Source organism: Capricornis sumatraensis, chromosome 1, assembly GCF_032405125.1.
Source record: "Capricornis sumatraensis isolate serow.1 chromosome 1, serow.2, whole genome shotgun sequence".
Taxonomy (NCBI): domain Eukaryota; kingdom Metazoa; phylum Chordata; class Mammalia; order Artiodactyla; family Bovidae; genus Capricornis; species Capricornis sumatraensis.
Genome location: NC_091069.1, coordinates 238,325,222 through 238,469,400, shown reverse-complemented (window position 1 = coordinate 238,469,400; position 144,179 = coordinate 238,325,222). Strand labels below are relative to the sequence as shown.

The window sequence follows — 144,179 nt, the reverse complement described above, 5'->3', positions numbered from 1 at the left end:
TAAACAGACTGAAATATACAACATATCTTCTTGGACCACAACAGAATGAAACTAGAAATTAATATCAGAAGGAAAACTGGAAAATTAGCAATATAAATCCACCTTTAAACAAGAAACAAGTCAAAGAATAGATCACAAAGAAAATCAGAAAATAACCTGAGACTAATGAAAATGAAATTACAAGTTACCAAAACCTGTATATAGCAAAGGCAGTGCTCAGAAAGTAATTTATAGCACCTATAAACATCTACATTAAAAAACAGTATTTCAAATCAATAACCTAACTTTATACGTTAAGGAAATAGGAAAAGAAAAGCAAACAAAACCCAAAGCCAGCAAAAAGGAAGAAAGAAAGACTAGAGCAGAGATAAATGAAATACAGAAAACAGAAAAACAACTTACAAAAATCAACAAACTTGGCAAATCTTTACCTAGATTAAGAACAAAAAATCAAAACACAAATAATTAAAATCAGAAATGAAAGTGAGGGTATTACTACCAATCACACCAAAAATAAAAGGACTAAAAGAGAACACTATGAACAATCGTACACCAACAAATTAGATAATGTAAATGAAACAGACCAAAACTAACTCAAGAAAATCAATATATTTCTAACAAGAGAATCAATCATCAAAAGCCTCCAGACAAAGAAAAGCCAGCTTCACTGGTGAATTCTACCAAACATTTAAAAAAAGATAACGCCAATACTATCAAACTCCTCCAAAAATTACAACAGGAAATACTTCCTAACACATTCTATGAGGGCAGTATTACCCTGACACCAAAGCTAGACAAAAGTACAAGGGGGAAAAAAAAAAACCACTACACAACAATATTTTTTATGAATATACATGCAAAAACCCACACAGAGTATCATCAAACTACATACAACAGCACATTAAAAGGATTATATACCATGACCTATGAGAATTATCCTGGAATGGCTCACACAATTTCATCAGTGTAATAAATCATATTAATAGAACTTGGGTGGGGAGACAATATGATAATATTAATAGACATACATACAAAAAGCATCTGACAAAGTTCAACAGCCTTTGGTGCTAAAAACAATACTCAGAAAACTAGGAATAGAAGGAAGCTTCCCTAATACAATAAAAGAAATTTATGAAAAATCAATAGTTAACACTGAAGCTTTTCCCCTAAGATCAAAAACAAGATAAGGAAGCCCAATGCTATTTAACATTGTACTGGCAAGTTAAATAGGCAAGATTTAGACAAGAAAAAATTAAAGGGCAGCCATGATGCTGAAGCTCCAATACTTTGACCACCAAAAGAGCCAACTCACTAGAAAAGACTCTGATGCTGGGGAAAATTTACGGCAGAAGGGGATGACAGAGGATGGCATCACCGACAATGGACATGTGTTTGACCAAACTCCAGGAGATAGTGAAGGACAGGAAGCCTGGCGTGTTGCAGTCCATGGGGTTGCAAAAAGTCAGATACAACTTAGTGACTGAACAACAACATAGTAGAAAGGAAGAACTACTTCTAGGTACACATAACAGGATCAGACAGATATATAAACTATACCAAAGAATCCACCAAAAAGTTACTAAACTAATAAACTAAGCCAAGTTGCAGGACATAAGATCAACATACAAAAATCGTGTGTTTTCTATTCACAATGAACAATCCAAAAAAGAAATAAAGGTAACTCCATTTATAACAACATCCAAAAAATAAAACACCCCGAAATAAGTTTAACCAAGGAGGTTAAAGACCTGTAAACTAAAAATGAAAAGAATACTGCTGAGAGAAATTAGGAAGACCTAATGAAATGGAAAAGCATCCCATATTCAGATTGAAAGAGTATTTAATATTGCTAAAGTGGCACTACTCCTCAAAGTGATCTACAGATTCAGGACAATCCCTTTCAAAATTCTCATGGCCTTTTTGCAGAAATGGAAAAATCAACTCCTAAATTAATGTGAAATTACAAAAGGCCCTGAACAGTCAAATCAATACTGAAAAAGAAAAACAAAGTTGGACAGTTCACAAGTCCTAATTTCAAAAATTCCTACAAAGCTACTAAGTCAGAACAGTGTTATACTAGTACAGAGACAGACATAACCAAGAGAAAAGAAATGAGAATCCAGAAATAAACATAATTCTACGGTCAACTGATTTTTTACAAGGATGCAAGACAATTTAATGACAAAGAAACCTCTTCAACAAAACATGTTGGGGTAATTTGATATCCACATGAAACAGAATGAAGTTGTACTCTTATCTCACACCATATAAAAGTTAACACAAAATGAATCAAAGACCTAAATACAAAGGCTAAAATCACAACACTCTTATAAGAAAATACAGAGGTAAGCTACAGAGTTGCAGTTGGCCATGGCTTCTTAGAGATAACACCAGAAATACAAGAACTTCATGGAAAAAATAAACTGTACCTCATCAAACTTAACTTTGGACACTATCAAGTGAATTAAAAGACAGTTCACAGACTCCAAGAAAATATGTGCAAATCATACATCTGATAGGGAAGCCCTGGTGGCTCAGATGGTGAAGTGTCTGCCTGCAATGCAGGAGACCAGGGTTCGATCCCTCGGCCAGGAAGATCCCCTGGAGAACGAAATGGCAACCCACTCCAGTACTCTTGCCTGGAAAATCCCACGGATGGAGGAGTCTGGTGGGCTACACTCAATGGGGTCACAGAGTTGGACATGCCTGAGCGACTGAACTGAACAAGAATGTAGACTAATAGGAAGTCTACAATGCTGGTGAAAATGTACAATGGTGCAGCCACAGTCAAGAAAAGTTTGGCAGTCACTCAAAAGCTAAACACAGATCTGGCATATGATAACCATGTGATCTGGCAATTTCACTCCCAGGTATATACCCAAAAGAAATGAAAACACAGGTTCACAAATAAATTTGTACACAAATATTTATAGGAGCATTATTGACAATTAGCCAAAATGTGCATTAGATGAATGAACAAGCTGTGGTACAACTGTCCCTTGGTATTCCCAAGGGATTGGTCCCAAGACCCCATCACAGATACCAAAATCCAAGATGCTTTAGTCCCTTATATAAAAAGGCATACATACAATGGAATTACCATTCAGTCATAAAAAGGATTAAGCTACAACTGGGATAAACTTTTAAACCATTAAGCTAAGTGAAAGCCATATATTAAATGATTCCATTTATATGAAATACCATAAATAAACAAACCCATAGAGATTTGCTGAAGGTTGATTTCCAACAAGTGTAGGGGGCAGTGGGGAGTGATTCCTTAATGGATATGCTGTGTGTTGTTCTGGTGTTATGAAAATGTTTTGAAACTGGAGAGGTGTGGTTGCACAAAACTATGACTGCACTAAACGTCACTGTAAAATAGTTAACTGGATGTTACATGAAGTTTTCAATTTAAGAAAATAAGGTTCATGGAAAACCAATATGAATTATGAAATACTAGTTTGAAATAAACAGTTTCATTGCTTACTAACAGTCGTATTTGTACCATTTAGGTGCCTAGTTCAATCCTCCAATGCCCCCAAATATAATGTGCAGTAAAAGTCACAGAATCTTTGAAATGTGTGCTAAATTCTTACAATTTTAAGCATGTGTTTATTTACTAGTACCTACTTTATAACCAACCCTGATGTAGAATTTATGATGTAGGAAAGTCAGATTACAGTGTGATTTACATAGATGATATATGGTTATTTGTCAGTTTAAATGAACTTTGCCCTAATTAAGGAAGAATCAGAATACCAGATAAGTCCCACAGAATTTACTCATAAAACATAATACCATTTTCTGGTCTATTTACCCCCAGAAATATGTGAGAATTTTTCTTTTTCCTTCATTTCTGGATATTGTTTTTAAGGGCTAGGAAAGTTCAGTTCAGTTCACTTCAGTTGCTCAGTCGTGTCTGACTCTTTGCAACCCCATGGACTGCAGCACACAAGGCTTCCCTGTCCATCACCAACTCCCAGAGCCTGCTTAAACTCATGTCCATCTAGTGGGTGATGCCATCCAACCATCTCAACCTCTGTCGTCCCCTTCTCCTTCTGCCTTCAGTCTTTCCCAGCACCAGGGTCTTTTCCAATGAGTCAGTTCTTCACAGCAGGTGGCCAATGTATTGGAGCTTCATCTTCTGAACTGAACTGGCCTATCTACCCCCCAAAATATCTGGGTTTTATTCTTCTTCCTTCCTTTCTGGATATTGTTTTTAAGGTCTAGGAAAGTTCATCCACACAAAATTCCAATGCATAAGTTTTTATTAAATGAAAATCAGTCTTCCCACAGTATTGAAATCTGAATTCATAATGATTTTCCAAAAACAAGCAGTTCAAGTATTATTTTATTATTCCATTTTCTAGGGTATTTTATTTTACCATTACTCTCTGACACTTTTCTCTCTTAAACACTCTATTCCAGTGCTCCAGTTCCAGAGTTCCTGTCTAATATTTTCTCTCACACACATACACCACTATGCAGAATTAAACCTACACTGTATACACTTTCCTTTCCAGTCACAGAATTTCAAAATATCTTTTTATACTTCATATTCATTGCAACAACGTTGGAATTTGCATAATGTACTTCACTTTAATGTTTATTTAGGTCATAGTCCTACCCCATTATAACCAGGGACCAGAAGAAATGATTTAATGCAAAGTACAGTTTGGCAAGAAAACTCTAAAACTAAAAAAAAAGTAAATAGATCATTTTATTTAAGCAACTATTTCTGTAACTAGCTTAAAACTGTAAATCCAAATAAAGGTCAAATGCCAAAAAAAAGTCTATTCAACCATACTGGGTTAAAGTGAAATGGTCATGTGTATGTATTTTTATCACAACACACAATGATCACTTTGTCTACCCTCTTTGAAAGCAAAAGGAAAATACCATTATTAGAAGCAGTTACTTTGTGTAGTATCTGGAACCTGTCAGGCTTTAGAAATGCTAAAGATGCTTTGGACAATTTGGCTTCGAACTAGAATAAAATTCTGTTCACAAAAAATTGTGCTACAAAACTCCTGATTTTAAAAAAAAAAAAAAAAAAACCTCCTGATTAAAGTATCCCAATTTCTGTGAGCTTACCAAAAAAAAAAAAAAAAAGAGTACTTATAATACCATTTTAAAAAACCAAATATCTAATAATAAACCTAACAAAAGATATGCATAACTTCTACCCAAGAAGCTATAAAGGGTGTCATTTCTCCCCACCCCAAAACTGATTTAAAGCAACAATGCAATTTCAATCAAAACTCCAACAGATTCTAGAGTTTTATTGATTTTTTTTTTGTTTTAATGGGGGTGTGGTGAGGGAAGACCTGGCAGGACAGTTCTAAATTACACATGAAATGCAAAAATTAGATTAAAAAGTCTGGAGGGAAAAAGAAGGTGGGAAGACTTGCTTTGTAGAATAGTCTGAGTCAACATTAAACTCAATAAATAAAGTAATGATATTCGTGCAAAGAGAGACAAATAGATTGATGCAACAAGATGGAGGCACAGAGACAACGTACGCTATATGAACATGAATTATAAAAAGACAATGCTGCAGGGCAATAGGAAAGGTTTCTGACATCTTGTTTGATTGTTTCTAAATGCTGCCAGGACAACTGGATATCTATATCAAAAAATATTAAAATATGACTTAATAAATACACAAAACTCGTTTCCAGGTAAAGTACACACCTAAATAAGAAAAGCAAATTAAGCTTCTAAATGATTTAAAATAGTAACTTCATAACATCCAAGTATGCAATTTTTTTTAAACAGGGCACAAAAAGCACTTAGCAGAAAGAAAAAAACTGTTAAAAACAACTATATAAAAACAACTCTGCACCAAAAGATAACACTTTAAATGGCACCTTAGGCAACTACAGAATGGAAAATAGTAGGGATCTATTTAAACTGACAAAGGACTCAATATTAAGAACCTCCATTAATCAAACCAGAGACAATCCAACAGAAAAATGGACAAGTGATAAGAACAATCACTTCACTTATAAAAAGAGCCAAAAGTGAGATTCTTAACAGCATTAGTACCCAGTAAAAATACAAACTTAAGCCATCAAAAATGGCTAAAACTTTAAAAGACTAGGAATAAGTGCTGAGGAGAAATATAAAGAAAGGAAAGGGAATTCTCATATACTGCTAGTAGAAATAAAATATGAAACAACAAAACTACTTTGGGAAACAACTTGGCATTTTTGGATGACATACATTAAGACCAAAAGATCTGACTCCAAGATATAGATCCAAGAGAAATGGTATCAAACACATATACAGGATTGTTCTTAGAAGCATTATTCATAATGGCCCTGACCTGAAAATAATCTAATGGACATCAACAGTAGAATGGATAAACTGTGGCATAATCACACAACTGAGTACTTGTTAAAAATGAATTATGTCTTCACAACCTGGATGAATTTCACAAATACAGTACTGACTGAAAGAAGCAAGACATTAAAAAAAAAAAAAAAAAAAAACCAGCATGATTCTGTCCATGTGAAACTATAAAATAGACAAAGCCAAGCATTTAGGAATAAAGACTTAGAAGGTAGAAATATTTTTTAAAAACAAGAAAAATTCTAACCAAAAAAAACAGGATAATGATTCATTTAGCGTAAAGGGATGGGGCTATAATGCAAATGGGCATGCAGTGGAGGAGATTCTCCAGGGCGGACAATGTCCTGGTTCTTGACCAAATCAGTTTCACAATGTTTACTTTACAATAATTAAGCAGTACATTTATGTTTGATGCACTTAACATGCTTTATTTCATAGTTGAAAGTTCTTTTTGAAAGGCAAATAAATAGAGAAAATCTGCTAAACATCTTAGTCAATTACTATAGCTAAAAAAGGAATATGTAAGGTGGCTCAGAGCATAAAGCGTCTGCCTGCAATGCAGGAGACCTGGGTTCGATCCCTGGGTCAGGAAGATCCCCTGGGAAAGGAAATGGCAACCCACTCCAGTACTCTTGCCTGGAAAATTCCATGGACAGAGAAGCCTGGTAGACTACAGTCCAAGGGATGGCACAGAGTCGGACATGACTGAGCGACTTCACTTTCACACATAAATTGACATGAATCATTTCTAATGGCTCACAACACAGATAAAGAAGTTACTTTTGGCCTGTCACAAATGGTTTCTGCTCTGGTCTTGCTCTTGCTTAGTATGAATGCCTGCACCTTCCTTAGCTCAAATTTTCTCTATCAGCTTATTTTACCTTGAAAAAAGATAAAACTCTTAGAGTTAAATCTTCCAAATCTGAGTTTTCTCCAATGAGTGCTATGCAAACCACCAGTGGCTAAGGAAGCATACCCAGTGCAACACTGAACAACATTTGTACCTGAAAAGCTGAAAGTTCTGAAAATACTTTTGATGACCCATTGCTTTTACCATGTGCTTTCAGGATGTTTATTCTATAAACCCAATTCAGCCATGCAGGTAACAGAAAATAACTCGTTTTACTTTTCTATAAAGTTGCCTAAATATATTACTAACAAGTACGGTTATATTACAAGTATTTTAATTAACTAACTGGCCAGAGTAGCTTTTAATATTATAATGCTTAAGACAAAAAAAAAAAAAAAAGAGTAAAAATGTGCATTATCTCCCTGGTATACAACTGTCCACAATAGAAAGAAACATAAACTTTCAAATTAAAGCAGCCCTAGACTGAAATTCTGACATTAACTCGTTGTAAGCATTTTTGCAAATTACACTTCTGCAAGCCTTAGATTCCTCACTCATAGTGAGGATAACATACACATTTTGCAAAACACTTCACATTTCTGAGCTTTGGTTTAGAATGAAGATAATAATACATGTAATCTTTCCAGCATTGTTGTAACAAGCAATCAGGAATTTATGTAAATAAATTACCACAATGAGTGTATCTAACAGGCACTTAATAGCTGCCCTCTGTTTTTCCATTTCTCCTTGCTCTGCTCTGTAAATGTATGAAGTGTAACACCATCAGTTCAGTTCAGTTCAGTCGCTCAGTCATGTCTAACACTTTGTGACCCCATGAATTGCAGCACACCAGGCCTCCCTGTCCATCACCAACTCCCGGAGTTCACTCAAACTCACGTCCATCGAGTCGGTGATGCCATCCAGCCATCTCATCCTCTGTCGTCCCCTTCTCCTCCTGCCGCCGATCCCTCCCAGCATCAGGGTCTTTTCCAATGAGTCATCTCTTTGCATGAGGTGGCCAAAGTACTGGAGTTTCAGCCTCAGCATCAGTCCTTCCAATGAACACCCAGGACTGATCTCCTTTAGGATGGACTCTGCATCTCCTTGCAGTCCAAGGGACTCTCAAGAGTCTTCTCCAACACCACAGTTCAAAAGCATCAATTCTCTGGCACTCAGCTTTCTTCAGTCCAACTCTCACATCCATACATGACCACTGGAAAAACTATAGCCTTGACTAGACGGACCTTTGTTGGCAAAGTAATGTCTCTGCTTTTCAATATGCTGTCTAGGTTGGTCATAACTTTCCTTCCAAGGAGTAAGCATCTTTTAATTTCATGGCTGCAATCACCATCTGCAGTGATTTTGGAGCCCAGAAAAATAAAATCTGACACTATTTCCACTGTTTCCCCATCTATTTCCCATGAAGTGATGGGATCAAATGCCATGATCTTCGTTTTCTGAATGCTGAGCTTTAAGTTAACCCTGTCCAATACCCATACTCCATCTACTAAACCTTCTCATTTTATTCTTTAGTAAATCTGAAAGCCCAGACTTACCATAAAGTTACCACCGACTTTGATATTACAGGTGTTTTGGTACTAATAAGAAATCAATTCTGTGTACCAGGAAAAGAAAAACTGTACTCTTTTCAGAAAACAAAATGAAAAATAGACCATGAAACTGGGAGTATCCAGAGGATCTATAATGCTGGTCAGAAACCATGTTATAGAAATTTGTGTGCTGTGCTTAATCACTCAGTCATGTCCGACTCTTTGGAACCTCGTGGACTGTGGCCCACCAGGTTCCTCTGTTCATGGGGATTCTCCAAGCAAGAATACTGGAGTGGGTTGCCATGCTCTCCTCCAGGGGATCTTCCCAACCCAGGGATCAAACCCAGGTCTCCTGCATTGCAGGTGGATTCTTTACCGTCTGAACCACCAGGGAAGACCAAAACTCAGGAAGCCAATTTTGAATGTAAATTTAAAAATTTCCCTAAAGCTGCAATAAAGTAAATTTCAATGAGAAACGGCAAATTCCTTCTAACCTCACCTCATGTTTTGAAGATACTTTAGTTAATCAGTTGTGTCCGATTCTTTGCGACCCATGGACTGCAGCAAGCCAGGCAGGCCTCCCTGTCCAATACCAACTTTCAGAGCCTGCTCAAACTCATATCCATTGAGTCTGTGATGCCACCCAACCATCTCATCCTCTGTCATCCCCTTCTCCTCCTGCCTTCAATCTTTCTCAGCATTGGGTCTTTTCTAATAAGTCAGTTCTTCGCATCAGGTGGCCAAAGTATTGGAGCTTCAGTATTAGTCCTTCCAATGAATATTCAGGACTGATTTCCTTTAGGATGGACTGGTTTGATCTTGCTATCCAAGGGACTATCAAGAGTCTTCTCCAACACCACAGTTCAAAAGCATCAGTTCTTCAGTGTTCGGCTTTCTTTATAGTCCAACTCTCATCCATACGTGACTACTGAAAAAACCACAGCTCTGACTAGATGGACCTTTGTCAGTTATGTCTCTGCATAGAAGTTAAATAAACAAAGTGACAACAGACAGCCCTGACATATTCCTTTCCCAGTTTTGAACCAGTTCATTGTTTCATGTCTGGTTCTAACTGTTGCTTGTTGACCCGCATACAGGTTTCTCTGGAGGCAGGTAAGGTGGTCTGGTATTCCCATCTCTTTAAGAATTTTCCACAGTCTGTTGTGACCCACACAGTCAAAGGCTTTAGCATAGTCAATGAAGCAGAAGTAGATACTTATCCTAACGTAAATGGACCACAGAAAGCATAATCCCATTCACCATACCCTCAAAACTTTGTCGTATTTTTCTAGGTGGGGAGGAGAGGGAAATATAGAACTAAAAAATGCATAAAGAAACATTTCCTGGGGGGTTCATGTTTGGGAACACATGCAAGAATTAAAGATTTTAAAATTAAATAAAAAAAATTAATTAAAAAAATAAAAAATAAAAAAATAAATGCACTGGAAAAAAAAAACATTTCCTTAAAATACAGACACACGCTCCAATTCCTGAGTTAGAAATCTATTTTTAAGTATTAATATTTTCATTTTTAATAGACATATTTAAAATTTTCTTTCTGCATCTCACTCTTCTAAAACAATAAATTCTAAGTAAAGGATTATTACTAATAGCATCAGGTATGATAATGGCTTTATCTTTATGATGTCTAGGGTTTGCTTCAAAATAATATAGGGGAGAAGGGAACAGATATGGCTACAGACAATATTGGACATGATAACAATTTTGAAACTGGGTGATGAGTATGTGAGGATTCACTGAACTAACCTGTCATCTACATATTTTAGGTTTTTCTGTAATCAAGAGCTAATTTTAATTAAAGTAACAAATTTTTCCCACAGTTCTATAGAATGCTTTGTCTTAATTTTTTGATTACATTCACCTAGTTGAAATTTAGGTTTTTAAACATTTAGAACTATATTTTTACATTTTCTAATATAATTTTTTTTCTAGCTTTAGAAGTAAAATCTGGTAATGCTATGACTCTTGTTTGCTGATAGCAACTAATCATATGTGATACTAAAATCTAATCAAAGAGACATCTAAAACATTCAGAAATCCTCACACACTGATAAGCATAAACATAAAGTGGTATAGCCATTTTGGAAAATAGTTTGGCAATTTTAAAAATGTTAAATATAAATTTAACAACAATTCTACTCCAAGGTATCAATGGAAAAGAAATAAAAATATGTCTTCACCAAGACCTGTACACAAACTTTTAACAGCACTGTTCACAACAGCCAACAAACGGAAATCCAAATAATCATCAACTGGTCAATGTATCAACAAAATCAATATTCTTCAACAATAAAAAAGTAAGTACTGAAACATGCTATCAATATAGGTCATCCTTCAAAACCACTTAAATGAAAGAAGGAAACACAGAAGACCACATACTTTATAATTCCATTTATATGAATTATCCAAAAAGGGCATATGAATAAATACAGAATATAAATTAGTAGTTGCCTAGGTTTAGGGGTGAAAATGTGAAGTGACTGCAAATGGTTATGGAATTTCTTTGGGGATGACAAAAATATTCTAAAATTAGACTGTGGTAATTGTTGTACAGCTTTGTAAGTTACCTAAATATCACTGAATCATATACTTTAAGAGTATTTATGTTATATATACCTCAGTATAATTGCAAAGGAGAAGGGAAAGGAGGGGAAGATGGAGCAGAGGGACTAAAGTGCCTCTGAGATGATAAATGAATGGACAGATTCATCTAAGTAACTCGACCAAAAATCTCAGCTGAACAGATGTCAGAGCCAATATTGAGATTGAGATCCAAACTTGACTACAAAATAACTTATTCTTCCTACATCCAGAAGTAAGTGTACACTCAAAGCAGTATTACTCAACTCTGCAAGGATAAATTCAATCCACTAATGAAGCAATATATGGGACACAAAGAAAAAGGTTCCTTTAAAACTGAGGTAAAGTCAGAATGAGAATTAAATTAGAGAATCAAACATAAGAAATAAATCATCTGCAGAATGAAAAAAAGTAAATACATAAAATACAAATAAGGCAGCATGGGAAGCAGGACCCCGTGCTTGTCCATGACTATACGAAAGCAGAAACCAAATTAACTGAATTCTGAAGAGTGCTGAAACAAATTAAACCTGGCAGTTTGTCTCCAGCACTGTCTCTGGATAGTGTTCTGACCCAGATCTGCTGCAGTGCAGACATACATATCAGGCTATCACAGTTCAATAATACTGACAACTAAGATGACTGAACTTACTTTGGGTTCATTCTAGGTTTACCGGTCAATCTTCAGATTATACTCTGTGTCTGACACAGGTCTTCGGCCAGGAGCAGAATAAAATGACTAATGAGCACAGGCAGTCCATTTCATTTGAAAGTTACATTTCTCAATGTACAACAATAGACTGACACCCTGACTTACACCTCAGACTTCACCCAAAACCTAAACACTCCTACATTTAAATAATAAATTGAACTTCTAAACATATCAATTCTGAGAACCAGAGTCTGGTACATAGTTCATCAGTTCCTGCCACACTTAAGAACTGACTCATCAGACTCTAGTCAGCCTTCCCTGGAGACACTCTACCGCCCTGCTGCATGCCTCTGACAACTGCAACTTGTATTTTGTTTGTTTTATAAACTAGATGAATGCTGCTCAGAAATCTGCAAATGTACAAAGTGTCCCCTCAAAAGACAACTGTACATATTCATTTTTCATAGTTTATAGAGCGCTGTTACAGTAGCCCATTTACTGACATCCTCTGACATACATTCTGATCCCTAACGTCAGTGAGGCTTATCCCTAAAAGTTATTCACAAAAAGACATGCTGCTAATAAACAGATTAGCTTGGATTAGAATCCAGATATCTGGTCTCCAAATTCAGTTGTTCCTTCCACTTTACACAATGCAAGTGTCTAAAAAGCAAACCCAATAAGACCAAAAAAGCCTATGCTTCTATGAGAAAAACCAATGATTATTTACTGCAGTCTTAAGAGCAGTCAGAGAAATCCTTTAATAATAAGATAATCTTACAGGGATCAGGATGAACTATGATAGAAAGAAATGATAAAATGTGAATAAAGATAGGAAATTTATAAATAAAGACTTATAAACAACACTGAATAAAGTACTAGCAGAAACAAAAATAGTACCATTTGGAGCCAAATGAAGAATTTTAATCTTTATGTAAATGAAAAACAAAAAATGTGCCTTTTCTTAGAGTCTTGTTAGGAAGTCTAATGCTCTTGTTGTATTCTTTACCAAAAGGAATGACATTGCTTATAGACAGGGGTACACACGGACATCATCAAATGGTTAATACCAAAATCAAACTGATTATATTCTTCGCAACCAAAGATAGAGAAGCTCTATACAGTCAGCAATGACAAGACCGGGAGCTGACTGTGGCTCAGATCATGAACTCGTATTGCCAAATTCAGATTTAAATTGAAGAAAGTAGAGAAAACGACCAGACCATTCAGGTATGACCTGAATCAAATCCCTTACGATTATACACTGGAAGTAACAGATTCAAGAGATTAGATCTGATAGACAGAGTGCCTGAAGAACTATGGGTGGAAGTTAGTGACACTGTACAGGAGGCAGTGATCAAGACCATCCCCAAGAAAAAGAAATGCAAGAAGGCTAAATGGTTGTCTGAGGAGGCCTTACAAATAGCTGAGAAAAGAAGAGAAGCTAAAGGTAAAGGAGAAAAGGAAAGCTATTCCCATCTGAATGCAGAGTTCCAAAGAATAGCAAGGAGAGATAAGAAAGCCTTCCTCAGCTCTCAATCCAAAGAAATAGAGGAAAACAACAGAATGAGAAAGACTAGAGACCTCTTCAAGAAAATCAGAAACACCAAGAAAATATTTCATGCAAAGATGAGCACAATAAAGGACAGAAATGGTATGGACCTAACAGAAGCAGAAGATATTCAGAAAAAATGGCAATACACAGAGGAACTATACAGAAAAGATCTTCATGACCCAGATAACCACGATGGTGTGATCATTCACCTTGAGCCAGACATCCTTGAATGAGAAGTCAAGGGGAACTTAGGAAGCATCACTACGAACAAAGTTAGTGGAGGTGATGGAATTCCATTTGGGTTATTTCAAATCCTAAAAGACAATGCTGTGAAAGTGCTGCACTCAATACACCAGCAAATCTGGAAAACTCAGCAGTGGCCACAAGACTGCAAAAGGTCAGTTTTCATCCCAATCCCAAAGAAAGGCAATGCCAAAGAATGTTCAAACTACTGCACAATTGCACTCATCTCACACACTACCAAAGTAATGTTCAAATTTCTCCAAGCCAGGCTTCAACAGTATGTTAACTGTGAACTTCCAGATGTTCAAGATGGACTTAGAAAAGGCAGAAGAACTAGAGATCAAGTCGACAACATCCAAGGATCATCAAAAAAGCAAGAGAGTTCCAGAGAAACATCTACTTTTGCTTTACTGACTACACCAAAGCCTTTGATGGTGTGGATCACAACTGTGGAAAATTCTTAAAGAGATGGGAATACCAGACCATCTGACCTGTCTCCTGAGAAATCTGTATGCAGGCCCGGAAGCAACAGTTAAACTGGACATGGAACAACACATTGGTTCCAAATCAGGAAGGAATATGTCAGGAACATCAGGTATATTGTCACCCTGCTTATTTAACTTAAATGGAGAGTATATCATGTGAAATGCTGGACTAGATGAAGCACAAACTGGAATCAAGTTTGGTGGGAGAAATATCAATAACCTCAGATATACAGATAACACCACACTTATGGCAGAAAGTGAAGAAGAACTAAAGAGCCTCTTGTTGAAAGTGAAAGGGGAAGAGTGAAAAAGTTGGCTAAAAACTCAACATTCAGAAAACTAAGATCACGGCATCCGGTCCCATCACTTCATGGCAAATAGATGGAAAAACAAGGGAAACACTGACAGATTTTATTTTCTTGGGCTCCAAAATCACTGCACATGGTGACTACAGCCATGAATTAAAAGAAACTTGCTCCGTGGAAGAAAAGCTATGGCCAATCTAGACAACACATTAAAAAGCAGAAACATTACTTTGTCAACAAAGGTCCATCTAGTCAAAGCTATGGTTTTTCCAGTAGTCATGTATGGATATGAGAGTTGGACTATAAAGAAAGCTGAGGGACGAAGAATTTATGCTTTTGAACCGTGGTGTTAGAGAAGACTCTTGAGAGTCCCTTGGACTCCTAGGAGATCAAACCAGTCCATCCTAAAGGAAATCAGTCCCAAATATTCACTGGAAGGACTGATGCTGAAGCTGAAACCCCAGTACTTTGGCCACCTAATGAGAAGAAATGACTCATTGGAAAAGACCCTGATGCTGGGAAAGATTAAAGGCGGGAGGAGAAGGGGACGACAGAGGATGAGATGGTTGGATGGCATCACCAACTCGATGAACATGAGTCTGAATAAGCTCTGGGAGTTGGTGATGGACAGGGAAGCCTGGTGCACTGCAGTCCATGGGGTCACAAAGAGTCGGACACAACTGAGCAACTGAACTGAACTGAAAGTTAATGATTTGGTTCCGTTACAAAAGAGGCATTGACTGAGCTACCTGTAAAGCCCAAGAGGCATTGAAAAGTATACTAATCCAGCAATTCCATTCAAGGTATATGTATCCAAAAAGAATTAAGAGCATACGTTTACCAAGAAACTTGTACAAGACTGTTCATAGCAACTTTATTTTAATAGCCAAAAACTGAAAACAACCCAAATGCCCACATACACACACACAAAAAAAAAGGTATACATTTTGGTATATTCATACAGTAGAATTCTATACAGCAATAAAAAAAGAACTGTGGGTACATGCAAAAATATGGATGAATCTCACAAACATCATGTAAAGCAAAAGAACTCAGACAAAGTACAATTAAATGATAGCTACAAAAGTTGGAATAGTTTGGGGGAGGAGAGGGAGAAATAACTAAGAGAAGCTTTCAGGGTGTTAGAACTGTTTTAGATCTTTGATCTGTGAAGTGGTTACATGGTATAAATTCATCACACTTATGGGCAGTGTTATTTATGTAATTAACATGTTATACTGCAGTTTAAAAAAGTGCCACAAGATATTTATTTGGAACTTTTAACTCCATGCAGAAGAATGGTTTTAATCTTAAATTTCAAAACATAAAACTACTCCAAGAATGTAGTTATAATTGAAGTGATTTTATACTAAAATCAGCCCACAGTATATTCAACCAAAAGTATTACAAAGATAAATATTTTAAATTTTGTTCTAAAATTTCTATCTTAGCTTGGTGTATGCCTCCAAGGGTTGGGCATAGCAAATGTCAGGGTTATCTCTATCTAGCCTCATTTCAACATATTCTGGAAATAAAACAGTAATTAAATCCAAGTTTATCAATGGATATGATCATCTATTGAGAAAGAGGGTAAGTGGTTAAGTAAGGGGGTTACAAGAGAGTAAAAATTTTTTAATAACTGCTATGAGAAGTGAAAAAGAACTAACTAGGCAAAAAAGAATTACTGGGTAACGGTGATGATCCAATTAAGATTGGTAAGCATGAATAATTTAGTAGCTCCAGTCAGCAAACTTATGGTTTTTTCCAGATGTGCTCAGCAGGTTGGAGCCAGGTACATAGAAATCAGTACAGATCTGTGGCTGAGTACTGATTGAAAAGATACAATGAAGAGACAAAGCAGGAAAGCAGCACAACATATTTCAAAAGTTAAATGAGGTTCTAAGCTACTTGAGAAAATTAAAGCAGGAGGGAGACAAGAAAGGTGTCAAAGGACTAAGGCTCTGGACTGTAAAGAAACTGTCAATGACTGTGTTCAAAAAATAAAATTCAACATATACAGAGATTCATGAACAGGTCTTTTATACAAAGTGCCATTTTGTTCTCAATATCTTAGAAAATGAAATGCTCCTAACTATTAAATTTCTTTTAAGAGAACTAAGAAAGATTACAAATGGAAAAGGTTAAATGTCTGAAGTATTATAATTACAAATTTATATTTTCCTCAACATTCTATGTAAATCCAAAGATAAATTTTTTCAATAATATTTTGAATTAACTAAAGAAGCATCCAAATTTCTTGGTCAATTAATGAACCTGTACCATCTTTATCAAAAAATCTAACGTAAGCAAACAGGGCAATGCATACATCAATATACCATTCTTTAATTGTGTGGGTATCTGTTTAAAGTAAAGTCACATGACAAAAGAATTATTTCCCATTTCCAAGCTCTGTTCAGCTTGACCTTAAAAGTCAAACTGGTTAGTAACAATACGCAATGAGTGAATGAAGTATAAGTAGACAGGAAAAAGGTGGCTGAAAAGATTTAGGAACAAATAGCATAATAAACGAATTAATCTCAGCAAAGAATGATGTTTTCAGCATTAAAGCTAAATGCAATAATCTCTAATAAAAAGATTTAAAGTATAACAATTAAGCTTAGTATACAGTATGAATCTAAATTATTCAATACGGTTGAATTAAGCAGCATTTATTGAGTGTCTATTATTTTGCCCAGCAATGTGCTTGCTCCACTGTTGTAAGGCACACATGAAAAAAACATGTCCCCACCCTGAAAGACACTTTATACTATACAAAACCGTATGTGAATTATTACAGTTTATCACAATACAAACAATATTTTAAGTGCCAAACAAGTAAGATAAAGTCATAGCAGGGTATTTGCGAATTGACCAATAGGGTTATTACAGTGGGGTGGAATAATATCACTATCAGACCTCACAGGAGTACCTGATGTTTCTGACTGGCCCGGCTGTGGTACACTTTGGACTAAAGAACCACAGGTGCATTCACACTGAAGAATGATAGCAGTAAGAGATTTGGGTTTTGTATGTCAAAGAAACATTACTAACATACACACATATGCACACACCATTTATATACAAAGGAACTTTGTTCTGGTTAATAAACACTCAGTATCTGTTCTACCTTTTAATATAATGCACCAAAACTATTAGCAAACTGCTTTCCAAAGCTATGTAAATTAAACTATTAATAGAAATTATAATGCAATATGTGTGTGGGGGGGAGCCAGCTAGATTTTCTAACTAACTAAAATTAAAATGTATTTGTCTATACATCGACTCTGTAAAACTGTGCTGCTAGTATAGGGACACAGCCTCAAAAATCACATACACATGGAATTTCATTGCTTTAATTTCATCCTTTAGCTTCTACAATACTGCCTTAGAGTGATTTCTTACTTGTCACCCTCTGTACCCATTCTTTCAACAAATTCTACCACTGTTTGACCAGCTCATTGCAAATCCAAGTTTTCACCTGCCAGTTATCTTTAAAAAGTGAGTTTCCCAATTCCATTTGCCACTGCAATGAAAAGAATAAAACACTTAGGAATATATCTACCTAAAGAAACTAAAGACCTACATATAGAAAACTTATAAAACACTGATGACAGAAATCAAAGAGGACACTAATAGTGGAAGAAATATATCGTGTTCATGGATCAAAAGAATCAATATAGTGAAAATGAGTATACTATCCAAAGCAATCTATAGATTCAATGCAATCCCTATCAAACTACCACCGGTATTTTTCACAGAGCTAGAACAAATAATTTCACAATTTGTATGGAAATACAAAAAACCTCGAATACCCAAAGCAATCTTGAGGAAGACGAATGGAACTGGAGGAATCAACCTGCCTGACTTCAGGCTCTACTACAAAGCCACAATCATCAAGACAGTATGGTACTGGCACAAAGACAGAAATATAGATCAATGGAACAAAATAGAAAGCCCAGAGATAAATACACGCACCTACAGATACCTTATCTTTGACAAAGGAGGCAAGAATATACAATGGAGAAAAGACAATCTCTTTAACAAGTGGTGCTCGGAAAACTGGTCAACCACTCGTGAAAGAATGAAACTAGAATACTTTCTAACACCATACACAAAAATAAACTCAAGATGGATTAAAGATCTAAACGTAAGACCAGAAACTATAAAACTCCTAGAGGAGAACACAGGCAAAACACTCTCCGACATAAATCACAGCAGGATCCTCTACGACCCACCTCCTAGAATACTGGAGACAAAAGCAAAAATAAGCAAATGGGACCAAATTAACATTAAAAGCTTCTGCACAACAAAGGAAACTATAAGCAAGGTGAAAAGACAGCCTTCAGAAAGGGAGAAAATAATAGCAAATGAAACAACTGACAAAAATTAATCTCAAAAATATACAAGCAACTCCTGCAGCTCAATTCCAGAAAAATAAATGACTCAATCAAAAAATGGGCCAAAGAACTAAATAGACATTTCTCCAAAGAAGACATACAGATGGCTAACAAACACATGAAAAGATGCTCAACATCACTCATTATCAGAGAAATGCAAATCAAAACCACAATGAGGTACCATTTCATGCCAGTCAGAATGGCTGGTATCCAAAAGTCTACAAGCAATAAATGCTGAAGAGGGTGTGGAGAAAAAGGGAACCCTCTTACACTGTTGGTGGAAATGCAAACTAGTACAGCCACTAGGGAGAACAGTGTGGAGATTCCTTAAAAAACTGGAAATAGAACTGCCTTATGACCCAGCAATCCCACTGCTGGGCATACACACCAAGGAAACCAGAATTGAAAGAGACACATGTACCCCAATGTTCATCGCAGCACTGTTTATAATAGCCAGGACATGGAAGCAACCTAGATGTCCATTAGCAGACGAACGGATAAGAAAGCTGTGGTACATATACACAATGGAGCATTACTCAGCCATTAAAAAGAATACATTTGAATCAGTTCTAATGAGGTAGATGAAACTGGAGCCTACTATACAGAGTGAAGTAAGCCAGAAAGAAAAACACCAATACAGTACACTAATGCATATATATGGAATTTAGAAAGATGGTAACAATAACCCTGTATGCGAGATAGCAAAAGAGACACAGATGTATAGAACAGTCTTTTGGACTCTGTGGGAGAGGGAGAGGGTGGGATGATTTGGGAGAATGGCATTGAAACATGTATAATATCATATATGAAATGAATCACCAGTCCAGGTTCAATGCATGATACAGGGGCTGGTGCACTGGGATGACCCAGAGGGATGGTATGGGGAGGGAGGTGGGAAGGTGGTTCGGATGGGGAACACGTGTACACCCGTGGCGGATTCATGTTGAGGTATGGCAAAACCAATACAATATTGTAAAGTAATTAGCCTCCAATTAAAATAAATAAATTTATATTTTAAAAGTGAGTTTCCATACATAGAAACCATTTATATTATTAACACAAGTACTATCAGTAGTGCTATTAATCCATTTCAACATATCATATGTTAAATGGACTGGTAGGTATGTTTCTGACCACCTACTGTATTTCACATTTTCCCCCTATTTTAACATTTCTGAGATAAAGATGTATCTGACAATTAAAGGCATTTTATAAATGTGCTGAACAGACAGTAATTAAACACAGCTGCCACTGTTCACCCATGAACTCAAGCGTAATTGTTGACTGACCTTGTCATCAACTGAATTGTCTGCACTGTCAGTTTCATGTATGTTGAGTTTAACTACCTGCTAAATGTCTTTAAATATTACTCTGCAATTTAATATTGAAAACTTACCATGCATAAAGTTACAAAAAATGAGATTAGCAAATAAAATTTCATTATTGCTGATAACAATCCCAATTTCATGTTTTCTTGCATAGCAACAAAGCGACTTATGGGATATAAGAACAGCCATTATGTTATGCTACTGAGTATTATGTTTTGCTACTGAGATACATGCTAAAGGACAGCCTATCACACGCCAAGCAACAGAAATGAAGGAAGAAGTTGTCAAATCTCTGGAAATAGATAAAAGGTTTCCAACCAATGAGTGGCTGGTATGACCAATTATAGACTGCACAAGCATACAGCATTTTTTTTCTTACTGCCCATAAAATAGTGCTGTGTCATCTTTTAATAGCAATTCAGGTTCCATGAATAAGATTTAAAAAATTAGAACTCCTCATTCTCGGTCTTTCCCAAGGTGGTGCCATCCTGGCACCACCATTCACTCAGTTACTAAAGTCAGAAACCTGGAGATCATTCTTGACTCATTATTTCCAAAACATAAAAACAATTACATTTCTCATTATTACGTTTACTGAAACCATGGTGCAGGTACCATCACCTGGACATTGCATCAACCTAACTTTTCCTTCTTCCATTCCAACCCTCAGCACAATCCAATATTCACAGAGCAGCTAGAGCAGAAGTTCTCAACTGTGGCACTATGACATTTTGGGCCAACAATCGCTTGCTGGAGGGGGCTTACTGAAGAATGTTTATTTAGCAGCATCCCTGGTCTCTACCCACTAATGCCAGTAGCATACATCATCACCCCCCAGTCATGACAATCAAAAGTCTCTGCAAATTGCCAAATGTCCCCTGTAAAGCAAGATATAACCCAGAGTTGAGAATCACTGAACTAGAGGGAGGGATGTTGTTTAAATGCTTCCCTGCTTAAAACTCAATGGTTTGTCATTTTACATACTGTAAAATCTGCACTCCTTACAGTTCCTGCTAACCCAAACATATCATACGTAAGCCGGACTCTGGCCTACCCCTCTAGCCTCAGGTGAAGGCACTACATTGTTCGGGTATTGTGCACGCTCCCTCCATTATCACCTCTCAGTTCCTAAAATACAACAGCCATTTCTGCTACAGAGATTTTGCACCGGCTCTTCCTTGTGCCTGGACCAGTCTCGTCAGGTTTTGTGCAAGCTCAGCTTAAATTTAATATCCTCAAAGATGCCTTTCCTGACTGTATGTATCTCATTATTACCAATCACAGTACCTCAATCATTCCCTTCACAGCTTTTAACACAGTGTATGGTTACTTTGTTTACCTGATTATTGACTGTCTCCCACATGAAGACAAATACCTTGTCTGCCTTATTTCCAACATCTAGGCAAAATGAAATGAATGAACTTACCAGCTGGAGAACCTTAAGTACTAGATAAGCTGGTATCAGTAACCTCAGCCCCACTCCCCTCTCATTCCCCACCTATATTTATGATCATTCCCTTGAAGTGGAGAGGGGAAAGCTGAGAGAAGAGGAAGAGACTAACAAAGCCGTCATCCAAAAGTATCCTTGTCGTCATCATGTTCTCTGAGGCACTGGGTGCAGATTAAATGACATATGTAATGAATCTAAAGCACTGGAAGGGTGTGAAAAACAGCCTATAGTTAATAAATGATGACTTTATATGTAAAGCCTCAAGCACAATGCCTATACAGATAACTGAAAAATGACAGTTTTCTTGCCCCTTCTAATATCACTCTACCACCAGCTCACCCAGATAGAGCAGGAATGGAATTCTGTGCCTCAGATATACCTCTCCCCTTCTGGGCCTCCAGGAACCCAACATACCATACTAGATGTAACATAGGTTAGTTAGTCACATGTGTATATTGACTAAGGAAAGCCAAGTACCTATTAACCAAAGCCAACTCATTGCAAAATGGCTTCAGAATTATATTTCAGTTAGTTTCAGTGACCAAAATAACCACATGAATATTCAGTTTCTGAACCCAGCTTTAAATTAAACTTAGGAAAAATATAAATTACTGTTTAACAATATCAGTGTTGGTTACTAGAAACACCTAATACATCTGAGACAAATTTACTTACAGGAAATAAACCAGTAAGCTCTGCATAACTTTTAGCTGATAGTTAGAGCAAAATGAGTGATCTTAAATTCCTTTTTAAAATATTGCTTCTGACAGCATCCTGTCAGAAGCGCGGGGGCGGCGGGGGGGGGGGGGGGTGGGGGTGGTCGGAACCTGAGGAAAGTGATTAAAGGAACATATTAAAAAGGGAACATAAAGGAAGCCAGACTACCAGGGTCTGAATCCCCAGTTCTGCTAATTACTAGCTATGTGAACTCTGGAAAATCACTTAACTTCTCCAGGTTTCAGTTTATCTGTAAACTGAAACTTAAAAGAGTGTCCACCTCATGGGGTGGTTGTATGGATCTCATAAGTTAATATATGTAAAATGCTTAGGTAGTACTGCTATTAATGTTATTATATTGCTGTTATCGTTATTTTGATTCTTTGCGTTATTATGGTTAATAGATGCCATACTAGATAGCACATAAACAAAACATTTCCATCAATGCAGAAAGTTCTGTTAAATAGCATTGTATCAGATGACCAGATAGTTAGAATGCCTGATAAGATAATGCATATATCTCTTCTAATTTTTCAGAAAGTGCTTTAAAAAAGGCACTTCAAACCCAAGTAGTCTTTTAATAACTTTGACAATAAGAAGAACTTGGGTTTTGGTCCTATTTAACTGTCAAAGAAAAGAAAAGTGGTGAAGGAAAGAGAAACTGTCTTTTATAAGGATCTCAATTCTACAAGATAACAAAAATGATTCTTTTATTTTCTGTCCACCTTACTCTACTAAACTCTCTCAGCAAAGACTATTATCTAGAAAAGGAATTCATTATTAATTATATTCAAATATAATTATCAACATATTAAGAAAACAAATTTGTGATACAGTATTGTATGTGCTTCTTTAACACAATAAATGACACATCTAGAGGTGGATCTAACAGCCCAATTTTAAAGCACTGCTTAGGATCAAAGATATTTTGAGATATCTCCAATATCTGTAATTTAATATGAAAATATTTCTGATTTCTATTTGTAAGAAAGCTACAGTATTGCTCACACAACTGTGATTTTTTACCTACATTCAAAATTAAAGAAAATGCAAAATCTCTCTTAGAGATTAGGAAAAATGAAAATATGATTATTTTCCCCTCTAAGTTTATGAATCCCAGGTTTAAAAAAAATTGCTTAAGAGATTTATTATAGAGTTTATTGCTTAAGACTTTATTATAGAGTTATAAAAACTTGGACTCAAACCTACCACTTCCTAGCTAGGGAAAAGTACTTAACTTCTCTACCTCATCTGTGAAATGTAATACCCATGTAAGACTGTGATGTTATTTATCATCATGCTACTGGACAAAGTATTTGACACATTCTCAGTAAACACATATTCTACTATAATCAGTACCAAGCTCTGTCAGGTGTGCACTTCAGAGCGCTCTGTGCGTCAGAAAGTCAGAAGACTGGGTGTAGGCAGATACCAACCATTCTTTAGTTTATTTTCTATTTCTTTAAACTTCTTCTATTTACTTTTAATCTTCTGATTGTACTGGGTCTTCATCCCTGCGGGCAATATTCCGCTAGTTGCAGCTCCTGGGGGCTGCGCTCACTGCAGTGCACAGGCTGCTCACTGCAGTGGCTTCTCTCCCTGGCGATCGCAGGCTCTAGGGGCACAGGCTTCAGGAGCTGCAGCACATGGGCTCAGCAGTTTCGGCTTGAGGGCTCTAGAGCACAGGCTCTGGAGCTGTGGTCCTAGACCAGATCACTACATTACCCCTCTATATTTACCTGGAAAGCCATTCCATCTCCATCATCCCACTCTTGCCTGGTTAACTTCTACTCTTCTTTCAAACCTTACTTAAGAATTTGTGTTCAGGAAGCACGTGCTCCTTCAACAAACCACTCCAAGGCATGTATTACCTACTATAAAACTTACCTACCAAAAAAACACTATGGAAAGTTCTTAATGGTACACTTATGCACAGGGTAGATAGCGGCTACCATATGCAAGTTCTTTTCTAAGAATTGGGGGAAAGGGCCTCTGGGGAGGTGATTAGAAAATCATGAAAAAAGCAAATGGATAGTTGGTCAAGAAGAGTGAAATCTGGATTTCAGCCGTGACCAAACCCCTTGGCTGGAGCACCTTTATGCAGACCATCACCAATTCCATAGCCAACCATGCCACCCCGGCACAGCATACCACTAAAAGACAAAGGAATAGCACTTTGACCAATCCTGGATTTGAGAAAGGGAGAAATAGTGGGAGTAAGGACCAATAAGGCTATTGGAAAAGGATTTCTGGAGGTTATCACACCTAAGTTCTGAGTCTTGAATTCTCTGCACATCAGGAAGACAAAAACTGTGCTTTTATGTCTTTATAACCAAAGTGTAAGGCACACTACAGGTGTTCAACAAATGTCTGAATAACTCAAAATGACTAAAATTACATGAAGACACTTGCTAATCTTTTTTTACACCAAATAAAGAAGTAAACAATCATACCTAAAACCAAAAACTGTTAAGTACTACCTAAATATTAACGTATTTGGTCTGTATATGAATCAGCTAGAGGAAAGCATGAATTATTCTAATAACCTATTAGAAGATGAGACAAAGGAGCCTGCTGATAACACACTCAGACTTAACTAAAGTCTTTAAAATTAAAAACTTTGCATTACCTGATTCAGAGTTGATTTCCTCAAGAGACTAAAAAATTTACAGGAATCTTAGAAACTAAGTCCAAGTCACAAATTTTACAATGAAGAAACCGAGGTTCAGAGAAGTAGTGATTCAAAAACACACAGCTCTTTAGTGGTAAAGGTACAACTAAAACTCAAGTCTCTAGCTCTACACTTGTTTTTCTCTCTCATACCACATTCTCTTCACATTTATAAATTATTAAATATCCAAAACTTTTTTAAAAGCTCAGATTAACCCAGGTTTTGCTTCCTGTACCCCATTTTTATGACAGGAAAAGCAGTCATCTGACCATCTTACTTTAAGAACTTACACAAAGAAGTAACTTTCAAAATTATGTTTTGCTTTTGGTAAAGATTCATTCCTAGTCTCTTTGTGAAATTATACATGCAAAGCTATTTTTATTTTTTTATAAATAAAAATCTTGATACAGCCATCGAATCTTCTCAATTACTAAGGAAGCACCACAATGGATTTCCAAGATGTTCTACTTTCTAGAGCAAAGAAAAGAGTCTGATTTTTTAAAATATATTTAACAATAAGCACAAAACTCTGGCTATAACCCTCATCTCTCTATTAACCTGAGAACCTCACCCTCTGACCATTCTCATTAATAGAGCTTATTGTTGAACCAGCTTTAATGTGCTAAGAAGAATCAGCTAGCTCTATGCGCTGGTAAGAACCAATTAATTAATAATCCTTGCTTCTGGAAAGTAATCTTATGATTTATCCAGATTGTAACTTTATTCACCTTTTAAATTTAACACTAATGTATTTACATACAAAACAGCAGACTCTAACAGTTAAAAGTTAACTTTCTAACTGATACATTAATCCATGAGGCATTAGTGACATTACACAGGTGAGAAAACTGAGGTTTAGAGAGGTTAAAGAATCTGCCCGTGTTTACATACCTAGGAAGGAGATGAATTAGAATTTGACACCAGGAGTGTAACTCAGGCCAGGATATCTCTTGGACAACAGACAATGGCTTTCTTAGCCCTTCATTATGTGACAGTGCTTCCTGCATCTGTGAACGCACAAACTCTTTAACTATCCCCACAGTACAAAGCATACACTAGGGCATTTTCTTCCTGAAAATTAATTTAGGCTTTAACAACTAAGCAGAACATAGCTTAAGACATTCTTTAGCTTCTGTATCTTGCGTTCTGTCATAAGAATTTCTGCATATATACTACTTTGTACCGTCTAGTATCTACTAGAGAACAGAGAAAGCCTACCTCTCAGTACTCTAAATGAGATAGGAAAAAAATAATAATAACCTAACATAACAGAATTGGCAGAGCTTCAGGATAACTTCAGGGAAGATAACTTCAGGATAGCTTGAGGGAATCAGTTACCTCAAAAGAGGCAAATCAGGTCATATTCATGCTTGACTATGTATAAAGCACTTTTTTTTGCCTCTCTAAGACAAGGAAACAAGCAGTGGTGTCTCAAACCTCTACCTGAACCTTTAGACCAACTCAACAATTATGAAGACAAATCTTGCCAGAGGCTAAAAACAGTACAGGCGATACTTAACTACCAAAGTCAAGGAACTACCCTGAAAAACTCTTCTAACTCTTCCTGATACATTAAAAATGATCTACTTTGGGCCGGGGGGGGAGGGGGGGGGTGGTGACAAGGAGAGGGGCACGTCCTCTTACCTCTGTACTTTATGCTTCCAAAGTATCCTGAACCTAATGCTCTCACAACTTCCATGTATTATCCTTATTAGCTTGGTTTGTTGCTTTAGGGGGTTTGGTTTTTAAATCTCTCTCAATAGAACAGAAGCTGTTTAAAAGCAAAGTCTATGTATTAAACAACTTTGTATACTCACTGCTAGTCATGGAGTAGGCACTCATAAATATTTACTGAAAGAATCTTAACTGGATTCGCATCACAGAGATAAGACAACTGAGGCCTCTAGAAATCAAATGTTCTACTCAAGACCACCTGACTGTTATATGACGGAAAAGGAAAGAAAACCAAATCTCTGTAAGATACACTTCAAAATGCAAAAGAGTTCAAACAGCATAAATAAGGTTGAGATTAAAATGCGCTTTTAAGAGATTTAAATTGTGGGTTCTGAAAGTAAGCAGGTTTAAATCCTGACTCTCTCATTTATTAGTTGTGTGGCCTTGCAACAAGTAGTCTACAAAATACCATGCCTTATGAACCCCATCACTTATCAAACATTATTGTGCCAATAATATATCTGTAATAAATGAAAATACAAAGAGGGTGAAGATATCAGGAAGATATGAAATAGATTCTACAGCTCAGTGTTTACTTCCTTTTTCTGTTTTTCCTTTCTTTGGGAAATACATCAATTATATGGCATAATACATAAAATCTAAATAATAGTTTAAAGAATTATGAAGTGAGCACTCCATGTAACTATCACTAACATCAAGAAGTCAAAGGATTCTCTATAATGTGTCCCTCCCTCATCACAAACATGAGAGACTTAATCAAACCTAATAAACTTATTTAGTTAATTTAAATAACTAAATTTAACCTAACCTTTAAAACAGATAATAGCAATGTAACTTCTTCACAGGGTTATTGCAAAATATTTATTGCTACACAGTAAATACTCAATGAGTGTTCCTTACATACACATTATACACCTGAACAAAGACATGAGGGACATGGAATAAAGTATGAAATCAATCTAGTGAGAGCATAAAACCCAGAGAGAAGTACAGTGCAGAGACAGAGCTGGAAAGCTAGGCTGGGGCCATCTAACAAAGAAAAGAAAAATCTAAGCTACGTAGGGGAAATTGAGAAAATTCACCAGGCAGTTTTGAAAGAATTTTCCATGGGTCTCTAGTTTTTCTGCCTATCTTGAAAACAGAGACACCAATTGTCTTTGATCCAATGTTTTCAAGTGTATTTGTAGAGTGAATTATCTTGGGAAAGAGAAATAGCATCTCCCTCAGAGAAAAGGAGAGGTATGCTTATAACCCATTATAAAAATACGAGTTTCTCTAAGGTTGGGATTCCTCTCCTCTAACACAACCCATACTGAAAAGCAGAGACATTACTTTGCCAACAAAGCTCCATCTGGTCAAGGCTATGGTTTTTCCAGTGGTCATGTATGGATGTGAGAGTTGGACTGTGAAGAAAGCTGAGCGCCAAAGAATTGATGCTTTTGAACTGTGGTGTTGGAGAAGACTCTTGAGAGTCCCTTGGAGACTCCAACCAGTCCATTCAAGAGGAGATCAGCCCTGGGTGTTCTTTGGAAAGACTGATGCTAAAGCTGAAACTCCAGTACTCTGGCCACCTGATGAAAAGAGTTGACTCACTGGAAAAGACTCTGCTGCTGGAAGGGATTGGGGGCAGGAGGAAAAGGGGATGACAGAGGATGAGATGGCTGGATGGCATCACCGACTTGATGAATGTGTTTGAGTGAACTCCAAGAGACGGTGATGGACAGGGAGGCCTGGCGTGCTGCAATTCATGGGGTCGCAAAGAGTCGGACACAACTGAGCAACTGAACTGAACTGAACACAACCCAACACACATGTGGGTGTCACATCTTCCCTCTACCATGTACAAAGTGGGGCTCCAAGATCTGACACTAATGCTGATGCTGTGGCTGCTGTTATTGCTGTAGTGCACTGTTCATCTCTGACCAAGGAGTCTCATGACTCCATTCAACTGTAACAGGTTAACTTGTTAGCAAGTTAAATCTCAGTAAAATCTTAGAACTTCTGCATTTTTTGACAGGCATTAGTACATAATCAATGGAATCAAACTGAAAGATGCCACTTCCACACTGTCAGAATGGATTTTAAAAAAAGCAAAACTCAACTATATGCTGCCTTCAAGAGGCACATTTTAAACACAAAGAAAAATTTTAAGTAACTGGATAGAAGAAAATACACTACAGAAACAGTAAGCTCAAGAAAATTAGAGTGGCTGTATTAACTGAATGTGCCTAGAAATAGAGCTTCAAAATACTGAGGCAAAAAGCAACAAAGTTAAGGGGGAAATAGGTAATTCCACAGTCACAGTTAGCTATTTTAACATCCCACTCAGCAACTGATATAACTAGACCAAAAAAAAAAAAAACCAGTAGACAAAAATGATTTGAAAAATGCTACCAAAACACCTGAATCTAACTGATATTTACAGAATAGTATACCATACAACTGCAGAACACATATTTTTTTTCAAGTGTGGAAAGTACATTAATATAAACCACATGATGAACCATAAATCAACGTTCTATACATTTGAAAAGATTAAAATTATACAGCATATATCTCAAGCCTCAAAATGAAATTGTTAAAAATCAATAACAAGATGTCTAAAATAACGCTAAATATTTGAAAATGAAAACTCTTTTTAAATAATCCCTGGGTCAACAAAGAAATCACAAAGCAAGTTAGAAACTATTCCAAAGTAAATGATAATAAGAATATCAAAATCTGTAGGCAACTGCAGTACTTACAAGAAAATCTAGAGCTTTGCACATTTAAATTAGAAAACAAGAAATGTCTGAAATCTCTGACCACTTTAAGAAGCTAGAAACGGAGAAGCAAAATACATGGGGAAAAGAAAATTATAAACAACAGGAAAAAAAATGAGAGAGAAAAGACAAACAGAGCAAACCAGCATTGTTATTTTTGAAAAGATATACAGATAAACTAAGAATTAGACTGGTTAAGAAAAAAAAAGAAAGAACACATTAATAACATCAGAAATTAAAGAGATATCGATACAAATCCTACAAACATCCTAAAGATGACAAGGGAATTCCAAAACTGACAAAAGATGAAACAAAATCTATGTCCAATTAAAAACAAAAAAGAATTTGAATTTACCAAGTCTCCCTAGAAAAAAATTTAAAAACTTAAGTCTAAACAGTATCACTGATGAATTCTACCAGTCAAGGAATATTCGACAAGGTCTTTCAGTAAGTAGAGGGAACACCTCCCGTACTTTTAAGAGTATCATAATCCAAATACTGAAACCTGACAAAGACATTACAACCTAAGAAAACTACAAAATAATATTCCTGATGAAAACATATCCCCAAATTCTAGCAAAACATTAAATATAAAAGAGATAGTACACTGTGACTAAGTGAGGTTATCCTACAAATCAAGATTATTTTATCATTTGAAAATCACCACTGGTATTTGAAAAGCAGCGGTAGAATGATGAACACTTTGTTGCTAAATTTTGGCTATTGCAAACATTTTTGTTTCACATAACCCAGCATACAAGAATTTCTCTCATTAGGAATAAAAAGACAAAAACATAATTACTAGGTTAACGTACATGTATTCTACTACTACAAAAGTCACTTTCTTTTACAAAATGACTATGTCCCTCCAAAAGTGGTAGGCTAATTTCCCCACATTCTCAGCAACACTTGACATTATCAGAATTTTTAGTATTTGCCAATGTGACGGAAGTGAAATGATTTCTTATGGTTTGGTCTTACTTCGCACTCTCCCAATTAACAATGAGATTATAATTCAGCCAAGTGAAAGGGTTGCTGTAAATCACATAGGTGAGCTGTAACCAGCATTCTTAGTTTCAAAAATATATGCAATATATCAGCATGAACTGCATGAAGGTAAGTGTTATTTCTATCGTGTGTGTGTTTGTACTGGGTCACAACAGAAAATGTTTTTGTAACTTTGTGCTTCCAGTAAGTTAAAAGCCATCTATAGAGCTGTTTAATTGCAGCAAAACTCTACAGAGAAATTTGGAGGACTAACTAGTGCATCATTTAGGCTCACAGCACAAAGGAATGTATCTTATAAAGAAGGCAGGACTGACTGTCCTTTAAGCACTAACTGGCAAGAACACAGAAAAGGGGAAGAAACTTGAAAGAAGCAATAGGTGTGAATTAGTACACAGAGAAAAGATTCTATAAAACCAACTGGCCTATGACCTACTTAAAACTCAATTTAAAAGAATCTCATTTGTCAATAACAAGATTTCTCTCAGCACTAAAGAAGTTGGGATCCTGTCCTCTTGACTACCAAAATGACAGAAAACTGATCCCTTCTTCTCTATAGACACATCCTTATTCCCACCTCAAGAATCATCTCTTTCCTAGGCTTATGCAAAAGCATCCTCTTAGTTCTCTGCTTCCTTCTTTTCCCTACAGTATCACAGTAGCAAGCATCATATAAATTCTAGAGACAAATTTTAATTCAGCCAACAAAGATCTACCAAGCCCTTACTTTATCACCTCTCTATTAAGAAATTTAGCTGTATCTCCTGAACAATTTTAACTCCTGTTTATCGTCTCTAAATCTTATTCTTAACTAAATTGCCTTCTTTTGAAGATATTTTGCTTCTTAGACTGTGAAACCTCCAATATACCATGACCAATTTTTGCTCCCCTCTTTGTCCACCAGTTGACCTAGGTTCGATCCCTGGGCAGGGAAGATTCCCTGGAGAAGGAAATGGCAACCCACTCCAGTATTCAAGCCTGGAGAATTCCATGGACAGAGGAGCCTGGTGGGCTATAGTCCATGGGGTTGCAAAGAGTAGGACTTGGTTCAGCAACTAACACTTTTCAATATCTGTACTCCATTTTAAATAATTATTCTTTTTCATAATTCTCTCTTCAAAAGTAACTGGACCAATCATACCACAGCAACTGTCTGATGTAATAAGTTTATGAATCTACCTGCCACTTAATAGGAGGGTCATCTTCGTCATTTAAATTTCTTAACTTCCCTGAGATTCAATCTCATTCCTAAAATGAGTAAAACAATAGGTATCAGGCAATAATGAAAACTGCATAATCTCCACTGTTCTTTTTTTGCCTTTCTACTTAACTTTTTAATTTTTATTTTTAATTTCCTCTATATGGAATAATTGGCGCAGACGATAAAGCGTCTGTCTACAATGTGGGAGAGCTGGGTTTGATCCCTGGGTTGGGAAGATCCCCTGGAGAAGGAAATGACAATCCACTCCAGGACTATTGCCTGGAAAATCCCATGGACAGAGGAGCCTGGTAGGCTACAGTCCACGGGGTCACAAAGATTCGGACACGACTGAGCGACTTCACTATTCACTATTACTATTCACTATATGCAATAAAATCTTTTTATAGAGGGAGGCACTTCAACTGAGGTACCAGGAAATACAAAGAGGAAAAAGCATGAAGACAAAACAAGTATGAGTAAACTTATCAAGTGGGATTACTGCTTTGCCTAAGTGGTCTTCTTGTACATAAAAGATTCTAAAGTGTAAACATACTTCTGTCCCCATGGCAAGCAAAATTCTAACAAACCACAGTGACTCACCCTCATTAGCAACCCTCCAGTGTGGGAGAGACCTGTAATTATAATGGGGTATCACTCCCGTGATTGCTATATGGCAAATAGATTTTTGCATATGTACTTAAGGTCCCTAATCAGTTGAGTTCATCAAAAAGATCATCCTGAGTAGGTCTGATCTAATTAGATCAGCTTTAAAAAGGAGTCTCCTAAGGGAGTCCAGAGGACAAAGACAGAGGAAGCCAGAGCAACTTACTTTTGCTTGCCTGGATGAAAGCAAAAAGTCATGACGTGAAAATGCCTATATGAACATGTGGTAAGGAAGTGAGAAAGTCTTGCCAACAGCTAGAAAGAAGATGGTGACTTCAGTCATACAGCCACAAGGAAATTCTGCCAACAAGTAGTGAGCATGGAAGAAAGTCCTAAGCCTCAGATAAGAACTGAGCCAACACACCCAACATCCTGATTTTAGCCAGGTGAAATGCGGAACAGAAAGCCCCACTACAAAGTACCCAGATTTCTCACCTATATAAACTGTGAGATAATAAATAGGTGTTGTTGAAGCTGCTAAATGTACTCTGCATTTAACTTATATGCAGAGTACATCAGGAGAAACACTGGGCTGGATGAAGCACAAGCTGGAATCAAAATTGCCAGGAGAAATATCAATAACCTGAGATACACAGATAACACCACCCTTATGGCAGAAAGTGAAGAACTAAAGAGCCTTTTGATGAAAGTGAAAGAGGAGAGTGAAAAAGTTGGCTTAAAGCTCAACATTCAGAAAATGAAGATCATGGCATCTGGCCCCAACACTTCATGACAAAAAGATGGGGAGACAGTGGAAACAGTGGCTAACTTTATTTTTCTGAGCTCCAAAATCACTGCAGATGGTGACTGCAGCCATGAAATTAAAAGATGCTGACTCCTTGGAAGGAAAGTTATGACCAACCTAGACAGCATATTCAAAAGCAGAGACATTACTTTGCCAACAAAGGTCCATCTAGTCAAGGCTATGGTTTTTCCAGTAGTCATGTATGGATGGGAGAGTTGGACTATAAAGAAAGCAGAGCGCCGAAGAATTGATGCTTTTGAACTGTGGTGTTGGAGAAGATTCTTGAGAGTCCCTTGGACTGGAAGGAAGGAGATCCAACCAGTCCATCCTAAAGATAGTCCTGGGTGTTCACTGGAAGGACTGATGTTGAAGCTGAAACTCCAAGTTTGGCCACGTGATGTGAAGAGCTGACTCACTGGAAAAGACTCTAATGCTGGGAAAGATTGAGGGCAGGAGGAGAAGGGGACGACAGAGGATGAAATGGTTGGATGGCATCACGGACTCAATGGACATGAGCTTGAGTGAACTCCGGGAGTTGGTGATGGACAGAGAGGCCTGGCATGCTGCGGTTCATGGGGTCACAAAGAGTCGGACACGACTGAGCAACTGAACTGAAGCTACTAAATGTGTGGTACCTCGCTATACATAAAAGGAAAGCTAATACAATCCAAAATTTTTCATTTTAGTGATAAGGAAAGTAAGGTTAAAACAGCGACCCCTCAAAGATCAAATACCTAGGAAAAGTTTAAAATAACTTCAGTCCTGGGCTCTCTTCCTACCACAGCCCCCTTAAGGCTTTAAGACAGTTATTCAAATCAACAGTACTTGCATACTGTGTTCAAAGGAAGCAATTCTAGCAACATTTTCCATATGGAAAATAACAATTTTCCATATTTCACGTCTATTTCAATACCCCTAAGTTTTGCCAGAATATCAAAACTAAAGTGGATATTGAGGAATTTCTAATCAAAGCAGCTTGGTTGTTAAAATAACCACTGATAGACCACCGGAGTAAACTTAATGTACGTTTTGAAATATAAAGAAAAAACGGTATCAAAACTCTGTCGGTTTTTTTAGTACTTTATTTAGATAGCAAACTACTTGTGTTATAACTATTCTCAAAGACTGAGAGCAAGTAAACAACCTTCCCGAACTTTTCGCTATTTCCTCCCTGGAGTAAACTTTTTTAGCCTGAATTTTTCGTACAGTATAAACATGAGTACAAGGTACAGTATTCAATACAATACACAAGTTGTTTTTATTTTCACTGTTCTGAATCTTTATTTTCCTAAGTGCTTCACCATCAGAATTTGCAATTTTCTTAAAAAGGCACATGAAAATCTAAAAGATGGAGTCAAATACCACGTTAAGTCACAAATCACACAACTTTCTTTATGCCATGTCAAATACTTTCATAAACACTACGTTCGCGGAGATGAAAGAAAAAACTCCTCTCTAGTCACAATCACGAGAATAAACTATACACATCATCTTAACATCGACTAACAGCAAGTAATTCGCTATCGTCGCATACAAACAGCATTGTTTTGAATCTGTAAGTGCCCAAAACCATCCCCTGCTTTACACTCCCGGGGCACGATTCTCTGCAATACGAAGAGAATCGGTAACATTTCAAATGTAGATAGAAGAGGTGACGTGACAATCCTAAAACCTGAAAATTTCTCAGTCCCCACAGCACCCAAAAAGCACCCAGTCTGGACTCTCCAATCGAGGCCCAGGTTCAACTCCCAGCACTCCCGTTTCCCAGCTCTTCACCCCGCCCCCACCCCGAGAAAGGAGGGAAAACAACTTTTATTGGCCTCGTCTCCCGGGGGGCTGGAAAACTAGCGGGGCAGTGCTCCGGCCTGCACGCGTTTCTCAAGGAGGCCTCCGTCGGGGGCGGGGAGGGCAGATAGCGGGAAAGCCCGGCTTTGACGTCCCCTCTGCCCCAAGCGCCAGCCCCCCGCTCCTCCCTATTGAGAAGAGGCCTGGGCCGGTCGCCTCGCCGAGCGACCCCCAGGCCCCTCAGCCGAGGCGAGCTCGTTGTCATGTGACGACGCCGCCGCCGCTAAAACACCGCAGAAACGCAGGGCGGCGGATGGCATTCGCACCAGCCCGCCTCGGCCCGGCCCCGCCGGGCGCGGGCGAGTCCCGAGAGTCCGGGCGGGGGGGCGGAGGGCGGGCTTGGCGGCGGGCCCGAGCGCGCCACAAAGGCTTCCGCGCCCGTCGCCGTAGTGCCCGAGCGGGCGGGGGCACAATTTTCGGGGCCCGCGGGAGGGGTGCGGAGCGACTAGGGTTCCGGGGTGCCCGCCGCGCCTACAGCCGTCCCCGCTGGCGCCCGGACGGCCGGCGACCGCCGCGCCCCGCACAGGCCTGCGCGGCCTCCCTCCCCCGCGCGGGGCCCGCGCCCGGCCCGCCCGCTCTCCGCTCGCGCTCTCTCGCTCTCGCCCGGCCTCCATCTTGGATCGGCGCTTCCAGCCCCCGCGCCGCTGCCGCCGCATTCCCCCTCTTTCCCGCCCCCCGCCGCCGTCGCCGCCGCCCGCGCTCACCTCAGCTGCCCATCCGGGCACCGCCAGCCGTCGACCTAGTTTCCCCCCAAAAGTCTCCGGTGTGTTATTCCCGATGTGGGGGGGTTGTTACGGGGTGGTCGCCGGGGGTTCGGGAGCGGGGGCCGCGCCTTCAACGGAGCTGCAATCCTAACCCGCCATCTGGTGGCATTTTCCACACGCCAATGGCGCCGCTGCAGACTTGGGTCCGGACCGCCCTCTGCTGGCCGCGGTGCTTACTGCTTCGCTGACGGGACGGGCCTACCCGGAAAGGGGAGGGAGCTGAGGCGCGAGCTGGGGGCCGCGGCGGGGACGCGCGCGAACGCTTTCCTGTGGGGATTGCGCGCACGCGCACCAGCGGGGCGGGAAACGTGGCCGCTGCGTGGCGGCCCGGCCCCCGCACGGAGCGCCGGCCCAGCTCAGCCAATCGCAAGCGGCGCATACCTCTCCGTGAGGGGGCTGTGGATGGTTCGTGGGCCGCCCAAGGCGGGCGGAAGGATGGCGGCGGTGGCGCCTGCGCGCCCCGCTAGCTGAGTTGCCGCCCGCCATTTTTGGAGCTTTTCCGAGACCTGGCAGGGAAACCCTCCCCTGGCCCCTTCACCGCGGCCCCTCCCCAGGTCGCGGGACTAACGCACCCCCGCAGCCCCGCCCGGCCTTGCTGCCCCCATCCCCCGCCTCTGCAGAAAAGCGCTCTGCAGGAAAGCGGAGGGGTGGCAGCGCTAACCCACGCTCCCGCCTCTCCTGGTGTCAACCAGGGCCTCAGAGCTTAGCATTGTACGAGCGAATTATTGTCTACTGTTGACGAGGTGCTTTTCCGGGCGAGGGTGAAAAGGTTTTGAGAGCTGTTTGGGACCTCCCTCGCCGTGCATCTAGACGCAACACTGCGCGCCCCAGGCCGATTGGCGTCGTCACTACCTCTAAAGCAGATCCTTTCCGTGGTGCCGGCTTTGCATAAGGCGGCAGCATTGGCTAGTTAGTGAGAAAAGAATGTAAGTAGATTGAGAAAATATAGCCTCCGCTTTGGAATCAGATTTCTCCTTCCACAGCCTAGGACTATTCTCAGTAGCTCTGAAATGGACGGGAGAATCGTAGCCGTTTAGCTGACTAGCGTGAGATCATGACCAAAATATGCTTTTGAATGTTGCCTTTTCCCTACTCTCCCCCCCCACCCCCCGCCTCTGCCTGATCGTGGCTTCTACCTTTCACCCACTCAAAACTTTCAATACAAAAGTGAATCCTTAATCTCCCAGGTCATCAGCCCCATTATGACTAAATTCTCTTGTTATGTAGCCAGCCAGCTCTATTTCTGTATTGCCTTAGAATCGCTCGACTCCTTTATAGTCTTAAGGGTCAGTCTCCAATAAATTATCCCTATTTCTGATTTCTCTCTCAAAGGTCACACTGTGTGGTTTTACACTGGAGGAAGCCCCAGTTCTACCTGGATGGCTATGAAGTCGTGACCACACTCCCACTATATATAAACTCATCTTTGGATGAATTCCTATCGTATTCTCTACAAACTGTTTCTCATTTTCCTTGTTAAGGTGCCAGTCCCGATCCATACTAATAGATAAAATCATCTGGTTAACAGGGATCAGAGCCATGGAATTCCAGTTTGATATTCTCTCCATCTTAAAATATTTGTTGACACGCCGTGTTCATGACCTTTCAAATTCTCACCAAATTAACCCATTCTCCCTCTCCCCTTCTCCCCAACATCAGTGCTTCTTCCAGGACTAGCTATGTCGTCCATTCCTTTTCCTCCTTCCACCACTTTCCTAGGATCTTATATCTTCAGTACCGTAGCCATTGGCTTCTTTCTGTTTTTTCAGCAGTTTCCAAGGGCTTTTTAAAAATGTGTACTACTACCTCCAGTTACTGTAATATCAACCTTCTTTTCACTGTCACATTTCTTAAAAGAAGTAGTCTCCTGCTTCCACCTTATTCCTTACCTTTTATCAATCTAACCCATAATGGCAAACTGAATTTACACTTTAAAGTCCACAAGTTCTAACTTTCAACCGTTTTCTCATCCTATTTTTCTTGGCACACCCAATCCTTATCTCCTTCTTGAAACCCTGTGCCCCCCTCCCCAACTTTTTAAGACAATTCCTGGGATCTACAACCTATCTGGTTTTCTGGTCTTTGTATTCCTTTGCTAGTGCCTCCTCTTTGTTCCAACCCATAGGTCAGCTCTTAGCTCTCTGTGGTGTTCTCTACTACATTATTGCCCTTCAAAAGTCTCCTTAAATTACTATCTGTTCCTGATTTTCCCTTAGCATTCCTCATATTCAGCTTTCTTGCCAGGAAGCTCCAGTGCAAAATTCAACATTTAAAATAATGCATCTTTCTTACTCAAGTTTCTGATTCCTCTTAGTAGCTTTGTAATATCAGGTACATTCAACTTTTATCTATTTGATAAGATAAAGTAAAAGTGGTTCAGTCATCTGACCCCATGGACTGTAGTCCACAGTCCATGGAATTCTCCAGGCCAGAAGACTGGAGTGGGTAACCTTTCCCTTTTCCAGGGGATCTTCCCAACCCAAAGATGGCGCCCAGGTCTCCCGCATTGCAAGCTGATTGTTTACCAGCTGAGCCACAAGGGAACCGCAAGAATAGTGGAGTGGGTAGCCTATCCCTTCTCCACCAGATCTTCCTAACCCAGGAGTCAGACTGGGGTCTCCTTCATTGCAGACGGATTCTTCACGAACTGAGCTATCAGGGAAGCCCAAGATAAAGTAGAAAGTTTAAGTTCAGTCACTTAGTCGTGTCTGACTCTTTGCAACCCCATGAACTGTAGCCTCCTCCGTCCATGGGATTTTCCAGGCAAGAGTACTGGAGTGGGTTACCATTTCCTTCTCCAGAGGATCTTCCCAACCCAGGGATCGAACCCAAGTCTCCCACATTGTAGGCAGACGTTTACCGTCTGAGCCACCAGAGAAGTCTATAGGTCCTACAACAAGTTAACTTTGTTGCAGAGCCAGATGTTTGCCAGGAGCCTCTGCTTTCATGAATTTCTTAACCAAGAGTCCAAAGATCTCAGCAACGGTTTTCAAACACCACAATTTTCATTAACAGCTTCAAGTTAGAGGTATGAACAAAAATGTCAAAAAGAATACCTGGAACTAATATGGATAGAGCTAAGGATTCTTAAGTATTATTTGCGGTAGGGAGTAAAGTATCAATAGAACAAACATTTGACCTAAAATGAGACCTGACCCACTTTGAAGATTCAGGTTGATAGGTTAGTTGTCTAAAGAGGAAGCACATGCCTATTAGACTTTTGTTTCAACTCATCTCTTAGCCAATCTGGTCCCAAAGTATATAATACATAAAATACTAAATTTGAAAGTTTTATTATTATAAAATTTTAATTGCATTACAGAATTACATGTAAATGTAATATAAATGCTTTACAGAATAAATCATTAACATTTATTAACCAACAATGTGAAGAACTTTGCCTTGTAAAAAGCTAACTTGTGGCTATTTAGATGGCAGAACTCCTTTTAAATTTTGGCTGAACTTACATCTTTTTCCTTTGTGGATAATTTTAGCATGAAGAAGATTTCAAAGTTATTCCATTGACCTTAGGGTCCTGCTTAAAGTAAAAGACATTCAGCCAACTTGCTTCCTGACAGTAATGATTGCATTCCTTTCACAGAAGCCTTTTTTTTAATGACTTTTTTAGAGCACTGTTAGGTTCACAACAAAATTGAGCCTGCACACATGTAAAGCCTCCCCTGTAATCAACATCATTCACCAGAATGATACAGTTGTTACTGAGGATAAACATATATTGACACATTATAATCACTCAAAGTCCACAAGCAATTCCCTAGGGTTCACTCTTAGTATTGTACTTTCTATGAGTTTGGACAAATGTGTAGTGACATACGTCCATCATTATAATAGTTTTTTCATTGCCCTAAAAATTCTCCACGCTCTGTGTATTCATCCATCCTCTTCCCTCATCCCTGGCAATCATTAATTTTTATTGTCATATGGATAGGTAGCCTTTTCAGTGGCTTCTCTCACTTTGTAATATACATTTTAGCCACTTCCATGCCTCTTCCATGTCTTTTGATGGTTTAATGGGTCATTTCTTTTTAGAGAATAATTCATTGTCCAGATATACCACAGTCTTATTTATTCATTCACTCACACACATGTAACTGAGGGACCTGTTGTTTGCTTCCAAGTTTTGGCAATTATGAATAAAGTTCCTGTGGACTTCCCCAGTGGCTAAGTGGTAAAGAATCTACCTGCCAATGCAGGAGATGCAGGTTCAATTCCTGGGTCGGAAACATCCCCTGGAGAAGGAAATGACAACTCACTCCAATATTCTTGCCTGAGAAATCCCATGGACAGAGGAGCCTGGTGGGTCCATGGGTCGCAAAGAATCGGGCACAACTGAGTCACTAAACAACAAACATTCCTATATAGGTCTTTGTGCAGACATAAGTTTTCAACTCCTTTGAGTAAATACCAAGAAGTGTGATTGCTGGATCATATGGTAAGAGTATCTTTAGTTTTGTAAGACACTGCCAAACTGTCTTCCAAAGTGGCAGTGCTATTTTGCATTCCCACCAGCAATGTAAGAGAGTTCCTGTTGCTCCATATCTTCATCAGCATTTGGTGTTGAAAATGCTCCAGATTCTGGCCATTCTAATCAGTATGTTATGATATCTCATTGTTGCTTTAATTTGCACTTCCCTGATGGCACGTTATGTAGACCACCTTTTCGTATGCATATTTGCCATTGTGTATCTTCTTTGGTGACATGTCTGTTAAAGTCTTTGGCTCCTTTTTAAATTGGGTTGTTTGTTTTCTTATAGCTGAGTTTTAAGAGTTATTTGTACAACAGTCTTTTAATAGATACGTCTTTTGCAAATATTTTTTTCCCAGTATGTGGCTTGCCTTCTGATTCTCTTGGCATTGTCTTTTCCAGGGCAGAAGTTTTTAATTTTATGAAAGTCCAACTTATCAATTATTTCTTTCATGGATTGTGTCTTTGGAGTTGGGTAATACATAAAAAGGTATCACCCTACCTATGGTCATTTAGATTTTCTCCTCAGTTATCATCTAGGAGCTTCATAGTCTTGCATTTTACATTTAGGTCTATGATCCATTTTGAGTTAATTTTTATGAAGGATCTAAGACCTGTGTCTAGATTCTTCTTTTGGGGGAATGTGGGTATGCAGTTCTTCTAGCAACATTTATTGAAAAAACTATCTTTATTCCACTGTATTACCTTTGCTCCTATGTCAAATATCAGTTGATTATAGGAGTCTACTTCTGGGCTCTCTGTTCTCTTCCATTGATCTATTTGTCTATTCTTTCATGAGTACCACAGCTATCTTGATTACTGTAGCTTGATATTAAGTCTTGAAGTCAGGTAGCATTAGTCCTCTCCTTCAATATTATGCTGGCTGTTCTGGGTCTTTTGCCTCCCTATATAAGCTTCAGAATCAATTTGTTGATAGTCATAAAATAACTTGCTGGGATTTTCATTTATATTGCATTGAATCTAAGATCAATTTGGGAAGAACTGACATCTTGATGATATTGAGTCTTCCTAGCCATCTCTTCATTTATTTCGTTCTTTTCTGATTGTGTTCATCAGAATTTTATACTTTTCCTCATATAGATCTTGTAAGAAAAACTGTTTGAAGTAACATTTTATTCATGATTCTCCCCTTTCCCATACCTTATAACAGAGTTCCAGACACACCTCTTGATATTTAGACTAAAGAAAAGTCTTCTGATTATACTTTATCATACTTCACTTTGACTACCTCCATGGATATCTGTAACATAGTATTTTAGGGATCATGACCACTGTCTCAATTTACTCTTCCCAAATCAAGTATTCTTCCTTTGCATTTTTCACTTGGCTACAGGATATTTCCTGTTGCTTATCAGCTGCTGCTGCTGCTGCTAAGTCACTTCAGTTGTGTCTGACTCTGTGCGACCCCAGAGACGGCAGCCCAACAGGCTCCCCCATCCCTGGGATTCTCCAGACAAGAACGCTGGAGTAGGTTGCCATTTCCTTCTCCAATGCATGAAAGTGAAAAGTGAAAATGAAGTCGCTCAGTCATGTCCGACTCCCAGAGACCCCATGGACTGCAGCCCACCAGGCCCCTCCATCCACGGGATTTTCCAGGCAAGAGTACTGGAGTGGGGTGCCATTAGACTTTCGCAAAAATCATAAATGGTTTTCCCTTCTTTTCTACTCTTGCAATTAAGGTGTGCTGCCAATTGGTGGCAGTAATGTGCCATAGTGGCCTACCTATCAGATTAAACTCTGACTTTTTCCATTCCATTTTTTAAAACATTTTAATTTATTTATTTTTAATTGAAAGGCAATTGCCTTACAATATTGTATTGGTTTCTACCATACATCAGCATGAATCAGCCATAGATATACATATGTCCCCTCCCTCTGGAACCTCCCTCCCACCTCTCACCTCATCCCACCCCTCTTTTTTCCTAACTCCTTCTAAACATGAAAAATCAATTCTGTCCCAAGACCAGAAGTCCTCCACTTTCAGAATCAGTAAAACTGGGTTCAGGAAAAACTCTGTCCCCCAAATAATTGAAGAAAAGAACTACTCAGAAACTTTTAAAAAGAAATCTCGTAAGCAGAGTGCTGGAGCTAGTAATGGTAGAGTTAAGGACTCTTACATGTCGTTTGGGCTTCTGTGGTATCTCAGATAATAAAGAATCTGCCTGTAATGCAGGAGACCTGAGTTTGATCCCTGAGTTGAGAAAACCCCTGGAGAAGGGAATGACTATCCACTCCAGTATTCTTGCCTGGAGAATCCCATGGACAGAGTAACCTGGCAGGCTATAAATCCATGGGGTCACAAAGAGTCAGACATGACTGAGAAACTAAGTAAATATCATTTAGGGTAAAGAGTAAATTATCAGTAGAACAGCCATTTGCTTAGTCCAAGTATCTAGGTGTCCTTGGAATTTCATTTTAAAAGTTCTGAAAGGAGGCCTGACATATTTCAGGGAGTCAACTTTGATAAAGGTAGATGTCTAAACTATTGTTTCCATATAAACAGAGCAACCAGTCTCTAATGTTTTTTTCAATCAAAGAAGTGTACAAATGGCAACAAATGAAACTAATTGTACTGTAACAAATCAAACTGCACAAAAGAATTTATAATGAAAAGCAACAAATCTCATGCTAATCCTTTCTACCCCTAGGCCTATTCACCAGGGACAACCTATTTTACATGTTTTTGTTTGTGATTACTTCAATATTTCTAAATATGCTCATATCAGTTTTAGACAGTATCTAAGGACATGATCATAGAAGATAAGGATTGTGGTAACAAGTCTTCTGATACTTCAGTTCAGTTCAGTCATTCAGTCGTGTCCGACTCTTTTTGACCCCATGAACCACAGCACACCAGGCCTCCCTGTCCATCACCAGCTCCCAGAGTCCACCCAAACCCATGTCCATCGAGTCGGTGATGCCATCCAGCCATCTCATCCTCTGTCGTCCCCTTCTCCTCCTGCCTTCAATCTTTCCCAGCATCAGGGTCTTTTCAAATGAGTCAGCTCTTCACATGAGGTGGCCAAAGTATTGGAATTTCAGCTTCAACATCAGTCCTTCCAATGAACACTGAGGACTGATTCCCTTTAGGATGGACTGGTTGGATCTCCTGGTAGTCCAAGAGACTCTCAAGAGTCTTCTCCAACACCACAGTTCAAAAGCGTCAATTCTTCTGCACTCAGCTTTCTTTATAAATTACATTAATCTCAGCTCTTTTGTTGGTTATCTTTCTAACTTTTAACAGAATATTGTGAAACTCTAGATAATACTTCAACCTAAGATAATATTTCAGTTCTAGTATTAATGCCACCATTCTTCCTTCCCACCTTCTGCTCACCTCCCTTAAACACAGTCAATATCATTTGTGTTTTGTCTATTAGTTGATTCTAAATTAACAGCCAACTTCCAAGCTATGAAAAGTGCCGGGATTACATTTTCTTCTCTAGGCTACCCACTCCAGTATTCTTAGGCTTCCCTTGTGGCTCAGCTGGTAAAGAATCCACCTGCAATGCAGGAAACCTGGGTTGGGAAGATCCCCTGGAGAAAGGAAAGACTACCCACTCCAGTATTCTGGCCTGGAGAATTCCATGGAGAGTTCATGGGGTTGCAAGGAGTCGGACCCAACTGAGCGACTTTCACTTTCTCTTTCTTTTTTAAGACCTCTGTCACAACCACTAGAAAGCCACTCAGAACATGCAGAGCAGGGATCAAATAAATTCTCTCCCCTATTACCCATTGCCCAAATATGTGTGCAGCATACTTGGACCGTATGCTGCTCATTTGGCTTTATTGCTTCTAGAGCTTCAAATTGTACTTTTTTCCTATATGTTTTACATAGCTTATCTAATCAAGTTTTTCTGTTTTCTCTATCCTTTTACAGAGATGATTTCTTTCTTTTCTCCTCTGGTGATGAGACCTGATTGACCTTTGGCCTTCTACTCCGACTTTGCCTAACTGTTCTTAAACTCTATTGTACTGCTAAGAGCCTCCTTTTATTCTGCTCCAAAGTTGGAGCTACTCTTCTAGAATCTTGGTCTATGTTCTTGGTAAATCTTCCTGTTTTTCAGAAGAATATCCTCAATAACTACATATAAAAGAATAGGAAGTAATGCTGTCAATATAACTGAATTTACTTTCCCTTAAAACTCTTAAGGCATTGTCTAGTGTATTCTAGTATTCAGTGATACTGATAAACTGGGTGGAAATGTGGTCTTGCCCTTAATGAATGACTAGTTGCTTCATTTCATCATCATCACCAGAAGCTTACACATGTTTAATTTGCTTTATTTGCTATAAATCATCACTGGATAAAATATTTTATGGAAACACATTCAAATCAATTCCTGTGATTTTTTACTGCATTTTTTAAATATCAAATTTTTTCTTAAAAATAACTTTTTTTCGCTGGTTTCCTACTAATGTTGTCAAACTTACATAAGTAATTTCTCAACTATGAGATGAACTGGGATTGCTACAGTAACATCTTACCGAAAACATGTGGCTTTACAGCAATACAAGTTTATTATCTTAACAGTTCTAGAGTCAGAAGCTCTAAATAGTGTCCACAAGACTGAGTTCTTTTGGAGGCTCTAGGTGAGAATCTACTTCCTTGCCTCTAGCTTCTAGAGGTTGCCTACATTCCTTGGCTCATGGCTGCTTCCTTAGATCTCTTCTCTCCTCTATAATTTGCCCTCCTCTATTACATTGAGAAGAACCTCTTAATATAAATACTACATGCATGTGACCAATTTTAGAAGTTACCTATCTTTTCCCCCTAGCCTCTTAGTTCTTTCAAGAAGCAGCCACTATTACCCAGTTCCAGAAACTTTTGGACTTTTTCTTTAATCTTAGTGTTATGACATTTCTAGGGATCAAATTTTAATAAAAAGTTACCAGGACCTTGCATTTTTTTTCTGAAACCATGGAAACAATCAATGAATATAAGCATCTTCTTTCAATGATGTTTAGGTAGATGTGCATTAAGCACTTACTAGTATATATGGCAGATAGTTGGTATGTTTTGTTTTTTTTTTGTTTTGTGGGTTTAGTTTTATTTTTTACAGTTATATTGAGGTATGATTGATATATAATAAGCTGCACATATTTAAATTATATGATTTACTAATCTGTAACCTATATAAACCCATGGAACCATCACTATAATCAATATTTCCATCAACTCTAAAAGTTGCCTCATATCCCTTTGTAATCCATCCCTCTCTGCCTTTATTGGGGTTTCCCTGATAGCTCAGTTGGTAAAGAATCTGCCTGCAATGCAGGAGACCCCAGTTTGATTCTTGGGTAGGGAAGATCCGCTGGAGAAGGGAAAAAGCTACCCACTTGAGTATTCTGGCCTGGAGAAGTCACAGAGAGCCAAATAGGACAGAGTCACTTTCACTTTTTTGGACTTCCCTCCTGACTCAGCCAGTAAGGAGTCTGCCTGCAATGCAGGACACCCAGGTTCAGTCCCTGGGTTGGGAAGATCCTCTGGAGAAGGAAATGGCAACCCACTCCAGTATTCTTGCCTGATAAATCCTATGGACAGAGGAGCCTTGCAGGCTATAGTCCATGGAGTCACAGAGTTGGACATGACTGAGTGACTTCACCTCTCCTCTTTCTTTGCCTTTATTCATCCATTCAGGCAAGTACTAGTCTGCTTTCTGTCACCATAGATTAACTGCATTTTCTAGAATTTTATATAAACTGAATAATACATTGAAAGGGAGAATGTTAGTTGCTCAGTCGTGTGTGATTCTTTGCAAGCCTATGTATTTGTAGCCTGCCAAGCTACCCTGTCCATGGGATTCTCCAGGCAAGAAAACTGGAGTGAGTAGTCATTCCCTTCTCTGGGTGATCGTCTTGACCCAGGGATTGTACCCAGGTCTCCTGCACTGCAAGCAGATTCTTTACCATCTGACCCACCAGGGAAGCCCTGAATAATATATTATGTACTTTTTAAAAATTTCTTTACTTGGTACAATTATTTTGAGATTCATCCACATTGTTGTGTATAGAAATTATTCATTCCTCTTTAGCACTGCTGTAATGTTCCATTATATGATTAGACTACAGTATGTCCATTTAACTGCCAATGTACGTTTTGTACTTAATTTTTTTCTTATAGTAAAACTGTTATGAACACTGAGACACTGATTATGTTTCACTGGATTTGGTATTTAGTAGGTAGACTAAATCATGAATCACAGATAGCTGAGGAAAGAAGAGAAGCAAAAGGCAAGGGAGAAAGGGAAAGATACAGCCAAGTGAATGCAGAGTGCCAGAGAATGACAAGGAGAGATAAGGCCTTCTTAAATGGACAATGCAAAGAAATACAGGAAAACAACAGAATAAATAGAGTCAAACCATAAAATGGGAAAGCGAGATCTCTTCAAGAAAATTGGAGATATCAAGGGAATATTTCATGCAAGGAAGGGCACAATAAAGGTCAGAAGTGGAGAGACCCTAACAGAAGCAGAAGAGGTTAAGAAGAGATAGCAAGAGTACCAGAAGAACTATACAAGAAAAATTGTAATGACCTGGATAACTGTGATGGTTTAGTTTGCCAGACATCCTGGAGTGTGGAGTCAGAAGGGCCTTAGGAAGCATTTTGATTAACAAAACTAGTGTAGGTGACAAATTTCTAGCTGCGCTATTTCAAATCCTAGAAAATGATGCTGTGAAAGTGCTGCACTAAATATGCCAGCAAATTTGAAAAACTTAGCAGTGGCTACAGGACTGGAAAAGGTCAGGTTTCATTCCAATCTCAAAGAAAGGCAATGCCAAAGAATGTTCAGACTACCGCACAATTGTGCTCATCTCACACACTAGCAAAGTAATGCTCAAAATTCTCAAAGCAAGGCTTCAACAGTACATGAACTGTGAACTTCCAGATGTTCAAGCTGGATTTAGAAAACGCAGAGGAATCAAAGATCAAGTTGCAAATATCCATTGGATCATAGAAAAAGCAAGAGAGTTACAGAAAAACATCTACATTTGCTTTATTGACTATGCCAAAGCCTTTGACTGTGTGGATCACAACAAACTGGGAAATTCTTCAAAGGATGGGAATACCAGACCACCTGACCTGCCTCCTGAGAAATCTGTGTGCAGGTCAAGAAGCAACAGTTCAAACTGGACATGGAACAACAGCCTGGTTCCAAATTGGGAAAGGAGTACATCAAGGCTGTATATTGTCACCCAGCTTATTTAACTTATATGCAGAGTATATCATGTGAAATGCCAGGCTGGATGAAGCACAAGCTGGGATCAAGAATACTGGGACAAATATCAATAATCTCAGATAGGCAGATGACACCACTCTTATGGCAGAAAGTGAAGAAGAACTGAAGAGCCTCTTGATGAAAGTGAAAAAGGAGGGTGAAAAAGCTGGCTTAAAACTAAACATTCAAAAAATGAAGATCATGGCATCCAGTCCCATCACTTCATGGCAAACAGATGGGGAAACAATGGAAAAGGTGACAGACTTTATTTTCTTGGACTCCAAAATCACTGCAGATGGTGACTGCAGCCATGAAATTAAAAGACGCTTGCTCCTTGGAAGAAAAGCTAGGACAAACCCAGACAGCATATTCAAAAGCAGAGACATTACTTTGTCAACAAAGGTCCGTTTAGTCAAAGCTTTGGTTTTTCCATTAGTCATGTATGAATGTGAGAGTTGGACTATAAAGAAAGCTGAGCACCAAAGAATTGATGCATTTGAACGGTGTTGTCGGAGAAGACTCTTTGGAGTCCCTTAGTCTGCAAAGAGATCCCACCAGTCCATCCTAAAGGAAATCAGTCCTGAATATTCACTGGAAAGACTGATGCTGAAACTGAAACTCCAGACTTTGGTCACCTGATGCAAAGAACTGACTCATTGGAAAAGATCCTGATGCTAGGAAATATTAAGGGCAGGAGAAGGGGATGACAGAGGATGAGATAGTTGGTTGACATCACTGACTTAATGGACATGAAGTTGAGCAAGCTCCAGGAGTTGGTGTTGGACAGGGAAGCCTGGCATGCTGCAGTCCATGGGGTCTCAAAGAGTTGGACACCTGAACTAAACTGAGTGGTGGTCACAACTGGAAATGGTCACTTTCATTCCAATCCCAAAGAAAGCCAATGCCAAGGAATATTCACACTACTGTACAATTGTGCTCATTTCTCATTTTGTTTTTAGTCACTCAGTCATGTCCGACTCTTTGAAACCCCATGGACTGCAGCATGCCAGGCTTCCCTGTCCTTTACTATCTCCTGGAGTTTGCTCAAACTCATGTCCATTGAGTTGATGATGCCATCCAACCATGATCCTCTGTCACCCCCTTCCTCCCATGCAAGTACGGTTATGCTCAAAATCCTTCAAGCTATGCTTCAGCAGTATGTGAACTGACAAATTCCAGATGTACTCGCTGAGTTTAGAAAAGGCAGAGGAACCAGAGATCAAATTGCTAATATTCATTGGATCATGGACAAGGCAAGGGAGTTCCAGGAAAATACTTACTTCTGCTTCATTGACTACATTAAAGCCTTTTAGTGTGTATATCACAGCAAACTGTGGAAAATTCTTTAAGAGATGAGTGTACCAGACCACCTTACCTTTCCCCTGAGAAACCTGTATGCAGGTCAAGAAGCAACAGTTAGAACTGGACATGAAACAGTTGACTGGTTCCAAATTGGAAAAGGAATGCAACAAGGCTATATGTTGTAACCCTGTTTATTTAACTTATATGCAGAGTATATCATGCGAAATGCCAGGCTAGATGAAGCACAAGCTGGAATCAAGATTTCCAGGAGAAATATCAACAACTTCAGATACGCAGATGATACCACTCTAATGGCAGAAAGTGAAGAGGAACTAAAGAGCCTCTTTATGAGGGTCAAACAAGAGGGTGAAAAATCTGGCTTAAAACTCAACATTCAAAAAAACTAAGATTGTGGCATCCAGTCCCATCACTTCATGACAAATAGAAGGGGGAAAAGTGAAAGCAGTGACAGATTTTATTTTCTTGGGCTCCAAAATCACTGCAGACAGTGACTGCAGCCATGAAATTAAAAGAGTCTTGCTCCTTGAAAGGAAAGCTATGTCAAACCTAGACAGTGTATTAAAAACCAGAGACATCATTTTGGTGACAAATGTCCACATATTCAAAGCTATGATTTTTCCAGTAGTCACGTATGAGTATGAGAGTTGAACCATAAGGAAGACTGAGTCCTGAAGAATTGATGCTTTCAAATTGTGGTGCTGGAGAAGACTCTTCAGAGTCTCTTGGACTGCAAGGAGATCAAACCAGTAAATCCTAAGGAAAATCAACCCTGAATATTCATTGGAAGGACTGATGCTGAAGCTGAAGCTCCAGTGCTTTGGTCACTTGAAGAGCCTACTCATTGGAAAAGACCCTGAAGCTAAGAAAGATTGAAGGCAAAAGAAGGAGGGGACAGCAGTGGATGAGATGGTTAAACAGCATTTCTACTCAACTGACATTAATCTGAGCAAACTGAAAGATAGCAGAGAACAGAGGAGCCTGGCATGCTACAGTACGCAGGGTTGCAAAGAGTCAGATGACTTAGTGACTGAAGGACAACAACATGGACTGAATTGTGTCCTGCTCCCTCAAATTCATCAGTTGAAGTCCTAACCCCCCTGTGATTGCCTTAGAAAATAGGGCTTTTAGATGGTAGTAATTAAGGTTAAATAAAATCTTATAGGACTTCCCTGATTGCTCTGCAGTAAAGAATCCGCCTGCAGTGTGGGAGACACAGATGCAGGTTCGATCCCTGGGTAGGGAAGATCCCCTGAAGGAGGAGGACATGGTAACCCACTCCAGTATTCTTGCCTGGAGGACCCCATGGACTGAGGAGCCTGGTGGGCTACAGTCCATAGGGTCACAAAGGGTCGGACACGACTGAAGCAACTGAGCACACACAAAGTTTTATGAATAGGATCCTGATCTGATAGAACTGGTGGTCTTATAATTAAGAGGAAGAGACCTCTCTTTCTCTCCCTCCTTTCCTTCCTCTCTCCTTCACATTCCCCTCCCTTACACCTCCTCTTCTCACTCTCCCTACCACACACAGGGAAGGAAAGGTCATATGAAGATACAGCCATAAGGCTGCTGTCTGCGTAATGAGCAGAAAAGGTTTATTGGGAACCAAATAAGCTGGCAGGCACCTTGATCTCTTCCTAGAACACTGAGAAGTAAATTTCAGGTATTTAAGTCACCTAGCCTATGGTATTTTGTTATGGCAGTCTGAGCTGACTAAAACAGTGGCTATTCCTTAGCCAGATTGATGCACTGTAAAAAGATAATGATAAGCTAAGTGATTAATCACCAACTGAAAGCTAAAATGAAGACTATAGTACTTTGGTAGTGCACAAAGTAGCTGTCATCTCCTACAGTGGGAGACCAAAATAAACTCAAAGTGGCTAAACTCCGAAAATTAAATGTTTAGTCAAGACAGATATATTAAGCCAAGGTCAGGGCCCTGGTTGGAAAAGAATGAGGCTTAACACAGAAGATGAAGATATTCCCAGTAGGGGCCCACCCTCCTCTGCTAAGACCTATTCCTTTCCCATTATTCAGAGATGGTACAAAGACTTCTTCCCATCAGGACAAGTGCCCTCCCTCTCAAGATTTGTTCTCAGTTTGTATCCTGTCCAAGAGGCCTTAACTGAAGGTACGTTTCAATGTGCTGGATCTAATAATTTAGGAAATAATTATATTCCAAAGGAGCTTTAATATCTAGTCAGCATGAAGTGAGAGAGTATGTATAGAATCGAAATTTTGAGGCTGCTTGATTAACAGCAAGGGAATGTAAGGATGGATAAGGATGAAATTAGATTTGAGAGCGTTCTCCTAGTAGTCAAGATTTAACATCATAGTTAAACCTCCAGGAGACAGTGTGAATTTGCTACTAGAATGATTTCTAGAAGCATGGAAAAAGCAATGATCCATACAAAGTTGGTTTAAAATCCATAACTGCCCTGACAGACAGTGGAAGAAAGAATTTAAAGAATCAATTGATTATACTGCAGACCATATACTATGCACAGATGAAAAACCCACCAGATGATCAGTTTACAGAAGGCTAGGAAGCTACATCATATGTAAAGACACAAGAAATGTAGCATTGTGAGGACACCAGTATGATTAAGAGGCTCCATGGTGAGTTCTTATCAGCCAGCTGCTACCGCAAAGTCACTTCAGTCGTGTCAGACTTTTGTGCGACCCCATAGACGGCAGCCCACCAGGCTTCGCCATCCCTGGGATTCTCCAGGCAAGAACACTGGAGTGGGTTGCCATTTCCTTCTCCAATGCATGAAAGTGAAAAGTGAAAGTGAAGTCACTGAGTCATATCCAACTCTCAGTGACCCCATGGACTGCAGCCTACCAGGCTCCTCCGTCCATGGGAGTTTCCAGGCAAGAGTACTGGAGTGGGGTGCCATTGCCTTTCCGTTATCAGCCAGAACTGATGGTAAAAGAAGCCACTAAGGAGCTAATTTTATTGATAGCAACAGAGACAACAAGACCCCCAAATTATAGAGGTCAGGTTGTGGTGTTTAATGGTCAGAACCCAAGTTGGACAATTGTCATATAAATTTAGAGAAGCAATTGGGTGAAGTGACCTACAAGAATAATGGAGACATTATTAGAATATGATGTCCCTAGGGGAAAAATAGATGGGCAGTCAATAAAGGTGCCACTCAGCTTGTATCATCAGTTGAATTCAAAATTGATAGTCAGGAGACTAAGGCAATTGTCCCAATTAAAAGCATGATTCCTTGCCAAGTTTTAAAACATGAATCTGTGTTTAGACCTGGAGTCCCGCTAACTTAAGAAGGGATCAGGTCCCCAGGAGGAAGGAACCTGTAACTCATTGCAGATGTAGTCATTAATGATTCCCTCAATTTGTCACCAAAGTTTGGTCCAGAGCCCTTGGGCCTAAGGCCATTTACTCAGATAACTGTGCAACTGGGAAAATGAGAATATATAAAATTTTTCAAGGACTATTGATTATAGAGTCTGAATTGACATTGATACTTGGAGACCCAGAGGATCAGCACAGCCTCCTTTTCAGAGTAGGTGCATATGGGGGCCATATAATAAGTGAAGTCCTATCCAAGTCACAGGTCAGGTCACAGTGGCCCCTGAGGCCTATAGATTAACATGTTAGTCATGTCTTCAGTACTTACATATGTCACCAAAAGAGATATTTCACAGTGGGCACAACTCCCACATTGAGTCCTTGATCTATGAAGTAACAGGTATCATAATGGGGCAGGCCAACTGGAAACCTCTGAAACTGCCCCCTCTCAGCTAAGACATACATTTTGAAAAGTATTGCTGAGGAAAATGATGGAAATTAATGCCACTCCTAAAGGATGTAAGGATGATGATCCCCATCATTCCTCCATTTTATTCACCAGTTTGGTCCCTGCAAAAACGAGACTGATTATGGAAAAAGATACAAAATATGATTCTTTGCTAGAGTACAATAACAGAGACACAGGTTCTTTTCCATCTCTCTCAGAAACAAGCACCAGAAGCAGTTCTCATTTACCTGTACTAGAAAACAATATACATGAACATTTCTGCCCCATGGCTGTAATTCTCCCACCCTTAGTAATAACACAGTTGTCAAGAACTGTGAAGGTTTGAGATTTTACGCAATTTGCAGTCTGACAAGTTGGCCTGCCACTACTGTAGATGCTGGTAGAAGACATGAGACGCCTGGTCAGAGTCAGGAGACTTTATTGTTCACAGCACAGCAAGCAACGTGAGACTTACATTCGCGCTGGTTTTCCTTGTTCCCCAAGAACCATGAGGAGGAAGTGGAGTGGTCTAGACACTGCTGTACATAGATGGATACTGCAGTATCATGGATGACATATTTTTAGTTTAGAGAAACTTTTATCAAACAACTTGCTTAAATTTTTCCCTACATGCATTATCTTTATTATACTGAACAGTAAACAAAGCTGTCTTCTGCAAATGTCATAAGATATCACTTATACATGGAATTTAAAAAATGACACGAACTTATTTACAAAATAGAAATAGACTCACAAACATAGGAAACATACTTATGGTTACCAAAAGGGAAAGCCGGGCGAGGGATAAATTAGGAGTTTGGGATTAGTGGATATACACTACTGTACAAAAATAGATGAACAATAATCTGTATAGCATAGGGAACTATATTTAATATCTTGTAATAACCTATAATGGAAATGAATCTGAAAATAATATATATTATATATACGTATATAACATATGGGAACTTCCTTGGTGGCTCAGACAGTAAAGCATCTGCCTGCAATGCGGGAGACCTGGGTTCAATCCCTGGGTCAGGAAGATCCCCTGGAGAAGGAAATGGCAACCCACTCCAGTACCCTTGCCTGGAAAATCCCATGGATGGAGGAGCCTGGTAGGCTACAGTCCATAGGGTTGCAAAGGGTCGGACACAACTGAGCAACTTCACTTTACATAATATATATGGGCTTCCCAGGTGGCACTAGTGGTAAAGAACCCGCCTGCCAATGCAGGAGACATAAGGGACGCAAATTTGATCCCTGAGTTGAGACGATCCCCGGGAAGAGGGCATGGCAACCCGCTCCAGTATTCTTGCCTGGAGCATCCCATGGACAGAGAAGCCTGGTGGGCTACAGTCATGGGGTCTCAGAGTCGTACACAACTAAAGCGACTTAGCACACAGGCCTGCATAGCATATATATAACTGAATCACTTTGCTGTACACCAGAAACTAACACATCCTTGTAAATCAACTATATTTCAATTTTCTAAAAAACTTTGTCTTTTGTTCTGAAGAGAGACACCAACTCTATCTCCTAAGGTTGCTCCTGTACAAACATCCTTGAAAAGATAGCTCAGAACAAAAACTGTTGGTGTCCTCAGGGAAGATCAGCAGAAACAGATCCATGGAAAATTTCTCCCAGCTCTGTAGAGTTGGAGGTACAGGTCTCCAAAGGCAACCCAGGTTTACCAGCAAACATAGCGAGACTCCCACTGAGATACAAGCTAGGCTGCTAACCCAAGCTCTTTGGGTTCTTTAACTCCAGGGACCAGCAGGCATCAGTTTCTGAAAAATGGCTCAAAGGAGCTGCCTCAGAACATTTTCTATAACCCTTAAGAAGGAACTAAAAGCCCTTAATTTTGCTTTGGAAGTGTTAGTCACTCAGTTGTATCCAACTCTTTGCGACCTCATAAACCATAGCCCGCCAGGTTCCTCTGTCCATGGAATTCTCCAGGCAAGAATACTGCAGTGGTTCGTCATTCCCTTCTCCAGGGGATCTTCCCAACCCAGGGATCAAACTCAGGTTTGCTGCATTGCTGATGGATTCTTTACCATCTGAGCCACTAGGGAGGCCCTAACTCTGCTTAATGGCTAAACTACTGTTATTTTGTCTTGCTTGACTCTTTTCCTTTGTTTCTGCATTTTCTTACTTCTCTCATTAAACTTGCTCTTTGGAACTTGGGGAAGGCCTAGGAAGTTAAAACTTTTCTGTGAATGAGAGGTGGGGGATTGGGGAGCCTGTCTCTAGAGAGGCCCTGCAGGGTCCTGATTGGTTTCAGCTGCAGTGCACACCGTGATATGCTGCCTAGATTCCTATTCAGTGAAGGATTTGTTACCCTGACTTCTGGGAATGCTATAAGCTCCTTCAGAGATGGTCTCCTCTGCAAAGAGGTGTGTCCCTTCCCAGAATGGCCCATATCCAATGACCAGGCAATGCCAGGGTATGAAAAGCCTGGCATCTTGGTCTAATTTGGGATAATTCTTGGGGGCAGGGGGTGGCATTTCAGCACCAGAATTCTTTTTGAGGTCAACTGAGACTCTCATTGGGCTTGCATCCCAGTTTAACTTCTCTCTTTCTAATTCTGCTTCCTTCTCCTTCCTCCCATAGATTTTGATACCAAAGTCACTCCTTAATAAATATCCTACCTATTAAAATTCAACTCAGAGTCTGCTTCCCAGGGGACCCAGCCTGAGACAGCCATTTATAGTATTACCTCTTAATAGATTACTGTGTACTTATTAAAAAGATACTGTACCTCCATAAGATGTGTTGGCTTGGAAACAAACATTAAGTTAAATAAAATCATGTTAATATATAGTAAGAAAAGAATCTGTATGTATACCTTGGTGTTAATGGTAATAATATCTGGATAGTAATTTTTCTTTTCCTTTTTACTATTTTCCTACATTTTCTGAATTTGTATATTTATTTTTAATCAAATGTGCAACAAAGCTATTTTAATTTTGGAAAATTAACTTTGTCATAAATAGACAATCTCTTCCACACCTAAGGCAGTAAACTGGTGTAAACAATCTGGAAATTAACTTACATGTATGTATAAAGACCCTTAATTCGCAGTAATTCTATTTTGAGGAATTTATTCTTTGAGTATAATTTTAAATAGGATTAAATAAATTAATGGGGAATTGAATATACACAAAGATATTTATCACAGCCTTACTTCAATTAGAAAGAAAAAAATAAACAACATAAATGATTCACATGTATGCATGATATATGAAAACTGAAAGTGAAAGTCACTCAGTTGTGTCCAACTCTTTGCGACCCAATGGACTATACAGTCCATGTTCTCTAGGCCAGAATACTGGAGTGGGTAGCCTTTCCCTCCTCCAGGGGATCTTCCCAACCCAGGGATCGAACCCAGGTCTCTCATATTGCAGGTGGATTCTTTACCAGCTGAACCACAAGGGAAGCCCATACATGATATATGTGTGTGCATAAATTTTATAGCTTTTCAAAATATTGTTTTCAAAGAATATTCATTAACATAAAAATATTACAATATAGTACTAGTAAATGGCAAAAATTAATATATAAAGTTATAGATACAGATTGATAATTAATAATCCCCATTGTCTTGGGGATTGGGGATTGTTTCTTACCCACACACATACATATACTCTCACGAAAGAGAAGACTGAGAGAAAATATATCAAAATGTTAACAACAAATATTTCTGAAAATTGGAATTTCAGGTCTTTTAAAAAATCTTTAATTTTTCTTATTAAAAAATATTATATACATCCTCATGACTATTAAATAGAAAATTATATTGTAAAATAGTATATGCAAGGAAAAATAAAACTTCCTAACATTTCAGAACAATATTCCTCCCCAGAGGAACCAGTTTTACAAATCAAAAGAAACATTTTTGTGTCCATATGGCCCTTTTTACGTTTTTAAATTTTTTGCGCAGATGAGTACATACTATTAACATTATCCTACATCATCCATTTTCTCTAACAACTGAATGAGAAACAAGACGTCTACTTTCTTTCTAATGGCTGAATAGTATTTCACTGTGTAAATGTACCATATGGACATTTCGGTTACTTTTAATTATTTACTGTTGAAACATTATTTTACATTTTTATCTTTTCATGTTCATGGAATGTACCTAGAAAATACATAGAATTGCTAAGTCAAAGAGTATATGTATCTTAAATTTGTATAATTAATTTTAATTTTCCCTTCAAAGAGAGAGTACCAATTTGTACCCACAATCTACCAAAAAACACAGGCAGGATGTAAAACTAAAAATGCGTATAATTTCATTTTTCTAAAAAATTGGACTATATGATATCAATAACAAAAACACTATCAGAAACTACACAAAAATGTTAGTGGTATATTTCTAAGGTATTAAAATTAAAGGTGGTATTTATTTTCTTCTCTGTTTTTGTGAATGTTCCAAATTTTCCATAGTAAATATAGATTTATAATCAGAGAAAAATGATGTCTTTAAAGTTAAACAATGTAAATTGTATTATACATTTTTATGTACTCATTTCTAGAAATTCAGTAGTGTTACAAACATCATTTTTTTTTACAAACATCATTTTGTTTGCTACTTCTGAAGCTGTAAAATAATATGGTATGCAACATATCATAATGGAAAATGAACTATTAAACATTCATATTAGTATTTAAATAATGAAAGAACCATTAAAATAATTGAATCTAATTTTCACCACTGGAAAGATTCTTTTAACTTAGGGCTAAAGCACTGAATAACTCTTGGATGAATGGTTTCTGAGTACATGCATCATAAGCAGACATCTAGAACTGGAAAGAAACATGAAATGCAAGTCCAGGTGACCTTCCATTAGAAAGAGAGAGGCCTAGGTATCTGCATGTGCCTCTCAGAGGCTGAAACCAAGACGTATCGTGAGTCTTAAAGAAGAGATTTCCCTTCTCACAGAAGGCTGGGAGAATCTGAGAATGAAGCAGTTCTCATTCATTCACCAAATATATTTGAGTACCTATTATAGTATATAAAGCCTCATGTTAGGTGTTGGGGAGACAATGATGAACAAGACAGACACAGTCCTCACCCTCTTAGAGATTAACATTCTAGCTTAGGATAAAAGCATTAAACAGCTAATTATATAATAACGAAGGGACTAGATCTGCTAGACAGAGAGCCTGATGAACTATGGATGGAAGTTTGTGACATTGTATAGGAGACAGGAATCAAGACCATCCCCAAGAAAAAGAAATGCAAAAAAGCAAAATGGCTGTCTGAGGAGGCCTTAAAAATAGCTGTGAAAAGAAAGGAAGCAAAAAGCAAAGGAGAAAAGGAAAGATATATCCATTTGAATGCAGAGTTCCAAAGAATAGCAAGGAGAGAAAATAAAGCCTTCCTCAGCGATCAGTGCAAAGAAATAGAGGAAAAAAATAGAATGGGAAAGACTAGAGATCTCTTCAAGAAAATTAGAGATGCCAAGGGAACATGGGCACAATAAATGACAGAAATGGTATGGACCTAACAGAAGCAGAAGATATTCAGAAGAGGTGGCAAGAATACACAGAAGAACTATACAAAAAAGATCTTCAAGACCCAGATAATCACAATGGTGTGATCACTCACCTAGAGCCAGACATCCTGGAATGTGAAGTCAAGTGGGCCTTAGGAAGCATCACTACAAACAAAGCCAGTGGAGGTGATGGAATTCCAGTTGAGCTATTTCAAATCCTAAAAGATGATGCTGTGAAAGTGCTGCAGTCAATATGCCAGCAAATTTGGAAAACTTGGCAGTGGCCACAGGACTGGAAAAGGGCAGTTTTCATTTCAGTCCCAAAGAAAGGCAATGCCAAAAAATGCTCTAACTACCACACAATTGCACTCATCTCACACGCTAGTAAATTAATGCTCAAAATTCTCCAAGCCAGGCTTCAGCAATACGTGAACCGTGAACTTCCAGATGGTCAAGCTGGTTTTAGAAAAGGCAGAGGAACCAGAGATCAAATTGCTAACATCCACTGGATCATGGAATAAGCAAGAGAGTTCCAGAAAAACATCTATTTCTGCTTTTTTGACTATGCCAAAGCCTTTGACTGTGTGGATCACAATAAACTGTGGAACATTCTGAAAGAGATGGGAATACCACCTGACCTGCCTCTTGAGAAACCTGTCTGCAGGTCAGGAAGCAACAGCTAGAAGTGGACATGGAACAACAGACTGGTTCCAAATAGGAAATGAGTACATCAAGGCTGTATATTGTCACCGTGCTTATTTAACTTCTATGCAGAGTACATCATGAGAAATGCTGGACTGGAAGAAGCACAAGCTGGAATCAAGATTGCCGGAAGAAATATCAACAACCTCAGATATGCAGATGACACCACACTTATGGCAGAAAGTGAAGAAGAACTAAAGAGTCTCTTGATGAAAGTGAAAGAGGAGAGTGAAAAAGTTGGCTTAAAGCTCAACATTCAGGAAACTAAGATCATGGTATCCGGTCCCATCACTTCATGGCAAATAGGTGGGGAAACAGTGGAAACTGTGTCTGACTTTATTTTGGGGGGCTCCAAAATCACTGCAGATAGTGATTGCAGCCATGAAATTAAAAGACGCTTACTCCTTGGAAGGAAAGTTATGACCAACCTAGATATCATATTCAAAAGCAGAGACATTGCCAACAAAGGTCCATCTAGTCAAAGCTTTGGTTTTTCCAGTAGTCATGTATGGATGTGAGAGTTGGACTATAAAGAAAGCTGAGCGCCGAAGAATTGATGCTTTTAAACTGTGGTGTTAGAGAAGATCTTGAGAGTCCCTTGGACTGCAAGGAGATCCAACCAGTCCATCCTAAAGGAGATCAGTCCTGGGTGTTCATTGGAAGGTCTGATGTTGAAGCTGAAACTCCAATACTTTGGCCACCTGATGCGAAGAGCTGACTCATTTGAAAAGACCCTGATGCTGGGAAAGATTGAGGGCAGAGGATGAGATGGTTGGATGGCATCACTAACTCGATGGACGTGGATTTGGGTGGACTCCGGGAGTTGGTGATGGACAAGGAGGCCTGGTGCGCTGCGGTTCATGGGGTCGCAAAGAGTTGGACACAACTGAGCAACTGAACTGAATTGAACTGAACTTACGTAATAAAAAACTATGTAACAAATAGGTATATAGTTGTTGTTATTATGTTCAGTCACTAAGTCATGCCTGACTCTGCAATCCCATGGACTGCTGCATAGCAGGCTTCCCTGTCCAACTCCCAGAGCTTGCTCAAACTCATGGCCATCAAGTTGGTGATGTCATCTAACCATCTCACTCTCTGTCCCTTTCTCCTCCTGCCTTCAATCTATGATCTTCTTGCAATCAAAGGGGATCTCAAGTGTCTTCTATAATAGTGAAAGTAAAAGTCACTCAGTTATGTCTGACTCTTTGCGACCCCATGGACTATATAGTCCATGGAATTCTCCTGGCCAGAATGCTGGAGTGGGTAGCTGTTCCCTTCTCCAGGAGATCTTCCCAACCTAGGGGTTGAACCCAGGTCTCTTGCATTGCAGGCAGATTCTTTATCAGCTGAGCTACCCTGGAAGCCCAATAGTAGCTATTCTAATTGTCATAGTGCTATGAAAAAGTGCAGGATTGTAAGATGCCACATACAGGAGCATCTGACTGATGTGAGGATTCTTGAAAAGACCACTTCAAAGAAAGGTTGCTTTAGCTGAGACCTGTAGAGCATGGGTTGCTTGTAAGAGCTATCTGTGCACATGTCTTCCCAACTATGTTCTGTGATGTCAAGTTGAAATTAGGATTTATACCATGGATATTGACAAATGCCAAAACCAGTGATTCTCCCCTACTTCAACCCTTGAGAGCTAGTTGCTAAATATTTACTGAACTTCCTTGGTGGCCAGTGGCCGAGACTCCACCCTTCCAATACAGGGAACATACCACAACTAAAGATCCCACATGCCACAATTAAGACCTGATGCAGCCAAATAAATAAATGTTTTTTAAAACTCTGAATGAAAAAATAATTACCAGTATGTCACTGCTACTAATTTATTCTGCCAAAGTAAGGACTCAGTTTCATGGCAGCAGATGTTACCTGCCTCTGAGCAGTGGCAGAACTGAGGATGGCTTTGAGTTTAGTAAGAGATGTTCACTTTACCTTTGTAAGGTCCATCAGCTTTTTGAGAAGAAAGCACTGACTTTGTCCCAGGATAATGCATGATGGATGCATTCACAGAGTGATCTTTGGAACTATAATCTGTCCCATGTGGTACACACTTTGGTCGCTACTGTATTTGATTTTATCCTGTAGCGTTTCTACCATGGCTCTGAGTCTGTAGGTAATTGTCAGCATTTGTTTTATCCTTGCCTCATCCCAGCTGTTCAAATCAACCTTTCAGCTCCCTGCAAATTGTTTACCCATTCTTTGGAATTATAAAAGGCAGTAGAAGGCAGTTAGATGGTTCTTATCCCAGGAGTCAATGGCATTGGTAATAGTATTGGGCTGCTCCTTCTTAGATTCTGTAAGTATCTTGTAATTTTCACCAGCAGGAAGGTCTGCTGCCTCCCAGATCTCCTTCTGGAAGGTCACTTAGGTACACTTGACCACTTTCTTCCCAGTCCCCTTTCCTCAATCAGTGATGCAAATGTGAAGGATACCCCTGTATCTCCGCAGTCTACCACTAACAACTTGGATACTTTCTCCAGTCAGGTCCATTTTCTGGGGGCTGTCTGTTGGCCTTTTTATTCCCTGACTGGTTTTTAGATGGCTTTCCACAATGACACTTCTCAGAATGATACTACTGCTGTCTCTACCTATGAAATGTCCTAAGCATCTTACCAGAGGAGAGGATGGGATTGTTTTTGTAGCTCAGAGTTCAGGCTGGTTCAGGACCTTCAGTGGTCAAAGTCATAGCATCCCCTTAAAAGTTTTAGCTACTGTCCTCTTCAGCTGAGGGAACTTCTCAGGCTGTTTTGTGTTTTATTTTTTTAAATTTGACCATGCCATATGCCCTAAGGAACCTTAGTTCCCTGACCAGGGAACAAACCCATGCCCTTGGCAGTGAAAGTAAAGAGTCCTAACCACTGGACTGCCAGGGAATTCCCACAAGGCAGATTTAAACTGTCCTTTTTTAATTCTTCTTCTTCTGCCTGTTACCTTTAATATACATTCTCCCTCTTCATTTTTCCTTTAGTGCAACCTAGGTTATCCTAGCTATTAATCTGTTTTTTTTTTTTTTTGCACCATGCTTATTTGCTCAGTCATGTCCAACCCTTTGTTACCCCATAGACTGTAGCCTGCAAGGCTCCTCTGTCCATGGGGATTCTCCAGGCAAGAATACTGGAGTGGGTTGTCATGCCCTCCTCCAGGGGATCTTCCCAACACAGTAATTGAACCCATGTCTCCCACATTGTGGGTGCATTCTTTACTGTCTGAATCACCAGGGAAGCCCAAGAATACTGGAGTGGGTAGCCTATCCCTTCTCCAGGGGATCTTCCCCTGGAATTGAACCAGGGTCTCCTGCTTTGCAGGTGGATTCTTTACCAGCTGAGCTTTTTTTTTTTTTTTTACTATGGAAAATTTCAAACATGTACAAATTTTGAAAGAATTGTATAATGAAGAGTACACTTTCGTATATCCATGACCCCAACTTCAGAAATATAGTGTAGATACCTCTATATGGTTCCCAACAGATCTACCTTTAAGCAGATCAAAGAAGTCTGAAACTGAACTTTTTTTTTTTCTAGTTTGAGAACAGATCATTTTATGTAAAACCATCTCCTCATTGCCTCCTTCTTTGTATATGACTCCTTAGTGAATAGCCCCACCCTCCCCACTGGAAAGGCAGCTTGGCTCCTCCTCTTACGCTTTCACTGTCCAGCTGATAGTCTAGCTGGTCCTGCCTCCTACATACTACTCCGCTCCATTCGCTTGGTCATGGTCCTGGTCCAGGCTTTTGCATTTCTGGAGCCTGACACTTGAGATTTGGAACACTTCTTAGACAACCAGCATTAAGAGTTTAGTTTATTATTTATCTATTGCTGTGTACAAATTACCCCAAAATTTAGTGGCTTCAAACCATACACATATATCATATTACAATTCCTGTAGGTCACAAATCTGGGCAGAGCTGAGCTGGGTTCTCTACTTTACAATCTTTCACAAGGCTGGGATCATGGTTTTAGCCCAGAGTCTGTGATCTCATCTGAAGGGTCAACTGGGAAAGAATCAACTTCCAAGCCAACAACTCACTGGCTGTTGCACAGAGAACTTCAGTTCCTTGTTGCCTCTTAGCTAAAACAGAGGTTCCCAACCCCTGGGACATAGACAGGTACTACTCCATGGCCTGTTAGGGACTGGGCGGCATAGCAGGACGTGAATGGTAGGTGAGTGAAAAAAGCTTCATCTGTATTTACAGCCACTCCCCATCACTTCCATTACCACCTGAGCTCCACCTCTTGTCAGATCAGCAGCAACATTAGATTCTCATAGGAGTGAGAACCCTATTGTGAACTGCACATGTGAGGGATCTAGGTTGCATGCTCCTTGAGAATCTAATGCCTGATAACCTGATCTGAATTATGGTGAGTTGTATAATAATTTCATTATATCACAATGTAATAATAATAAAAATAAAGTACACAATAAACATAATGTACTAGGATCATCCTGAAACCATTCCTCCAATACCCTGGTCCATGGAAAAATTGTCTTCCACAAAACCAGTCTTTGGTGCCAAAAAGGCTGGCGACCACTGAGCTTGAAGCTGCCCTCAGTTCTTCACCACACAGTCCTCTACTACATGAATTGCTGACTTCCTCAAAATGTTCAAGTCCAGAGACAACAGAGAGCATCTGCTAGCAAGACAGAAGTTATAATATTTTATAACTTAAACATCAAAATGACATCCCATAACCTATTCCATAGAATCAACTCAATAGGTCTAGCCCATACTCAAGGGGAGGGAATTATGCAAGGGTATGAATACTAGGAGTTGGAGAATCATAAGAAGCCATATTAGAAGTCTACCTACCACAGTGAGACAGGAGGGAGGTTTTTACAATGGCCAGAGAGCAAAACTGAAAAGAAAGCTGAGGCACGGGGAGACTTTGTGGTCCCCACATGTCTATGTTGGGCTTGAGGCCCAAACTCCAGCATATACTAATAGAAACTCAGAGTAGAACATCGGTGAACAAGAATGAGCAACAGAAAGTTCTACAGTAAAACACAGCACAAGATGGAGTTATGTTTGGGACTTCTCTGGTAGTTCAGCGGTTAAGACTTCAGCTCCCCTTGCAGGGGCTATGGGTTCAATCCCTGGTCAGGAAGCTAAGAGCCCACATGCCTCACGGCCAAAGAAAAACCAAAACATAAAACAGAAGCAATACTGTAACAAATTCAATAAAAGGCCCACATAAAAAATCTTTAAAAATGTAGTTACATTTGCTATAAGTTTTTTTGTCAGTATAAATATTGGCTGCCAGGCTTGCCAGGGAAGCCAAGTTTATATGTCATTAAAATACAGAATCATTTCTTGGCCTTTCTCATTGATCACTGCGCTTCAAGGGCTCACTTTCCTTGGCCACCTCTGAAATGTGAACATTATCTAGGATTAAGAACTGTGCTCTCTCTCTCTTTTTTTTTTTTTTGTGTGTGTGGTTACCTCTCATTTCTCTCCCTCACAACTCCTTCACTCTCACACCATTAACAATACACAAAAAAATTCCAGATCTACCTCATTAGTTCTCACTTCTCCAACTGCCTATTTAAAATGACCAGCTGTTCTTGGAACATTGCCACCAAGATATAACATCATAATCCTCCACTTAATGTGTCTCAAGCCAGAGTCATAATCTCTCTCTCAAAATTAATCCTTCAGATTCACACAGAGGAAATCATTAACCACAGTTACTAACTAACTAATGGGTAAGGGATGATGACTTAAGAATGGGGAGGTTCTTAATTTTCACATTAATGATACATTTACTTTTCAGAAGGAGCACGTTCAATATAAAAATAAAACAAACAAAAAGGAAATTATATTTTAAACCCAGTCAGCTCTTCCTCCTGACTTAAGCTGCTATGTTTCTGGTCATGGTTCCCCATTCCTGGTCATCCAGACTCTGCCTCCTCCTTGATCCTTTCTCTTTCAGGGTCTATTCAAGTGTCTGAGGTGATAGGTACAGGTGTCACTTCATATTGTGACAATAGAGAGTGATGATTAGAATGCAAACCAGAGAGACTCAAGGAAAAAACCATGATAAACCTGAATGTGATGGGACTGTGGATAGGAACATAGGGCAGAAATTCTTGAAGTAGTTATTGTTTTTGATATTGTTATGGCAGAATTTTACATTGATTTCAGGGTATGAGACCAGCAAATTAGGTAGCCACGAGAAGTGGGCAGAGATTCCCAGGTGGCTCATCGGTAAAGAATCCACCTGCCAATGCAGGAGCCACAGGTGATGCAGGTTTGATCCCTGGGTCAGGAAGATCCCCTGGAGGAGGAATTGGCAACTCACTCCAGTATTCTTGCCTGGAAAATTCCATGGACAGAAGGTCCTGGTCAGTCAGAGGACCATGTGGTGGTTCATGATTGCTGTTAAGAGTCAAGGCTGTCATAGTGGCAGAGGCAGGTTTATAGTGAAATCATTAGAACTTAAGCTCCAGGGTTACTGACATCCACACAATTCTTTCAGAGCTCAAGAGAGAGCCCAAGAACATTCTAATAGTGGTATATTTTTGTAAAGTTTGCAAAAATAAGAAATTTATTTCCACTTAAATTTCTCGTGTCACACTTCTTAAGTTGTGCAGCATTGGAATGGCCACGAGTATTTTGGAAATCTGGTTAAGGAGAAGTTGAGTTGGAAAAACAATTAGTTTGGATTTAGTGAGGTATATTTATGTACTTGGGCTTACCTGGTGGTTCAGATGGTAAAGAATCCACCTGCAATGCAGGAAAACTGGGTTTGATCCCTGGGTTGGGAAGATCCCCTGGAGAAGGGAATGGTTACCCACTCCAGTATTCTTGCCTGGAGAATTCCATGGACAGAGGAGCCTGGTGAGCTATAGTCCATCAGTCATTTCTATATGTAGTAATTTATTGCTTACTGCCCTGGGTTAGAAATGTCTTCCAGGAGAATTCCTACTGCCCATTATACTGATTTACCTGGGATCATGACATTAAGGTATGAGTTAGAGGATGAATTGCCTTATGAAGTTGTCCACAGAACCTGACAATTGAAGTATATGGGGAGTAGAAACATAGTTTGAAATATATAGATCCAGATGTTACTCTGTGGAATATTTTAGCAATCACTACACATAACAATTATAAGCATGTAATTCTATTCTCATTCATGCCTTTGAGAATATACTTAGTAACACAACATTTATAACTATAAATACTTAATACATTCCTAGACCTCTTTTGATGGAATTTCTATGAACTAGAATTTGTCAAGATTTCTGTGTTTAACGTTATGGCTAATTTGATACCACATATTGATATGGATGGACTTCTCTGGTAGCTCAGCCAGTAAAGAATCTGCCTGCAATGCAGGAGACCCCAGTTTGATTCCTGGGTTGGGAAGTGCCTCTGGAGAAGAGAATGGCTACCCACTCCAGTATTCTTGCCTGGAGAAGCCCCAAGGACAGACGTGCCTGGTGGGCTACAGTCCATGGGGTCACAAAGAGTTGGACGTGACTGAGCAACAAAGCATAGCACAGCAGCATTGACATGGACAAAGACAATATAAAACTCAAAATGTACCGCTACAACTGGAACACTGGCAATGTACCAATGAGTGAGCATCAGCAGCTCAAAAAATGCTCAAGATTAGTCCTGGTGTTAGACGGAAATTTATTTTCTAACAGTTCTGGTGGCTAACAGTCCAAGATCAAGGTGTCAGCAAAGTTTTTCTTCTGAAGTCTCTCAACTTGGTTTGTAGATGGCCGTAGATGGAGGAAGAGCATTTGACAAAATCCAATGCCAATCATGACAAAAACTCTCAGCAAATCAAGAATAGAGGAAAACTTTGTTAATCTGATAAAGAATGTCTATTTTAAAAAGTTACTCATGTTATCACACTTAATGGTAAGAAAGTCAAAACATTCCTATTATGATTGTAAGCAAAGCAAGGATATTCCTTTTTATCCCTGTTTTTTATCAAACTGGAATTCCTGGCTAGTGCAATAAGACAAGAAAATAGAATGTATATAACTTGGAAAGGAAACTACATACATTTTAACAAAGACATCCATCTTTGTTCACAGAGGAAATGGTCATCTATGTAGAAAATCTGAAATAATCAACTAATAAGCAATTATAGAAACTTTGCAGAATACTAGATTAGTATCTTGTAAATAAAAAAATCAATCACTTTCCTATATATTAATGATGAACAAGTCAAATTTTAAATTAAAAACACAATGCTATTTACACTAACTTTCAACAAATTAATTAAGTATAAATCTAATAAAATATGGACAATATTTATATGAGGAAAACTATAACATTCTGATGAAAGAAATACAGAAAGAACTAAATAAATGGAGAGATACTCCATGTTCATGGATAGGAACACTCAATATTGTCAAGATGTCAGTTCTTCCCAACTTCATCTATAGGTTCAATACAACCCTAATCACATTCCAGAAAGTTATTTTGTGGATATTTATAAGCTTATTCCCAATTGTGTATGGGTGATATCACCAAGATGACAGTGTAGGAGGCTCCAGTCTTTGTCCTCCCACACAGCTGACAATTAGAAGGTAATCCAAAATAAAAACAGCTCTGGGAGAGCTCAGGATTCCACTTTAAGAAATTTCAGCCTCACAGTAGGAAAAAAACCTGAGAATAACTCACAAAAAGGAAGAATTAACAGTTCCATTTTGCCTGCATCATCCTATCCCCTAGGCCAGCACTGCTCAGCTCCAAGAGAAAATTTTCCTGCTAGAAAGAATTTCCCTCATCAGTAATGGGAGAGCGGGATGAATAACCAGACTTTAGGGGCAATACTGAAGGGACTCAATTCAGTTTTACCCCACCCAGAGACAAGCAAAGCTGAGATATACAGAAGTATGTAAATATACAGAGATATATAGACATATAGAGACAGCCAGGAAGAAGTTCTCCCATTATCAGCCATGCAGTAGAAAGCACTGCACTTTCCAGTGATCAGCTATGTAGGGGACCCCAGCAGATTTTACCACTGATGAAACCATAGGCCAGCACAGCCACCAAGGACCCTCTACAGATTTCAATGGTTTTTACCCCACCAATTTTTACATTGGAAGACACCAGCTGTCTAAATGCCTTCCAGCTCCTTCTTTAGTCTCTTTCCCTCCTACCACTCCAGCCCAAGATCTATAAAAGCAGCCAGCCTCTGCCTCTACACCTGCATAAATGAAAATGCCAACTTAGCCCCAAGGGCTAACCTCCATAGTATTGTACGTGCCTGTCATGAGATCCTGTAGCCACAAGAATGCACACCAACAGCTAGAGCCCCCACAGTTGCTTCTGGATCCCAGTCCAGCCCTGTCTCCGATCACTGCCCTGCACTGGTGAACTCAACTGCAGCTACCCCCTTCAGCTGTGTACCTGTACCCTGTTGACCTGCATACTGTCACCAGCCTTTACTGCCATGCACTTGTTGCAGAGGCCCCACAGCTGCTTGTTGGCACGTATAAAGCCCCACTTTTGTCACTGGCTTGCACAGCAGATCTCACCTGCAGCCCTATCATCTGTGAAATTTGCACACCCTGGCACAACTCCTGTCATTGGCCTCCACTGCTGTGTGCATTCCCATAGATTCTGTGGCCATAGGAGTATGCTTGCATAGCCGGCATACATAGATGCCATTGTCCCAGCAGTTGGCCTTGGTCTTTAGTTCTGGCCCTAGCCATCACCACTGAGTGTGTCAGCAACCATGCCCTGCCACTAAAGCACCTGCAGCTGGCTCCCACAGCCAAGTGTGTGTGCACACAATTGGCTCCAGCCACAACCAGTGCCTGCAATGATCTCCATAATCTTATAGCCATTGTGGACTCCCCACAGTACTCACCAAAGACCACATAGTTGTCAATGCTGTGGACCCCAGCAGCCTGAGCCATTGTCACCACACACATCATGGACCTGGAGCTGCCACATATCCCTTCACAGGACACCTTTCACCGCTAGACCTTGGGTCACAGCATGCTCTTGTGTACCCCACCCACAGGTGAATATCCTTCTTTACCAAAGTCAGTTCATAAAATCTGGAAGAGGTGACTTCTTTCTCAGATGTGTAGACACCTATAAAATGCTACAAGGATCACAAAGGAGCAGGGAAACATGATACCACTAAAGGAATACAGTAAACCTCTAGTACCTGAACACAAAGAAATGGAAATGTGAATTTTCTGACAAAGAATTAAAAATAATTGATTTAAAGATGCTCAAGGGCTACAAGAGAAAACAGATAATTTAATGAGATCAGAAAAACAACATAAGAATAAAATGGAAGTTTAACAAAGAGATAGATAATAAAAAGGAGCCAAGCGGAAATTTTAAAGACTTAAAGAACTAAACTGAAGAGTTCAATAGGGACCAAGTGGAATAAAGAATTAGTGCACTTGAAGACAGATCATTTGAAAATATTCAGAGAGAAAAAAGAATGGAAAGAAATGAAGAAATCCCATGGGATTTGTGAGACAACTTTATGATAAACAATCTATGCATCATTGGCGTTCCAGAAGAAAAAGAGAGGGAGAAAGAGGTAGAAAGCTTATTTGAAGAAATAATGACTGAAACTTCCCAAATCTGGGGAGAAATTTGGAAATCCAGGTCCATGAAGCTAATTTCATGTTTCAATTCAAAACAATCCTCCCCAAGACAAATTATAGTAGAACAGTCTAAAATCAAAGACAAAGAGAGAATTATTAAAGCAGCAAGAGAAGAAAGTCTCTCTCATTCAAGAGAATCTCCATAAGGTTATCCATGAATTTCTCAACAGAAACTGTGCAGGCCAGGAAAGAGGGGCATGATACATTTACAGTGTGGACAGAAAAAAAAAAAAACTGTCATCAAGAATATCTTACTTGGCAGAAATGAAAGTAAGATAGAGACTTTTTCAAACAAAAAAAAAGTTCAGAATTCATCATCACTAGTCCTCCCTTACAAGAAATGATGAAAAGAATCCATCAAACTGAAACAAAAGGATACTAATTCATAACACGAAAATACAACACATCAGAAAATAATACTCAAGGCAATTCTGTGGAAGTTCAGTGGTTAGGACTTAGCACTTTCACTGCTGTGTGCCTTGGTTCAGTTCTCGGTTGGGGAACTAAGAGAACATTCCATCCCACAGCAAGAGAATATTATTCTTCTCTAAAGAACATGGAACATTTTCCAGGACAAGTCATACGTTAGGCCACAAAACAAATCTTAACAAATTTAAAAAGGCTAAAAATGCATCAGTTATCATTTCTGACCACAATGGTATGAAACTATAAATAGAATACAAGAGGAAAACTGGAAAATTCACAAATACATGGAAATTAACACACTCCCGAACAACTAATAGGTAAAAAATGAAATAAAAAAATATCTTGAGACAAATGAAAATGGAGGGGCTTCCCTGGTGGTCCAGTGGTTAAATATCCACCTTGCAATGCAGGAGACACAGGTTTAATTCCTAGTCCGGGAACTAATAAGATCCCATATGCCACAGAGCAAGTAAGCCCATATGCCGCAATTGCTGAGCTTGTGCACAACAAGACAGTTTGTGTGCTGTGGCAAAAGATCTTGCATAATGCAATGAGGAAGATCTTGTGTGCCGTAACTAAGACCTGACACAGCCAAACAAATAACTATTAAAATTTAAAAAGTGAAAATGGAGATATAACACACTGAAACTTACAGAATGCAGCCAATCTGTGGTAAGAGGAAAGTGTATAGTGATACATGCCTACATTAAGAAAAAAAAGATCTCAAGCAAACCTCCTAATTTTACACCTCAAGCAATTAGAAAAAGAAAAGCAAACTAAGCCAAAAGTTGGCAGAAAAGAGAACAAAGATCAGAGTAAAAGTAAATGAAATAGAGAATAGAAAAAAAAATAGAAAGGATAAATGAAACTAAAAGTTGACTTTTGAAAAGATAAGCAATAAACAAAATTTTTTCTAGATTTACCAAGAAAAAGAGAGACAGAATTCAAATAAATTATAAATGAAAGAGGAGGCATTGCAACTGATATCACAGAAATAAAAAAGGATCATAAAAGACTATTAAGAACAATTATATGTCAACAAACTGGGCAACCTAGAACAAATCCCTAGCAACATTCAACCTACCAAAACTGAATCATGAAGAAATAGAAAATCAGACCAACAACAAGTAAGGAGTTGGATCAGTAATCAAATCCTACCAATCAAGAAAAATCCAGGTGGCTTCATGGCTGAATACAACAATATATTAAAAGAATGAATCCCATTCCTTCTTAAACTCTTCCAAAAAACTGAAGAGGAAGGAACACTCCTAAATACATTTTACAAGGCCAGCATTACCTTTTTACCACAGCCAGATAAGGATACTATAAGAAAAGAGAACTACAAGACAATATCCCAGATGAATATAGATGAACTAAATGACAAATTAACTATATGAAAAAGAAATAAAGAAAACAATTCTATTTATAATAGCATCAAAAACAATAAACTACACAGGAATAAATTTAACCAAGGAAGTAAATGGTCTATACATCAGAAATTATTAGATATTCTTGGGCTCCAAAATCACTGCAGATTGTGACTGCACCCATGAAATTAAAAGACGCTTGCTCCTTGGAAGAAAAGCTATGACCAACCTAGACAGCATGTTAAAAAGCAGAGACATTACTTTGCTAATAAAGGTCCATCTAGTCAAAGCTATGGTTTTTCCAGCAGTGTGAGAGTTGGAGAAAAAGAAAGCTGAGTGCTGAAGAATTGATGCTTTTGAACTGTGGTGCTGGAGAAGACTCTTGAGACTTCCTTGGACTGCAAGGAGATCCAGTCAGTCCATCCTAAAGGAAATTTTAAAAAAATTAAAAAAAAAATAATAAAGGAAATCAGTCCTGAATATTCATTGGAAGGACTGATGCTGAATCTGAAGCTCCAATACTTTGGCCACCTGATACAAAGAACTGACTCACTGGAAAAGACCCCAATGCTGGAAAAGATTGAAGGCAGGAGGAGAAGGGGGTGACAGAGGATGAGATGGTTGGATGGCATCACTGACTCAATGGGAGCAAGCTTGAGTTTGCTTGCTCCTGGAGTTGGTGATGGTCAGGGAAGCCTGGCATGCTGCATTCCATGGGATTGCAAAGAATTGGACACGACTGAGTGACTGAACTCAATTGATTGAAGGGAAAACTTGAAGAAGATATCAATAAATGGAAAAATGTCTAATGTCATGGATTAGAAGAGTTAATATTGTTAGTGTCCACACTATTCTAAGCCATCTATAGATTCAAAGCAGTCCCTATTAAAATTCCAATATCATTTTGTTTTCAGAATTAGGAAAAACAATCCTAAAATTAATTTGCAATCACAAAGACCCCAAATAGGCAAAGCCATTTTGAGAAGTAACAGAGCTTGAGATATCATGCTTCCTGATTTCACATTATATTATGAACCTATGGTAATCAAAACAACATGGTACTCGCATAGGAACACACAAATAGACAAATGGAAGAGATCTGAGATCATAGAAATAAACCCACACATATGTAGTCAACTAATATGCAATAGGGGAAATATAGTCTCTTCAATAAATGATACTGGGAAAATAAGATATTCATACAAAAAAGAATGAAACTGGATCGCTGTCTTACACCATTCATAAACACTAACCTACAATGGATTAAAGATTTAAACATAAGACATGAAAATATAAAATTTCTAGAAGGAAACAAGGGAAAGCACATGGGTATAAGTGGTGGCAATGGTTTTTTGGATATGACATTAAAAGTACAAGCAACAAAAGCAAAAATAAATGAGTGGGACTATGATTAGGGAAAACCACTAGACCATTCAGATATGACCTAAATCAAATCCCTTATGATTATACAGTGAAAGTGAGAAATAGATTTAAGGGACTAGATCTCATAGATAGAAGCCTGATGAACTATATGGACTGAGGTTTGTGACATTGTACAGGAGACAGGGATCAAGACCATCCACATGGAAAAGAAATGCAAAAAAGAAAAATGGCTGTCTCAGGAAGCCTTACAAATATCTGTGAAAAGAAGAGAAGAGAAAAGCAAAGGAGAAAAGGAAAGATATAAGCATCTGAATGCAGAGTTCCAAAGAATACAAGGAGAGATAAGAAAGCCTTCTTGAGCAATCAATGCAAAGAAATAGGGGAAAACAACAGAATGGGGAAGACTAGAGATCTCATCAAGAAAATTAGAGATACCAGGGAACATTTCATGCAAAGATGGGCTCAATAAAGGACAGAAATGGTATGGACCTAAGAGAAGTAGAAGTTAGTAAGAAGAGATGGCAAGAATACAGAGAAGAACTGTACAAAAAAGATCTTCATGTCCTAGATAATCACGATGGTGTGATCACTCACCTAGAGCCAGATCCTGGAATGTGAAGTCACATGGTCCTTATAAAGCATCACTACGAACAAAGCTAGTGGAGGTGATGGAATTCCAGTTGAGCTATTTCAAATCCTAAAAGATGATGCTGTGAAAGTGCTGCACTCAATATGCCAGCAAATTTGGAAAACTCAGCAGTGGCCACAGGACTGGAAAAGGGCAGTTTTCATTCCAATTCCAAAGAAAGGCAATGCCAAAAAATGCTCTAACTACCACACAATTGCACTCATCTCACATGCTAGTAAATTAATGCTCAAAGTTCTCCAAGCCAGGCTTCAGCAATGCATGAACGGCAAACTTCCAGATGTTCAAGCTAGTTTTAGAAAAGGCAGAGGAACCAGAGATCAAATTGCCAACATCTGCTGGATCATGGAAAAAGCAAGAGAGTTCCAGAAAAACATCTATTTCTGCTTTATTGACTATGCCAAAGCCTTTGACTGTGTGGATCACAATAAACTGTGGAAAATTCTGAAAGAGATGGGAATACCAGACCACCTGACCTGCATCTTGAGAAACCTATATGCAGGTCAGGAAGCAACAGATAGAACTGGACATGGAACAACAGCCTTGTTCCAAATAGAAAAAGGAGCATGTCAAGGCTGTATATTGTCACCCTGCTTATTTAACTTCTTTGCAGAGTACATCATGAGAAACGCTGGGCTGGAAGAAGCACAAGCTGGAATCAAGATCGCCGGGAGAAATATCAATAACCTCAGATATGCAGATGACACCACCCTTATGGCAGAAAGTGAAGAGGAACTAAAAAGTCTCTTGATGAAAGTGAAAGAGGAGAGTGAACAAGTTGGCTTAAAGCTCAACATTCAGAAAACGAAGATCATGACATCTGGTCCCATCACTTCATGGGAAGTAGATGGGGAAACCATGTCAGACTTTATTTGGGGGGGCTCTAAAATCACTGCAGATGGTGACTGCAGCCATGAAATTAAAAGACGCTTACTCCTTGGAAGGAAAGTTATGACCAACCTAGATAGCATATTCAAAAGCAGAGACATTACTCTGCCAACAAAGGTCCATCTAGTCAAGGCTATGGTTTTTCCAGTGGTCATGTATGGATGTGAGAGTTGGACTGTGAAGAAAGCTGAGTGCTGAAGAATTGATGCTTTTGAACTGTGGTGTTGGAGAAGACTCTTGAGAGTCCCTTGGAGTGCAAGGAGATCCAACCAGTCCATTCTGAAGGAGATCAGCCCTGGAATGTCTATGGAGGGAATGATGCTGAAGCTGAAACTCAAGTACTTTCCCACCTCATGCAAAGTGTTGACTCATTGGAAAAGACTCTGATGCTGGGAGGGATTGGGGGCAGGAGGAGAAGAGGACGACAGAGGATGAGATGGCTGGATGGCATCACTGACTCGATGGACATGAGTCTGAGTGAACTCTGGGAGTTGGTGACGGACAGGGAGGCCTGGCGTGCTGCGATTCATGGGGTTGCAAAGAGTCGGATACGACTGAGCAACTGAACTGACCTGAACTGATGATTAGCTAAAAAGCACATCAAAAGAATCAATCTACAAAATGAAAAGGTGACCTAGGAAGGGGAGAAAATATTTATAAACCATATATCTGTTAAGGGGTTAACATCCAAAATACATAAGGAACTTACGCTATTCAATAGGGAAAAAAAAATAATCCAATTAGAAAATGGGTAAAGCGTCTGAATACACATTTTGCCAAAGAAAACATACATATAGTCAACAAGTAATGAAAAGGGGCTCAAAATCCCTAATCATCACTGAAATGAAAATCAAAATCACAATGTGATACCACCTCACACCTGTTAGAATGGCTATCATTAAAAAAAAAAAAAAAAGATAACAGAGACTGGTGAGAATGTGGAGAAAACCTTGGTGATTTGTTGGTGGGAATGTAAATTGGTGCAGCCACTATGTGAAACAGTATGGAAGTTTCTTAAAAACTTGAAAATAGAACTGCATATGATCTGGCATTCCCACTTCTACGTATATAGCCAAAGGAACTGATATCATTATCTTGAAGAGATATCTGCATACTCATGTTCACTGCAGCATTATTTACAGTAGCCATGATAAGGAAGCAAACTAAATATCCATCAGTGGATGAAGGGGATAAAGAAAATGTGTGTTACTGTATATATATATATATATATATATCTGCATGAAATATTAGTCAGTCAGAAAAAATCTTTCCATTTGTAACAACATGAATGAATCTAGAAGGCATTATGCTAAGTGAAATAAACAAGACAGAGAAAGACAAATATTGTATGATCTCACTTATACTGGAATCTAAAAGTATTGATGTCATAGAAATAAAGAGCAGATTGATGGTTGTCAGGGAATAAGGGGTAGGGAAAATGTCTGCCAAAGGGTGCAAAGTTTCAATTGCAAGGTGAATAAGTTTCAGGGATCTAATGTACAGCATGGTGGCTATAGTTAACAATACTGTATACTTGAAAATTGCTATGAGAGTAAATCTTAAGTACTCTCACCATAAGATGAACAACAAAAATGGTAATTATGTGAGATGAAGGATGTGCTAACTAACCTTATTGTGACAAACATTTCACAATAAATACATTTATTAAATCATCACTTGTATACCTTATGGTTACATGATGTTTTATATCAATTATGTCACAACAAAGCAGAGGAAAATAAAATTCAGAATTTTAAATAATAAATAAAGTTTACATTGAAAGGCGAAAAATCCAGAGTGACCAATATAATACTGAAGGAGGAGGACAAAGTAGAGGATTGACATTATTCAGATTCAAGACTTAACTATAAAGCCACAGCAATCAAGATGGTGCAATAGTGGCAAAAGAATAGACAAATAGATCAATGGAATAGAATTGAGAGTTCAGAAATAGACCCCCATAAATATAATCAACTCATCTTTTTTGCTATTTTTAAAAATTTATTTATTTATTTAAAATTTATTTTTTAATTGAAAGATAATTGCTTTACAGAATTTTGTTGTTTTCTTTCAAACCTCAGCCTGAATCAGCCATAGGTATACCTATGTCCCCTCCCTCTTGAACTTCCTCCCCATCTCCTTCCTTTCCCCACCCCTCTAGGTTGATACAGAGCCCCTGTTTGAGTTTCCTGAGGCATACAGCAAATTCCCAGTTGGCTATCTATTTTACATATGGTAATATAAGTTTCCATGTTACTCTCTCCATACATTTCACCCTCTCCTCCCCTTTCCTCACGTCCTAATCAACTCATCTTTGACAAAGGAACAAAGATGATACAATGGAAAAAATACAGTATCTTCAACAAATGGTGCTGGAACAATTGGATATCCACACACAGAAAAAAAATTTTAGACATAGATCTTATTTTCTTCAAAAAAAATTAACTCAAAATGGATCATAGACCTAAGTGTAAAATACAAAGCTTATTATGAAACTCCTAGGTGATAATACAAGAGAGAAGCTAGATGACTTTGGGTAAGATGATACTTTTTTATCAACAGCAATGAAGATACAATCCATGAATGAAATAACTGATAAAGTGGACTCCGGTAAAATTTAAAAACTTCTCTGCAAAAGACAATGCTACGAGAATCAGAAGACAACCCACAGACTGGGAGAAGATATTCACAAAAGACTCATCTGATAAAGGACCGTTATCCAAAAGAACTCTTAAAACACAACCATTAAGAAAACAACACAATTTAAAAATGGGCCAAAGACCTTAACAGACTTGTCACCAAAGAAGACAATGGCAAATATGCATATGAAAAGACTCTCTACAGCACATGCCATCAGAGAAGTGCAAATTAAAGCAACAATGAGATATCTTAACATACTGATTAGAATGGCCAGAATCTGGAACACTTTCAACACCAAATGCTGATGAGGATATGGAGCAACAGGAACTCTCTTACATTGCTGGTGGGAATGCAAAATAGTACTGCCACTTTGGAAGACAGTTTGGCAGTGTCTTACAAAACTAAAAATACCTCTTACCATATGATCCACCAATCACACTCCGTGGTATTTACTCAAAGGAGTTGAAAACATATGTCCACACGAAGATCTGCATGGGAATGTTTACAGCAGCTTTATTCATGATTGCCAAAACTTGGAAGCAACCAACATGTCCCTCTGTAGATGAATGGATAAATAAACTGTGGTCCATCTGGACAGTGAATTATTATTCAGCCCTAAAAAGAAATGAGCCACCAAGCCATGAAAAGACATGGAAGAAACTTACTTGTATACTACTAAGTGAGAGAAGCCAGTCTGAAAAGGCTACCTACTGTATGGCTTCAACTACATGACAGTTTGGAAAAGACAAAACTAAAGAAGCATTAAAAAATCACTGGTTTCCAGGAATAAAGGAAGGTGGGAGGGGGACTCCCTTAACCAATGGGAGTCCATTGGTTAAGAATCTGCCTTGCAATGCAGCAAAATTGAGCAGAAGTTACAAAGCTTTCTCACGTAACTCCCTGCCCATCACACACACAGCCTCCTCTGGTATCAAAATCCCATATCAGAGTGATTCATAAATGACCCAATACATGTGTCCCTTGCAATGCAGGGCAATGCATTGTTAACCCTAACCCTTGCAATGCAGGAGACATGGGTATTGGGGGAGCTAAGATCCCACATGCCGCAGAGCAACCAAGCCTGCTTTGCGACAGATTCGGAGCCTGTGTGCTCTGGAGCCCCTGTGCCCCACAACTAGAAAGTCTGTACCTGGCAATCAAAGATCCTATGTGATGAAAATCCTGCCTGCCTGCATTTTAAGAGTTGTTTTGCATAACTAAGGCCTGATGAGACCAAATGAATAAATAAAATATTTTTTTAAAAAGGAAGGAAGAAGGGATGAATAGGGAGAGCACAGAGTTTTTAGGGCAATGGAACTACTCTGTATGACACCATAATAGTTGATACATACCACGATGAACTTGTCAAAACCTATAGAACCGTATGAACTTTCCTGGTGGCTCAGACGGTAAAGAATCTGCCTGATTATTTAGGCAGGAGACCCAGGTTCGATCCCTGGGTTGGGACGATCCCCTGGAGAAGGGAATGGCTGTCCACTCCAGTATTCTTGCCTGGAGAATCCCATGGACAGAGGAGCCTGGCAAGCTACAGTCTATAGAGTTGCAAAGAGTTGGACACAATTGAGCGACTAATACACACACACACACACGCACACGCAGAACTCTAATGGGGCTTCCCTGGTAGCTCAGTGGTAAAGAATCCTCCGGCCAGTGTAGGAGACAAGAGACACAGGGTTGGTCGCTGGGTGGAGAAGATCCCTCGGAGTAGGAAATGGCAACTTGCTTCAGTATTCTTGTCTAGAAAATTCCTTGGACAGAGGAGCCTGGTGGGCTACAATCCTTCAGGTCTCAAAGAGTCAGACATGACTGTAACTAAGGACAGCACAGCACGTAGAACTCTAATATAAACTCTGAACTGTGGGTGATAATGATGTGTCAATGTAGGTTTATCAGTTGTAACAAATGAATCACTCTGAGGTGGGTTTTGATGTTAGGGGAGGTTGTGTGTGTGATGGGCAGGGAGTTCTATGAGAACTCTTTTTACCTTCTGCTCAGTTTTGCTGTGACCCTAAACCTGCTCTAAAAGTCATCTAAAGATTGAAAAAATATTAAAACAGTTTATCTCAAATTATATTCTCCAGTAAGCAGATTGAAAATGGAGTTTAGTGTGCTGGCTATTTATGGGAAAGTGCCCTCAGAATCAACCCTTGTTGAACAAAGGGGAAAGAAGCAGGAATTGACAGAGTGAGAAACCAAATTCCAGAGCAAGGCCAACAGTGGCCTTTGCTCCCTCAAACGGAGTGTAAGAGAGAGAATGGCCCTTCAAAGTTTTCCCACTTTGGATTCAGGTGGCTAGGTCTTTATTTCCTGCATCTTTCTTCATTGAATATGGCCTGTCCTGAAAGACTAACCTTAGATGAAGCAAATCTCTACAGACGAGACAACTTCTGAAGGAACTGAAGGCCAAAGGCTGTCTGCTAACAGCACTCCCAGTAGCTGGGACAGCAATCCTGCCTTGGAGGGGATCTGAATGGCAGGTTACCATGTATAAAACATTCACCAAGGAGACACCACAGCCAAGTGGCCCGGCTGCCCAGACGGAAGGAGGTAGTCTTCGATACCATATTTCAGAAAAGTAAAAATACAGTTGGAGAATCCTAACTTCGAATTTTAAAAGTTCATTTTAAATTTCTGATTTATCACTGACTAGTTTCACAAAAGCATTGCTAATCCTTGGAGGATATGTTTTCAAAATAACATTTTCAAGCTTTCGAGTATGGAGAAGGGGAGAAGAATCACTCCAAGGTTGGACAACTAGTCAGTTGCTTGAAACCTTACAGTCTCTTTAAGTTTGGATTTTGTCATTTTTACAAGTTAGTGTTTTCTCTTGCCTTCTCGACTCTGGCACTATCTTTGTTCACTTCCAGAAATTCATCAACGCTTAATTCTTCAGACTCCTTGTCTGACAGCAACAGAGGAGCAGTGAAGCATATGTTTCATATTCCTTAATGAGATCTTCTTCTGGCCCTCAGCCTGCTGGCTCCTTGAAATGCAAGAAACACAGAGCCAACAGAGGCCAGGGGTGATGCAGCCCAGCCTGCATTCGCAGTGTGCAGCGGCGTCTCCAGGAAGGGCCTCTCTCAGCTTGCATGTAACCAGGAGGCAGAACGGATAGGTCAGCACAGAAGCCAGCCCTCCTCCTGTCCCAGTTCTTTTTGAGTGGAACACTCAATTACTCTGAGTCTCCAGGGAGAAATGACACCGGGCCCAGAACTTGGTGACTTCCAGGGCTGGTGGAAGGCTCAAAGGATATCTTAGATGTGAAAATGTTCCATAAACTGGAATACACTGAACAATCACCAGGCAGGGTTTCTTTTTGTGTTTCTCTTAACAGTGCAACCTTGTAAAAATAAATACTCTTTCCTTGGCAAAAGAAATTTAGTCCCTTCCAAAGGCTAGGACAGCCTGGTGCCCTGAATATGCCCTCAATTTCAGTCATGAAGTTTGGATTCCAATCCCCAATTTTCTACCACCTTAAACTCACTTAATCTCTCCTCTGAAGTAAGAGAATTGGACTCTATGACTACTGAGTCCCCTCCCAGCTGGGTTAAGCTGATGTGTGTTGAAGGGAATGGGACATATCAGGGTGGAGGACACATTGGTGTACAAAGGAAAAAACACCAACTAAGATTTAGGAGACTGGAGTTCTGCTTCATTCTTGTATTAACCAGCTGGTGACCTTGGCCATAACACTAAAATTTTCTCAATCTTCAAAGAAAAGTGGAGATAATATACCACTTTATAATAATATGTCAAGACTTACTATGAGGATTAAACAAAAGAATTTATGTAAATGAATTACCTACCAGTGTCTGGGGGCCTTCTTACTTAACTATCTCATGGTCTGGTTGTGGCAGAAAGAAGGTAATTGACACTGCTTTGCCGTTAGGCTCCAAAACTCAGCACCTGTTATGGGTAGGATGCACCAGCCTTGCTAGACTTGAGCCATAAACTTAAAGAATGATGATTTCAGCATGGACCCTGAAGAGAATGGACGTTCATGTTTCCAGCGGAGCCTGATGACAGCTGGGATACTGTGAGGCCTGATGCACAAAGCTGAGCCCACAACACAGGTCCTCTATGAATTGAGGGAAAGGCCAAGGAAATTTCAATACGTGTAGAAAGATGGTAATAGCATTACTTGGTTGGAATATTCCAGGAATTGTTAGTGGATGTGTTAGTGAGCTATAGTCACAATAATTCTGTGTAGCAAATGATCCCAAACTCATTTGTTTTTGCTTGTGTATCAGAGAGTTGACTGATCTAGACTGGATTTGGTTGGCTGGCTCTGCTTCAAGCTGTGGGTTCACCTGTGTTTGTCTCTTCATTGAAAATAGGGCTCAGATATGCTCCATATGTGTTCACTCTGAGGCTCAGGCTGCGAGGGCAGTTGTTCCTTAGGACAGTTCTCATGGTGACAGCCGAGATGCAAGAGGGCAAGCTGAATTGCATGAACGGATTTTAAGCTTTCCCATGCATCGTGTCCAATAATAGCCCCTTGGCCAAAGAGAATCACAAAGCTTTACACACAGTAAGGAGAAATATATTCTGCCTGTAATGAAAGGAACAATAAAGTCACATGGCAAAAGGTGTGTTTTCAGGCAAAGGTGAAGAATTGGTGCCAATAAATCCATCTACCATACTGTCTAAATAATACACATCTGTTTAATGGGCCACAGAGATGTAATAGGCATATTGTCTCATGATTCAGAGAGGACTGGTCATAGAACAGGAGGTTATTTGAGTTAGCTTATATAAGGGGTATATTATTGTAAGAGGTCAATGAACAATGTCTTAAGCACCTGAGGGCAGGAAATGAGGCTGCACTGGCGGCACGGGACTCAAACTAGAAAGTCAGGATGAGAAGCTGTTGCAGAGAAGAAGCCAAGCCTGACTCCGTGTTGGAACTGTTTCTTTGACTTGCTTTTCATTGCTTTTGTTATTACAATCATGTATAATGGCCTGCCTCAGAGGACTGTGTCCCTCTGCCTGACTGTAAACTACAATGCCTTTGTTCAGCTCATAGAGAGATAATCTGACCCTGCCCACCTGTGATAAGCTATAAGGAAAGGAAGAGATTAACACACCACTTCCAAAGGCTGGTCAATCCCTTGGAGATGTTATGCAACACTGAAGACCCTTTCACTTTATTTCCCTTCTAAATCCTGCTCTCCCTCTCTATCCTGCCTTTTGACTAGTCCCTCATTGCTTCTTTCTCTGACTCTACAAAAGAAACGCATCCAGACCCTGACAAGATGGTTACTTTGAGACACTAGTCTGCCTTCTTCTTGGTCAGCCAGCTTTCGGAATAAGTCCTTTTCCTTGCCTCAACTTTGTCTCTGGGATTCATTGGCCTGTCGTGCAGTGAACAGAGTGAGCTTGGACTCAGTAACAAAGGTACCCCTGCAGTTCTTGCAAAGTGGTATGGCTCTTGGTTTCTGCTTCTTTTGCATTTGCTTTATTAACCTGTTTCTCTGTGAGACCAGTTTCTTCTTTCTTCTCAAGGTGACTCTTCTTTCTTTATTTTTGTTTCCTGTTAGCTGTGGTGCTGACTTGTTCCTGTGCTGATTTAGGTTCACTCTCTATGGTTTTTTATTAAAATATCCATCAGAGTCAATCACTTGGCTTTTCAGCTTAGATTAATCAGAGAATTTGGTTGCCTTTGGACTGATTTCCATAGATTCTAATAAACTGTGGCCAGAGGAGACAGGACTCCAGGGTGATCAGGAACTAGGCAAGGGATCAGGTCCATGGGTTGGATGGGGGGGTGGGGGGGCGGATTGATTTCACAGTTGCAGGAGATCTAGAAAAGGGGGAAGGTGCTACCCAGAGATATTCCATTACACTAATTTCCTAAAGGAATTTATGCAAATCCTTACTGACACAGGCTCAAGACCTCTTCTTCAGTTTAGATTCTTGTTTCTCTGACCTCCTAGTATCCTCCGTGAGTGTCTCTTCTTTCGTTCCCTCTTTAAATATTGTGCCCCCGGGACTCAGCTTTTATACTTTGCCCAGCTGAGCATCACCTATGTCCAAGGCTACCTGCCTGTTTCTACAGCTGGTTGTGAGACAGTGTCATCAGGACTCTGATCCGCTCTATTCCTCTACACCAGCTCTCTGCTTGTTTCCTTTCTCTTCTTTATCTTTCTTCCCTCACCCCCTTACATGTTTCTCCTAAGAGCACACCTCTGAATCCTTGCCTCAGCGTTTTCATCTAGGGAACCTCATCTAAGACACATGCACATTTCTGAGTGAGTTACTGGTAGTTAAGGAGAGAGATTATGCTAAGAAATAACCAAAGTCACATGCCCACCTATACCACATAAACCTGAATTCCCAAACAGCTTTCATTAAGAACTTTGAATTGTGCACTACTGTGGCTCCTAGGTCCAGAATAGCATAGTGAAAGCATCTAATAAGTACTACCTAAATAAATTAAGAAGGGACTTCCCTGGTGGTTCAGTGGCTAAAACTCTGGGATTCCACCCTTGGTCAGAAAACTAGAACAAATATTCCACAGCTAAGAGTTCTCATGCTGTAACTAAAGATCCTGTATGCTGCAACTAAGACCCAGGGCAGCCAAACAATAAAAATTTAAAAATAAAGATAAATTTAAAAATAATAAAATAAAGAGTGAACTGAGTATGTATTTATTGATTTCCCCCCAAATTGGGAGGGGGAGATGATAACTACATACTATAAAGATGAACAAGTAGAACTGGTCTTAAAAAACCAAAACCTCTTTCATGCTGCCAAAGGCCAGTTTTCTCACAAAGACCAGATACACCAAGTAGCTGTGACCCTAAGCAGCCCTTTCACTTTAGGACTTAAAACACATTCCAGGAAATGTGTTTGTTGCTTACTTGCCATCTGGTGAGTTATGGAATTATTTCAAGTAGATAATAAGTATGTACTTTTTGTTTAATATAGAAATTGTGGAGAGCAGCAGCTAAATCCTGGAAACAGGTTTCTTGCTGAGTCATTCACCCTTGCTCAAGACAAGCTTTCACTTTGCATTGAATTTTAATATGATGATTCCTCATTGTCCCCTCCCCCTCTCCTGGAGTCCCAGAGTCAGCTAGTCAGTAATTTCTCTGTGGCTGGAGTAACAGCTGAGTAACAGTAACAGTTGGCCTGACCCTCCCGGGCACTTCCAGGGGCCCCCACGCCTTGGCACTTCCCAAGACCCATTCATGATCTTTTCCCCAAAGGCCCTTGTGTGAGAGACCTCTTTGCAAAACACAGCATGGGCCTGGAAAAAAATTACATTTGTTTTCTCAAAATTGATTAATTAAACCAAGCATGCTGGTACAGTTCTAGGCCAAACTCAAGCAGTTTTGAGTTCATTTGTTTTACTTGCTTGAGTAAAAGTGGGATCTCCATTGAATTTTTGTAATAATGAAAATATTGGGAGTCACTGAAGAATCTTATTTCAGGGAAATAGAAGTTTACAAAGATCATATTGGGTTGGACAGGAGCAAAAGTCAAGCCAGGGAGAGCCACCAAAAGGCTGTTTTGGTAGGCCAAGAGGAAGACTTGTTAATTTTTAAAAAAATATAAAAAATGCACTTTGGAATAAAATTGATTACCTCCAAGTGTCTGGGTTTACTGTGTGAAGGAGGAACCTGTACTGTGAAAACTGGAACTAACAAGGTTCTCACAGCCACTGTCTTCAGCTTCTCATCCAAATCATCTACAATCTTTGTAGCTGTCACCAGATGACAGGTGCTGGGAGCCTAGATCTTGGTGTGTAGCCTTCATGATTAGGCCATGGACATGATTAGCCATGGACAAGTGGCCGTCCATATGATTTGGCCCATAAATAAAAACTTTATCATTGATATGAATTAACCAACTATTCATTATTAGTAGGGCTGAATTATAACTTTCATGAGCCTTGGCATTTTGAATTTGTAGGCCTTTTTTTCCATTAATTTTTTAAATTGTATTTTATGATTGTTGGTATAAATATGAATACAGTCCAGGCTTCATTCACTTTTTTTTAGTGTGTTATTATGCATCACAGAAAATTTACCATTTTAAGTGTACAGTTCACTGGCATTAAGTATGCTGGATTCGTTTTTATATAGTCATTGCATTTATTTTTATTCTGATTTTTTAAAATATTTTTTTAAATGTGGACCATTTTTAAAGTCTTTATTGAATTTGTTGCAATACTGTTTCAGTTTTTTGGCCCTGAGGCATATGGGATCTTAGCTTCCCAACCAGGGATGGAACCTACAACCCCTGCATTGGAAGATGATGTCTTAACCACTGGACCACTAGGGAAATCCATATTCTGATTTTCAAAAAAAAAAAAATTGGTGGTCCCTTTCAAGTGTCACAGATCCTGGATGCTGTGCTTGCTGTGCCCAACAGATAAGTTGGCCCTGACTATGAGAGGGCAAAAAGGGTGAGAAAAGGCAAAACTGAAATGTACTCAAACTCACTTTATAGTTCACATTCAAAACCAATATTCAGACCTGCATTTCCAGTCTGCAGGAGATATTAATCCTGGGAAGCAGTGTGTCTGAGTGGACAGAACACAAGACTCAGGCGGACTGAGATCCAGGGCTGTTTTTGCCCTGTCACACCAGCACAGGTGGGGCTCAGACAGGCCTTGAGAGCAGCCCAGGGTGGGGAGCAGTGCCAGCAGACTCAGATATAGCACCAGCTTCAGGATGAGAGGTCCGGGCTGGGCTCCAGATGAAGCCCAAGACAGCCTTCAGGAGTCCAGTGGGGAGAACCCAGAGTGCAGAAAAGGACATACATATCAGTCACAGCTGCAAACTAGGGGACTGAATAAATAAGCAAACAGGAGACTAAAGGAAGAGGGGCAAACGCGTCAGGCCGGCTCAGAGCTGCTTTTCTCAAGCTTGCTCTGAGCTCCTTGTTCTTGATACAAATGCCACAGGTTCCCTGAAACTCTATGCCCCTCAGTACTTGTCCTCTCAAGCCTCAGTTTCCCCATCTATGCCATTAGGAACTGGACTAATGACTCCTCCGGTCTGAAGAACCATTTGCCTCTTTCCCGCCTCCTGATATCTCCACTGTCTTTCCTGTTCTAGCTCTGGATTGTTGAAATTCAGAGCTTAATGTCTAGTTTCCAAGCAGAGATTGCAACTTGGTAGCTGCTGGACCAAATCCACCCCACAAGTGAGCTTTGTTTGGCCTGCTCACTGTGTTTAAACTTGGAATTAATTGCCAACATCCCCAGACTGGGAGATGGCTCATAAAACTCTGAACTTCTGCCTCCTCTTGAGAAGTTGGCAGTTCTCCCTTTCTTGGGCCCACATTGCCACAGGGTCTTGGCTGGAGCTGCGTGGGAGTTGCCCCTACTGGATGAGACACACCTGCTCCAGGGTACCAGTCTCCCCCACCCACTTCACTCTTGCATGTCCTACAAGGCAGTTGGATTTCCTACCACTGAAGGTAAAGATCACGGCCTTATTTTATTTGCTGAATTTCATGTCTCCCGTGCCTTGGCACTGTCCCTTGTGAGTCTGCTCAAAGCTGACTCTCATGCTTCCCAATCTTTGTGGTTCATTCTGAACAAAACCTCTGAGCACTGAGCCACCCACAGCTCATCTCCCCAAGGGAATCTTGATTCAAAGAGCGGTTTTCCCTGTTACCTACCCACCCCTTCTCTCGCTAATAATTGTCCTGAATCTGGAGGTGTTGGGATCCATCTGATTAAGTGTCGTTTTGCCTTTTCAGGGCATTGACTAAATAGACCAGAGGTGCCTGCTTCTGAGGAGTCAGTCAATTAAAGGCTGGAGGACTGAAGATGGACATTGCTGGTTGGAAGCTTTGAGAGAGTTAGAGAGAGAGAGGAACCAAGAGAACATGGGAGCTACCAAGAGTTATGGAGCTAACACCAGCTACATGCTTACCTACCACTGCCATATTACTGTCTGTGTTCCCTCCACATTTCTTCACAAGTGGGTTCTGTGCTTTTGTTTTCCTCTGCTACAATTACAGAGGAAACTATAACTGTTAATCTTAGTTAAAACTGGACTAGAACAGAATGAGCTTTTAAAGCAGTTCTACAGAGATTTACTTATATTAGTTTGAGACAATTCAAGGATAAATTCAAGTCAAAATGATACAGATTCTACAAAGACATTCAAGTGTCATGTTCTAGACTGTTTTCCTGAACCAGCTCAAACATTATCCATACTACAGTTTTCTCTCCCCTTCCCCCCAGCATCACTGAACACCATCCTTCCTATAAGCTAATTATCCCTGGGACCTCTGCACTCACTCCTGAGAGCGTCTGCTTTGGCTCAAGTAGCCTGGCCCCCTGGCAGCTCCCTACTGGCTCTGATCATCTCCTTGCAGCTGTCAGGGTGAAGAGTCTAAACAGAAATCAAAGTATCCTACTTTCTAGCTTAAAATCTCGGAGGACTTTTCTCACAACTCCAGGGTAAAAGCTAAGTGTCTTCAGTAGATGCTGGAATCCTACTGAGCCCTGCCTCCCTCTCCAGCCTCCTCCAAAGCCCATAGTCTCCAGTCACATAAAATCACCCACAAATCCTCAAGCAGCCTCATAAGTGTTCTACCTCTCAGTCTTTGCTCTTGCTATTATTATTATTTTGGCTGTGCTTGTTTTTCTTTGGGGAGAAGGCAATGGCACCCCACTCCAGTACTCTTGCCTGGAAAATCCCATGGGCGGAGGAGCCTGGTAGGCTGCAGTCCATGGGTCACGAAGAGTCAGACATGACTGAGTGACTTCACTTTCACTTCTCACTTTCATTCATTGGAGAAGGCAATGGCAACTCACTCCAGTGTTCTTGCCTGGAGAATCCCAGGGATGGGGGAGCCTGGTGGGCTGCCATCTATGGGGTCGCACAGAGTCAGACACCACTGAAGTGACTTAGCAGCAGTTCTTCATTGTGAGGCAAGGGCTCTCTAGTTGTGGTATGTGGGCTTAGCTGCTCTGAAGCACGTGGGCTCTTAGTTCCCTGACCAGGGATGGAACCCACGTACCCTGCATTGCAAAGCAGATTCCTAATCACTGAACCACCAGGGAGGACCTTGCTCTTGCTATTTCTTTCTACATTTTTCTTCATTGTCAAACTCCTCCCTGGAAAACTCATACCCATCCTTAAAGACCCAGATCAACAAAGCCTCCCCTGGGCTACCCCTCAAGGGATTAGGATAGGACAGGATGCAAGGTGACAGTTCCTTAGAGACTGAGCACCAGAAAGGGGTGCTCTCCTGTGCTCAGTCATGGCCGACTCTTTGCAACCCCATGGACTGTGGCCCAGCAGGCTCCTCTGTCCATGGAATTCTCCAGGCAAGAATACTGGAGTGGGTTGCCATTTCTTTCACCAGGGTATCTTCCCGACCCAGGAATCAAATCTGGGTCTCTTGTATTACAAGTGAGGCTCTGGCTTTGAGCGGGGAACAAAGAAGTAGACCGCTTCAACAAGAAACCTGCGAACTGCAGCTAGCCAGTAGCCTGCTCACTGCAACTGCATAAAAGCTCATGAAGCAACAAAGACCCAGCAGAGTCAAAAAATAAATAAATAAGAAATAGACCAGTGATCGCAAGCTGGCAACTTCCCAGTCTATATTCTGTCTCCAGAAGTGTCTTTTTCTTTGTCAGTCATAGGCTTTCATGTTTTTGGATTTGAGCATTTGTTCTTTAGTTCTCTGTCCCTGAAGACATCTGGGTAAATGAATGAAAGGCCTGTGGATGAAGAGCTGGAAAGGATGCAAAAGGGAGAGGTTTCTTTTTTATCTATGAGGAGTTGGCCACATGAGGTGGCCTGAGTGTCAGGAACCCTCACCCCACCTGATCCCACACCAGCAGCAGTGGCTAGACATTCAAGTTCAATAGAAGCCTTGCCCACCTTTATTTCTTCTCCATGCTCTCTACTTTCTAAGGATGGGAATATACCATGAAAGGCAAAGTTAAGAGCTATCTGTATGGTCCAGGACCCCCATGTGCACTTGTCTAACTCACAGCAAGCCTGAGAGGCAGCAGAAGGTAGAAAACTTGGACTTTAAATTCAGACTGAGTTCTCATCTCGGTGCTTTGTAGAATGTGGTGCTGAGAGCAGGTTATGTCACCTCTATGCCTTTATTGTCTTACAATGGAGATGCTGCTGCTTCTGCTGCTTAGTTGCTTTAGTCATGCCCAACTCTGTGCAACCCGCTATGGACTCTAGCCTACCAGACTTCTCTGTCCATGGAGATTCTCCAGGCCAGAATACTGGAGTGGGTTGTCATGCCCTCCTCCAAGGGATCTTCCCAACCCAGGGACTGAACCCAGGTCTCCTACACTGTAGGCAGATTCTTAACCACTGAGCCACCAGGGAAGAATGATGGGAATGCATGCTCAGTCGCTTCAGTTCTTGGCTTTTGGACAGTACTCTCCCTCCAGTTCACAAGGAAGAGTGCAGTGCTGGCCCTTTATAGTATATGTAGGGTTTCTTATTAGTTTGACCGAAAGTGCCCCTGAGAGTAGCTAAAAGCGGATGCAACAGAGACTCCTCAGCAGGTCTGCTTCTTGCTGCCTGGGCTGCAAGAGCCTGGAATCAGTGCTCACAGATGGCCATCTGTGGGCAGAAGCCTTGCCACCCAAGTTCTATTCCTTTCATCTTTCTGTCATCTCTGTGTAATAAGGTAAGGCTGGTGCGGCATGTTGAAAGAGAGAGAAGGTAGGGGGAATTTGATTTGCATCCTGCTGGTACAGTCCTGTATCTTTTTCTGTATCCAAATAATTCAGACCCAAGGCAAAATTTTGCAGAAAGCTTCCTGGGGAGCTCAACTACATTTCTGCTGCTTCTCCCTCCCTCTAACTGTTGGTCCCTTCTGTCCTTTGTACAGGTTTCAGTCATAGCACAGGGCACAGCAGTATACCAAATTTCTTCAGTTCCAAGAAGTTACAGATTGTAAGACATCTTTTAATATATTAACTTAGTAATAGATATCTGGGTCTATATCTATTACTAATAAGGAGAAGCCATATGTTAAATGAACTCATCCATTGACACATCTGATTTCAGAAGCTTTAAACTGTTTTTAAAAAGCATCTTTTTAACATAATGATTTTCTAAAGTACTCTATCCAATAGACTTGTGAACTTGGTGGGGTCAGGGACAGTGCATTTTTGTCCCTCTCCCCACCCCCTCCTCCCCCCAGGCCATGTCTGTTGATGCCCTGAATGAATGTTTCATTTGGAAAAATTTCCAGAACCTCCCTTAGTTACCATGGTAACCCAAAATTGGTTTCACAGTCCTGTGTACCAAGGGGAGCCCTGCTGAGGAAGGCTGCCTGCTGACCTGGACTCTGAACCATGCTGCTAATGTTGGCCTCCCTTCCCCTGCAAGCAGAACAATGATGGAAATGAAACATTTGAATGAAAACCTCAGGGATGCCCTTGCTAATAAAAAACAGTTTGTTTAAAATAATTCTATTGTCAATTGTCAGATTTTCTTATCAATGCAAAAAAAAAAAATCTCTCTCTCAAAGTCTTTTCTCAGTGAGCCCTAAATAATTTGAACAAAGAACTCTCATAGAGAGTTAGAAAATCTGTTTTCATGGTTCAGTAATTTGTTGAACTTCTGTTGAATCCAGTTATTCTCTGAAAGTTTAGAGATTCTAGCTGAGAAAGAATGCCATAAAAATAATAACAGCTTATATATATACGTATATATCCCAGGCTTCTGTTAATGCTCCTGGCACTTTCCATGCATTTCTTTGTTAACACTTTTATATCACTTACTGTGTGCCAGGCACTGCTCTAAGCACTTTGCACATATTAATTCATTTAATCCTTATGGGAAACCAATGAGGCATCTTCTATTGTTATCCCCATTTTACAGATGATGAACTTGAGATACAGAGATGTTCTAGTGACTTGCTCAAGGTCACATAGCTAGTAAGCTAGAGAGACAAATTTCAAGCCAAGAACAGCCTAACTCCAGGATCTGTGTTTCTAACCAACTTGCTAAGCTGCCTCTATCAATACTTTCAATAATTCAATAAAGTAGATGCTATCATGCTTACTGGATTGGATACTGAAGCTCAGCCAGATAACACGTCTCTATGGCTTCTTCACTCCTAATCACATTTTGACCTTGAGAAATTCTGGAAACACTTCAATGACTTAGACTCAACTTTCCATCTTCCACCTCCCCTCACACACATTCATACAGTCATAGGAAATTTATAATGCTCTTCTCAAAATTATATTTAAGAGATTACAAACCTCAGTCTTTGCAGATCAATTATTTTGAAGTGATCTAAGGCATGCACTGGCAGGAATTGAATATGCAAGTTTAATGAGTTTAATTAGAAGAGAGTGTTTCTTTTAAGATCACAAAGGGACTGCTTTTTGAAGTGTGAGTTCATAATTGGGAATAAGGTAGCTTAAAAGGTTGCAGCATTTGAATTGTATTATCCTAAGAAAGGGCTCTAAGAACACAGAAGAGTGAATATCTCCCACAGTTGAGAGGTGGTCAGTAGGAAGAAAGACCCTAACACCCTAAAGTTGGGGTTGCTTTTCCCAAACCACATGGTGAATTCCTTGAACACAGAATAATGGAGTGACCAACTATCCTGGTTGACCTGGGACTGTTCTGGTTTTATTGCTGAAAGTCCCTCATTCTGAGGAAATCTTTCATTCCTGGGAAGACTGGGATGGTCGGTCATGCTAATGAAGGACCAGTTATGAATGACAGTTTGAGGGAGAAATTCCCTGTTGGATGGAGAAGGGGAACTGAGGGGAGAGTTGAGGAGCATCCCAGGCAGTGGGAAGTTTGAGCAAAGGCCTGAGGTACAGAATGATGTGGTGGTTTGGGGAGGAGTTGTAAGGATCTCATGTGAGAGGGGGGCCAAGTGGAAAATGAGGCAAAAGGAGGGGGTTGGCCAAATAGGAAGTTGATGGAATCTAAAGTAGGCAGATAGAACTTTATGAGCCTGGCTCAATGCTGAGAAGTTTATCCTCAGTGATAAGGAGCATTATCAGGACTGGGAGCCCTTTTATGGTGATGGTTAACTTAAAACAAACTAAAACAGTAGCAACTCAGTGGGCTTCAAACATTTTTGCTCTTATGTTCCCTAAAATAATTTGAAAACTATATATCCTGTGCATTTTTTGCATATTTTTAAGTTGAACTTTAAAATGTTTATCATAAGTTTAATCATGGCAAAGGATATACTTTCTGGTGCTTTATAAATATTGGCATTTTAAAATAAACTGTTATATCACTCTTTTAAATGAATCCAGTAGAATTTAAACACCAAAGCAATGCAGTACTGTCCTCCAACCAATATCCATTTAAAACATACATGAACAGCCTTTTTTTCAGTAGAAAATTTTGTACTGCAAAATTTCATTGCATCTTTTTTCTCCTGGAACTTATATTCCCATTTCACTTCCTTCACAGAATTATATTTTTATGCTTGTCAGTCTTTTATTGATCACACTATCATACTTCTTTATGACAAAATTGTGTATATAAATTGAAATGGAATTTTAAAATGTTTGCTATGATCATTAGCCTACATTAGACTAATTATTTAAATACTTTTTCAGTATTGTGTTATCATTACAATTAATATAAGTACTTATTTGATTAAAACAATATAAATATACCCCAAATTTTGACAAGTGATACTAAACATCAAGATTAAAATTAGTTGGAGTAAGTTTATTAATGAAGTGGAGGGCTATTTAAAAAATTAGTTCATGAATACATGGGTGAAAATTATTTATTGCTGGAACAAGATAGCATACAGTAGCAACCATATTTCTTTTTTGTTTACTTATATATGTGTGAGCCCTGAGAAATCTTATTTATATGAATAAGATGATGGAGATGGAAAGCATTTTGTTATAAATAAATGTCACTCAGGGTTTCAAACTCCTTTAACTTATATGCCACAAAATAATAGAATTATATATTATAAAAATTTATTTTCTTTGAGCTGTCAGCTGATAACTTGATTAGATCCTCCTTCAATTTGTTGAAGAAAGAATAGGAAACACCTCGCTTACAAAAAGTTTTGTAATCTAGTGATTTACCTCAGCACCAACACAAAATTATCAAATTCCTCCACCCCAATATACTCACACCCTTTTTTGGTACACCATAGTAAGATTCAGGATGAGTGACAGGTGTGACTCTCTTTTGTAAGAAGGAAAAAGATAACCATAAAATAGTAGGTAGGACAGGATGCAAGCCTGTCATTTAGCAGAAAAGAAATAAGAAAATCTTCATGTGCCTCTAGAGGTATACAAGTCTCAGGTCAAAGACCACTGTCTTGGGAGACGTTGTTGTTGGCCCGTTTGAGACCTAGGATGTGGGAATGTCTCCCTCCTCAGTCCATAACCAACTTTTGAAATAAGAATTTTCTAAGAAAAAAGAGATCCCCTTCTTGCGTCTTGCCAAGTTGGCCTTTGCCTTGAAGATTCTTACCTTCGGAGGGTTCCTGCACCTTGAGCTTTCTGTCTCTGTTTCATGACCCTCCTTCAGTTCTGCTTCTTAACTATGGGTGCTCCACTGGTGGCTGTCATCCATAGACGAAAAATACCAAGGGATGTCTTTCCTGTGTTTATCCTGGTTCACAGGGGCTGACCCCAGAAAAAGATTCATTATCTTTGGAGGAGTCATTATCTTGTTTTGAATCTACAGAAAAGGAGACAGGAAAGGACCCAGCAAGCTGGGGTCCTTGACACAATTTTCCCCATGAACATCCTTCTAGAGTCTTTCTCTCTCTCAGAAACCGCTCCCCACCCCCCACCACACACACACACACACACACACACACACACACGCAGAGTTCAGTTCATTTCAGTCGCTCAGTCGTGTCCGACTCTTTGCGACCCCATGAATCGCAGCACACCAGGCCTCCCTGTTCATCACCAACTCCTGGAGTTCACTCAAACTCATGTTCATCGAGTCAGTGACGCCATTCAGCCATCTCATCTTCTGTCGTCCCCTTCTCCTCCTGCCCCCAATCCCTGCCAGCATAAGAGTCTTTTCCAATGAGTCAACTCTTTGCATGAGGTGACCAAAGTACTGGAGTTTCAGCTTTAGCATCAGTCCTTCCAATGAACACCCAGGACTGATCTCCTTCAGAATGGACTGGTTGGATCTCCTTGCAGTCCAAGGGACTCAAGCATTTGACAAAGACTGGAGATGTTTTAAACAGCAGGAAATCTATTTGGTAGGAGTGTGAAGAATGTGTTGAATGGCCCAAGACTAAAAGCAGTGAGATGACTTAGCAGACCATTATAGTTCATGCAAGAGATGCTAATGGTCTGAACTGAGGCAGGAACAGAGGCTCTTGGACAGAGGAAGCTGGTGGGCTGCAGCCCATAGGGTTGCAAAGATCCAGACATGACTGAGTGATTGAGCAACATTGCCCCATCAATGCCACTACCCCCATCCCCTGTTTATTTCCTTCCTCAAAAAGCTAAACTTCTGACAAGAGTTTACCATTTCTGTCTCTAATTCCTCATGTTGCTTCTGCTTTTTCCATTTGACAGATCTTGATCTCTCAGGAATCTTCAGGCTATCTGATCAGAGGCCTTTTCTCATAGTAGTCTTTTGTAGATAATGCCAGGAAGCAACAGTAGGGAAAGTGAGAAAGAAAAAGGAACAGAGGCAACAAATGATATCCTATCAAGTCAGTTACCACTGTGATTAGAACTTAATGCTGCACAGGAACTCTGGGAGTCAGGGCAGAATATGGGCTCAGAATTATCCTAAGGGGTGTGGAATCTGGGGTATTTAAACACCAACTCTACTTAGTGATTGACTAAGGGCTGTTGCGCTGCAGCAAGGATAGGAAAGCACTACTTTCCTAGCACTTTCTTTTCTTTTTTTTTAAAAAAAGTACTTATTTTTAATTGGAGGGTAATTGTTTTACAATATAGTGTTGGTTTCTGCCATACATCAACATGAATCAGCCATAGGTAAACATATGTCCTCTCCTTCTTGAACCTCCCTCTCATCCCCTACCCCATCCAACTCCTCTAGGTTGTCACAGAGCACTGGGTTTGAGCTCCCTGAATTATACAGCAAATTCCCACTTGCTGTCTATTTTACCTATGGTGATGTATGTTTCCATGCTCCTCTCTCAATTCGTCCCACCCTCTCCTTCCTCACTGTGTCCACAGGTCTTTCTCTATGTCTGTCTCTCCATTGCTGCCCTGAAAATAGGTTAATCAGTACCATCTTCCTAGATTCCATGTATGTGCATTAATATGCTATATTTGTTTTTCTCTTTCTGACTTATTTCACTCTGTATAATAGGCTCTAGGTTCATCCACTTCACTAGAACTGACTCAAATACTTTCTTTTTATGGCTGAGTAATATTCCTTCATATATATATATACCACAATTTCTTTATCTATCAATGGGCATCTAGGTTGCTTCCATGTCTTGGCTATTGTAAAGAGTGCTGCAGTGAACCCTGGGATACATGTGTCATTTTCAGTTATGATTTTCTCAGGGAATATGCACAGTGGTGGGATTGCTGGGTCATGTGGTAGCTTTATTCCTAGATTTTTAAGGACTCTCCATAGTGTTCAGTATGGAGATCAGTTTACAGTCCCATCAACAGTGCAAGAGGGTTCCCTTTTCTCCACACCCTTGCCAGCATCTCTTGTTTGTAGATTTTTTGATGATGGCCATTCTGACTGGTGTAAGGTGATACCTCATTGTAGTTTTTATTTGTATAGTTTTTTATTTGTTTTTTTATTTGTATAGTTTTTTATTTTTTTTTATTTGTATAGTTTTTTATTTGTTTTTTTTTATTTGTATACTTTTTATTTTTATAGTTTTTTCTCTAATAATGAGTGGTGTTGAAGTGTTTTTTTTTTCTTGCATTTCTGTCCTGGCACCCTAAGCAAGTTCTCATTCCCATCTTAGTCCTGTCTCCTTAAATAGCTGGTTTTCTTTCTTCTACCTCTTAAACAGAACACACTGCAAGGTGGAACTCCAGTCTTCAGTCCTCTGTTCTTTCTTCCTTTACACACTTACTTGATTGTTTTTCTATCCTCATTAACCTAACTCTTGCTTCTATGCAGATTACTCCCAGTGTGTTGAATGTAATTATGTTCAATGGCTTTGCTGTTGAGATCAAGATTTATTTAAAGGTCTTCAGGAAAAAATGACTTTGAATATCTTTTATAACTTAACAGACTGAAAAATCTATAAAAGTCTGCTGGGAGTCATTCAGGAATTACACTTCCCACTGACAGTGTGAGAAGCAGATTCAATATATGACTCAGCTTGCAATCAATGGAGCATTATGCTTCAAGGAAATCGGAAAGTTTCGCACCAATTTAGAATTTGTCTCTAAGTCTAGTCTGACTCTTTGTCCACAGAGAAGTGCAGCTCCCTACTGTCAAGGCCTGAGCTCCTGGGATCTTTGCCTATTTCCTGGGCAGAGCCATAATTAACAATTTCTGCTATCAAGAAAAGCAGCATGATGCATGTCCTCAAATTAAGCTAGCGTATGTGTGTCTGTGTGTGGGAGAGAGAGAGAGAGAGAGAGAAAGGGTGGTAGCAGTGAATAATGAAAGGTTGGGTGGCAGAGGTGAAGTCTGAGGGAAAAATAAAGGCATGGCTGGCAGGCAGGTCCTTAGCTCTGGCTCCATCCATCCCACTGATTACTCAGGATGTAGTGGAGAGGGGAATGAGTTTTAGACTTTTAAACAGGACTTAGTCTTCTACTATCATGATTTATAATTTTCTTTTGTCCTCAGTCTTTGACTTATATGTAAGAGTAGAGCACTGAAGGGAATCCCCTGGTGGTCCAATGCTTGAGACTCTGCACTTTCACTGCTGCGACCTGGGTTCAAGCCCTAGTTGGGGAGCTGAGATCCTGCAAGCCCTGTGACATGACCGAAAAAGGAAAACAGTCAAGCGCTGAAAATCTGGCTGGAAGTGCTGAGCACACGGCAGGGACTTTGTTCAAGAAGCCCCAGGAATTCTAATTCTTGATTGATTGATCAATTGTTAAAGTATATTTGTTGTGCAATATTGTATAAGTTACAAAAGAGTGATTCACAGTTTTTAAAGGTTATACTCTATTCATGGTTATTATAAAATATTGGCTTATGTTTGCCATGTTGTACAATATATCCTTGCAGCTTATTTTCTAAACAATAGTTTGAATCTCTTATTCCCCTACCCCTGTGTTTCCTCTCCCCCTCCCCCTCTCCCCAGTGGTAACTGCTAGTTTGTTCTCTACACTTGTCAATCTGCTTCTTTTTGTTATATTCATTAGTTTGCTCTGTTATTTAGATTCTACACACAAGTGATATCATATGATATTTCTCTACGTGACTTATTTCACTTAGCATAATTCCCTCCAGGTCCATTCATGTTGCTTCAAATGGAAAAACCCCATTCTTTTTTATGGTTGAGTAGTATTCCACATCTTCTTTATCCATTCATCTGTTGATGGACATTTAGGTTGCCTCCATATCTTGACTATTATAAATAACGCTGCTATGAACACTGGGGTGCATGTATCTTTTTTAATTAGCGTTTTTGGTTTTTGGATGTATACTCAGGAGTAGAATTGCTGGCTCATATGGTAATTCTGTTGGTGGGAATGTAAATTCACGCAGTCACTGTGAAAAACAGTATGGAGGTTTTTCACAGTGGCTGCACCAATTTACATTCCCACCAACAGTGTACAATAGCGTTCCCTTTTCGCAAGATCCTTGCCAACATTTGTTATTTGTGTTGTTTTTGACGATAGCCATTGTGACAGGTGTGAAGTGACATCTCGTTGTGGTTTTGATTTGCATTTTCCTGACACCTAGTGATATTGAACATCTTTTCATGTGCTCGCTGACCATCTGCATTTCCTTTTTGAAAAAAATGTCTATTTAGTTCTTCTAACCACTTTTAAGATTGGGTTGTTTGTTTTTTTGATGTTGAGGTGTATGAGCTGTTTGTACATGATGGATATTAACTCTTTACTAGTCATATCATTTGCAAATATTTTCTCCCATTCAGTAGGCTATCTTTTCATTTGTCAGCAGTTTCCTTTGTTGTGCAAAAGCTTTAAGTTTAATTAGGTCCTATTTGTCTATTTTTGCTTTTAGTTCCTTTGCTTTAGGAGATGAATCAAAAAAATATTGCTATGATTTACCTCAAAGAGTGTTCTGCCTATGTTTTTCTCCAGGATTTCTATGGTTTCTGGTCTTACATTTAGGTCTTTAACTTGTTTTGAGTTTATTTTTGTATGTGGTGTTAGAGAGTGTTCTAACTGAGTGTTTAAACATGGGGCTGTCCAGTTTTCCCATCACCACTTATGAAGAGGTTGTCTTTTCTCTATTGTATATTCTTGCTTCCTTTGTCATAGAGATTAATTGGCCATAAGTGCATGATTTGCTTCTGGGATCTCTGTTCTGCTCTATTGATCTGTCTCTGCTTTTGTGCCAGTATCATACTATCTTCATAACTGTACCTTTGTAGCACAGTTTGAAGACAAGCAGCAAGATGCCTCTAGCTCCGTTTGTCTTTTTCAAGATTGTTTTGGCTATATGAGGTCTTTTGTGTTTCCATGTACATTTTTAAATTATTTGTTCTACTTTTGTAAAAAATGTCATTGGTATTTTGATAGGGATTGCACTGAAACTGTAGATTGCCTGGCGTAGTGTGGTCATTTTAATATTAATCTTTGCAATCCAAGAACATGGGGTATCCTTCTGTTTGTGCCATTTTTAAGTTTTTATATATTCTATCAAAATGTTTTTCATTTTTATTTTCCTTCTAGAAGCTTGAAGATGTTATGCTTGTCCCTGTGTGTGTATCTGTGTGCACTCAGTATTGTCAGACTCTTTGTGACCCCGTGGACTATAGCCTGCCTCTTCTGTCCATGGGACTTCCAGGCAAGAATACTGGAGTGGGTTGCCACTTCCTTCTCCAAGGCATCTTCCCAACCAAGGGATAAAACCTGCATCTCTTGCATCTCCTGCTTTGGCAGGCAGATTCTTTACTAACTGTGCCACATGGGAACCCCCAAGGGTTATGAAATTTCACTAAGATATGCCTTCATGTGGGCCTATTTTAGAGAGAGTGTTGGGTACTATATAGGCTCTTTCAATTTGCAAACTCTAGGATATTATCCTGAATCATTTCAAGGATTATTTCCTCACCTCTGTCTTCTCTGTTCTATTTTTCTGGACTCTTTATTTGGAAGTTGTACTTCCAGAATCGGTCTTCCCATTGTCTTACGTTTTCTATCCGATATTCCATTCTCTTGTCCTTTTGTTTCACATCATGGGGCACTATTCTCTTCTATCTCTTTACTAACTTGAGAAAAAGGCTTTCAGGATTTCTGTGGTGGCACAGTGGATAAGACTCCACCTGCCAATGCATGGTGCATGGGTTTGATCCCTGGTACAGAAAGATCCCACAAGCCTCAGAGGAACTGAACCTGTGTGCCGTAATTACTGATCCTGAGTTCTAGAGCCTGTGCTCTACGACAGGAGAAGCCACCTCAATAACAAGCCCGCACACCTAGAGAGTAGCCCCGGATCGCCACAACTAGAGAAAACCCTGGAACAGCAATGAAGACCCAGCACAACCAAACATAAATAAACAATAATTCAAAAATTTTTATTACTATGTTTTAAATTTTCAAAGGCTCCCTTTGTGTTCTATGAGTATTCCTTTTTATAAATATACTTTCTTTCTTTCTTTGCTGTAATATTGTGCTCTCTGAGAATTTGGGTTATTAAAAAAATTTTTTTTTCCTCCCTAGATAGACTCTGTTTCCTCAAAACTATCTCTGTTTCTTCTGGTCTCTCTGAGGCTTTCCTCAGATGTGTGGTGATCTTTGACCTCTGCTCATATTTAAGGATAAGGCATAAAAAGCTGATTGGATGCTCTCAGAGCATAGATTGTGGCCTGTCAGTTGTTTATTTCACTGTACAGAGGTCTAGCATGGCCAATGGCTAGCAAGTCCTTATGTCAGAATTTCGAAGTCTCTCTCTTGAGCATCAGAATATGCAGAGAAGGCTCTTCCAGGCTCTTTAATGGTACAGGCCTGGCTGCCATTATTCTGGGAGTTAAAATGTAGAAGAGGCCCAGTGGTTTTAACATTCAGTATGTTTGTCCTTTTCATTATAGGGGACTGGAATGTAAAAGTAAGAAGTCAATAAACACCTGGAGTAACAGGTAAATTTGGCCTTGGAATGCAGAATGAAGCAGGGCAAAGACTAATAGAGTTTTGCCAAGAAAATGCACTGGTCATAGCAAACACCCTCTTCCAACAACACAAGAGAAGACTCTACACATGGACACCACCAGATGGTCAACACTGAAATCAGATTGATTATATTCTATGCAGCCAAAGATGGAGAAGCTCTATACAGAAAACAAAAACAAGACCAGGAGCTGACTGTGGCTCAGATCATGAACTCCTTATTACCAAATTCAGATTCAAATTGAAGAAAGTAGGGAAAACCGCGAGACCATTCAGGTATGACCTAAATCAAATCCCTTATGATTATACAGTAGAAGTGAGAAATAGATTGAAGGGCCTAGATCTGATAGAGTGCCTGATGAACTATGGACTGAGGTTCATGACATTGTATAGGAGACAGGGATCAAGACCATCTCCATGGAAAAAAAATGCAAAGCAAAATGGCTGTCTGGGGAGGCCTTACAAAAAGCTGTGAAAAGAAGAGAAGAAGTTATGACCAACCTAGATAGCATATTCAAAAGCAGAGACATTACTTTGCCGACTAAGTTCCATCTAGTCAAGGGTATGGTTTTTCCTGTGGTCATGTATGGATGTGAGAGGTGGACTGTGAAGAAGCCTGAGCACCGAAGAATTGATGCTTTGAAACTGTGGTGTTGGAGAAGACTCTTGAGAGTCCCTTGGACTGCAAGGAGATCCAACCAGTCCATTCTGAAGGAGATCAGCCCTGGGATTTCTTTGGAAGGAATGATGCTAAAGATGAAACTTCAATACTTTGGCTACCTCATGCGAAGTGTTGACTCTTTGGAAAAGACTCTGATGCTGGGAGAGATTGGGGGCAGGAGGAGAAGGGGACGACAGAGGATGAGATGGCTGGATGGCATCACTGACTCGATGGACGTGAGTCTGAGTGAATTCTGGGAGTTGGTGATGGACAGGGAGGCCTGGCGTGCTGCGATTCATGGGATCGCAAAGAGTTGGACACGACTGAGAGACTGAACTGAACTGAACTGATGTGAAGATTCACACCCTCCTGCTTTCCACATGGCTCTCCCTACCCTCAGTTAGGCCTGATGTCCTCCAGTTCAAGGACCCTCAGATTTCCCTTCTCCAGAGAGCATTCCTCTTTGCTCTCAGAGGGAAGGCCTCTAGTCTCCTACTATGGTGTGGAAGAGGTGGTTTCCTTGCTGTGTGAACTGGGAGAAGAATCTGGGGAACTGACAACTTCTTAAAAGAACTTTCAATCAACCCATTTTATCTCCATCCCTTACTTTAGCCCCACTTTACTGATACCTAGTGCTGCCAGTTCATGAGCTTTGGGGTTTTGCAGTGTAAATTGGGCTCCTTCTTGTTTTACACCATCACTGATTTAAGATTCTGTTTACTAGAGTCTTTGAAACCAACTACTGGTTGTTTAGGCATTTTCTAACTTTCTGAATTCAGATAAAATTCAGTTGTTGTCTCATCTTTTATCTTGATCTTTGTAGATACATATCTTAAAAAATAAAATAAATGAATTGAAAGAGACATGTGTACCCCAATGTTCATTGCAGCACTGTTTACAATAGCCAGGACATGGAAGCAACTTCGATGTCCATCAGCAGATGAATGGATAAGAAAGCTGTGGTTCATATACACAATGGAGTATTACTCCGCCATTAAAAAGAATACATTTGAATCATTTCTAATGAGGTGGATGATACTGGAGCTGATTATACAGAGTGAAGTAAGCCAGAAAGAAAAACACTAATACAGTATACTAATGCATATATATGGAATTTAGAAAGATGGCAACGATAACCCTGTATGCGAGACAGCAAAAGAGACACAGATGTATAGAACAGACTTTTGGACTCTGTGGGAGAGGGAGAGAGTGGGATGATTTGGGAGAATGGCATTGAAACATGTATACTATCATGTAAGAAATGAATCGCCAGTCTAGATTCGATACAGGATACAGGATGCTTGGGGCTGGTGCACTGGGATGACCCAGAGAGATGATATGGGGAGGGTGGTGGGAGGGGGATTTAGGACTGGGAACTCATGTACACCTGTGGTGGATTCATGTCAATGTATGGCAAAACCAATACAGTATTGTAAAGTAAAAAAATAATAATAATAAACTAATTAAATGGGGGAAAATAGATGTTCCGTCATCCTCTCTGAGGGATCAAGAGGAAAATAATAATAATAATAAATAAATAAATCTTTCCTGAACTTCCCTGGTGGTCCAGTGGTTAAGTATTTGCCAGCCAAAGCAGGGGACACAGGTTCAATACCTGGTTCGCTCCCTAGTCCGGGAGGATTCCACATGCTGCAGGATACATGTTTGAGCACCACGACTCCTGACTCCATGCACCTAGAGGCCATGCTGAGCAACAAGAAAAGTAACAGCAATGAGAAGCCCGAACACCGCAGCTAGAGAGTAGCCCACTCACTACAACTAGACAAAGCCTGTAAGCAGCAATGATGACCCAGCACAGCCAAAAATAAATAAAACCAAAACACACAAAACAGAAAAACTCTTTCCTACTTGTTTTAGTGAGATTTTTAAGAGGGAGTAGAAGTGAAGAAGCACAAGCTGGAATCAAGATTGCCGGGAGAAATATCAATAACCAAAAAAAAAAAAAAAAGAAATATCAATAACCTCAGACATGCAGATGACACCACCCTTATGGCAGAAAGTGAAGAGGAACTAAAATGCCTCTTGATGAAAGTGAAAGAGGAGAGTGAAAAACTTGGCTTAAAGCTCAACATTCAGAAAACGAAGATCATGGCATCAGGTCCCATCACTCCATGGGAAATAGGTGGGGAAACAGTGGAAACAGTGGCAGACTTTTCTGGGGCTCCAAAATCACTGCAGATGGTAACTGCAGCCATGAAATTAAAAGACGCTTACCCCTTGGAAGGAAAATTATGACCAACCTAGATAGCATATTCAAAAGCAGAGACATTACTTTGCCAACAAAGGTCCGTCTAGTCAAGGCTATGGTTTTTCCTGTGGTCATGTATGGATGTGAGAGGTGGACTGTGAAGAAGCCTGAGCACCGAAGAACTGATGCTTTTGAACTGTGGTGTTGGAGAAGACTCTTGAGAGTCCCTTGGACTGCAAGGAGATCCAACCAGTCCATTCTGAAGGAGATCAGCCCTGGGTGTTCTTTGGAAGGACTGATGCTAAAGCTGAATCTCCAATACTTTGGCCACCTCATGCAAAGAGTTGACTCATTGGAAAAGACTGTGATGCTGGGAGGGATTGGGGGCAGGAGGAGAAGAGGACGACAGAGGATGAGATGGCTGGATGGCATCACTGACTCGATGGACATGAGTTTGAGTGAACTCTGGGAGTTGGTGATGGGCAGGGAGGCCTGGCGTGCTGCAATTCATGGGGTGCAAAGAGTCAGACACGACTGGGCGACTGAAATGAACTGAACTGAACTGAACTGAGAGGTTACTTCAAGCTTTCCAATTGTCATCCTAATTTAGGTGTCATGGGACAATACCTTGGATGTTTCCCCCCTAGTTAGGCCCTCCTCTAGGAAATAGAGGTGGTGGGAGAGAGCACTGGGTCCCTGGAGGAGCTTCAGAAGAAGGAAATCCTATGTATCTAGAATACTCAACCTCTCCCCAGGCCAAAGGGCATGGGGAGTTAAATGCACACAGAGGCTCTGAGGCTCACTAGAGGCTCAGGAGGGTCAGGACCTGCACAGGAGCTTTTCCTCCACCATCTTCATCACCTTGCGGTACCCGGTCTACTCCCCACCTCTTCCTTAATCCCTTCAGCCTGAATGAGTGTTTCTTAGTATCTTTCCTGTTGTAGAAAAAATAAGAACTCTTTAACGGTAACTTCTCATCTGTGACCTGTTAAAAACAAAATCAATTTCTTTGAGCATTTTAGAATGCTGCAGGTGAAGAGAGCTTAGAGAACATCAAATTTAATCCTGCTCTTTAGAGCTAAGGAACTGGTAGGTCAAGAGGGGTTAATTGATTTGCTCAAGGTCACACAGTTGCAAGGCAGCAGAGCTAACAATAGAACTCGGGCCATCCTCCCCCGACCAGTCAGGGGCTCGTGCCCAACGCCACCTGCCGTGTGGGCAGACTGCCAATCTGCGTGTCCACATCTCCTTAAAAATCTTTAAAGTGTTTCATAAACTACCTCACAGCTGAAGCAAAGTTTGCTCTAATTTTTTATCACACTGGTTATTATTACATATGGTCTTAAATACCCTGTGTGAGCAGTTATATCTCCAGTTCTAAAGTGAAAAAGTCTTTGAGGATTAATGGAGCGAGAAGAGAGAGGTTATTTTGCATATAGAAAATTTGGTGACAGGCTGGTTATTGTTTTTCACCTGTGTTTAGAGAGGCCTCAGAGGGGAGGAAAAGTGAAATGGCAGAGGGCAAAGGCAGGAAGCCACCCCCACTGCCGTTGGTCTTGGGTCCTGGTGACCCTCTCTCAACAGACCGCTTCTTTTTCTTTGTATTTTCACAGTCAAATTGAAGCAGAAAGACCCATATATTGCAGATATTATTAATATTATACATAATAATAAGCAATATGATCAAATTAGAGCAAACTCTGTTCAGTCGTAGTTGATTCATGAACCATTTTAATGATTTTTTGAGGAGATGTGGACATGTAGACTAGCAGCTTGCCCACATAGCCAGGGGTATTGGGCAAAGGCTCCTGTTTCTCATAAAGCCCCAAGGGTTCAAACAAAGTCCTCTCTGTCCTAGGGCAAGGACAGAGACTGAAGACAGAAGTGGGCTAGGAGGCCTAGGAAATAGGTGAATTTTGTGTATCAAATGCAGGCACTAGGATATTATTTCAGAGAAGGCAATGGCACCCCACTCCAGTACTCTTGCCTAGAAAATCCCATGGACGGAGGAGCCTGGTAGGCTGCAGTCCATGAGGTTGCTAAGTCGGACACAACTGAGCAACTTCACTGTCACTTTTCACTTTCATGCATTGGAGAAGGAAATGGCAACCAACTCCAGTGTTCTTGCCTGGAGAGTCCCAGGGACGGAGGAGCCTGGTGGGCTGCTGTCCACGGGGTCGCACAGAGTTGGACACGACTGAAGCAACGCAGCAGCAGCAGCAGCAGCAGGATATTATTTTAAAAGAAATTTCCCCAAGCAAGAAGCAGGAGACAAAAAGGGTCTGTACTATGAGGAAGAGTTGTAAAGATTAGGTTGTTTCTGTTTTACAATTTTTTTTTTTTTAGTTTGATAAATGCTTGTTGAACAGTAAGTCAAATCAAATCTGGTAGACACTGGAGGTGGCCCAGATCACTGTCATTGTTCACCCAACACATGTTTCCCTTTTTCCTGGTTAATGATATCTACTGCTCATTCCCATGATCCATGGGCTTCAGGGGAACTTGATACCCATCTTCTGCTTTAGGGATGGAATATTTCACATGGGATGTGGTGTTTAACTTAAGCTAAAAGGTATCATCTCAATCACCACAATGATTAGATTGGGGAAGGACAAATAACGACCCTGGCTAAAGCTCAAGATTTTGGTTCAAAAGTGGAAGAGGCAATGTGCTCTTCTTTCCTGCAAGTGAACAAGAAAGCCTGTGGGTCCTGGAGACTCAGACAGTCTCCTGGAGCTTCTGGAAACCATGAGGGGAGAAACCTGACAAACACAGAACCAACAACGGACATGTAGATTTGAGAAGCAGGGAGAAACTGAGTACCAATTCCATCATTTCAGCATTCGGTTAAAGCCTGGCCTGAAACTCTGGACTGTCCAGTTAAATGAGCAATTATATCTCTTTATTGCCTAAATCCGTCCATTTTATTTAATTTTAAAAAACACACAGAGGAGGAGTCAAGATGGCGGAATAGGAGGACCCAGAACTCCTTTCTCCTCACAGCTATATCAAGAGTCCAGTTCAGTTCACTCAGTCGTGTCTGACTCTTTGTGACCCCATGGGCTGCAGCATGCCAGCCTTCCCTGTCATCAGCAATTCCTGGAGCTTGCTTTAACTCAGGTGCATCGAGTCAGCGATGCCATCCAGCCATCTCATCCTCCGTCATCCCCTTCTCCTCCTGCCTTCAGTCTTTCCCAGCATCACAGTCTTTTCTAGTGAGTCAGTTCTTCACATCAGGTGGCCAAAGTATTGGAATTTCAGCTTCAGCATCAGTCCTTCCAATGAATATTCAGGATTGATTTCCTTTTGGATTAACTTGTTTGATCTCCTTGCAGTCCAAGGGACTCTCAAGAGTCTTGTCCAACACCACAGTAAAAAGCACCAATTCTTCAGTGGTCCATTCTTTATGGTTCAATTCTCACATCCATGTATGTCTACTGGAAAAACCATAGCTTTCAGCAAAGTAATGTCTCTGCTTTTTAATATGCTCTCTCGGTTTGTCATAGCTTTTCTTCCAAGGACTCTACACATGGAGATCAGCAGATGGTCATTATCAAAATCAGATTGATTATATTCTTTGCGGCCGAAGATGGAGAAGCTCTATACAGTCAGCAAAAATAAGACCAGGAGCTGACTGTGACTCAGGTCATGAACTCCTTATTGCTAAATTCAGACTTAAATTGAAGAAAGTAGGGAAAACCACTAGACCATTCATGTATGACCTGAATGAAATCCCTTACAATTATACAGTGGAAGTGACAAATAGATTCAAGGGGTTAGATCTGATAGATAGAGTGCCTGAAGAACTATGGGTGGAGGTTCGTAACATTGTACAGGAGGCAGTGATCAAGACCATCTCCAAGAAAAAGAAATGCAAAAAGGCTAAATGGTTGTCTGAGGAGGCCTTACAAATAGCTGAGAAAAGAAGAGAAGCTAAAGGTAAAGGAGAAAAGGAAAGCTATTCCCATCTGAATGCACAGTTGCAAAGAATAACAAGGAAAGATATGAAACCCTTCCTCAGTGATCAGTGCAAAGAAATAGAGGAAAATAATAGAATGGGGAAGACTAGAGATCTCTTCAAGAAAATTAGAGATACCAAGGGAAAGATGGGCACAATAAAGGACAGAAATGGTATGGACCTAACAGAAGCAGAAGATATTAAGAAGAGGTGGCAAGAATACACAGAAGAACTATAAAAAGAAGATCTTTCTTCATGACCCAGATAACCATGATGGTGTTATCACTCACCTAGAGCCAGACATCTTGGAATACAAAGTCAAGTGGGCCTTAGGAAGCATCACTACAAACAAAGCTAATAGAGGTGACGGAATTCCAGTTGAGCTGTTTCAAATCCTAAAAGATGATGCTGTGAAAGTGATGCACTCAATATACCAGCAAATTTGGAAAATCCAGAAGTGGCCATAGGACTGGAAAAGGTCAGTTTTCATTCCAATCCCAAAGAAAGGCAATGTCAGAGAATGTTCAGACTACCACATATCAAGAGTACATCTACAAATGGAACAGTTCTCCCAGAGCACCTGCTGAGCATTAGTGGAAGGCTTCAGGCCCCTAAAAGGACAAGAAAAATCTCTTCACAACTAGATACGAAAAGGAAAAAAGGAAAGCAGGAATCAAAAAATGGACCAGCAACTCTGGCAGGAAGCTGAAAGTGAGAAGAGATTTTCCCGATCAGAAAAACCCCCTCATGGTGGGGAAATCAGCTGAGATGGAAAGGGATGTTTGGGGGATTGAAGGAGAATATAGTGGATGTTCTGTGGAAGGCAGGACAGGGTAAGAACTGTGCACATGGGGCATGCCACAGCCCTGCCCACCCTGGCCTGAGTAGTGTGTCTCATTGCAGCGGGGCTGGGTGCTGGAAAGTGGGGGTCTGGCGTGCAGACTCAGGGAGGAGACAGCTGTTGGCTGTGAAAAGATAGCCTGAAACTCCAGTACTTTGGCCACCTCATGCGAAGACTTGACTCACTGGAAAAGATTCTGATGCTGGGAGGGATTGGGGGGAGGAGGAGAAGGGGACGACAGAGGGTGAGATGGCTGGATGGCATCACTGACTCGATGGACGTGAGTCTGAGTGAACTCTGGGAGTTGGTGATGGACAGGGAGGCCTGGCGTGCTGCGATTCATGGGGTCACAAAGAGTCGGACACGACTGAGTGACTGAACTGAACTGAACTGAACTGAAGGGACAGGAGTAAAATAATATGCAATGTGTTCTTCTCTTTTGCATTTCCATGTATATGACCTTCTCTCTAGTCCTTCAAAGTTAGCTACTAACCATGAGAGTGGGGATGATTAGGACTCCTGAAAAAGGAATTTAATGAGAAAAAAAATAGTTCAGTTTGCTACTTGAGTGCAGAAGGGAGAAGAAAGTGAGAGTAAGAGTGAAGAGGTAGACTCTTGTACTGTGACCTTAGTCTTCCAAGCAGAAATTCCAAGGCTGTGGGGAAGCCAAAAGTGGAAAGAGCTTCAATTCCACTCCTGATGTGAATGATGGAGGAGGAAGCCTCACAGGTGGCTTTGCACCAACACAGGTTGGCAAAGCAGAGGGAAAGTGAGTGTGCATCAAGGCAGAAAAGTGGGGCTGAGGTGACACCCTTGACTCTTCTCATACTCTTGTAGAGTGTGGAAGGGATCCAGAGGCTCCTGCCTGCACTGTGAGGGATATGGAAAGTAACTGATGATGCAAGTTTGTCTGACCAGAAGGTCACCATGGTGGCAGCAAAGTGACCTTGTGGCCAAAAGATGTTTGCAGATTTCTTAGGCTAGAAATCCTCTGGAAGTCACAACCAGACATCAAGGGGATCCGTAGTGCCAGTAGGAAGCAATCAAGACCAGAGATGACTTCCCTGCTGCATCTCCTTGACTCTCCCTACTGATGAGTCCTCATGTGATTTTTAATTTTTTATTTGTTCACATCTTATCCTCTACAGGTTCTATGACTTGGGATTATGGATGTCTTTGACAGAGTGCTTATGTATTTGCATTTTGTAACTTAATTTTTAAAAAATTATGGCAAATATTCATAAGATGCATTTACCATTTTAACTATTTTAAAGTGTACGTATCTATTCCTGGTCAGGGAACTAAGATCCTACGTGCCATGGAGCAATTAAGCCTGTGCACCACAACTGCTGAGCCCACGTGCTTTGCAGCCCACGCCACAACTAGAGAAAAGCCTGAGTGCCACAGTGAAAGATCCCACATGCTGCAATTAAGACTCATTGCAGCAAAATAAAATAAGTTAAAAATTAAAAAAATTAAGTGTATGATTCTACGTTGTCAGACATTCTCTGATATAAATTGTACCAATGTTTTCTTAGGTCAGTCTCCCAAAGCATTAGAAATAAAAATGAAAATAAACAAATGGGACCTAATCAAAGGTAGAAGCTTCTACACAGCAAAGGAAACCATAAGAAAGAAAAATGAAAAAAGACAACATACAGAATGGGAGAAAATATTTGCAAATGATGTGACTGACAAGGGCTTAATTTCCAAAATATAAAATCATACAACTCGACAACAAAGAAATAACCCAATCAAAACATGGGCAGAAGACCTAAAGAGAAATTTCTCCAAAGAAGGATTGCAGATAGCCAATAGGCACATGAAAATGTACTCATTGTTAATTATTAAAGAATTGCCAATCAAAACTTCAATGAAGTACTGTCACAAGACAGGAGACCCCTTCCAGGGCCCAAGGGTGGGCTCTTTTCTAATGCTCAGAAATGACTTGTGTGAAGAGAAACACACTGACAAAGCAAGAGACTTTATTGAGAAGGGGTGCCTGGGTAGAGAGCAGCAGGTTAAGAGAACACAAGAGAACTTCTCTGCTACAAAGCTTGCAGTCTCAGGTTTTATGGTGATGGGGTTAGTTTCCAGGTTGTCTCTGGCCAATCTTTCTGACTCAGAGTTCTTCCTGGTGGCACATGCATCATTCAGCAAAGATGGATTCCAGCAAGGAGAATTCTGGGAGGTTTGTAGGACATAGGAACTGGTGCCTCTCTCTTCTTTTGACCTTTCCAGAATTCTTCTTGTTGGTGGTAGCTTGCTAATTCTGAGTTCCTTACCAGGACCTCTTGTTGTAAGACAACTTCTGTAAGAAGTTACTATCTTGCCTGGCCAGGGTGGGTCAGTCAGTGGTTTCCCTAACAGTATCACCTCATGCCAGTCAGAATGGTCATCATTAAGAAGTCTACAAAAAACAAATGCTGGAGATGGTGTGGCGAAAAAGAACCCTCTTACACTGTTGGTGGGAATGTAAGTTGACGTACCCATGGTGGAAAACAGTATGGAGGTTCCTCAGAAAACTGATCCAGAAAATATGATCAGAAAATATGATCCAGTAATTCCACTTTTGGACATATATCCAGGCAAGCCGTAATTCCAAAAGATACATGCTCCCTTATGTTCATAGCAGCACTAGTCACAAAGGCCGAGACATGGAAACACCCTAAATGTCCACTGACAGATGAATGAATAATGAAAATGTGGTACATATATACCATGGAATATTACTCAGCCATAAAAAAGAGTGAAATTGGGTCATTGTAGAGACACGGATAGGCCTAGGACTTCCCTGATAGCTCGGTTGGTAAAGAATCCGCCTGCAATGCAGGAGACCCCAGTTCAATTCCTGGGTCAGAAAGATCCACTGGAGAAGGGAAAGGCTACCCACTCCAGTATTCTGGCCTGGAGAATTCCATAGACTGCATAGTCTGTGGGGTTGCAAAGAGTTGGACACAACTGAGTGACTTCCACTTTCACGGATGGACCTAAAGACGGTCATACAGACTGAAGTAAGTCAGAAAGAGAAGAGCAGATATCACATATTAATGTATTTATGTGGAATCTGAAAAAAAATTGATATAGACAATCTTATTCACAAAGCAGAAATAGAGACACAGACAAAGAGAATAAATGTGTGGATACCAAGGGGGAATTCTCCAAGCTACGCTTCAACAATACATGAACTGTGAACTTCCAGATGTTCAAGCTGGTTTTAGAAAAAGCAGAGGAACCAGAGATCAAACTGCCACATCCACTGCATCATCAAAAAAGCAAGAGAGTTCCAGAAAAACATCTATTTCTGCTTTATTGACTATGCCATAGCCTTTGACTGTGTGGATCACTGTGGAAAATTCTTCAAGAGATGGGAATACCAGACCACCTGACCTGCCTCTTGAGAAATCTGTATGCAGATCAGGAAGCAACAGTTAGAACTGGACATGGAACAACAGACTGGTTCCAAATAGGAAAAGGAATATGTCAAGGCTGTATATTGTCACAATGCTTATTTAACTTCTATGCAGAGTACATCATGAGAAACCCTGGGCTGGAAGAAGCACAAGCTGGAATCAAGATTGCTGGGAGAAATATCAATAACCTCAGATATGCAGATGACACTACCTTTATGGCAGAAAACGAAGAAAAACTAAAGAGCCTCTTGATGAAAGTGAAAGAAGAGAGTGAAAAAGTTGGCTTAAAGCTCAACATTCAGAAAACAAAGATCGTGGCATCCAGTCCCATCACTTTATGGCAAATAGATGAAGAAACAGTGGAAACAGTGGCAGACTTTATTTTGGGGGCTCCCAAATCACTGCAGATGGTGACTGCAGCCATGAAATTTAAAGACGCTTACTCCTTGGAAGAAAAGTTATGACCAACCTAGACAGCATATTATAAAGTAGAGACATTACTGTGTCAACAAAAGTCCGTCTAGTCAAGGCTGTGGTTTTTCCAGTAGTCATGTATGGATGTGAGAGTTGGACTATAAAGAAAGCTGAGCACTGAAAAATGGATGCTTTTGAATTGTGGTGTTGGAGACGACTCTTTAGAGTCCCTTGGACTGCAAGGAGATCCAACTAGTCCATCCTAAAGGAGATCAGTCCTGAATATTCATTGGAAGGACTGATGTTGAAGCTGAAACTCCAATACTTTGGCCACCTGATGCAAAGAGTTGACTCATTTGAAAAGCCCCTGATGCTGGGAAAGATTGAAGGCGGAAGGAGAAGGGGACGACAGAGGATGAGATGTTTGGATGGCATCACCAACCCAATGGACATGAGTTTGAGTAAACCCTGGGAGTTGGTGATGGACAGGGAGGCCTGGCGTGCTGCAGTTCATGGGGTTGCAAAGAGTTGGACACAACTGAGCGACTGAACTGAACCAAGGGAGAAAGGGGTGGTGGTGAAATGAATTGGGAGATTGGGATTGATAAATATACACTATTGATACTATGTATAAAATAGATAACTAATGAGATCCTACTGTATAGCACAGGGAATGCTCCACAGTGACCTAAATGTGAAGGAAAACCAAACAAGAGGAGATATATGTATGTATGTATACACGTACATATGTATAGTTGATTCATATTGCTGTACGGTAGACACTAACACAACGTTGTAAAACAACTATACTCCAATAATTTTTTTTAACATACAGGTACCCCTGTGTTCATAGCAGCACTATTTACAATAACCAAGTTATGGAAAAGACCTAAATGTCCATTGACAGATGGATGAAGAAAATATGGTAGATATATACAATGGAATACTTTTTTATGGGTTACCCTCTTAACAGTGAACTCCAGGTCACAACACAGTAACCGTCAGTTCAGCTACACCAAGGTTTCTGAAGACAAGAGCTTCTCCACCAAAGCAGGTTGTAAATAAATTTTGAATGGAACCTAGTATCACCCTGAAGGAATTCTAACTCCACACTGTTGGGGTAGTTCACCAAAATGGCTTCAGAGTAGACTAACCTACACAGCACATTTTTAAAAAGACACATTTATTCAGCATTATGAGCAGACTATTACATTTAGCAATTGACAACATGGGTGCAAAAGAAAAAAAATCTACATTAAAATCCTTTGTTGGAATGTTTTACACTTTGCACAGAACAGAAACTAAAACAACCTGTTATACAATTAGTTACAAATACAATCCTCAAGTTTTTTTGCCCATACACATGCTGCTGCTGCTGCTGCTAACTCGCTTCAGTCATGTCCGACTCTGTGCGACCCCATAGACAGAAGCCCACCAGATTCCTCCTGTCCCTGGGATTCTCTAGGCAAGAACACTGGAGTGGGTTGCCATTTCCTTTTCCAATGCGTGAAAGTGAAAAGTGAAAGTGAATTCACTCAGTCGTGTCCGACTCTTCGTGACCCCATGGACTGCAGCCTACCAGGCTCCTCTGTCCATGGAATTTTCCAGGCAAGAGTACTGGAGTGGGGTGCCATTGCCTTCTCCCCATACACATGAGTATTGTCTAAAACATGCTTTCTTTGTAGCAGCTAGGCCCTGCCATCATTGTGCTTGCCTGAAAGTTCACAAATCAGTTGTAACCTGTGGCCTCCCTGTCACTTCTGTGGCTCTCCTCTCCTGCTAACCTTTGTTTCCTGGCAGTAATTAAAACTTTCTGTCACGGCCATAGTAACTCGTGGTTTGGGGCTTCCCTGGTGGCTCAGACAGTAAACTGTCTGTCTACAATGCGAGAGACCCGGGTTCGATTCCTGGGTGGGGAAGATCCCCTGGAGAAGGAAATAGCAATCCACTCCAGCACTCTTGCCTGGAAAATCCCACGGACGGAGGAGCCTGATAGGCTACAGTCGATGGGGTCGCAAAGAGTCGGACTCGACTGAGCGAGAGCGACTTCACTTTCACTTTCACCACTGGGGCCAGGACTTTTGTCTCCAAAGTTTCCTCCTTTCATGGGTCCAAAATTTGAAGATCAATTGTCATAATTGCCAAGATCACTGTAGCTTCCACCACCTCCAAAATTGCTTACATCATTACCAAACCCATTATAGCCATCCCCATTGCCACCGTATCCACCAACCCACATCTCCCACCAAAGCCACTTCGACCACTGAAGCGTCCTCCACAACCAAGGTTGTCATTTCCATCAAAACCACCTCCATGACCACCACCAAAGTTTCCAGAACCAGGTCGATCTCTTTGGCTGGATGAAGCGCTAGCCATCTCTTGCTAAGATAGGGCTTTTTTTACTTCACACTTGTAGCCATTCACAGTGTGGTGTTTTGGAATGACAATCTTGCCTATGGAGTCAGGGTCATCAAAGGTTACAAAAGCCTCTCTTTTTGCCACTGCCTCAGTCAGCTGTGATTTCAATTGCTTCAATTTTCCAATATTATTTAAAATAATCTCTTCCGTGATATTCTTCAGTGTCTTCTTTAATGCCACCAACAAAACTCTTTTTCCCAGTTAAGTGGGAAGCAGGTCTTTGACAATCTTCTCTTGAGATGGCCTACTTTGGTTCCAAAGACTCTTTCATCTACCTTGTGTGGCCTTGCGTTCATGGCTGCATCCACCTGCTCCACAGTGGCGTACCTGACAAACTGGAAGCCTCTGGAGCACTTGGGGTTTGCAGCCCTCATTCCCACACAGTCTGTGAGCACTCCCTGTTGTTAAAAATGGCTCCTCAGACTCTCGTCGGTTGTTTCAAAGCTCAGTCCTCTGATGAAGAGCTTCCACAGCTGTTCGGGCTCTTTGGGAGACTCAGATTTGGAAAGGGGTACACTTCAATGATGATTATTCTGCGGCATCCATGAGCAGAGAAGAAAAGCAATACATTTTTTTAAATATCAAGATTTCTGGGAATTGTCTGGTGGTCCAGCAGTGGTTAGGACTTGATGCTTTCACCGCTATGGACCAGGGTTCCATCCCTGGTGGGGAAACTAAGATCCGTCAAGCCTTGTGGTAAAACTGAAAATAAATCAAGATTTCTACCTCATATTAAAAAAAATAGAGGGTCTTTCAGCACTGGATTTGGATTTCCTTAAGGTCTCTGAAGCGGAATGAACAAATACTCTCCGTATACAGCATTCTCTTCAGACACGATCTCCACAGGGTTTTTTTCCACATGTTTTACTTGTGGAGAGGGATGTACATTTGGGCCCCTGTAATCATAAAAGTAAACATTAATTTAGTGCTTACTGAGTGCCCAACATTGTCCTCCTCAACACTTTACATGTATTAATTAATTTAATCCTGATAACACCCCTGTGTAGTAGATTATCTGTGGCCCTTTTTCTGATAAGGAATTTGAAGCACAGAGCTAGTAAATGGTGTAGTCAGCAAATGCGGTGAAGTGAAAATTGCTCAGTTGTGTCTGACTCTTTGTGACCCCACGGGCTATACAGTCAATGGAATTCTCTAGGCCAGAGTACTGGAGTGGGTAGCTTTTCCCTTCTCCAGAGGATCTTCCCAACCCAGGGATTGAACCCAGGTCTCCCGCATCGCAGGTTGATTCTTTACCAGATGAGCCACACGCAAATGTGGCAATAGGGTACTAAATGATAATGAAAAAAGAATTGATTGAGGGGAAAACAGACAGCTCTGCATATTGTTGGTGCCCTTTGTTTTGTACACAATTTGAAGGCTAACGCAAGTGCTTGATCTTTGAGACAGCAAGTTGTCGCACATATTTCAAGGTTTGTGGTGGTGTGCCAGGTATTTGGGGCTTTCCTGGTGGCTCAGTTGGTAAAGATTCTGCCTGCAATGCAGGAGACCTGGGTTGGATTCCTGGGTCAGGAAGATTCCCTGGAGAAGGAAATGGCAACCCATTGCAGTGTTCTTACCTGGAGAATTCCCGTACAGAGGAGCATTTGAGTTACAAAAATCTGAGTGTTCCTGAAATGGGTTGTTACTGTGTGCCGCCCTGTGTGGATATGCAAACCAATTCTTAGCTGTTTAGCCCAGAATGCTACAAGTATTGGGCTTTGTGTCTAATCCCCAGAGTGAAGTTGTGGTGGCATTGATGGGGGAAACATGTATTTTCACAATGATAATCAGGAACTCTAGCTACTTCTTCAGGCTTTCGGGAATTTGAACCATTTCCCGGGATCAGAAAAGAGGCTTTTAAATAGAGGCTGTATGTATATGGAAACTCAGAACAAAAATATATTTTAAAAATCTTTTCTGGCACCTCTTTCTGTAGGAACAGCAAGATATTTCACTGTATTTTTTTAGTTGAAAGAACATTTCAGCTGCCATGCTTCTCATGTCAACATTATGTCATTTTCAAAAGAAACACAATTCTAATATTAAAAAAATTGAAAAGCAAATGTAAATCTTACCTGAAGTTTCTTTGAGAAGAACTTGTAGTGGACATGTTCTATTTTCCACCTGCCTATCATTTTACAGTTTTTTTCTGATAATAGAACTTTGATTTTCCTTTGGAGAACGACTCATCCCCCATTCTTTGTCCTCTGGACTAAAGCATATGGTTGAGAATACAATCCAGAGTTTGCTAATGAGAATAAGATTTTATTGGAACTACTAGGAAATATGTACTTTGTTTCTACTGGAATGATTAGCTATAAGGATAATATAAGTTCAACACTGGGGAAAGGTGAGGAGGTGGGGAAAAATCACTGCATGAGAATAAACACTTTGAAGGCAACAGAGAGGGAAGGACCATGTTTGATAACACTGTTTGCACTATCTGGATCCAGCCATACCTGCAGTTATCTATTTATATATTTTTTTGAGTTAAATCAGTTTGCATTTTTGACACTTGCTAGAAAAAGTTCGCAATATTATAGCACAAAAGGAGAATTCCACTTAATACACAAAACAAAATATCTAAAAATCCTTTTTCTTGTTTCTCTGTATCTCTCAGTATCATTCAGAATGGCAGCTGTGCTAAATTTCTAGTTTTACTGTCTCAAACCTCCCAGAAACCTCTCTTAAACTCAGATTACTCTCTATCTTCATTTTTGTCACCTGATTCTCAAAACTTTTCAGGTTCTCTTCCTCCCCCACTTCCTTCAAGAGCAACATAAGCCCTAGCTGAGTTTTGTGCATCAGTCTAGCCTTCCAAGGCTCCTTTTGCTTCTATACCTCTGCTCCTTACCTAGATCAGCACAGTTAGTGCCCAGGCTGCTTTCTGAACAACAAAGGATCCTTCCTCTTCAAACTGATGAAAGGCAAAAAATACATGTTAAATTTTCTGTTCTGGCCTCATTTGTATTCCATACAAATAGTGGACATTAATTCTGTTTGCAAACAGCTACTCCTGAGGTTACCTTTCAGTAAATTTTGTCAAGATAGTGCCTCAGTGTTTTGTTTTGTCTGTATGATTTGTTTAAGAGGGTGGGGTGGGGTGAGGAAAAATTAAGTTAGTTAAACCAGTTTGATTGTCCTTACAAGTCAGAGGAATGGTCAGGAAACCCAGCTAACATGAGTGCTATGGGCAATTGCTACTCACTATTGCCTTTCATTTCTCCCTCTTTGGGAACATTCTTTGGGTTTTCTACAGAAACAGCTGGAGACTCTCATTGACAATTGCCTCACTCAGCAGCTCCTTCTCAAACACATTTTTTTCAGACACTGTGCCCAAGACTCTTTAAGTGTTCCAAGGATTTTGACTCATTCAAAAGCAGCCCAGCTGCAGTTGGAAGGGCACCAGCTCTTGCTCCATAAAGGTCTAGATTGTCTCTACATTAAGAGGCATCCAAAAGTTCCACTATGCTGTACACTCAGATGACCCCCAGCCCTTTTGTGAACACATAGATTGTGAGTAGTCTGAACCACATTCTTGGGTCTACTCAAACTGCCTTTGATGCCCTCAGGCTGGGGAAGTCAGTGGGGAGACCACCATGATGACTGCCCAGAGCCTGAGAACTATCAAGATGAGTCTGGGAGACATCCCACCTTTTAAAAGTCCCATCTTTCTTTGACACTTTTTTGTTTTTTTAAATGAATCTTCCCAGCCACAATAAAGTCAAAGTCTGTTATAGTAACTTGGAATGGTAGGAAAAAGGTGGAACGATAACGATGGCATGGCACATCCAGGGGATAGTTGAGAATTTAACGAAGGTACTATTTTAAAAGATCTGGGCAGGGTTAAAGGAAACCTCTGGGAACCATAGGCTTCCCAGGTGGCTCAATGGTAAAGAATCCACTTGCCAATGCAGAAGACCTGGGTTCCATCCCTGGGTTGGGAAGATGCCCTGGAGGAGGGCACCACAATCCACTCCAATATTCTTGCCTGGAGAATCCCATGGATAGAGGAGCCTGGTGGGCTATAGTCCACAGTGTCACAAAGAGTCAGACACCACAGATCCACTGAACATGCACGTACTGGGGGCCATAACTAGCCCCAGGTCTGTAGGGGCAGAGGCAGCAGGTGGGAAACAGAACTAAGAGAGAAATGTAGGAGAAGGCCACAGGGTTGGAGAAATGGAAGTCAGACAAAGAATGCAGACACAGCTAACAGAGTGGCCCTCTGATGCTACAAGGGGGAGGTCCTGAATAACATCCTGCCTTGTGATCCATCGGTGGCTCAGTGGTAAAGAATCAGTCTGCAGAGCAGGAGCTGCAGGAGACCTGAGTTCAATCCCTGGGTCAGGAAGATCCCCTGGAGAAGGAAATGGCAACCCATTCAAGTATTCTCACCTGGAGAATCCACATGGTCAGAGGAGCATGACAGGCTACGTTGCATTGGGTCACAAAGAGTGGGACAAGACTGAAGCTACTTAGCGTTCAAGCAGTGTGATCCATCTCCTGTGATCATCTTCCATTGACCAACACCAGGCAAAAAGCCAGAGGACAGTTGATGTCATCCCTAAAAGTCAGCCCTGAGTCACAGAGCAGAGTGCTGAGTGGGTCTCGCAGGACATGGGGAAAACCAGCAGTCACTCCCTATCTCTTCCCGCAGCTGGCACCTTGGTTCAGGCATCACCCTTTCTTGTTTGGCCTGTGATGCTGGCCTTCTTGCCCGTCCTCTTGACCCATCTAGTCCATTGCTTTGATGACCAGGTCTGTATTCAACAAGCTGTATTCATTCAGCACAGGATTGGGGTGCATAAAACTCAGTTCAGGAGCCAGCTCTGGAGCGTCAAGACCCTCCCCGAGAAACCTTATGGGTAAAACTTCCAGGGGAGTCTGGGATGCTGGAAGACCTTTCCAGACCATGATTTAATGATGATAGACGTATTTTCTTATCTCTCCTCGCTATTCTTTGGAACTCTGCATTCAGATGCTTATACCTTTCCTTTTCTCCTTTGCTTTTTGCTTCTCTTCTTTTCACAGCTATTTGTAAGACCTCCCCAGACAGCCATTTTGCTTTTTTGCATTTCTTTTCCATGGGAATAGTCTTGTTTGCATTTCTTTTCCATGGGAAGAGTTTTGATCCCTGTCTCCTATACAATGTCACGAACCTCTGTCCATAGTTCATCAGGCACTCTATCAGATCTTGTCCCTTAAATTTATTTCTCACTTCCACTGTATAATCATAAGGGATTTGATTTAGGTCATACCTGAATGGTCTAGTGGTTTTCCCTACTTTCTTCAATTTAAGTCTGAATTTGGCAATAAGGAATTCATGATCTGAGCCACAGTCAGCTCCTGGTCTTGTTTTTACTGACTGTGTAGAAATTCTCCTTTTTTGGCTGCAAAGAATATAATCAATCTGATTTCAGTGTTGACCACCTGTTGATGTCCATGTGTAGAGTCTTCTCATGTGTTGTTGGAAGAGGGTGTTTGTTATGACCAGTGTGTTCTCTTGGCAAAACTCTATTAGTCTTTGCCCTGCTTCATTCCATATTCCAAGGCCCAATTTGCCTGTTACCCCAGGTGTTTCTTGACTTCCTACTTTTGCATTCCAGTCCCCTATAAGGAAAAGGACATCTTTTTTCGCTGTTAGTTCTAAAAGGTCTTGTAGGTCTTCATAGAACCGTTCAGCTTCTTCAGCGTTACTGGTTGGGGCATAGATGGGAATACCAGACCACTTGACCTGCCTCTTGAGAAACCTATATGCAGGTCAGGAAGCAACAGTTAGAACTGGACATGGAACAACAGACTGGTTCCAAATAGAAAAAGGAGTACATCAAGGCTATATATTGTCACCTTGCTTATTTAACTTTAATACAGAGTATCATGAGAAACGCTGGGCTGGAAGAAGCACAAGCTGAAATCAAGATTTCTGGGAGAAATATCAATAACCTCAGATATGCAGATGACCCCACCCTTATGGCAGAAAGTGAAGAGGAACTAAAAAGCCTCTTGATGAAAGTGAAAGAGGAGAGTGAAAAAGTTGGGTTAAAGCTCAACATTCAGATAATGAAGATCATGGCATCTTGTCCCATCACTTCATGGGAAATAGATGGGGAAACAGTGGAAACCATGTCAGACTTTATTTTGGGGGGGCTCTAAAATCACTGCAGATGGTGACTGCAGCCATGAAATTAAAAGACGCTTACTCCTTGGAAGAAAAGTTATGACCAACCTAGATAGCATATTCAAAAGCAGAGACATTACTTTGCCAACAAAGGTCTGCCTAGTCAAGGCTATGGTTTTTCCTGTGGTCATGTATGGATGTGAGAGTTGGACTGTGAAGAAAGCTGAGCGCCGAAGAATTGATGCTCTTGAACTGTGGTGCTGGAGAAGAGTCTTGAGAGTCCCTTGGACTGCAAGGAGATCCAACCAGTCCATTCTGAAGGAGATCAACCCTGGGTGTTCTTTGGAAGGAGTGATGCTAAAGCTGAAACTCCAGTACTTTGGCCACTTCATGCGAAGTGTTGACTCATTGGAAAAGACTCTGATGCTGGGAGGGATTGGGGGCAGGAGGAGAAGGGGATGACAGAGGATGAGATGGCTGGATGGCATCACCGACTCGATGGACATGAGTTTGAGTGAACTCCAGGAGTTGGTGATGGACAGGGAGGCCTGGCGTGCTGCGAATCATGGGGTCGCAAAGAGTCGGACACGACTGAGCCACTGAACTGAACTGAACTGAGACATATTTTAAATATCAAGGAATCGACTTGCGACCTTAAACACAAATAGAACGGTGGAAATGGATTGAGGCTGCCTCCCTGCCCCCTTCCAGAAAACCAAGTCACTCGGGCTGGCTGGCGATTGCTTCGAATCTGGTCTCTCCAAGGGCGTGTTTCTGAGGGCGTAGGCTCTGGCGGTCCGGGAAGGCAGTCTCCCGGCTCCTGGGCCCTCCCGCCGTGCGGGTAGGGGAAGTGCCTCACCCCGGCCCGAATACCCGGCGCCCCGAGTCGTCTTCCACTGGGGCACCTGCGGGTGAGGGACGGGGGAGCCGCAGAGAGCGCAGGCGCAGTGTCCGCGCGGGCGACGCCCCTCTCCCCGCCCAGCCCCGCGGCCTCCGCCGCCCGGGCCGCGGTTTTCCTGGCGAAGCCCGCGGTGGCCTCGGCGGGCTCAGAGCCTGGACTAGGCGCGCGGCAGCGGGCAGCCCCCGCCGGAGCACCTGTTCGCGCCTTCCTCGCCGCGACACGCAGGTAACCCGGCCGCCGGTCCGCACAGCAGACTGGGGCCTTGACCCTGCCTGCCGGGCCGCCCCCACCCATAAGGAGTGGGGGAGCCCACACACTCACTTTCAGCCGAGGCGCCTAAGAGGCCGAGCCCCTCTCTGGGGCCTGGGCCGGACCCGGGTGAAGCGCCCCGCCCCCTTCACACCCCTTCTCCGGGGCTCTGCGCGACGCCTGAGGGTCCGCGGGGCCCCCACTTCCCAGCGCTGCTCCCTTGGAACACCTGGACACGGGTTCGGTAGAGTCAGCATCCGCCACGGCCTCTGCGCCCCCGCTTCCTGCCACCGTCGCGTGTCTGTGTACTTCTCTGATAAAGGCCAGGGCTCTTGCTTTCCTCACGCCCGAGCCCACCCAAACCAGGGTGAGTCCCTGTGGCGCCACGCCATCAATTTCAAACTTTTAAAGAATGCTGGGTGGTTTTAGAAATAAGGGCAAGAATGAGTATTTTCCTTTACTATGTTGCCGACTCTTGGACGCCTGTCTGCATGGTTAGATTTTCGCAGAGAATAAACGGTATAGCGGGATCTTTCGCCAATGAAAGGCAAGGGCAAGGAGCAGTGGAGGAAGGGCCAGGCCGCCGCCGAGTGTGGTGGCTGGAGGCGCAGGGCAAGTCCACGCAGCCTCCCCCAGCTCCGAGGAGGGAAGTGCCACCCCTCCCTGACCCGCCTTTGGGCGGTAGGGTTTCTACGCCACGTGCGCCCGTGTGGCCTCTTTGGAGAGAGGAGGATGGAGGGGTGGCGGGGGCCAGCAAGAAGGGCGAGTAGGGGGGCTGCGCAGACTCGCATCTGTGTCCAGGCTTTTGCTGGGGTTGGCGGGGGAGCGGGATGAAGAGCTGGCGACTGAGTGACGATTGAGGGCCCAGAGACAGTGACGCACTGAGCGGAGAGGGCTGGGAGCGCTTGGGCAAGGGGAGGTGTCGGCTGTCTTTAGGCTCTAAAGGACCTGATTGGGGTTGCCCGTGTCCGTGGTGCTGAAGTACCTCGAGCTTCTTCTTTGTCGGCTTAGTTCCCTGGAGGCGGCCTGCCTTGTGGTTCTATGCCGCACCTTTGCCAGAAATAGCCGGCCTCCAAGGCAGGTGGCCAGAGTAGCGCCGTTCGACAGTGTAACCCTTTTCGGATGAGTTGATGCTTGTTTCCTGAAGATAACTGAAGGCAAATGTGGCTCGTCCTGGGGGTGCAGATAAAGCATATGCCTAACAGGCTTGATTTACCTACAAGGGCACAGGGTGAGCATAAAGAACTCTCACATATGCAAATACATAGCATATGCAGGATGCATGTGTGAGTATATACACACAAACATTACACACATGTAAATACACTTACTCGTTTTCAGCGTCATCACACACTACAAATTACACGTTTTCCAGAACTTTTTTATAATCTATCTTTATTTTTTGACACCTTTAGTATTTCTGAACTCTTCAGAACCATTAAGTTTCATAATCATCTGTTTCCAAGTCACAGAACCTGTGAATTAAAGTGTTTGGTATTTGGCTGAGCAAGAAATTATTTACACATATTTTAAAATTTACTTATTTATTTTTACAAGGACCTACTGTATAGCATGGTGCTTCCTGGTGGCTTGGTGGTAAAGAATCCACCTTCCAATGCAGGATACACAGATTTGGTCCCTGGGTCAGGAATATCCTCTAGAGATGGAAATGGAAACCCACTCCAGTATTCTTGCCTGGAGAATCCCATGGACAGAGGAGCCTGGCAGGCTCCAGTCATGGGGTCACAAAGAGTCGGACATGACTTCTGACTGAGCACATTGAGCACCATATGGAAATCCACTCACTGTTATGTGGCAGCCTGGATGGGACAGGAATTTAGGGGGAAAGGGATACATGTGTATGTATGGCTTAGGCCCTTCGCTGTTCACCTGAAACTGTCACAACATTGATTATACCCCAGAACAAGATAAAAAGTTTAAAGTTGAAGAAAATACACATATTTTAATTACAGAACAAATGTAGTCTATAAAGAGGTAAAATTGATATTAGTACAAAGAAGATGTTCCTAAATGAAGTTTAAACAAAAAGAATTAATGACAAATTTAATAGGAAACAATAGCTAGCCAACAATCTTATGGAAAGTTATAACCTGAAGGAAATAATGACTAAGATGTATCACAATGCTGATAATCTCAATGATACTGGTGGGATACACTTTGTGAACTCTGTAAAGACTACATATATGCTCTTCAAAATGTTGAATAGCTGTGGTTTTTCTCTAATAAAATGTATGCTCATTGTTAAGAAATTTGGGTTATAGGGCAATACATAAAACCAGAGAAAAATATTGTAAATATATTTTTAAAAAACTGAATTATAGTTGACTTACAATATTGTGTGAGTGGAGCAAGTGATTCACTTATACATATATGCATTATATTCTTTTTTCTGATTCTTTTCCATTATAGTTTATTATATGATATTGAATATAGTTCCCTGTGCTACACAGTAAATCTTTGTTATTTATCTATTTTATATTTGGTAGTGTGCATCTTTTAATCCCATATTCCAACTTATGCCACCCTTTCCTTTTGGTAACCATGTTTGTTTCCTATGTCTGTGAATCTGTTTCTGTTTTGTAAATAAGTTCATTTGTATTATTTTTTAGATTCCACATACAAGTGATGTAATATTTGTCTTTCTCTGACTTACTTTACTTAGTATGTTAATCTGTCACTCCATTCATATTGCTGCAAATGACATTACTTCATTCTTTTATGGCTGAGTAATATTCCACTGTATATATGTACCACATCTTCTTTATGCATTCATTTGTTGATGGACACTTGAGTTGCTTCAGTGTCTCAGGTATTGTAAACAGTGCCTCTATGAACATTGGGGTACATGTATCTTTTTGAATTAGAGCTTTCATCTTTTTTGGATGAATGTCCAGGAGTGAGATTCCTGGATCATTATGGTAATTCTATTTTTAGTTTTTTAGGACACTTCTATACTCAAACGGATTTTCTTTTAAATAAATCCACATGTATTTTAAATGAACCAATCTTCTGTTGGTTGCATTTTCACTGTATAATTTATCACTAATGTCTTTCAAATCAATACATATAAAACTAGGTCATCATTATTAAGTGTTGTGTAATATTGTACTATGTAAGCAGAGCAATTTATTTAAATAGTCTCATAATAAAGAACATTTATTTATTTCTGATTTTTGCTGTTATTATACCGTGCTGCAAATAGTATCTTTGAGTAAATATTTGTGCACTTGATTATATCCTTGGAAAAAATTCCTAGAAGTGAGATTGATGGTTCAGTGGATATGTATGTTTTATTTTTGATACATTGATTTTTTTATTTCTTTAATTATTTCTTATCTCCTCCCTTGTCTGTTTTATTTTTTACTATGTTCTTAGCATCTACACAATGTTAGATATATGTGTATTCAAGACATATTTGTTGAAAGAATGATATTTCTAGATTGTGCTACAGAAAAGATGTACCAATATATACCAGTATAAAAACTGAATTAGAATGTCAGAATCCCCACACTATTACCAAAATAAGGTTTTTTGTCAATTGGATAGGCAGTAAAGAGCATCTTTTTATATACTTACTGGTTATACTTATTTTTCTTTTGTGAGTTTCCAGCTCATAGCTTTATTTTTCTGTTGGTATGCTTATAGGCTTTTTCTTATTTGTGAAAATTCTTCAGATGCTAAAGATTTGGTTGCATATGTTGCAACTTTTTTCCTGACTTAAAAAAAATTTTTAATCTTTATTATATTTTCTGCTGTATAGAAAATTTCACATTTTATATAGTCAAATCTATCTTTTTACCCTTTATAATATCTGACATTTACATTTGGTTGTTCAGTTCAGTTTAGTCACTCAGTCGTGTCTGACTCTTTGCGACCCCATGAACTGCAGCACACCAGGCCTCCCTGTCCATCACCAACTCCATCCTTCTATAATAAAAATAATCTACTATGTTTCATGACATTATAAAAATATTACATTTTAAATTCTAGGTTTATACTCCCATTTTCCTTTTTAAATTCATTTCATTACTAGATGTAAAATTCTATTGACGATGGCTTTGTGAGAAGTAATTGCTTATATTAACCCACATGTACATAGGCTTGTCTTCTACGAGGAGTAACATGTTTGAACCTTTTAATACTTATTCAGTTTCTAAATATTTAATGATTCAAAAAGATACATGCACCCCCATGTTCATTGCAGCAATATTTACAATAGCCAGGACAAGGAAGTAACCTAGATGTCTGTCAACATATGAATGGATAAAGAAGTTATGGCATATATACACAATGGAATATTACTCAGCCATAAAAAGGAACGAAATTGTGCCATTTGCAGAGATGAGGATGGACCTAGAGACTGTCATACAGAGTGAAGTAAGTCAGAAAGAGAAAAACAAATATCATATAGTGGCACTTATATGTGGAATCTAGAAAAAATGGATGAGATGAACTTATCTGTAAAGCAGAAATAGAGGCACCAATGTAGAAAACAAACGTATGGATATCAAGGAGGTGACGGAGAAGGCAATGGCACCCCACTCTAGTACTCTTGCCTGGAAAATCCCATGGACTGAGGAGCCTGGTGGGCTGCAGTCCATGGGGTCACAAAGAGTCGGACACGACGGAGCAACTTCAGTTTCACTTTTCACTTTCCTGCATTGGAGAAGGAAATGGCAACCCACTCCAGTGTTCTTGCCTGGAGAATCCCGGGGACGGGGGAGCCTGGTGGGCTGCCGTCTATGGGGTCGCACAGAGTCAGACATGACTGAAGTGACTTAGCAAGGAGGTGAGGAGGTGGAATGAATTGGAAGATTGGGATTGACATATCTGCATAATTATGTGTAAAACAGATAACTAATGAGAACCTATTGTATAGCAAAAGGAACTCTATCCTCAGTGCTCTGTGGTGGCCATTTAGGCCTCTTTAAGGAAGAAAATCCAAAAAAGAGGGGCTATGTGTATATGGATAACTGATTCACTTTGCTGAACAGCAGGAACTAACAACATTGTAAAGCAATTATATTCCAATACAAATTAATAAAAAAAATACTCAATGAAAGTGTTTTTATTTAAATGCCATTTAGTTTGTCATATTTTCAAACTGTTACTATCCAGTCTTTTAAAAAATGAGCTATCCTTTAGAGTATTTTTTGTAGATGAAAGAAAATATGACAATGAAGAAAATGTGTATACATATAAATATATGTATGTATTGAGAATATTGAGAAAGGAGTACATCAAGGCTGTATATTGTCACCTTGCTTACTTAATTTATATGCAGAATACATCATGAGAAATGCCAGGCTGGATGAAGCACAAGCTGGAAGATTGCTGGGAGAAATATCAATAACTTCAGATATGCAGATGACACCACCCTTATGGCAGAAAGCCAAGAGGAAAAAAAGAGCCTCTTGATGAAAGTGAAAGAGAAGAGTGAAAAAGCTGGCTTAAAACTCAACATTCAAAAAACTAAAATCATGGCATCTAGTTCCATCACTTCATGGCAAATAGATGGGGAAATAGTGGAAACAGTGAGAAACTTTGTATTTTGGAGCTCCAAAATCACTGCAGATGGTGACTGCAGCCATGAATTTAAAAGACGCTTACTCCTTGGAAGAAAAGCTGTGATCAACCTAGACAGCATACTAAAAAGCAGAGACATTACTTTGCTGACAAAGGTCCATCTGGTCAAAGCTATGGTTTTTCCAGTAGTCAAGTATGGATATGAGAGTTGGACTATAAAGAAAGCTGAGCACCGAAGAATTGATACTTTTGAATTGTGATGTTGGAGAAGACTCTTGGGAGTCCCTTGGACTGCAAAGAAATCCAACCAGTCCATTCTAAAGGAAATCAGTCCTGAATATTCACTGGGAAGACTGATGCTGAAGCTGAAACTCCAATATTTGGCTAACTGATGCAAAGAACTGACTCACTGGAAAAGACTCTGATGCTGGCAAAGATTGAAGACAGGAGGAGAAGCGGTGACAGAGGATGAGATAATTGGATGGCATCACTGACTTAATGGGCATGAGTTTGAGCAAGCTCTAGGAGTTGGTGATGGACAGGGAAGCCTGGAGTGCTGCAGTCCATGGGGTCGCAAAGAGTTAGAAATGACTGAGCGACTGAACTGAACTGAATATGCCATAATCAAATATAAGCTTAATTGGAGCTTATAAAATTAATTTTCACAATATTTTAATTCAAATGGATGGCTAAATTCCCCAGTAACTTTTTTAAATTGAAGTATAGTTGATTTACAATGTTGTGCCAGTCTCTGCTGTACAGCAAAGTGACTCAGTTATACACATATATACATTCTTTTTAAAAATAGTCTTTTCCTTTATGGTTTATCACAGGATATTGAATATAGTTCCCCATGATATACATTAGGACTTCGTTGTTTATCCATAGTGACTTTTAAGTTGGATAGTACTGCTATCCACACAGATCTTTTAGCTGATCATAGCAATTGTTGGCCTGTCTAGCAATCTGACAGTTTGTGCTGGTCTTCATGAGGACTAGTTCATTCCCAATTAGTAGGTGCTCTAGGAGTCTTTACATCTTGGTGAACTGAATAGCAATCTAATTTTCCAGTTTGAGGTTGGAATTTGTTGATGGGGAAAATGATGATGGTGTTAATTGTATTCTAACCAAACTCTCTTTTTTGAGCACTTTCGAACATTTCATTGGTGATGAGTGTCTTGTCTCACTTTCCTTGTGGAGGTCACTTTGCCTCTGCAAGGAAATATGGATGATATTCTTAAACACTGTGGTAAGTCATGGTTCCAGGATGTTACGTGCCACTGCTCTTTCTTATTTCATGTTTCTCTGGCATTATTTTTACTATAAAATCAGGCACAGTAATCTTTTCCATCATCACAGTTGTTTTTGTTTTCCTTTTGCCATTCTGTCCTTAACAGTTGATTCTCTAAGTAACCAAAGTATTGTTTAAAAGTCACTGTGTGCTGATCACTGGCTTGGGTGTTGGAAGGAGAATGATACCCACTCCAGTGCCTCTCCATTCTCACTTTTCATCCATCTACCTTCTAGTCTGGACACAGGAAATCCCCGTCTACTTAGGGAAATGTCAGAGATAAGCTGAGATCATTGAGTTTTTTCTTTCTGTGGACCAAAACTTTACTTTGCCCTATAAATGTTTATAAGCTTAAAAATTTTGGCCCTTTATGAGCTTCCCTGATAGCTCAGTTGGTAAAGACTCCACCTGCCATGCACGAGACCCCAGTTTGATTCCTGGGTTGGGAAGATCCCCTGGAGAAGGGAAAGGCTACCCACTCCAGTATTCTGGCCTAGAATATTCCATAGGCTACAGTCCATGGGGACTCAAAGAGTCAGAAACGACTGAGCAACTTTCACTTTCACTATATAACGTTATACATGTTAAATACTTACTACTCTGATTTCCCTTATAGTCACTGCTGTAGTTGAATTATATATGATCAATGGGCATATGTAATAATTTATGTGCACTTAACACTATTTCATGTATTGAATTTTATATTAATTCAATCCACATGTGTGTCATCATTACTTAGGTTCATTTAGTCATTTCCTGACTTCTCAAAATCACTTTTTCTTTCCTTGTATTTAAGGCCCCAGAGTATCAGCAACTTTATTGAACCTTGACTTTTACTTTAAAAACTTAAAGGAAAGTAAAGCTATTAGGTAATCTAATTTCCCATTTATTTTGCCTCTGGGCTCTGTGTAACTCTGGCTGAGCCGTTGTTCTAAATGGGGGTGAGGGACTTGCCCGGTGGTCCAGTGGTTCAGAATTCACCTGCCAATGTAGGGAACACAGGTTCCATCCGTGGTCCATGAAGGTCCCACTTGCCTCGGGGCAACTAATCCCACGCGCCACAACTATTGAGTCCTTGTGCCCTTGTTGCTCTGCAACAAGAGAAGCCACCACAATGAGAAGCAGCACACCACAACTAGATAGTAGCTCCTGCTTGCCACAATTACAGAAAGCCCACACACTGCAACAAAGACCCAGTGCAGCCCAAAATAAAAACAATTAAAAAAATAATAAATGGGAGTGAGGATCCCAAAGGTGAATGAGGCTGCTAAGGGTGGGATGGACTGAAGCCAGATACTCACAATTACTTCTTGGATGACTCCCTTAATTTAGAGCTGAGATAGAAGATAGTGTTAGATTGCAGAATTGTGGCAACCAAAGCTCTACACAACAAATGAGACCCAGAATTAGAGGTCTCTGGCTAAATGGCTGACTTTACTCAAAGCAGGCAAGCTATACCATGCTCCCAGCATTTGTTGAGTCTGGCAATGCCTTAAGGTATGGGGATACCATGAAGAAGATAAGGATATAACCTCTGTTCTTGGAGCAGTAACACTTTATCAGGAGTGAGTGTTACATAAACAATTCACAGTGATACCTTATGCCAAGGGTTGTAACAGAGTTCTGTAGAAAGTGTTCTTGAACCCAGAGGAGGAACAGGTTGTTCAGTGAGAGATTTCTCCCAAGTAGTTCTCCAGGAAGGTTATGGGAATGTGGGTGGGAGTTTGCTGGATATTGCTTCATTGGACAGTAAGTAGTTGATGACTTCAAGTCGGACTGGAAGATGACAGTCTGAATTTGAAGGCTGGCTGCCATAAGCAGCTCTGTAACTTTGGGCAAGTCACTGAAGCTTGTTGATCTTCACTTGATTTGTTTTTAAAGAGAGACTAATATTAGTGCCTACCTTGTTGGGGTTGTTGTGGGATTTAGTAAAATAATAATGTAAAGCATTAGGTGCATAGTAGTCAGTTTATCTGTCTTTCTGTAAAGTTGCATGTAAATCAATCTGGACAAGTGTTTATTGATTACATTGTCACAGGTCAAAAGGATAAAAATATAAACTTTTTGTGTCTTCTGAATCGATGTGTAATTCTCCCAATCTGGAAATTCCTCTCTTAATGTTGCTTAAATCCCACGGTTACTGCTTTTTACCAATTTTCATGCTATCCCAAACCAAAACAGGTCTAGTCTGAAACTGTCATTATTTTTTCTTTGTTCTCTAGTACTTAGTGTTTCAGCAAATACATATTTAATTATATAATTTCCTTCTTTTAACATACACAGCACTTGTGTCTATTTTTGGTACTTATTAGCATATTTCTTTTCTCCCAAATGAATGTGTGAGTTAAGAGAGAGCATATGTTTTCTTAATTTTATCTCTCACAGTATCTTAGCACAGTGCCTTCCACACCAAAGGCGTTTAGTAAATATTGACTGAAGGAAAAACCGTAAATGTGTGAGGATGCCAGAATAGCTGGTGCGACCTCAGGCTCCCCTCATAGAAATAGAATCTCCTGAATAGGCGAGATCATAGAAACTGGGGTGGCTAATATGGTGAGAAGAAAACCATGATAATATGTGGAGTAATTAAAAAAAGAGGAGATTTTCAGTCTGGAGAAGAGAAAACTCATGATGGGAGACCTGGGATGGGGAGGGTAGGAAAGTTCCTGATACTGAAATTTCCTGTGGAAGAGAAATAATTAGTGACCCCAGAGCTAATATGTAGGAACAGACTCTGGAAATTATAGACAGAGAGATTTTGACTGAATGTTAAAGAACAACTTTCTAACAACCAGAATGATTCCCAGGTGACTGCCTTCAAAAGGAATAAGTAGGTTCAAACAGAAACTGTACTATTTGTTGCAGATGCTATAGAGGTTATAGTTGCTATTAAAGGAATTGGAGTAGATGACCCCCAAAGACTGTTTCAACTCTCATGGTCGTCAATTCTATGTGTGTTATTATAATGTTGTATATGACTGCCTTATAGTAAATATATACATGTTAATGTATATGTTGTATATGGAAAAAGACATATAATGTATTTATGTACAGATCATATAATCTCATTATCACCATATTGCCTAAATTAATGAAAGATGAAAATGACTTTTCAAAAGCTTGATCTTGATTATTTAAAATATTTTACTAACATCTTTTTTTACTTGAGGACAACAGTTTATAAAATATTATCCTACATGTACACTGTGTGCTTAAATTTCAATAAAAAGTTTAGTGATGGTGTTAGCATCTCAAATACGAATAAATGTTCTTTCAATCTCAAAATTAAATCTGAAAAGAGAAAACAAATAAGTGAGCCAGAGTCAACTTGTTCTGATTCAGATGAGTTGTGGTGTAAAGTTCAGGTATTCATTACTACTACCATCTTTATCACTAACATTTATTTAACACTTACTGTGTAGCTTGTTGTTGCTGTTTAGTTGCTAAATTGTGTCCGACTCTTTGCAACCCATGAACTGCAGCACACCAGGCATCCTTGTCCTTCTTTATCTCCTGGAGTTTGCTCAAACTCATGTCCACTGAATCAATGACACCATCCAAAAATCTCCTCTGTTGCTCCCTTCTTCTCTTGCCCTCAACCTTTCCCAGCATCAGGGTCTTTTCCAAAGAGTTGGCTCTTCGCATCAGGTGGCCAAAATATTGGAACTTCAGCTTCAGCATCAGTCTCTCCAATGAATATTCAGGGTTGATTTCCTTTAGGATTAACTGGTTTAATTTCCTTGCTGTCCATGGGACTCTCAAGAGTCTTCTCCAGCGTTGAAAGCATCAATTCTTCAATGCTCAGCCTTCTTTACAGGTACTGTATACCTAGCTATGTTTTAAGCACCTCATATGTATTAACTCATGTACTTCTTCCAAAAACTCTTATGTTATCCCCAATATATTTTTTCATATTTTATTTATAAATAATTTCAAATTTATAGTAAAGTTTCATGCATAGTCCAACGAACTCTTGGGGTAAAAGCTAATTCTCATGTATACTTCACCCCAAGTTCTCCAATGATAAACATTTTTCAATGTTTTCTTTGTCATTCATTCACTTTTTTTTTCCTGAACCAACTGAAAATAAGTTGCAAATGTGATGCCTAATTACCCCTACTTAAGTGTCTTCCTTAAAGATAAGACACTCTCCTGTATAACCACAGAATTATCACCAAAATGAGGAACTTAACACCTAATTCTGCATTGAATCCACAGATCTCATTCAGTATTTGTCCCAGTAATTTCCTTTTTGGAAAAATTTTTTTAATTTCTTGTCTAGAATCAAATCCAGGGTTGTAATTGCATTTAGTTATGTCCCTTTAATCTTTACTCTGTGATAGTTCTTCATTTTTTCCTTGTTGTTAGTGACTTTGACATTTTTGGAAGTTCAGACCATTCATTTGGTAGAATGTGCCTCATTTAGGATTATTTAGGTTAGTCTGAGGCAAATTATGCATTTTTGGCAGAGTTATACATTTTTGGCAGGAAAATTATAGACGTGATATTGTGTGTTTTCAGTGGATCTTATTAAGAGACACAATATTGATTTGTCTTTTTTTTTTTTTGTGCCATTTCAAATGAATTCATTTAATTCCAAGTAGTACAGAATTCAGTTTAGAACAAAGACTTAAGAACACACTTCGGCAGGATTCTGGGTTGGATTTATGCAGATCTCATAGCTAAGGTAGAAATGGCTAAGAAGAACTAAAGAGGAGCTACTCTATGATTACTTATTAATGTATACAAACGTTTGTTCTTAAATGTACTAGGTTCTAAGACAACAGCTCATTCTAGCTGTACATGGCAACAGATGTTACAGCAGGAAATCCAGATGTTTAAACATGAGTGGAATTAAGGAGCATCATTGCCCACAAGGAACAGCTTCAGTGGTTGCAGCACATGGGCTCAGCAGTTGTGGCTCCTCGGTTCCAGAGCACAGGCTCAATAGATGTGGCGCACAGGCTTAGTTGCTCTGCAGCATGTGGAATCTTCCCAGACCAGGGATCAAATTGGTGTCTCCTGTACTGGCAGGCGGATTCTTTACCCCTGAGCCATGAAGGAAGCCCTCCCTTTGTAATTAATAAGCATTTTGTGGGGAGATGCTTTGAGACTATGTCATCCTATTCGTCAACAAACTTTCAGTCATTTATGATGATTCTTGCCTAAATAATTATTATGATGATTGCCAAAGGGAAATTTTTCCAATTCATTTTACCTTTTTTGTTTTCTTTGGCCTTGCCATGTGGCTTGTGGGGTCTTAACTCCTCGAGACCAGAGAGTGAACCCCGGGTGGAGTCCTAACCACATGACCACCAGGGAATTCCCCATTTATTTTACTTTTACTAGTTGGTATTCTATTGTAAGGGAGTTTTCTCTTTATTTATGTATTTATTTATTTACATCAATTTGGCTTGTGGATTTCTATTGTGTTCAGTGGATTACTCTCATTATGGACTTTGATGCTGAAATTGTTACAGATTTGGTCATTCGAATCCCATTCAAGTTGTTTCTTGTGTTGCTTTGAAATCTCTAGTATTATCTGAGTACTTTCTAGTGTAAGATGTTTCAGATTCATCTTATACTTTTCCTGTCCCTGCCATTTCAGTCATTTCAAAAGATATTTTTCCAAAGAGCCCTGCTTTCTTTTAGTAGAGAATGCAAGATCTGGGTGCTAGGTGTGGTCATTGCTACTGGAGTATCATTACTTTAGGCTACTTTAGGGCCATCTTAGGCTTCCCTAGTGGTTCAGTGGTAAAGAATCCCACCTGCCAATGAAGGAGAAAGATCCCATAAAGAAGGGAATGGCTACGTACTCCAGAATTCTTGCCTGCGAAATTCCATGGACAGAGGAGCCTGGTGGGCTACAGTCCATGGGGTCACAGAGCTGGACATGATTTATCAACTAAACAACAAGAACAATGGCCATCTTAGCTGACAGAACTGGGGAACTCATAAGTACACATACACACATCTATACTTATTAATCTATTTATATTAAAATTAGTTTAATAGCTTAAACTGCACTCCAGTACCACAGTGTTAATTCTAGTCTTCACCTTTTTTCTATTTATATCTTCCTTCTCTGATGGTGAGAAATTTGGTTCTCATTATCTTCAATATGTTTAACTATAATATTTGTTTATTCTCTCTTTATATAACCAATATCCTGACCTCATGGGCAATCACCTTGGCCACAATTCTTCCTCATGATCAGTCTTGCTTCCTCTACCAGCCTCTTCACAGCCTTAAGTTACACAGCTAGAAAGTGGTGACGCAGGAAAAAATGTGCAAAGTTGCTTAATTGCTTGACTGCGAGTTCTCCACCCCAAGAGTGTCTATTGTGAAGCTGCTGCTGTGAAGATATACTCAAGGAAAAGGGGCCCTTTGGCTAATGAGATGAAGATTTAAGCGGGCAGAGTGGCAGCTTTCAGGACTGTGCCTTCCAAGGGTAACTTGGAGAATGAAGGATGGAGGCAGCCGAATGGTGGTACCTGCCAAGAACCACAGTGAGGGGATTCTCCAAAACTAGTGCAGTTCAGTGGTCAGTCAGCCAGCCCCTCCACTGCAACAGGTCTCCACCATGTTTTGTTTCTGTATCAAGAGCACATTCCATTAAGACAAACATATGGCAGTACTGTCATTTCTAAAGAGGGAATATTGCTTTTATTAGCAGTTCCTTAAATTAAAATGCTAGGAGCTGGATGATGGTGTCTGCTGTTATAGTGCTAACTTCATTTCCTGGTCCAGAAGATCAGAAATCTGTTCATGTTTTAGAAAACAGCATGAGATCCATCTGTTCAGGTTAGATTTTTCCACATTAACATGGAGATTTATAGAGTGGTAACTTATGTAAGGAAAAACCAGTGATTATTATATTCTTTGCTATTTGGAATCCATGTTATTTTTTTTTGTTAGTCATGAAAATATAGTAATACATGTACACATGCACAATGAATCAATTCTTTTGAACACTGTATAATAAAGGCATCCACTTTAGTTTATGTAGTATTTCACCTCCATTTTGGTTTGGGTTCTAGACACCATTTATCCAGTTTCCCTTTGTAATATGGTCTGTTTATATGCAGTTTTCCTTGTAACAGAAGGCATAGAAATGTAAGAGCTACATTTGGCTTCCTGGGTGACTTCTGGTCTGACTGAAACACGGAATACTGATTATTTTCCCTATGATGAAAGTAGCTTTTTTTTTTTTTTCCTGATTTTAAAGTAGATACATGGCTTATATGGAAAATAAAACTAAAAAGTAAATAGAAGAAAGTGTTGAATAATTGAAATTGCACCATCCAAAGTCTAGATACAAATTGTTTTATATAGAGTCATAGGATGAATGCTTTTTTGTATCTTTTGTACCTTTCTTTTTACTTAGCATTGTGACATGAAGGGGCTTTCTAGGTGGCGCTAGGGCTTCCCAAGCGGTGCTGGTGATAAAGAACCTGCCTGCCAATGCAGGAAACACGGGAGATGTGAGTTCGAGGTTTGATCCCTGTGCTGGAAAGATTTCCTGGAGGAGGGCATGGCAATCCACTCCAGTATTCTTGCCTGGAGAATGCCATGGACCAAGGAGCCTGGCAGTCTACAGTCCATAGGGTCGCAAAGAATTGGACATGACTGAAGCAACTTAGCACGCATGCAGGTGACATGAAGATTTTTTCTGTTAATATATGTGTACAGATACATTATCGTTTTTGATGACTGCATAATATTGCATTGATTTTTTTGTTCAACAGGTCCCTCATTAAAGGAAAATAAAGTTATTTTCCATTTTACACTGTGTAAAGAAAGCCATGATGAGTGTCCTTGCTTGCCATCTTTATGTACTTTACTAGTGATCTCCTTTGGATATATTCTTGGAAATAGGACTGCTGGGTCAAAGACTCTACACATTCTAAATTTTCGTACATGCTGCTGGTAAAATTAACTCTTGATGAGATGGGTTATACTATGCTTTTCTTTCATATACAGTGTCCCTGACAATGATGGGACTTTATAAAGTCTCTTTTCAGCTTTGTAGTAGCATCATATATTTGTGTGCATTCGCTAAATGACATTAAAGGAATGGAACAACTTTATTTATAAAAATATTTATCTATTTAGCTGTGTTGGGTCTTAGTTGTAACATGCAGGATCTTCATTGCATCATGCGGGATCTTTCATTGTGGCACACAAACTCTTTAGTTGTGGCGTGTGGGCTTCAGTATTTGCAGTGTGCAGGCTTAGCTGCGTGTGGAATCTTAGTTCCTGGATCAGAGGGAGAACCCACATCCCCTGCATTGCAAGGCATATTCCCTAAGCACTGGACCACCAGAGAAGTTCCATGAAATAACTTTGATAAATCTATGTATGCCATCTAAGCAACCAGATGTTGTCAAGTTTCATTCAAAATCTGACATAGTTTGGTCTGAAACAAGATGGCATCTGGTCACCATTTTTTCTATTGCTTTATGTTATTTCAGTTTAATAAGATGTATGGAGAGATGTGATGGAGTTGTAATGTCATCAAGTGATGCCTATAGCATGAAGAATAAATTAAATGAAACCAAATGTGTAAAATTTTGAACTGATTCATTTGGCATTTCCATAAGTCTTGGCTTCAAAAGAAAATTCAGGCTTGAATTTTGGCTTTCTCATGGGTAAACAGCAGCAAGAACAGGGCAAATGTGAGCAGGTGGTATATGTAGTGTTTGTGGGATTTGAGAGTAGACTGTTGATCCTGGGTATTCCATTTTTGTTCAGGGACTGGTGTTAAGACCTGGGGGTTTGGCAGCTTTCTTTGTACTCAGTTGGGTTATTTGATCATCTTTCATAACAGTTGCTGCTGCTGCTGCTGCTGCTGCTTCTAAGTCACTTCAGTCGTGTCTGACTCTGTGCGACCCCATAGACGGCAGCCCACCAGGCTCCCCTGTCCCTGGGATTCTCCAGGCAAGAACAGGTTAGGTAAAGAATAAACAACCGACAAGTTCAACTTTAACAAGATATCGGAACAGCACAGTAATCTATTGTACATTTAACATCTAACCTACTTAGTGATTTAACCACTTGGATACATACAAAAAAAGATGGTGGAAACAGAAAAGGATCATGTTATTCCTTTCCCTCCCCCTTCCAGCAATGGCTTCCTGCCACTCTTGACCGATTCACCCAGCATGGCTGAATTTAAAGGTGCTGATTCACTGCAAGCTAATTCTGTTTTGTTTTTTATTATTTTTTTTAAAGACAGTAGGAAAGTAAGTGGTAGATGATAAATATGTGTTCATTGAGAATGGCAGATTTTATGCAAATTGATAAGTCCACTGCTTCAGAGATGAGACAGGCTCTTTCCTAGAAGGGGAGTGTCGATTATAAATGGTGAGAGACTTTGCGTTTCAACAAGTTCTTAGCTGCCAGCTGACACATTCATCACAGTGTGCCAGAATGGATTTTAAAACGGTACAACATATATTGCTCTTTTCCAGATCAGGCATCATCACCTTCACACAAGCCAAGTCAACCTGCTTGTTTGAAAACTGCCACATGAGGCTGTTTTTCAGGTTAATCTCAGTTAACCTTTCCCTTTCCTGATATACACAGTTCATTAGAATCTACCCAAGTCATTTCAGTACAGAAGAGACAGGCTTCTCACTTCAATTTTGCCTACACAGCAACTGAATGCCCAGAATTTCCAAGCTGATGAGCAAAATAGAATGTTTAGCCCAGCTCTAACCAGACTGATCTGGAGGAGGAAATGGGAACCCACTCCAGTATTCTTACTTGGGAAATCCCATTCACAGAAGAGCCTGGCGGGCTATAGTCCATGGGGCTCACAAAGAATCGGACATGACTGAAGTGACTTAGCACACACAACCAGACTGATAGCTCTCATCCTTACCTCCCCTCTTTCACCCCTTTCTCTTTCCCACATTTTGCACCTCTACATTTAATTATTTCTTTTTTCTCAGTCTTTTCCCCTCCCAGAGTTGACTCCTGGCAGCTCCTACACAGCTGACTGCCCCTAGCTGTCTCTTTCCTAACTTTCTGCCCTAGAACTGTTGGCTGAATCTCCAGGTCAAACGAGTGCTAGGCTTCCTGTTCGGTGCATCTCTCCACTTCTCCTTCCTACCTCTCCTGCTCTCATATCCACCCTGCTAGATCTCTCTCCCCACCTCACCTTATCTCCAAGCCCTTTAGCTGTAATTGTCTCCTCTCTATAACCCAGACAGACACAGCCCAGCAACATCCTCGGGCCTTGCTCTAGCTTTCTCATAGCCCAGCAGAGAGCAGTACTTCTTAGATCACTGAGACCAGTGGTCCCCAACTTTTTGGGCACCAGGAGAAGGGTTCCTCAGGGATCTGGAACCAAAGTCAGAACTCTAGCCAAGTGGCAAAGATAACAGTGCGAGGACAATCTCAAAGGTGAAACCAGGAGAGAAATGGGAGACTGAACATCAGAGCCTGTGAAAACTGATAGCAGACTGGGACAGAGTTCAAGGAGCAGCTACAGAAGGTAGTTCAGAACTGAGTATTTTTGTTCAACCTGCATTTGTTCAATGTGTTTTGTGTGCTATGAATACAAATATGGATGAGAACTCTCTTGCTTTCATGGAACTTACAGGCTACAAAGGAGATTGTGACTTGGCAAGTTCCCTTTAAATAGTGCCGGGATCTGTTGACAAAGTGGACATGACAGATTAAAGGAGCTACATCGGGCTGTGCACAACCCAGAAAACTTGAGATGCACTGACAAGTCCTGCCTAGCATGGATGTGGGAAGAGATGGAGTCATACTGTGATGACTTCTGACTTCTCTGTGTCTCTGAGTCCTCTCAGAAACAGCTCTTTTTAAAACATCAGAGGATTGAGTAACTTTTAATACTTGCCTGAAATTTGCTAGCTGGGCCTACAAGATTTGTGAAGTGGTTGACAGAGTAGACAGAATGTGTAAGGAAGTTGTAAGAAACTCACTTTGATAATTGCATTTACAGAGAATTATTAAGTAGTCCACATTAAATTTCAAAGGTTTCTAACAACAGTGGAAGATGAATTGAAGGAATTTTTTGGATTCTGTCCTAATTAGCAGTCCTAAATTCTTATTTACCACAATTAACATGTATTTCTGCAGTAGGAGCTCAAAGTGCTGTCTACCTATCCTTATGAAAATCTTACGTTATTATTACTCCATACCAATCCTGGTTGATTCTTTCAAAAATCTGTTCTAGCTTTCTTGATAAATTGTAGGCCATTTCCCCCAAAAAATAACTACATGAGGAACAAAATGTTAGGTAATTGTCTACCATGAATTATTGTTGTTCACCACCCTGTCTCACCAAGTAAAGAGTTAATGGGAATTTAAGATTATTGGAAGGGATCACCAGCATTATCTTCAGCCTTTGGTTCATTAGATTGGCATTATGTATGAGTGAATAGTCTTCCATAAATTCTAAAACATTAATGCTTTGTTAGCATCTATGTTGTTAAAAGCAGAATAAGCAGAAGAGGTTCCTTGACTGACAGGATTCAGTTTTACATATCACATGGTGTAATACACAGTGCATCTGTGTATCTGGCAGGGTGTAGTTACAGATAACAAAAATCACTCTAGCTCTTTGAATCAGTAAGAGATACAACACAAGGGATCAGAAGCCTCTGAAATCATTGGAAGGGATGGAGGAGCAGATTTCAATATGGGCCTCCAGGCACATTTCCTAGAATGAATGTTTACATCCTTTAAGAAAAGTTCCTAATCTAGAAATTTATAAACTATATGTAAGCCTTCTTGCAATAAAAACAGATCACAGAGGAAAACAAGCATTTCCTCTCTGCTGGTAAAAAAAAAAAACCCTTTACAACATTTCAGTAACATGAACGAAGTAAGCTAATAGTTATTGGCTGCTATGTGCCAGGTATTGTTCTAGATGCTTAAAAAAAATTTATTTGTTTCTGGTTGTGAAAGGTCTTTGTTGCTGTGTGCCAGCTTTCTCTAGTTGCAGTGCATGGGCTTCTCACTGTGGTGGCTTCTCTTGTCACCAGAGCACAGGCTCTATGCAAATGGGCTTCACCAGTTGCAGCATGCATGCTCAGTATTTGTGGCTTACTGGCTCTAGAGCACAGGCTCAGTAATTGTGGTGCATAGGCTCAGCTGCTCTGCGGCATGTGGAATCTTCCTGGACCAGGGATTGAACTCATGTCCCTGCATTGGCAGGCAGGTTCCTATCCACTGCACCACCAGGGAATTCCTTGTTCTAGATGCTTTAGATCTATCTTTTTATTAAGTCCTTATTAAAAACCTTTCCAAGCTGGTAATATCAGCCCATCTTGATGAAAAAAATGGATGTTTAGAAAGATTACACTATAAATGCACAGGTAGAAAGTAATAGAAGTAGAATTCAGGTTCAGATCTTCTGCCTCGAGAATTGGTAGACCTGTTGTCCAGCACTGTTTATTACTCCAAAGTCCTATCTGTGGTATCCAGCCAAAGTTCTGACTCAGTATTTAATGACTACATCCAACAAGGCAGTTTACTCAGCCCTTGAGAGGTGTTTCATAATTCACTTTTTTCCCTAGATGATCCATGAGGTTCTTAAAGCAGATGTCTCAAACAGGATCACGGGAGTAAGCAAGCCATAGTAGTAAATAGATAGTAGATATTTTTCTATCTCAGGTTAAAATAATCTTGTCCATGTCACTTGACCCAGAACTTTGTAGTCTCAGCCAATACTTTTCTAGATCTTAAGAATTCTTTTCTGGGGAAAATCATGGATTTACATGCAGGAAGTAGCAACTGAACAACAACAACTAAGTGTGTGGGTCTTCTCTCTAAGAATACAAATCTGATCTTTAGATATCCACAAAATGATGGTGTATGGGTTTCCTGTTTGCTGCTGTAACAAAGTACCACAAACTTGGTGGCTTAAAACAACATGAATTTATTATCTGGCAGTTCTGTGAGTCAGAGGTCCAGTTAAGGTGTCACTGGGCTTAACCCAGGTGTTGGCAGGGTATATCCCTTTCTGGATGTTCTAGGGAAGGATTCACTTCCTTGCCTTTTCTAGCTTCTGGAGGCTGCCTATATCTCTTGGTTCATGATTGCCTTCTATCTCCAGTGTTAGCAACAGCAGGCTGAGTCCTCACATTGCATCACTCTGACTTTGCCTCTGTTGACACATCTTCTCTGTCTCTGTCTTCCACTTTTAAGGACACTTGTGATTACAATGGGCCCGATTAGATAATCCAGGATGGTCTCCCTATTTTAAGGTCAATTGATTAACAACTTTAACTCCATCGGCAACCTTAATTCCCCTTTGTCATATAAGGTAATGTTTTCGCAGTTAGGATGAGGTGGGGGGCATTACTCTGCCTACCATGAATGGTTACTTAATAGAGTAACATAGAGAAAAGGGCTTTGGAAGGCAGACCTTGATATGAATCTTGTCTCTAGCATTAACTAGTTATGTCATCCACTAACTGGCAAATTATCCAATCTCTCAGAACCTATTTCCTTATGTACAGAATAGAGATTATAACCTACTTCACAGAACTTACTTGACCTTTAAATGGTAAAGTTCTTAGTATATGCCTGCCACAGAATAGAGGCTAAATAAACACATCCTTATAATTAGAGAACCTAGAACTGTATTCAGGACCAAGCAATCCAAAAGAGTACTTCCCAGATGCTTGGAAGTGTCTGTGCTTGATATTTCCTGTGGTTTCATTTTTCCTTTAACTCTAATTGGATGGTTACCTCAAAGTTTTTCAAAACCAAACAGTGTATTGATCCTAAATAAACACAAAAAATGAATGAAGACACTTTATTTCACTACTTGTCTCAGTCAGTTTCTCTCCATAGATGACATTTGTACAGGGAACAAAGAGAGAAACATGAATCCTCGTGACTTAGCTCCTATTTATTCTTTCACAATCTTCCCCTGGCCATCAAAAACTGTTTCCTCATTTATACTCAGTGAGAACTTCAACATTGTTATCTGTGCCTTTTCCTGGGATGGTTATAGATCTATCCCTGCATAAAAGATCAGCAGCAGTTGGTCATCTCATTTGCCTTTCAGCTGTCATAAAGCTGAAGTTAATGACTGACCTATTGTGTTCAGAACCCAATATTGGGTACATAGTAACTGGCCGTTAAAAGTGATATTTAATGACATAGAAAAATGTTGACAACGTATTGATAAGTAAGGGGGAAGTAATAAAATAGGATATAGTGTTTGATACCACTTTTGTTCCCAGGTGGCATTAGTGGTAAAGTGAAAGTGAAGTGAGCGAAAGTTGCTCAGTCGTGTCCAACTCTTTGTGACCCCATGGACTGTCCATGGAATTTTCCAGGCCAGAATACTGGAGTGGGTAGCTTTTCTCTTCGCCGGGGGATCTTCTCAACCCAGGAATCGAATCCAGATTTCCTGTATTGCAGGCGGATTCTTTACCAGCAAAGCCACAAGGGAAGCCCAGTGGTAAAAAACTCACCTATGAATGCAGGCGACAGGAGATGCAGGAGGCCGGGGTTTGATCCCTGGGTCGGGAAGATCTCCTGGAGTAGGAAATGGCAGCTTGCTCCAGTATTTTTGCCTGGGAAATCCTATGGACACAGGAGCCTGGAGGGCTACAGTCCATTGGGCCACAAAGAGTTGGATATGTATGAGTGAGTACTTATATTGCATTACATTGGGGAAAAAATGTTCATAAATAGAAAAACGTCTGGGAGGGTCAGTAGTTATCTCTGGGTGGTAGGATTATGAGTTGTTTTCATTTTCTTTGCTTCCTCACATTTCTCATTTTCTACAATAAATATGTTGCTTTTGAAATAGGAATAAACAAAATGTGGTGTTTTTTTTCTTAAAGATCTGATGGTGGTGAACAGCTTCTAAGTGAAGCTTGTCCTGAGCAAGTCCAGGGAACTCTGTTAAGGAACTCCTGTGGTCTCGTTGGTGGGATTTACTTGACTGGGCCAAACTGTGAGACATGTTCTGGAAAGCAGGGAGATAGCAACTGAAGTTCAATCTGGTGGTGCTAAAAGATATGTATCTCTACATCCTTCCTAACTGGTTAATAATGGTTTAATTAAGAAAAGTAGATACACATTATTTAAGGGACAGCTCTAGTTATGCCTGGAGAATTTAATATTAAAGAAAATATGGGAGACCTAGCAGCAGAAATAGAGGCAGAGAAGCTAAATACACACATTCTCTTAATAGGCAAACTTCTCACCTTGATGTTTTATCATTCTCGAAATGTTATTAAGGACTTTAAAGTACTTTAATGATAAGGCCCCTTATTTGAGTTACTTGCCATTTAAATCCATTTGTTTATGTTACTTATGGGCTTCCCTGGTGGCCCAGTGGTAAGTAATTTACCTGCAAGTCAGGAACCATAGGATATATGGGTTTGACCCTGGGTTGAGAAGATCCTCTGGAGGAGGGCATGGCAACCCACTCCAGTATTCTTGCCTGGAGAATCCCATGGACAGAGGAGCCTGGCGGGCTACAGTCCATAGGGTCACAAAGAGATGGACACAACTGAAGCAACTTAGCATGCATGCACACGTGTTACTTATATTTTCTACTTAACAAAATTTGCTTCATTAAAAATAGTCCATTCATTCACTCATTCATTCATTCAACAGTTACTAAACACCTATCTCATGCCAAGCACTGAGCTAGGTGCTGCAAACATAAAAATCAGTATTATCTAATTTTAATACCTGTGGGGTTAAAAACCCTCACAGGTCTAGCAGAAGAGAAAGACAAAAATACAGTTATAATTCAATGCATTCAATACATTCTATGACTGAAGCAGTTTGGTGGGCATCTAACTCAGATCGGCGGTGGGAAGTGGGCCTAGGGAAGATCTCCAGAGATGAGCCTTAAAGAATAAGCAGGAATTTACCAGGTGAAAAAGTAGGAAAAGAGTAATCCATAAAGAAGGAACAGCATATATAAAAATCGAGAATCATGAGAGAGCATGACATATTCAGAGAATTTCCTGCAGTTTGCAAAAGCCAGAACTTTTGTGCATATAAAGGACAAACAATGGTTGAGACTGTGATAGTTAATTTTATGTGTCAACTTGGCTGGTCAAAGATGATGGTGATACTGTTTACAATAGCTAGGACATGGAAGCA

General features: G+C 40.2%; 1 pseudogene; it reads right to left on the bottom strand.

Moving 5' to 3' along the window:
• Positions 1–36,567: 36,567 nt before the first annotated feature.
• Positions 36,568–121,264, bottom strand: LOC138076940 (heterogeneous nuclear ribonucleoprotein A1-like; annotated as a pseudogene).
• Between the last annotated feature and the right edge of the window lie 22,915 nt (positions 121,265–144,179).